The 144,179-nt window shown below is 34.1% G+C and overlaps 1 protein-coding gene across 1 annotated transcript; it reads left to right on the forward strand.

Moving 5' to 3' along the window:
- Window positions 1–37,104: 37,104 nt before the first annotated feature.
- LOC143199535 (muscle segmentation homeobox) lies at window positions 37,105–108,550 on the forward strand. The gene is made up of 4 exons (XM_076409423.1): window positions 37,105–37,780; window positions 88,678–88,865; window positions 89,347–89,648; window positions 108,277–108,550. Exons 1-3 carry the CDS (start codon window positions 37,237–37,239, stop codon window positions 89,632–89,634), a joined length of 1,020 nt encoding a protein of 339 aa, XP_076265538.1. The 5' UTR covers window positions 37,105–37,236; the 3' UTR covers window positions 89,635–89,648; window positions 108,277–108,550.
- The last annotated feature ends 35,629 nt before the right edge of the window (window positions 108,551–144,179 follow it).

A 144,179-nucleotide genomic window follows, 5' to 3' on the forward strand; every position in this document is an offset into this window, starting at 1 on the left:
ACTCGGTTTCTCGGAAAACACCGATGTCGGCACCGCTTGAAATTTTGATTGTTTAATTGGTTCCTAGTCGGGAATCCGTTTTACAAACATGATAAGCCACTTACAGGTCGCTTTATCTTTTATGGCTGATGTATGTCCGTAATTATTGGGAATACGGCAGCTTCCTTTTTGTTCTTTGCCTTGTCGGCCTTCGGGTCTGAAGAAGTGGTCAAGATATAGACAACTATCTCATTTATAGCTCTTTCTAGTTACAAGCTCTTTCATCGACTAGCTACCGATTTTTAATTATAATAATAGGTACTGATATATGGATTACTATTTCACTCTAAAATGTTTTTATTGGGAAAAATTTATACAATATATGTTAAATAGAATATTTTCATTCATTTGTGCCAGGTATAGTTACATATAAGAAGGGGGGCAAAAGTTCCGCTACTATTTTGATTGCGCGTCATTTTGGTTATGTGACGTTTAACTATTGTATTGTGTATAAATATATGTATATATATATATATATATATATATATATATGCGATATATATATATATATATATATATATATATATATATATATATATATATGCGATATATATATATATATATATATATATATATATATATATATATATATATATATATATATATATATATATGTTTTTTTTTATGGATTTTCGTTTATTTTGTCCCAAAATACATATATTTTTAGGCTTTTATCTTTATCCCAGAGGTAACATTTTTTGGCATTTTTTTCATATATATATATATATATATATATATATATATATATGCGATATATATATATATATATATATATATATATATATATATATGCGATATATATATATATATATATATATATATATATATATATATATATATATATATATATGTTTTTTTTTATGGATTTTCGTTTATTTTGTCCCAAAATACATATATTTTTAGGCTTTTATCTTTATCCCAGAGGTAACATTTTTTGGCATTTTTTTCATATATATAGTCGTGAAAATTTGCGATTTTTAATCACTTTCAATTTCATTGCTACCATTTCTGTTTTAATTATCACAGCATAATGGAATTTACCTAAATTATAAAGAATTTTATGCTGAATCGAATAGTAGTATAATGATTTTTATACAATCTTTAGTTTTTAAGTTATTCAGTAAAGTGTATAATTTTAAAAATTGAGTGGATTTCTATTTATGTCATATATCTTGAATAGTATGAATCTTAAGGCGTTTTAACGTGGATTTTCGTTTATCTTACCCCAAAATATACATATTTTGAAGCTTTTATCTTTATCTCGGAGGTAAAATTTTTTGGCATTTTTTCCATATTTATAGTCGTGAAAATTTGCGATTTTTGATCACTTTCAATTTCATTGCTGCCATTTCAATTTCAACTATCACAGCATTATGGAATTTACCTAAGTTATAAAGAATTTTATGCTGAATCGAATAGTAGTATAATAATTTTTTTACAGTCTTTAGTTTTTAAGTTATTCAGTAAAGTGTATAATTCTAAAAATTAATCTTAAGGCGTTTTAACATGGATTTTCGTTTATCTTGCCCCAAAATACATATATTTTGAGGCTTTTATCTTTATCCCAGAGGTAACATTTTTTGGCATTTTTTCCATATTTATAGTCGTGAAAATCTGCGATTTTTCATCACTTTCAATTTCATTGCTGCCATTTCCGTTTCAACTATCACAGCATTATGGAATTTACCTAAGTTATAAAGAATTTTATGCTGAATCGAATAGTAGTATAATAATTTTTATACAGTCTTTACTTTTTAAGTTATTCAGTAAAGTGTATAATTCTAAAAATTGAGTGGATTTCTATTTATGTCATATATCTTGAATAGTATGAATCTTTAGGCGTTTTAACATGGATTTTCGTTTATCTTACCCCAAAATACACATATTTTGAGGCTTTTATCTTTATCTCAGAAGTAACATTTTTTTGGAATTTTTTCCATATATATAGTCGTGAAATTTTGCGATTTTTGTGAATTTTCAAGTTTATTGCTGTCACTTCCATTCAAATAACCACATGATAATGAAATTAACACGAATTTCATGCGGAATCGAATGGTGGTATTATAAATTTCATACAACCTATAGTTTTTAATTTATACAATGAAAAGTGTATTTTCAAAAAATGAGTGGATGTATTTCCGTTTTTGTCACATACATAAAAAATTATAGATCCTAAATCATTTTAATATGGATTTTCTATTTACTCTGCCTAAATTTCCCTATATATTTTGAGATTATCATTTTTATTCGATAGGTAACATTTTTTGGATTTATATCCATCATAAATAATTGCTATTTTCTACCAAGTAATTGCAGAATAATGATATAATGAATTTTATGTTGAATCAAGCGGCGTTGAATTGGTATTAGTACAATTTTTAGTTTCTAGGATATACAGTGAGTAATATTTTCCACGTCAAACCAATGTTAAAAGATTATTTTCTCTGATTATCATACGAAAACATTAAATCTACATCCCAGTGTCTAAAAATCAAAATACGATGAATAGCGCGGACCGCTATTTAATTTACTAATTGTACGAGTAAAATCGGAACGATACCCAATCGGTTAAACGACAATAGGCCCGACCGATTCGCGTTAGTCATCTTTAACATTGTCCACGATACAATACTGCTCGAAATCAAGTCAATGAATTTATCGATCAGACCGATATTGTCGAGTGTTGGTCGATAATAAATATTTAGGCATACGGCCGATGTGAAATCCGTCCTGCCAATAAAATAGCCTCGATATTAACGAGAGTGATTTAGATATAATGAGCGAATTGACGTGCTATGATGAAGGGGAATTTGACGCGTGTAGGTATGGATCCAGATATGTTTTTAGATGGTGTGTGATTAGATTTTCATAGATTCTTGTTCGAGTTGTAAAATATATGGTACATACAGGGAATGTACGAAATATTTAATTATTAATAACGTATCTGAACAGTTTATAACTGATTTTTGTCCTATTCTTGTACGAAAATATTCGCCAATTGTTTAAAGGATGATGCAGATGGAGACTATCAATGAGAAATGTACAATAACAGGTTTCTTCTGTGGTTTGAAAATTCTCTTTTAGAGATTGTAGTTAGAGAAATAATCTTGCGGAATCTTCTAACTTGGAGAAAGGATACCAACAAGTAACAGGTCAATTGATATTTCCCCGGCCTGACACATAGATGGCGCCACTAGAATTAAATCCATATTTTCTTAGTTAGCCCTAACGCTCAAAAGATGCGTGTATAAATTTAATAGCTGTTGGATGATTAGTTTGTGAATTATAGCATCTTGAGTGAAGCAACTTTTGTTATTGTGAAAATGCAAAGTGGGTGCCACACGAGCTCACATTTGACCAAAAATAACAACAAGTTAATGATTCGGAGCAGTGTTTGAAGATCATCAAGCGTAATAAGCCCGAGTTTTTGCGTCGATATGTGACAATGAATGAAAAATGGCTCCATCATTTCACTGTTAAGTCTAATCGACAGTCATCCGAGTGGATTACACACGATGAACCCGCTCCAAAGCGTGGGAAAACGCAATAGTCGGCTGGCAAGCTTATGACATCTGTATTTTAAAATGAAAAGACCATCAACAGCGACTATTACATCACGTTATTGGACCGTTTGAAGGACGAAATCGCCAAAAAACGACCGCATTTGAAGAAAATTAAAGGCCTGCTTCACCAAGATAATACACTGTGTCACAAGTCAGTGAAAACGATGGCAAAGATCCATGAATTGTGCTTCTAAATGCTTCCTCATCCACCGTATTCTCCAGATCTGCCCCCCAGCGACTATTCCTGTTCTCATATTTCAAAGAATGCTCGCTGGGAAGAAGTTTTCTTCGAATGAAGAGGTGATCGCCGAAACTAAGGTCTATTTTGAAGCAAGGGACAAATCGTGCTACAAAAATGGTATCGAAAAATTGGAGGGTGGCTATAACCATTGTATCACCCTTGAAGGGAATTATGTTGAATAATTATAAGAATGATATATAACCAAGAACTGTAGCATCATCTGCAATAACACCTTTAGCCTGAATCTACTCTATGAGACACACAGAAGAAGAAGTTGACAATTCGTTGAATCGTGAAAAAGTGAGTGACTGTGACTGAATGAAATTTTTAGATGTGGAAGTTTGATCTAATGCTAACAATTACCAAAATTATAATTATAAAATTAATGTAGGATAACTGTACAAAATCATGTTATATGGTGTCAACGATTTTTGTTAATTGATATATACGTAATTGTTCAAAAAATACATGAGCGTTTGGTTAGAATACGACAGAAGGAGAATAAATGCATTAGCGAAAATGTAGTAATTAAGTCTAATTTTATCAAGAAAAGTTTATACAGGTAGTAACAAAAGAGATTAAGGAGAAATACAGTAATATCATAATGACTTAGCAAGGAAACATTGCTACGAGAGAAAAACAAAAACTAAGCTTAAAAATGTAAATGTGCTCTCTAATGAAGGTAAAATACATTACAGGAATCTACAATTGTTGATTAGGTTGATTAGGCCTCCAGAGTTTACCACAACATATAAAAATGCGCCTAGAACGATATATTATAGGTAATATGGAAAATAGTTTAATGTAAAAATAATCTACAAATTGTTGGGGTTATATAACTAATTGTAGTTTAAGTTTTTCGACAATATATATACAACATATACAATAATCTTAAAGTAAATTATATTTGACAATTGTGTTCTATACTAGAAGTTTGAAATATGGGCAGAATATATGTGGCCGACACTTTAACCGTTCAGCGCCTTCTTCGTTGCAATCAGAGACCCATTCAAATATGAAAGTGCCGCGTCCAGGACAGTCGGCGATTGTTGAACAATTAGGGATCATTTCACGCGACCGAACAATGGGGTTATTCATTAGCGATTTCGTTGGTACGACCGTCTGCGAGGACCCCTGCGTGACCTGCCTCCCGCCTCCTCATCCTCCGCCACCGGGTCCACTTGACCCGTACGTCCTTCGTCGATCGCCGTGTACCGCGCGGGAACTTATTAATTGGACCTTTAATTAAAATAAAAGCACCTATAGAGGTGGTACCGCGCGGTACCGGCATTCCACGACCAAATTCGAATCGTCCTCAACGTGGCGGAATGTCGAATTAGCGTAGAATACTTCGTTAATTAGAGAGGGAATGGGCTTCGGGTAATTCTAAACCTGGTGATAATTGTGGAAAAAAAGACGTACGAAGTTATGGGGCATAAGGAAGGTCGTACTTCAATTCGACATGATAATATAGCTCAGGCTTTTTAATGATTGTTATGTTTTATGATCTTTATTTACACCTTTCTTGTTCTGTCTTCGGTGGCGATTCATATTGAACTAACATACAAACTTCTGTGTAATTTCTTAACTACGCCAAGGAATGCTTCAAGTAAACACGAAACGATAGCCAATTCAACGATAACCTGTCTTCTTTTCTTGATAGTTCATTCGATTTCAGCTGATTTAATAATGCAATGATGTGACATTGAAACGAAATGAAACTTTTGAGATGTGAGAGTTTGATCCAATGCTGACAATTACCAAAACTGTAATTATAGAAGTATATAATTAATATAGGATAAATGTATAAAATCATATTATAGAGTGTGAAAGATGCGTGTGCATAGATATATACGTAATTGTTCGAAGAATAGATGAGCGTTTGATTAAAATATATGACAAAAGGAGAATCAACATATATGGTAAATGCATTACTGAAAATGCAGTAATTAAATCTAATTTTATCACCGGTAGTAACAAACGAAACTGAACTGCAATGCTTGTGCCGAAAAAACGCGGATTAGGGATGTTTTTCGAAGCATGGACGTTTCCTAATTGTAATAGTTTATAGATTGGAATCTTTGAGCACTTTCGATCCGCCTTTTGCGACCTTTCAGCAGCAGTGGCTATACTTTCGCAGGAATACCATTTAACTACGTCAAGGAATTCTTCAAATAAATACGAAACGATAGATATTTTTAAATAATATACTATAATAACTATAGACAATAAAATAGAACTTAAACAAAATCTAAAAACTAAAGATGTACAATAAGCATAAATGCTATATAAAAATTAAACATATACCTAATCACAGAAAAAACAACTAATTCATGACATAATTAACAATGATCTGAATAAAATGATTTATTTATTATTGAACGGAAATATTTTTTAACAAAAATCGAGAGAGTAATCGAAATATTACCTATTATTGCCATAAAAACAGTCAAAATATTTTACTACTTATCATTCCCAATTTTATTTTTTTTACCCTACTACCTTAACAATCTTGAAAAATATCGCACCAAAATGCTATAACATTATTATATTAATATATATTAATTAACTACCAAAAAAAATCATTTAATCTATATATATTGCATATAAATTTATGTAAGCATAAATTGGGTATATACTTGTCAAGGTCGCGGCTAAGACGACAGATTCAGAACTTTAAAAATCAGTCGAATGTAAAAAAATAATTTAAAAAATATGTAAATAGTAACAAAATCAGTCGGACCAAAAATAGCGACTGAAACAGTCGATAGTAAAAAATAGTCAATTACTAAACAGTCGATAGTCAATTTCAGTCGATAGTTCCTAACATTAGTTATATTATATAACGGAAATCATATAATAATTCTTATTGCCCATGATTAGATTGTTGACGCTCTCTGACGAACAGTCGACTGAAACAATCACTGGTAAAATGTAGTAAAATCAGCCGAACCAAAAATGGCCACTGAAACAGTCGATAGTAAAAACTAGTCAATTACTAAAGAGTCGATAGTCAATTTCAGTCGATAGTTCCCAACACTAGTTATATTTTATAACGGAAATCATATAACAATTCTTATTGCCCACGATTAGATTTTTGACGCTCTCTGATGAACAGTCGACTGAAACAGACGCTGGTAAAATGTAGTAAAATCGGCCGAACCAAAAATAGCGACTGAAAAACAGTCGATAGTAAAAAGTAGTAAATTACTAAACAGTCGATAGTCAATTTCAGTCGATAGTTTCCAACACTAGTTATATTATATAACGGAAATCATATAATAATTCTTATTGCCCACGACTAGATTGTTGTCGCTCTCTGACGAACAGTCGACTGAAACAATCACTGGTAAAATGTAGTAAAATCGGCCGAACCAAAAATGGCCACTGAAACAGTCGATAGTAAAAACTAGTCAATTACTAAAGAGTCGATAGTCAATTTCAGTCGATAGTTCCCAACACTAGTTATATTTTATAACGGAAATCATATAACAATTCTTATTGCCCACGATTAGATTTTTGACGCTCTCTGATGAACAGTCGACTGAAACAGTCACTGGCAAAATGTAGTAAAATCGGCCAAACCAAAAATAACGACTGAAAAACAGTCGATAGTAAAAAGTAGTAAATTACTAAACAGTCGATAGTCAATTTCAGTCGATAGTTTCCAACACTAGTTATATTATATAACGGAAATCATATAATAATTCTTATTGCCCACGACTAGATTGTTGTCGCTCTCTGACGAACAATCGACTGAAACAGTCACTGGCAAAATGTAGTAAAATCGGCCTAACCAAAAATAGCGACTGAAACAGTCGATAGTAAAAAGTAGTCATTTATTTAACAGTCGATAGTCAATTTCAGTCGATAGTTCCCAATACTAGTTATATTATATAACGGAAATCATATAATATTTCTTATTGGCGACGATTGTTGAAGCTTTAAGAGATTAATAAATTAAAATTGATATAGTTTTTTTAAAACAATACGGTTCGGAACGTACGTTAACTAGTCGAATTGACCGCCGTCCCGCGGATTGACCGGAGGCGAGCCCACCGCGCGGTTCGATTCCCAAAAGCTCCGGATATAAACATCAAATTTAATGTCGCCGGCGAACGGAATGCGTACCGCGATGGCCGCCTCATTAGTAGGTATGCGGTGCTAAACTGACATGTGTTCCTTCGGTATTAATCACGTTTCAGACCGATTAAGATGCGCGGTAATTAAGAGGGTGGACGCCTAATGGGCCGCCGAATGTCCGGAAAACGCCAGATGCGCCCTCTGCGACCGGACAAATTGACGCGTTCCCGTCTCCCTGGAAATGGTCGTGGTCGGAAGGCGTCGAGCGGTAGGGAGGAAGGGGATTGCGAGGGGGGGCCGGGGGATCGGTTTTTTTATGTACATTTTTGTCGCTTGTAAATTAAGTTTACGATTCTGGTTTACTAATTTGGCAACGGCGAAGTACCGTACCACATGTGTACCGTGTCTTTCAAGAAGCCGTAAAAAATCGAACGTTATATCGTTCCCTAATTGGAGTATATTCGACAGCCTTCTGACGATTTTGTTACTTACCATTAACAGTTTAACCACCCTTGTTGTACCCAAGCTTTGTAATTAAAATACGTAGTTGAAATACAAATATATATTTTATATATATGTTTCAATTACTTCTTATATATGTAGTTTGGCCTTTATATTTCAATTATCTGATGCTGATGTATTTTGTAATTAGTATTTTAAATACGTATGGCTTCAAAATACATTTGAACATAAATACATTTGTTAATACATAAGTTCTACAGGAAATAACGCTCGATTGCTTTTGAAAGCAGAACAGCGACCAGAATATATGTGAATAGTGTCAAATTTCTGATTCTGTGAATAATTCTCAATACTGAAATATGATTTTATTATCAGATACCTTATTATCATTTATTATTACTTATTATCGATCTATTAATGGCGATCTGACGATTTGGTTTCATACCATTAACAGTTTAACCACCATCATCATTTTTCCCCTGATCTTGCCTGTGTTCTTTCGGTTCTTGGCCTACTTCCCTCAAGTCTTGTTGTACCCAAGGTTTGTAATTTAAATACGTAATTGAAATACAAATATATATTTTGTATATATGTTTCAATTACTTCTTGTGTATGTAGTTTGGGATTTATATTTCAAATACCTGACGTTGATGTATATTGTAATTAGTATTTTTAATAAGTATGGCTTCAAAATGCATTTGTTAATAAATGAGTTCTACAGGAAATAACGCTCGAATGCTTTTGTAAGCAGAACAGCGACCAGAATATATGTGAGTAGTGTCAAATTTCTGATTCTGTGAATAATTCTCAATACTGAAATATGATTTTATTATCAGATACCTTATTATCATTTATTATTACCTATTATCGATCTATTAATGGCGATCTGACGATTTGGTTTCATACCATTAACAGTTTAACCACCATCATCATTTTTCCCCTGATCTTGTCTGTGTTCTTTCGGTTCTTGGCCTACTTCCCTCAAGTCCTGTTGTTGGGACTTTGGGTCCAAGACTAGTTTGGGATTTATATTTCAAATATCTGATGCTGATGTATTTTGTAATTAGTATTTTAAATAAGTATGGTTTCAAAATACATTTGAACATAAATAACACATCAATTGAAAAGTCCTCGGCCTACCATAGTAAAACACATTTTTTCTTTCTTTTTCTTTTTCTTCAAATGCCGCCGTTTTTCGGCGATTTCGTCTTTCAAGCAGTCCAATAACGCTGTATAATAGTTGCTGTTGATGGTCCTTCTTTTTCAAGGTAGTTAATGAAAATTATTCTATGCGCATCCCAAAATCCAGATGCCATTACCTTGCCAGCCGACTTTTGCGTTTTCCCATGCTCTGGAGCGGGTTGATCGTGTGCAGTCCACTCGCATAGCTATCGATTGGACGTCGGAGTGAAATGATGGAACCATATGTCATCGATTGTGACACTTAGACGTAAAAATTCGGGTTAATTACGCCTGGTCATCTTCAAACACTGCTCTGAATCATTAACTTGTCGTTGTTTTTGGTTTAAAGTGAGCTCGCGCGGCACCCACTTTGCACAGAGCTTTCCCATACCCAAATATTCGTGAATGATATGATGTACACGTTCAGTTGATATCTTTAACGTATCTGCTATTTGATTCAATTTCAATTTACGGTCATTCAAAATCATTTTGTGGTTTTTTTTATTATTTTAGCCGGTAACCACCTCTTTTGGGCGTCCACTGCTTTCGCAGTCTTCGGTGCTCTTTCACCACGTATAAACTTAGCATACCAATCCGTGATGGTTGATTCTCCTGGGGCAGTGTCCGGAAACTGGGCATCAAGCCAAGTTTTTGCTTCAACTGTATTTTTTCCCTTCAGAAAGCAATATTTTATCAACACCCTTTCCTTTTTATCAATTTTTTTCACCATAACAAAAGTTGCTTCACTCAAAATGCTATAATTCACAAACTAATGATCCGACAGCTGTCAAATTTATACACGCATCTTTTGAGTGTTAGGACTAACTAGAAAAATTGAATGGATTTAATTCTAGTAGATCCATCTATGTGTCAGTCCGGGGACTTCTTAATTGACCTGTTACATTAGCTAAATATTCTGTGAATATTCAGCTTTATCATTGTTGCATTGACTAAAAACAGTGACATAGATGTTAAGCCCTAGGTGACCGTCGCAGAATAAGTATTTTGTTATTTTAAAATCATAGCAAATTAGGGTAAAACATGATAAAACAACAAAAACGAACAAAAACGCTTTTCTTTTAGTTAAATGGGGTTTCTTCGTTATCTCATCCATTGATATTAGTGTTTTTTTCATCTATCCACTCCGAGTAGGCGACGTGTCAACGCCCCCATAAAACACGACCAAATCTCGCTTGGTACGCGCCAAGTATAAATTTTCGAAAAATATCCGTCGCGTTTCGATAGCGCGTCGGCCAGAAGCCCATAACTCAGACGAAAGTGGTAATGTTTCACACGAAATTGACTGCGTTAATAGCTAATAATTGGCTCTGTTTAATGACGTGTGCATTGATAAATTTTATCGGCATATTTAGGGGCGGCGGGGACGTAGAGTGGGGTGGTGAATGCCGGAGAGTCGTTTTTCTCCGGTGCCGTGGCTACGGTGGCAGGCGTCACGGTCGATGAACGCCTAACTAGACAGGACCGTGGATTTTGTGATAAGTTTTTCTCGCGCCAATAGGGGGTTCCGATTTCGTTGCGGAAGGGTGAACGGTTATTTTTGGGGTCGAGCTGTTTGCTCGGCGTCGTTTAGATGCCATTAATGCCTTTCTCTAAGGTAGATTGACGTCCTGAGAACTAATGGTTAACCGACGTGGCTGGCGTCAACTGACGTACAACAGTTATGGTGTCAGAACTTTTATTTTTATTTAAATTCCCTTAGAAAAAGGTGTTCTAAGAAATTTCATCAAACATTTTTAGTGATATTTTTATGAATATATATATATATATATATATATATATATATATATATATATATATATATATATATATGAATATAATAACAATGAATAACATTAACATGGACTTTTAGCACTCATACTATACTCAACCGGTCACGAGGTGGAATCTTCCTGTGGCGATACGCAGGTTTAAATCTGAATTGAACTGGCCGCAGGTCTTCTGGCGATAATCGGTCCCATTCTCAACGTAGCGATTGCTTCAGCGACTTCAAACCTTTGTCGCGTTTAGCACAGACCTTGGCCTTTAAAATGCACAACATACTGTAGTCCATCGGGTTGAGATGCGGTGAGTAGGGAGGCCATTCTGCCGACGTACATTCGGTACCAATCTTTGGTCGATTTTGCCTTATGGGCCGGATTCCGTTCGCATCACCGAAGTTCTGCTGAGCCCGTGGGGGCACGACAGCTTCGAGAATGTCGTGACGATACATTTCTTTATTGATTTTGAACTCTTGATCCACAAAACGGGAGTGATCTTGCTGCTAGTGCAAGTTCTGCCCCACTCTATGACGGGCTGCAGATTTTGGCGGTGTTTGATGATGACGGATTTTCCGACAGCTGCAGCGGAGGTTGTGGATGGTGAACAACTTCTCGTCCATGAAGACGATGCACTCCCATAGCTAAGCAATGACTCAACGCTTCAGTTGGATATCTTTCGATATTGCTTGATCTGATCTGTGAGGAGCTGAATTTTTTGGAGTTTATATGCTTTGAGGTTAACCTCCTTTTTGGCGATTAGATATACTTGCTTATACAAAGTGGGGCATAGTCCCGCTACCATTTTAATTGCCTATGATTTTTCTCAAAGTTTATTACCGCAATTCGCTATGCAACTTCCGGCTTTTTTAAGGCATTTTTCATGGCATCCTGCAACATCAGAAGCTGGATTTCTTCATTTACGTGACGAATATTGTCTTTAAGATGTTGAATCTTTTGGGACTTATTCACATACACTTTTGATTTTAAAAAAACCCATAAGATAAAGTCTGATACTGTTAAATCCGGAGATCTGGCGGGCCATGCTAAATCGCCACTTCGCGAAGTTGGTCTTCGTGGAAAAACGTAATTCAATAATTGATTTGTTGAAAGAGCTGATGGTGATGTGAGCTAGGATTCTTGTTTCTAATCCTTCAAAATACATATATTTGGAGGATTTTATCTTTATCCGTGCTTTAGCTTTTAATTTTTATAGTGAAAAGTGTATTTTCAAAAAAAATTTGAATTTCTGTTTATGTCAAATATCTTAAAAGCTATAAACTTTAAAGCAATTTTATCTTTATCCGTGAGGTAAACACTTTTGGTACTTTTTCCATACATATAGTCAAGAAAATTTGCGATTTTTTATCATTTTCAATGTTTTTACTGCCAATTTCGTTCAAATAATGATATGATAACGAAAATTGATGGGTTGGTTAAGAATTTTGTGCTGAATTCAATGGTATTATTATAAATTTTATAAGACCTTTAGCTTTTAATTTTTATAGTGAAAAGTATATTATTAAAAAAATGTCCAATTACTGTTTATGTTAAATATCTTAAAAGCTATAAACTTTAAAGCAATTTTATCTTTATCCGTGAGATAAACACTTTTGGTACTTTTTCCATACATATAGTCAAGAAAATTTGCGATTTTTTATCATTTTCAATGTTTTTACTGCCAATTTCGTTCAAATAATGATATGATAACGAAAATTGATGGGTTTGTTAAGAATTTTGTGCTGAATTCAATGGTATTATTATAAATTTTATAAGACCTTTAGCTTTTAATTTTTATAGTGAAAAGTATATTATTAAAAAAATGTCCAATTACTGTTTATGTTAAATATCTTAAAAGCTATAAACTTTAAAGCAATTTGACATGGTTTTTCGTTTTCAACACATCAAAATACATGTATTTGGAGGATTTTTTCTTTATCCGTGAGGTAAACACTTTTGGTACTTTTTCCATACATATAGTCAAGAAAATTTGCGATTTTTTATCATTTTTAATATTTTTACTGCCAATTTCATTCAAATAATGATATGATAATGAAAATTGATGGGTTTGTTAAGAATTTTGTGCTGAATTCAATGGTATTATTATAAATTTTATAAGACCTTTAGCTTTTAATTTTTATAGTGAAAAGTATATTCTTAAAAAAATGTCCAATTTCTGTTTATGTCAAATATCTTAAAAGCTATAAACTTTAAAGCAATTTGACATGGTTTTTCGTTTTCAACATATCAAAATACATGTATTTGAAGGATTTTATCTTTATCCGTGAGGTAAACACTTTTGGTACATTTTCCATACATATAGTCAAGAAAATTTGCGATTTTTTATCATTTTCAATGTTTTTACTGCCAATTTCGTTCAAATAATGATATGATAACGAAAATTGATGGGTTGGTTAAGAATTTTGTGCTGAATTCAATGGTATTATTATAAATTTTATAAGACCTTTAGCTTTTAATTTTTATAGTGAAAAGTATATTCTTAAAAAAATGTCCAATTTCTGTTTATGTTAAATATCTTAAAAGCTATAAACTTTAAAGCAATTTGACATGCTTCTTCGTTTTCAACACATCAAAATACATGTATTTGGAGGATTTTATCTTTATCCGTGAGATAAACACTTTTGGTACTTTTTCCATACATATAGTCAAGAAAATTTGCGATTTTTTATCATTTTCAATGTTTTTACTGCCAATTTCGTTCAAATAATGATATGATAACGAAAATTGATGGGTTTGTTAAGAATTTTGTGCTGAATTCAATGGTATTATTATAAATTTTATAAGACCTTTAGCTTTTAATTTTTATAGTGAAAAGTATATTCTTAAAAAAATGTCCAATTTCTGTTTATGTTAAATATCTTAAAAGCTATAAACTTTAAAGCAATTTGACATGGTTCTTCGTTTTCAACACATCAAAATACATGTATTTGGAGGATTTTATCTTTATCCGTGAGGTAAACACTTTTGGTACTTTTTCCATACATATAGTCAAGAAAATTTGCGATTTTTTATCATTTTCAATGTTTTTACTGCCAATTTCGTTCAAATAATGATATGATAACGAAAATTGATGGGTTTGTTAAGAATTTTGTGCTGAATTCAATGGTATTATTATAAATTTTATAAGACCTTTAGCTTTTAATTTTTATAGTGAAAAGTATATTCTTAAAAAAATGTCCAATTTCTGTTTATGTTAAATATCTTAAAAGCTATAAACTTTAAAGCAATTTTATCTTTATCCGTGAGATAAACACTTTTGGTACTTTTTCCATACATATAGTCAAGAAAATTTGCGATTTTTTATCATTTTCAATGTTTTTACTGCCAATTTCGTTCAAATAATGATATGATAACGAAAATTGATGGGTTTGTTAAGAATTTTGTGCTGAATTCAATGGTATTATTATAAATTTTATAAGACCTTTAGCTTTTAATTTTTATAGTGAAAAGTATATTCTTAAAAAAATGTCCAATTTCTGTTTATGTTAAATATCTTAAAAGCTATAAACTTTAAAGCAATTTTATCTTTATCCGTGAGATAAACACTTTTGGTACTTTTTCCATACATATAGTCAAGAAAATTTGCGATTTTTTATCATTTTCAATGTTTTTACTGCCAATTTCGTTCAAATAATGATATGATAACGAAAATTGATGGGTTTGTTAAGAATTTTGTGCTGAATTCAATGGTATTATTATAAATTTTATAAGACCTTTAGCTTTTAATTTTTATAGTGAAAAGTATATTCTTAAAAAAATGTCCAATTTCTGTTTATGTTAAATATCTTAAAAGCTATAAACTTTAAAGCAATTTTATCTTTATCCGTGAGATAAACACTTTTGGTACTTTTTCCATACATATAGTCAAGAAAATTTGCGATTTTTTATCATTTTCAATGTTTTTACTGCCAATTTCGTTCAAATAATGATATGATAACGAAAATTGATGGGTTTGTTAAGAATTTTGTGCTGAATTCAATGGTATTATTATAAATTTTATAAGACCTTTAGCTTTTAATTTTTATAGTGAAAAGTATATTCTTAAAAAAATGTCCAATTTCTGTTTATGTTAAATATCTTAAAAGCTATAAACTTTAAAGCAATTTTATCTTTATCCGTGAGATAAACACTTTTGGTACTTTTTCCATACATATAGTCAAGAAAATTTGCGATTTTTTATCATTTTCAATGTTTTTACTGCCAATTTCGTTCAAATAATGATATGATAACGAAAATTGATGGGTTTGTTAAGAATTTTGTGCTGAATTCAATGGTATTATTATAAATTTTATAAGACCTTTAGCTTTTAATTTTTATAGTGAAAAGTATATTCTTAAAAAAAATGTCCAATTACTGTTTATGTTAAATATCTTAAAAGCTATAAACTTTAAAGCAATTTTATCTTTATCCGTGAGGTAAACACTTTTGGTACTTTTTCCATACATATAGTCAAGAAAATTTGCGATTTTTTATCATTTTCAATGTTTTTACTGCCAATTTCGTTCAAATAATGATATGATAACGAAAATTGATGGGTTTGTTAAGAATTTTGTGCTGAATTCAATGGTATTATTATAAATTTTATAAGACCTTTAGCTTTTAATTTTTATAGTGAAAAGTATATTCTTAAAAAAATGTCCAATTTCTGTTTATGTTAAATATCTTAAAAGCTATAAACTTTAAAGCAATTTTATCTTTATCCGTGAGGTAAACACTTTTGGTACTTTTTCCATACATATAGTCAAGAAAATTTGCGATTTTTTATCATTTTCAATGTTTTTACTGCCAATTTCGTTCAAATAATGATATGATAACGAAAATTGATGGGTTTGTTAAGAATTTTGTGCTGAATTCAATGGTATTATTATAAATTTTATAAGACCTTTAGCTTTTAATTTTTATAGTGAAAAGTATATTCTTAAAAAAATGTCCAATTACTGTTTATGTTAAATATCTTAAAAGCTATAAACTTTAAAGCAATTTTATCTTTATCCGTGAGGTAAACACTTTTGGTACTTTTTCCATATATATAGTCATGAAAATTTGCGATTTTTTATCATTTTCAATGTTTTTACTGCCAATTTCGTTCAAATAATGATATGATAACGAAAATTGATGGGTTTGTTAAGAATTTTGTGCTGAATTCAATGGTATTATTATAAATTTTATAAGACCTTTAGCTTTTAATTTTTATAGTGAAAAGTATATTCTTAAAAAAATGTCCAATTTCTGTTTATGTTAAATATCTTAAAAGCTATAAACTTTAAAGCAATTTTATCTTTATCCGTGAGGTAAACACTTTTGGTACTTTTTCCATACATATAGTCAAGAAAATTTGCGATTTTTTATCATTTTCAATGTTTTTACTGCCAATTTCGTTCAAATAATGATATGATAACGAAAATTGATGGGTTTGTTAAGAATTTTGTGCTGAATTCAATGGTATTATTATAAATTTTATAAGACCTTTAGCTTTTAATTTTTATAGTGAAAAGTATATTCTTAAAAAAATGTCCAATTTCTGTTTATGTTAAATATCTTAAAAGCTATAAACTTTAAAGCAATTTTATCTTTATCCGTGAGATAAACACTTTTGGTACTTTTTCCATACATATAGTCAAGAAAATTTGCGATTTTTTATCATTTTCAATGTTTTTACTGCCAATTTCGTTCAAATAATGATATGATAACGAAAATTGATGGGTTTGTTAAGAATTTTGTGCTGAATTCAATGGTATTATTATAAATTTTATAAGACCTTTAGCTTTTAATTTTTATAGTGAAAAGTATATTCTTAAAAAAATGTCCAATTTCTGTTTATGTTAAATATCTTAAAAGCTATAAACTTTAAAGCAATTTTATCTTTATCCGTGAGGTAAACACTTTTGGTACTTTTTCCATACATATAGTCAAGAAAATTTGCGATTTTTTATCATTTTCAATGTTTTTACTGCCAATTTCGTTCAAATAATGATATGATAACGAAAATTGATGGGTTTGTTAAGAATTTTGTGCTGAATTCAATGGTATTATTATAAATTTTATAAGACCTTTAGCTTTTAATTTTTATAGTGAAAAGTATATTCTTAAAAAAATGTCCAATTTCTGTTTATGTTAAATATCTTAAAAGCTATAAACTTTAAAGCAATTTTATCTTTATCCGTGAGATAAACACTTTTGGTACTTTTTCCATACATATAGTCAAGAAAATTTGCGATTTTTTATCATTTTCAATGTTTTTACTGCCAATTTCGTTCAAATAATGATATGATAACGAAAATTGATGGGTTTGTTAAGAATTTTGTGCTGAATTCAATGGTATTATTATAAATTTTATAAGACCTTTAGCTTTTAATTTTTATAGTGAAAAGTATATTCTTAAAAAAATGTCCAATTACTGTTTATGTTAAATATCTTAAAAGCTATAAACTTTAAAGCAATTTTATCTTTATCCGTGAGGTAAACACTTTTGGTACTTTTTCCATATATATAGTCATGAAAATTTGCGATTTTTTATCATTTTCAATGTTTTTACTGCCAATTTCGTTCAAATAATGATATGATAACGAAAATTGATGGGTTTGTTAAGAATTTTGTGCTGAATTCAATGGTATTATTATAAATTTTATAAGACCTTTAGCTTTTAATTTTTATAGTGAAAAGTATATTCTTAAAAAAATGTCCAATTTCTGTTTATGTTAAATATCTTAAAAGCTATAAACTTTAAAGCAATTTTATCTTTATCCGTGAGGTAAACACTTTTGGTACTTTTTCCATACATATAGTCAAGAAAATTTGCGATTTTTTATCATTTTCAATGTTTTTACTGCCAATTTCGTTCAAATAATGATATGATAACGAAAATTGATGGGTTTGTTAAGAATTTTGTGCTGAATTCAATGGTATTATTATAAATTTTATAAGACCTTTAGCTTTTAATTTTTATAGTGAAAAGTATATTCTTAAAAAAATGTCCAATTACTGTTTATGTTAAATATCTTAAAAGCTATAAACTTTAAAGCAATTTTATCTTTATCCGTGAGGTAAACACTTTTGGTACTTTTTCCATATATATAGTCATGAAAATTTGCGATTTTTTATCATTTTCAATGTTTTTACTGCCAATTTCGTTCAAATAATGATATGATAACGAAAATTGATGGGTTTGTTAAGAATTTTGTGCTGAATTCAATGGTATTATTATAAATTTTATAAGACCTTTAGCTTTTAATTTTTATAGTGAAAAGTGTATTTTCAAAAAAATGTTGAATTTCTGTTTATGTCAAATATCTTAAAAGCTATAAACTTTAAAGCAATTTTATCTTTATCCGTGAGGTAAACACTTTTGGTACTTTTTCCATATATATAGTCATGAAAATTTGCGATTTTTTATCATTTTCAATGTTTTTACTGCCAATTTCGTTCAAATAATGATATGATAACGAAAATTGATGGGTTTGTTAAGAATTTTGTGCTGAATTCAATGGTATTATTATAAATTTTATAAGACCTTTAGCTTTTAATTTTTATAGTGAAAAGTATATTCTTAAAAAAATGTCCAATTTCTGTTTATGTTAAATATCTTAAAAGCTATAAACTTTAAAGCAATTTTATCTTTATCCGTGAGGTAAACACTTTTGGTACTTTTTCCATACATATAGTCAAGAAAATTTGCGATTTTTTATCATTTTCAATGTTTTTACTGCCAATTTCGTTCAAATAATGATATGATAACGAAAATTGATGGGTTTGTTAAGAATTTTGTGCTGAATTCAATGGTATTATTATAAATTTTATAAGACCTTTAGCTTTTAATTTTTATAGTGAAAAGTATATTCTTAAAAAAATGTCCAATTACTGTTTATGTTAAATATCTTAAAAGCTATAAACTTTAAAGCAATTTTATCTTTATCCGTGAGGTAAACACTTTTGGTACTTTTTCCATATATATAGTCATGAAAATTTGCGATTTTTTATCATTTTCAATGTTTTTACTGCCAATTTCGTTCAAATAATGATATGATAACGAAAATTGATGGGTTTGTTAAGAATTTTGTGCTGAATTCAATGGTATTATTATAAATTTTATAAGACCTTTAGCTTTTAATTTTTATAGTGAAAAGTATATTCTTAAAAAAATGTCCAATTTCTGTTTATGTTAAATATCTTAAAAGCTATAAACTTTAAAGCAATTTTATCTTTATCCGTGAGGTAAACACTTTTGGTACTTTTTCCATACATATAGTCAAGAAAATTTGCGATTTTTTATCATTTTCAATGTTTTTACTGCCAATTTCGTTCAAATAATGATATGATAACGAAAATTGATGGGTTTGTTAAGAATTTTGTGCTGAATTCAATGGTATTATTATAAATTTTATAAGACCTTTAGCTTTTAATTTTTATAGTGAAAAGTATATTCTTAAAAAAATGTCCAATTTCTGTTTATGTTAAATATCTTAAAAGCTATAAACTTTAAAGCAATTTTATCTTTATCCGTGAGATAAACACTTTTGGTACTTTTTCCATACATATAGTCAAGAAAATTTGCGATTTTTTATCATTTTCAATGTTTTTACTGCCAATTTCGTTCAAATAATGATATGATAACGAAAATTGATGGGTTTGTTAAGAATTTTGTGCTGAATTCAATGGTATTATTATAAATTTTATAAGACCTTTAGCTTTTAATTTTTATAGTGAAAAGTATATTCTTAAAAAAATGTCCAATTTCTGTTTATGTTAAATATCTTAAAAGCTATAAACTTTAAAGCAATTTTATCTTTATCCGTGAGGTAAACACTTTTGGTACTTTTTCCATACATATAGTCAAGAAAATTTGCGATTTTTTATCATTTTCAATGTTTTTACTGCCAATTTCGTTCAAATAATGATATGATAACGAAAATTGATGGGTTTGTTAAGAATTTTGTGCTGAATTCAATGGTATTATTATAAATTTTATAAGACCTTTAGCTTTTAATTTTTATAGTGAAAAGTATATTCTTAAAAAAATGTCCAATTTCTGTTTATGTTAAATATCTTAAAAGCTATAAACTTTAAAGCAATTTTATCTTTATCCGTGAGATAAACACTTTTGGTACTTTTTCCATACATATAGTCAAGAAAATTTGCGATTTTTTATCATTTTCAATGTTTTTACTGCCAATTTCGTTCAAATAATGATATGATAACGAAAATTGATGGGTTTGTTAAGAATTTTGTGCTGAATTCAATGGTATTATTATAAATTTTATAAGACCTTTAGCTTTTAATTTTTATAGTGAAAAGTATATTCTTAAAAAAATGTCCAATTACTGTTTATGTTAAATATCTTAAAAGCTATAAACTTTAAAGCAATTTTATCTTTATCCGTGAGGTAAACACTTTTGGTACTTTTTCCATATATATAGTCATGAAAATTTGCGATTTTTTATCATTTTCAATGTTTTTACTGCCAATTTCGTTCAAATAATGATATGATAACGAAAATTGATGGGTTTGTTAAGAATTTTGTGCTGAATTCAATGGTATTATTATAAATTTTATAAGACCTTTAGCTTTTAATTTTTATAGTGAAAAGTATATTCTTAAAAAAATGTCCAATTTCTGTTTATGTTAAATATCTTAAAAGCTATAAACTTTAAAGCAATTTTATCTTTATCCGTGAGGTAAACACTTTTGGTACTTTTTCCATACATATAGTCAAGAAAATTTGCGATTTTTTATCATTTTCAATGTTTTTACTGCCAATTTCGTTCAAATAATGATATGATAACGAAAATTGATGGGTTTGTTAAGAATTTTGTGCTGAATTCAATGGTATTATTATAAATTTTATAAGACCTTTAGCTTTTAATTTTTATAGTGAAAAGTATATTCTTAAAAAAATGTCCAATTTCTGTTTATGTTAAATATCTTAAAAGCTATAAACTTTAAAGCAATTTTATCTTTATCCGTGAGGTAAACACTTTTGGTACTTTTTCCATACATATAGTCAAGAAAATTTGCGATTTTTTATCATTTTCAATGTTTTTACTGCCAATTTCGTTCAAATAATGATATGATAACGAAAATTGATGGGTTTGTTAAGAATTTTGTGCTGAATTCAATGGTATTATTATAAATTTTATAAGACCTTTAGCTTTTAATTTTTATAGTGAAAAGTATATTCTTAAAAAAATGTCCAATTACTGTTTATGTTAAATATCTTAAAAGCTATAAACTTTAAAGCAATTTTATCTTTATCCGTGAGGTAAACACTTTTGGTACTTTTTCCATATATATAGTCATGAAAATTTGCGATTTTTTATCATTTTCAATGTTTTTACTGCCAATTTCGTTCAAATAATGATATGATAACGAAAATTGATGGGTTTGTTAAGAATTTTGTGCTGAATTCAATGGTATTATTATAAATTTTATAAGACCTTTAGCTTTTAATTTTTATAGTGAAAAGTATATTCTTAAAAAAATGTCCAATTACTGTTTATGTTAAATATCTTAAAAGCTATAAACTTTAAAGCAATTTTATCTTTATCCGTGAGGTAAACACTTTTGGTACTTTTTCCATATATATAGTCATGAAAATTTGCGATTTTTTATCATTTTCAATGTTTTTACTGCCAATTTCGTTCAAATAATGATATGATAACGAAAATTGATGGGTTTGTTAAGAATTTTGTGCTGAATTCAATGGTATTATTATAAATTTTATAAGACCTTTAGCTTTTAATTTTTATAGTGAAAAGTATATTATTAAAAAAATGTCCAATTTCTGTTTATGTCAAATATCTTAAAACCTATAAACCTTAAAGCAATTTGACATTGTCTTTCGTTTTCAACACATCAAAATACATGTATTTGGAGGATTTCATCTTTATCCGTGAGGTAAATATTTTTGGCACTTTTTCCATACATATAGTCACGAAAATGTTCGATTTCTTATCATTTTCAATGTTTTTACTGCCAATTTCGTTCAAATAACGGTATGATAGTGAAAATTGATGGGTTTGTTAAGCATTTTATGCTGAATTCAATGGTATTATTGCAAATTTTATAAGACCTATAGCTTTTAAATTTTATAGTGAAAAGTGTATTTTCAAAAAAATTTCGAATTTCGGTTTATGTCAAATATCTTAAAAGCTATAAACTTTAAAGCAATTTGACATGGATTTTCGTTTTCAACACATCAAAATACATGTATTTGGAGGATTTTATCTTTATCCGTGAGTTAAACATTTTTGGCACTTTTTCCATACATATAGTCATGAAAATTTGCGATTTTTTATCATTTTCAATGTTTTTACTGCCAATTTCGTTCAAATAATGATATGATAACGAAAATTGATGGGTTTGTTAAGAACTTTGTGCTGAATTCAATGGTATTATTATAAATTTTATAAGACCTTTAGCTTTTAATTTTTATAGTGAAAAGTATATTTTTAAAAAAATGTCGAATTTCGGTTTATGTCAAATATCTTAAAAGCTATAAACTTTAAAGCAATTTGACATGGTTTTTCGTTTTCAACACATCAAAATACATGTATTTGGAGGATTTCATCTTTATCCGTGAGGTTAACATTTTTGGTACTTTTTCCATACATATAGTCATGAAAATTTGCGATTTTTTATCATTTTCAATGTTTTTACTACCAATTTCGTTCAAATAATGATATGATAATGAAAATTGATGGGTTTGTTAAGCATTTTATGCTGAATTCAATGGTATTATTATAAATTTTATAAGACCTTTAGCTTTTAATTTTTATAGTGAAAAGTGTATTTTCAAAAAAATGTCGAATTTCTGTTTATGTCAAATATCTTAAAACCTATAAACTTTAAAGCAATTTGACATGGATTTTCGTTTCTAACACATGTACATAGTCGCGAAAATTCGCGATTTTTTTGGAATTTTCAATTTTTTTGCTATTATTTTCGCTCAAATGATGATTTTCATGACGATGAAAATTGCTGATATTATAAATAATTTTATTACGGCATGTATGTTGCAGATGTTGCCGTTGCATTTTTTTGCAATAATAGAAATGGTGGTTCGAATGGTGATATAGTAATTTATATACGTTGTTTTGCTTTAAGGCTGTTTAAAGGAATAATTCTTTTTATTCGAAGCTTGGAGAGATTTCAGGTCTTCTAATTTGGAAACTACGAAACGGTCTGATTTCTATCGACCAAAACGGTATCCGTTTGTTGTTCTTTGTGCTTGGGGATCAACCTTATAAACTTAAATCAAGATCTGCATCTTTTGATGCGGAAGATGACGTGATTGTCAAACAATGATCGTGGTATCGTTAGAGCCATAATGCGACCGGGCCAGAGCGACGAGTCCAACACCAAGGACCCGACCGTCGTTATTTATTAACTGCAAAATTATTAGGTTTTTGTTGGGCGGCGACAACACGTCCTTTTTCCGCACCGTGAAAGGCCGTATTAGCGTACAAACGGTCTCGCATAAATATGCGATACTTCTGGCATTGTCGAGGACATATTTATGGTTCATTAGGAGCGTTCCGAGCCGGTGTGGTCGGACACATCTCTAATTGCGACCGAACGGGACGGGAGACGGCAGCGCCTCCCGATAATTTATCTGTTATCGCGGCATAAATACTGGATTAAAAAGATTTGTGTGGTGTGATGAATAGCGGCACGGCCTTCGCGGTCAATTTAATTGATTTGAGGGTTTTTCGGTGCGCGGACGCGGATTTATTCGCGGAAAATTGTCGGGATTAGTCGACGAGGTGGCCTTATTTATCGTTGGGCGCGGTGCGGTGGTTCCGAACGCTTTCGGACAACAGCTGTGACCAACTTCTTGGCCGGGACACGTTATTAGTATACATTAAAAATCACTGTGATCCGCAGATTCGGCTACTTTCGGAACTATTCGTATATTCGTCGGTGCAATCTACTCGCCGCAAGCCGAAATTACAACAGCTGTGACCAAGTTCTTGGCCGGGACACGTTACTAGTATACATTAAAAATCACTGTGGTCCGGAGATTCGGCTACTTTCGGAACTATTCGTATATTCGTCGGTGCAATCTACTCGCCGCAAGCCGAAATTACAACAGCTGTGACCAAGTTCTTGGCCGGGACACGTTATTAGTATACATTAAAAATCACTGTGGCCCGGAGATTCGGCTAATTTCGGAACTATTCGTGTATTCGTCGGTGCAATCTACTCGCCGCAAGCCGAAATTACAACAGCTGTGACCAACTTCTTGGCCGGGACACGTTACTAGTATACATTAAAAATCACTGTGGTCCGGAGATTCGGCTACTTTCGGAACTATTCGTGTATTCGTCGGTGCAATCTACTCGTCGCAAGCCGAAATTACAACAGCTGTGACCAACTTCTTGGCCGGGACACGTTATTAGTATACATTAAAAATCACTGTGGCCCGGAGATTCGGCTACTTTCGGAACTATTCGTATATTCGTCGGTGCAATCTACTCGCCGCAAGCCGAAATTACAACAGCTGCGACCAACTTCTTGGCCGGGACACGTTATTAGTATACATTAAAAATCACTGTGGCCCGGAGATTCGGCTACTTTCGGAACTATTCGTATATTCGTCGGTGCAATCTACTCGTCGCAAGCCGAAATTACAACAGCTGTGACCAACTTCTTGGCCGGGACACGTTATTAGTATACATTAAAAATCACTGTGTCCCGGAGATTCGGCTACTTTCGGAACTATTCGTATATTCGTCGGTGCAATCTACTCGCCGCAAGCCGAAATTACAACAGCTGTGACCAACTTCTTGGCCGGGACACGTTATTAGTATACATTAAAAATCACTGTGGCCCGGAGATTCGGCTACTTTCGGAACTATTCGTATATTCTTCGGTGCAATCTACTCGCCGCAAGCCGAAATTACAACAGCTGTGACCAACTTCTTGGCCGGGACACGTTACTAGTATACATTAAAAATCACTGTGGTCCGGAGATTCGGCTACTTTCGGAACTATTCGTATATTCGTCGGTGCAATCTACTCGCCGCAAGCCGAAATTACAACAGCTGTGACCAAGTTCTTGGCCGGGACACGTTACTAGTATACATTAAAAATCACTGTGGTCCGGAGATTCGGCTACTTTCGGAACTATTCGTATATTCGTCGGTGCAATCTACTCGCCGCAAGCCGAAATTACAACAGCTGTGACCAACTTCTTGGCCGGGACACGTTATTAGTATACATTAAAAATCACTGTGTCCCGGAGATTCGGCTACTTTCGGAACTATTCGTATATTCGTCGGTGCAATCTACTCGCCGCAAGCCGAAATTACAACAGCTGTGACCAACTTCTTGGCCGGGACACGTTATTAGTATACATTAAAAATCACTGTGGCCCGGAGATTCGGCTACTTTCGGAACTATTCGTATATTCGTCGGTGCAATCTACTCGCCGCAAGCCGAAATTACAACAGCTGTGACCAACTTCTTGGCCGGGACACGTTATTAGTATACATTAAAAATCACTGTGTCCCGGAGATTCGGCTACTTTCGGAACTATTCGTATATTCGTCGGTGCAATCTACTCGCCGCAAGCCGAAATTACAACAGCTGTGACCAACTTCTTGGCCGGGACACGTTACTAGTATACATTAAAAATCACTGTGGCCCGGAGATTCGGCTACTTTCGGAACTATTCGTATATTCGTCGGTGCAATCTACTCGCCGCAAGCCGAAATTACAACAGCTGTGACCAACTTCTTGGCCGGGACACGTTATTAGTATACATAAAAAATCACTGTGTCCCGGAGATTCGGCTACTTTCGGAACTATTCGTATATTCGTCGGTGCAATCTACTCGCCGCAAGCCGAAATTACAACAGCTGTGACCAACTTCTTGGCCGGGACACGTTACTAGAATACATTAAAAATCACTGTGGCCCGGAGATTCGGCTACTTTCGGAACTATTCGTATATTCGTCGGCGAGTAGATTCGCCACAACTCTAAATTGCTATTTATATATAATAAGCTATTTGCTTTATGGATGTATTTTATTTTAGGAAAATAGTATAATTAAGAAGACCTTTTGACAAGACTAGATACCAATATATAGTTCTTGCCTTTAGATTTGGCGACACTGCATGGTATTGCAAGCCAAGCATTCCTCAAAAGAAGCCAGTGAAAACTATGGCAAAAATCCATGAATTCGTCATCCACCGTATTCTCAGATCTGGCCCCCAGCGACTATTTCCTATTCTCAGATCTCAAAAGAATGCTCGCTGGAAAGATATATTCGTCGAATGAAGAGGTAATCGCCGAAACTGTGGCCTATTTTGAAGCAAGGGGCAAATCATACTACAAAAATGGTATCGAAAAGTTAAAGCATCGCTATAATCAGTGTATCACTCTTGAAGGGAATTATGTCGAGTAAAAAAAAACTAATTTTGCCAAGAAAATATGTTTTACTATGGTAGACCGAGGACTTTTCATTTGACCTGTTATTTCTACGTATTTTTATTGCACCTCAGGATTTTTTCTCGCCAGTTTAGACATCGCGGTTTCATTACTTGCCAGCACAAATAAAAGATTTTTTACCTAGTATGGTGACCAGTAAGCAAAATATGTTCTACAAAAGTTCCAAGCGCAAGAAGTCATGAGTTAAGGGGCATAATCATTGGAATATTCACGTTCATAAAGTCTTGCTGTGAATACTATGGAACCAAGAAGGTGTAGTGTATCATAAGTTGCCGAAACCGAATGAAATTGTTACCGATGATGTGTACCGACATCAGTTGAACATATTGACGTATTGTTGTAATACAGACCATCAATAAGTAGTAACAGACTCAAAATCTTTCTATTGCATTACAATACTCGGCTACAAGTTGCAAGACCTGTGAAGGATATTCTGTTATAGTTCGAATAATTCTGTCACACCTTCCTTATTCATCAGACATGGCAGCTTCTGATTACCACTTATTCAGATTTAATTGCCGAACTAATATCGTTTTTTCAACACGGTATTGCTATGTTGCCAGAAAAATGGGAAACATTTCTACAATCTTTCGTAATAAATGCTTTTTTATAGAGAAGAAATCATCAAAATTTATATGAACACTTAACAGTTGGGTACATTAAATCCTCGGGTTTTATTTTCGTTGATATTACGTAAGAATTCGAATTTAATAGTTCTATCAGTCACTACGACTTAATCACGAGAACTTGAATACTATCGTTTTATTATATTTTCGATATATTCGAAAAAAATTACAATTAAATTTAACGACTCCTTTTGGTGTGGTCACATTTCTGCGTCTACGCCGACTCGTTAGTCACGTCTAATTCCCGAATATCTCCCGAAGATTACGCGTAACGACCCGATAAATACCGAACGCGATTAATTTTCGGCCGAAATCGAACCCTAATCTCGACGTTTTACAGTTTTATTAATACGAACGATTTTTCATCGCCGCTATATTCGGCCATATTCGGGTATTAATTACCCGAAAGGGACCGTGTTTCCCACCCAATGCGCCGCTTCTGTGCCGTGTCTCCAGTTCTTGACACCATCGCGGACCGAAGGCTTCGTTAAAATATTTGTAGGCAATTATACAAAATGTTATCGGGACCCGTTTTCCAAATTGTTAATTAGACAACTCGCCTATTAAACCAGTCAGAGTTTTGGCTTCTGTTCGAAAAGAATCCCGTCGAAGGATCGTAAATCGGTCGGGGTTCGTCGGCCAGGTTCGTAGTATGTAGGTTTTTGATCCGATCTCGCTTGTATAGTTCAAGAGTTTGGAAACAATCTGATTTAATTGATGTAAAATAAATATTGCAATAAATCCTTAAATTACTAGAAAAATTACTAGTCAATTACTAGAAAATCAAAAAAATTACTAGTTTTTACTAGAGATTACTAGAGATGATGCGAAGGAGACAAAAAAACCGAGACTAACTAGTACTCACAAGAGAAATAACTGGCACCTATCCTATGGAACGATGGGTCCAAATTTCAAATATTTGGATCTAACAAATGTGTTTTCCTTGGCTGATAAAAGGCAAACGAGCTTCAGAAGTATCCACTGTGTAGACTGTTAAGCATGACTATAATAGTGTGATGCTTTGGTAACAATAAACCTGGCCATATAATGAATATTGATGGAAAACTTAATAAAAAAGGCTATATATTTTTTTAAATTCATTTCATCTTATCGTAAACTATATATTTGAAGCAATCTCCGTATTTCGCTTCAGCAATTCCAACTTTATGTACAGCGGTACGAGAAATTAACGGTCAAAAAAGTTAAACATACAATAATGAGAGAGATTAATATTAAAAAAGCTCCTGGCTATGACTTAATTACTGGCAAAATTTTAAAAGAACTATCAGAAAAGGCTATAAAACTATTAACATATATATTTAATGCTATGCTACGAATTAATTACTTCCCTAGTATCTGGAAAGTAGCTAAAATATTAATGATACTTAAACCAGGAAAAATACCAGAAGATGTGACCTCCTACCGACCTATAAGTTTATTACCAATAATCTCGAAAGTTTTCGAGAAATTATACATAAAAAAACTAAACTATATAATAGAAAAAAGAAAAATTATTCCAGAACATCAGTTTGACTTTCGCAATAAGCATGGGACTATAGAACAAGTGCATAGACTTGTAAACCAAATAAACGCTGACCTAAAAGCCAAAAGATATTGTTCGGCTGCTTTCCTAGACATATCTCAGGCTTTTGACAAAGTATGGCATACGGACTTGCAGGTTAAACTAAAGAAACTTCTCCCTCATCCGGACTATCAGCTACTAAAATCGTATCTCACTGACAGACATTTTATTGTAAATCAAGGCGATGAACATACCGAATTAAATCCCATATATTCAGGAGTTCCGCAAGGTAGTGTACTGGGTCCAGTACTGTATCTTCTGTATACGGCTGATCTGCCCACCACAAAAATAACTACTGTGGCAACATATGCAGACGATACAGCAATCTTAGCATCCCATGAAGATCCAGTCACAGCATCAATAAACCTACAAACCCACCTGGAGCAAATACAATTATGGTTGAAGACATGGCGCATTAAAGCCAATGAATCAAAATCCACGCATATAACGTTTACCCTGCGTAGAAGAACATGTCCACCAGTAAATATCAATCATCGTCAACTCCCCCAAGCAGAGCATGTTAAATATCTCGATATGCATTTAGATCGACGCCTAACCTGGAAGAAGCACATACTCTCTAAACGGAAACAACTAGGACTAAAATTATATCAAATGTATTGGCTCATTGGGCGCAAATCCAAGTTATCATTAGATAACAAGGTATTGCTGTATGAGTCTATACTCAAGCCCATTTGGACATATGGAATTCAACTATGGGGTACCGCTAGCAAATCTAATATATCCATCATTCAACGGTTCCAAAATAAAGTGTTGCGTGCCATTGTTGATGCTCCGTACTATATTTCAAATAAAGTGATACAACGCGATATTCCTCTAGAACCTATAACGAGTGTAATCCAACGTGTTTGTGTGAAGTACTTCGAAAGAGTGTCAGTGCATCCCAATGTACTCGCTAATCAGCTAAATATGCGACGTGATAGTGAAGTGCGTAGACTAAAACGTTTAACACCACCTGATCTGATTACTGGACATATGTAGAGTTTAGAACAAGCATTAGAATAAGACTAATTAATTAAGATAATATTTTATACAGAAGATTGCTTAATGAAGTGATTTTCTACATGCCATGTATATATAATATAGACATAAGAAATACTTATTGCCAATAGGGCAGATTGTGGACTCACGAAGAGTAATAAAAAAAAAATAAAAAAAATGTACAGCGGTAGAAAAATAAGTTTCTATAGAGGACAAATATTCCTTGGAGGACCTTCTTTTCATCAACTTTAAGCTCACTCGACTACCAACGTTTTTGGTTTAGTGATTTGTTATGTCTTTACTACTCAATAGATACAGAAAGCAAGGGAATTTGATAAAACCATATGCAATGAACCATTTCCAAGTTCTTTTAGATTATTTGGGGTGAAGAAAATTCTGAAATATATACATTTTCTTCATTTCGTTGATAATTTCAATGAAATTATTCATTTCTGTGATAAATATTTAAAAAATAAATTAATAAAATAACAGGAACAAAAGAAAGAGGATTTGGAATATATGATGGCGACAGAGTTATCATGGCATAACATATGTCTCTGTCTAGGGCTATAGAAGAAGTACAAGTAGTGATCAACAAGATCTACACTTGGAAAAGAACAGGAAAATATAGCTTAATAGCTCCCAATCTGGCTATGCTCATTTTACGTTGCGGTGAAATGACAAAACCCTAATTATATAACTTGACGGATGCCCGATTCCTCAAGCAGAATCAGCTAAATACTTCGACATAAATACTCAAAGTCAAGCAACTGTACTGGTTAGTCGGAAGATACTCTCAACTTGTACCTAAGGGGTGCGAATATAGGATTGCACTAAAACATTAAACCAACTAGTAATCCAATACACCTAAAACAAAGTTCTATGATTAATTACTAATGTTTATCGTTACGTAACCCACGAAGAGCTACACGGTGACCTCGAATTCAAAGGGATATACCAAGCAATCCAAGATTTCGTCTTAAAACATAAAATAAGGTTACTAAATCGCAGTCGGGGTCGAAATATTACAGCTACAGGAAAATACGCAGTGAATCGGAAGATTGAATCGATTCAAGCCACACGAACTTGTCTTATAATTAAAGATATAATTAATTTGGAAAAATGTACTCATCAAATAACCCTCGTACTTCGGCCGTTTCTACGCCACCCCATCCAATTTCCCCAGTATGAGTTCGGAATTAGTTCAGAATCCTTCTTTAATGAACCCAAAAAAACGTCCACGACCCATTGATGACGATAAAACGTAAACAAAGAACGGTTTTTACACGACCGCCACCCTATCGAAACCCTCGAAGCCGTTTGAATTTTAATCGGATTTTAAAAGATCCCCCGCGCTGACCACCCCGTGCTTTTCGCGATTTTCGACGAAAAGTTCCAGAACCGTCGTCCCCTATCCCCTCTACGCGGCAACGGAAGACGCGACAGACCAAGAGAGGGGGAGACAGGCGTTGGAGGGAGGGAGAACGAGACGGTGCGCGTTTAAATTGGCCATCTATATGCGTAGATACCATCAGCTGACTGGGTAATTATTAAATGTACAACTTAAGTAGCCCATGGACAGAGAGACACTGTTCCCCGAAGGGTGGGGAGGAGGTGGAAGACGAGAAAAAAAACTACGATAATTGGGTGGGTAATTAAAAGGGCCCTGCAATTCGGATGTTTTAATTAGGATAACCGATGCGGGGAGGTGATAAGGGTCGACCCGGTGATATAAAATTAAGCGCTGTTCTTTCGTTGGCCGCCTATCGATTGTCTTATTTTTATTTCGGTTTCGTAGCACCTTTTTCTGTTGTTCTCTCTTTCCTCCTCCTCCTCCTTCTTCTTGGTCTTCGTTTTGGTGTTGTTCGTTTTATGGCGTCTGATTATACCAGTGGAAATTAATTCTACTGTAAATGGTTTAGATACCTAAACAATGGAAACATTAAGGATATACGAGTTTCGATGGACAAGGTGGTATTTTTGGTGTCTTACGGAGGTGTCGGTCGGTGAGGAGGTGATTATTTTTTATTAGTGTGGACATAAAATGTTTTATGTCGTTCGTAAATAATGATCCTTGATCTTGCACAGAAATAATTAGAAGAACTATGTCTGAAATATTTTTAATCTATATACTAAATGGATTAGAGAAAATTTTGCCTCCTATTTTGCCTAGAAGCGTGAAATTTGGCACTATTAAAGCTTATATCGAAGAAGAAATGTTGTTGCGTAATAAGCGCTACAAATAAATATATTTCAAAAAGACCAAATACGCTGAAATCAAATAACCATATCATTGAAAGGTTCCAAAATAAGGTACTGCGAGATATTGGAGATATTGTTGATGCTCCATGGTACATTCCTAACGAAAATCTGCATAAGGACTTGAAGGTAAAAACTAAAATCAAGGACACTGCCCAAAGACTTGAACAGGGACTCAACATCAGCATATCAATGTTGCGGTTCTCCAGCTCCTAGATTATGATGGCTTAGTCAGAAGAATAAAGTGTAATCACTACATAGTATAAAACAAAGTCGCCTTTTCTGTCCCTATATCCCTATGTGCGCTTAAATCTTTAAAACTACGCAACGGATTTTGATGCGGTTTTTTTCAATAGATAGAGTGATTCAAGAGGAAGGTTTATATGTATAATACATGCATAATATACTAAGGCAATATTGCTAATTTTAGAGGTTTCTAACGTGATGTCGTAAATTAACCTATTTTTTTAGGCTTATTTAGCAATTAGCAAAAACGCTGCCTAACCCTACGAGTTAGATCAAATTAATGTACTACAGTATTGTACACCATAAAAAGGTCCGCGATGGTATATGTTTATATTTTAGGGATAACCCACATTAACCATTTTTATTGTTTACTTTTTACGTGAGAAAATGGCTTATTTACGAAGCTATTTTAAGCAATACGGCATTAATCCTTATCGAATTAAGTACCTTAAATACAGTGTGCAATTAATATAGATCAATATGGTTCCTTACAGCATGTAAATTAAAAAATATTTTCGGAGATATTACAAAATTAAAATTTGCGTTTAAAAATGTGTAATGTAATAAAAATTGTATGAATTTAGATATTCCAAAGATAGCAGGAAATCTTCATAGTAAGTATAGGGGAAGAGGAATTGTTTTACTCCAAATTTAGTGCGTGCAGGCTAAGGGCAGTAATGAATGAACCAAAAATACTGGATCGATTTTAATCATGTTTTCATTGAGTGACATAGGCATATATATTTTATGCCCGTGCAAAGTCGGAGCGGGCCGCTATGTTTTTATATACAACGTTCATATTTTTTCTGTAGTGTATTTAATTTAGTATCAGCATTGCACCCGTGCGAAGCCGGGACGGGTCGTTAGTGTATAATAAATTATAGCTATAGCTTACACTAGAGGTATACACTTTATATAAGTTCGTATGGTTTGGTTCGCTTCAATCTCCTGACATCCTGGGCGCTGTCCAGCAGTTGTATTGCTTCCACGTTAGTATGATTTAGTAACATTATTTCGTGTTTTAAGACGAAATCTTGGATAACTTCACAAATTCATTTGATTTCCAGGTCATCGTGCGGTTCTTCGTTGGTTACGTAGCGATAGGCATTGGTAATCAATCGAAGAACCTTATTTTGACAACGTTGTATGACTAGTTGATTTGAATTTTTAATGCAACCCCATATTTGCACTACATAGGTCTAAACTGACTTATAAAGAGTGTCTTATAGATCAAGCTCTTTGATTTTAGATCCAGTTGAGAGCAGCTTCCGACTAAACAGTATAGTTGTCTTATTTTGGTTCTAATGTGTTTTGCTTTTTGTCTAACTTGGTGTTATTTTCAATATGCATATTTTTTTTAAATTATGAAATATATTCGCTAAAATTTCTTGAAAAAATATAGCATATACCTATAATATAATTAAAGCAAGATATAAAAACGATCACAAAACTGAAATAATTAAGCGCACAGACATCATTTATGGTATCGCTCAGCTCCGTCGAAAAATGAATGGCGGGTCATCCGTGATCACTTTCGCGTACAGGAGCCGTTTTTGCCCAGAACCAGCTGAAATCTCACGAAACTGATCAATATTCCGGCGGGCCGCAGAAAAACCAGGTCCAGGTAAGCGACGAGCTGTCGAAAAAAGGCCGTTTTAGCTCCCCAGCGGCCGCAGCATCCATAATTCGGACAAGATATCCGTTAACAAGGACAATAACTCACAATTAAGTGATCATTATATCTAATTGCGACCAACGTACCAATTCGAGAACACGACCGAGGTTTTTTTTCACTCTGTCCCTCTCTCTCTCTGTCCGATCCTCTTTGGTTCGTCTTCTGTGCCCTGTGTGTGTGTTGTGCTTCTTTTTTTCTTCAGTGTTCGAGGCACTGCCGAGGTCGATCAGACTAAGATAAATCGCAAATCGTGGCGTGACGTTTTTGCTGCAACGGAGACAAAAAGTGCTATGGTCGTTCTTTTTGTGATCCGTTGGTACTGTCCGGTTCTCGTTCTTTTAGGTTTGTAAATTATCGATGGAGATATAATAGAACAGTACGCCGATAGTTTATTTAGGCTGCGTCCGTCTCCATTACTTTATAGATTATTTTAGAAAAAACATATAGTGATAAAACGCAAACAGTTTGGGCTTAAACTATACCAAATGTATTGACTGATTGGGCTTAAATCTAAAATATCATTAGATAACAAGGTTTTGCTGTATAAGTTCTTAGGCCCATTTGGACCTATGGTATTGAAGTGTCGAGTACAACTGGCAAATCTAACATAGCCGTCGTGCGGAGGTTCCAGAATAAAGTGATGCGAGTCATCGTCGATGCCCCATTTTACGTGTCCAACAAACTGATTAAGCGCGATATCCCCTTAGAACCCATAACGAGTGTGATTCGGAGTGTTAGTGCGAAGTACTCTGAAAGTCTATTAATGCATCCCAATGCACTCGCCAAACAGTTAAATGTGTGTAATGACAGTGTAGTTCATAGGCTCAAATGCGCACTACCACACGAACTGATTAACAGACATATAGTGTAAGATTTAATAATCTCTAGAACAAGTTAGAATAAGTTAGAATAGTCTTTAAAATAAGTTAGAATAGTATCTAGAATAAGATTTAGATTATAAGTTGTACAGCAGATCACTTACTGAAGTGATCTTCTATACGTCAGGATGGTTACATTATATAACGAAAATCATATAATAATATCATCGTCAGGGCATCCTAGTTGTTCAAACTGTTTCAGATTTTCAAAGCTTAAACTTTCAACCCTTTTAATATAGTTAACTATTTCCATTGGTACGGGTGTTTTAGTTACACGGCATCTAAACGCATCTACGAAACTTTAAAAGCGTTCTTTTATAAATAACTTCTTTCGAGATAGTTGGCATAAAATCACAAGTTCCACTAAATCTGTTTAGCTTCTTAAAGTTTTGGTGTGAGCCTTTTATATACATTCTTCCATCGTATCAAGGTAAAGCAATAACAAAATTTTCATGTTTACTATTTTTTTAAATCCAGAATATCAAAAATATTGTAAGATTTGGCGAAATATTTTGTTTGCTTTTTGCAGGACGTGCCATTTTTTGAGATAATCACTTCATCAGCCCGTAACTAGTTGAACATTTAATTTTTAATTTTTTCTTTTATGTGTTCCTTAAACACTAATATATATCCAGTAAAAATTAAATAGTAGAAATATTTATTCTTTTATTTCATTAAAAAGTACCTAAAATCATGCCTTTAGAGTAAGATACATCCTTAACCTAACCCATGTTCATTTTCTTCAGAGTAAGGTCCTGAGAAAGATTGTGGATGCATCCATATACTACAGGAATAATTACTAACACCGAATTTTTTTCTGAGTTATAGAAAAAATACATGATAAACTATAGACAATATAATCTAGCTACGAAATGTCAAACTATTCATAAAAATAATATAAAACAGAGGGGGTCAAACGCTTGTAAACAGATAACTAGTAATAAATAAAAATCTTCAATTACTTATTAATAATTTGATGTTAACTACTGTACTTACTACTGAATGCACTTGCTGATAATGAATTCACATAATATTTTCTGGTTATTATTAGTTTTTAATTAGGTATTTAGGAAAAAGAGCGCTCGATTAATGTAAATCGGACGTTAAAAGAACGAAATCGTCTTTGTTACTGCATAATGACTTATAACAATTTAGAGATAATTTGACATTCAATATGTTTAGTGTAAACTCGCAAAGTGGGTATTACTGTGAGACAAAAAATGTTTGAATGGCAGAATATTTCTTCCAACAGACCAGATTTTGATGAGTTTCGGCAGCAGATTTTTTCTCCTATGTTTCCTGGGATATAGAAAAAATTCATAGTAGACAATATACTATATTTTTAAGAAACAAATTTTACCAATATCTTTGATTAATGGTTTAAAATCACAGCGAAAATATATCAACTTTATTTTATTCTTTATATTAAGCTATTATTCATTATAATATTATGTAGTTATGATCTAGTAACAAAATGTGAAACTATACACAACATAATATGAAACTGCTGAGGTTAAACGCTCGTAAACAGATAACTTGCAACGAATAAATAAAAATCTTTAGTTATTTAATCATTCGTTGTCAACTAGTCTAATTATTACTCAAGGTACTTGCTTATTATTATTAGTTTTTAAACTTATTTGGGAAAAACAGCGCTCGATGAATGTAAATCGGACGTTAAAAGAACGAAATCCTCTTTGTTACTCCATAATTGACTTATAACAATTTAGAGATGATTTTTATTTGACATCAAATAAGTGTAAACTCTTAAAGTAGGAATTACCGTGTGACAAAAAATGTTGGAATGGCATAAAAGCTCTTCCAGCGGACCAGGCGGTTTGACGGCGATTTAAACCGACACGACAGAGGCGTCATTCGCTTGGTCGATTCGACGGTAGTTAAGGATTACGAAACTTTATTGGTCGGTCGGGAGTGGAAAGGTGGGCGGGGCCGCGCGACTCCTCCCCCTGGGAACGTTCGCCGCCCGCGCGTGGTCCCCCAGGAGTCGACAGCCCCCGAGACGGTTCTCAGTCTCGGTCGGGCTCGCTGGCGATGCCGATAACCATATCGATCGAGAGCACCGGTCCAGGGTACGACCCGCGCATCAGACCTGTAGCCATGTGAGAGTGTTTACCCGGTGGTGCCCGGTGGATACTTATGCTCAGACAACCGTCCGATAGTGCGCACATAATGACTGTCCAGAGTCCCGCGGCACTGGACCCCCAGGACCAGGACACGGACCGGAGCGTGCGACGCGACGGCGCTTCCTCCAAGGGGAGCCGCATCAGCTTTAGCGTCGCCTCTCTCCTGGCCGACACGCGACCTCCGAGGTCGCCGGCGTCGCAGGGCTCGTCGACCCTGCCACCTGGGAGCCCCACGGCTCCGCCCTCTTCCGACGACGAGTACGATTCGAACGCGGAGGACGACGACGGGTCGGTGGTGGACGTGGAGGACTTGAACGTCGACCGGAAGCCCGAGGACCTGGAGAACAAGGACGCGGAGGCGTCTCGATCGCGCGAATTTCCGCGGGAAACTCTCCTGGGTCATGGACCCATCAGACCCACGCCGTTCTCTGCCCTGGCGGCCGTATACCAGGCCGCCCATCAGAGCTGGCCACCGCAAGGTCTCATCAATCCTTTCGGAGGTCCCGGTCCGGTGTTTCAAGGCTCGACGCCCTTCGGCATGTCTGGAATCAGCTCAGGTATGTCCTCTTTGCAGATCTGAGCTAAATACAATATACCTATACAAGATGTAGCAATATACAAATAAAACTTATGTTATGCTTTAATCGATAGAGGAAGAAGGATTTCCCTTCATGAATACTACATTATAACATGTACTATCTGTATGAAGCAGTAAATTCACGTCAATTCAATGTATGACGTTAAAACGGTGCAATGTTGCCGCTTATTTTAGCTTCGTACATTCAACATTCTAATATAAATAAAATAATGAATCAAAAATGTCGAAGGAGTTAACCTGCAGTTAATTAAACAGCCAAATAGTTTTCAGGTTAGAGTCATTTTGTTACATTTACACTGATATATTTTCTAAACTATCTATGACATCCCCTGGAGGCTCAATCCACCTAATTACTGATTGTACATCCAAGTAATGTATTTTATCTCTTTTTTTTTTCCTTAGTCTCTTATATTTCTACCAGTGTACATAAAAAATTTGATTTAATAATCTGTATTCTCTCTAATGCATTTGCCATACCTGCAAAACACTTAGTATGCATTCTCTCCTCGTACATTTTTACCGAATGCTCATATATATTCTCAATAATTACAAACACATATATTCACATAAATCTTTCACACTACACAATACGATTTTCTACAGTTTCAACGATAATCACCCTATCTTAGTGTTGTCAGAATTGAATCAAAATCCCACATCCAGAAAGCTCCATTCAGACACTATCACATTCTGAGTCAATAATTAATATGATAATTTCCAAACTAACACCAATTTACAATTGCAACCTTTGTCAATTTCTTCCTCTGAAGGTCTGATGTAGTTCATCCAATATGAAGGTTGTTAATGTAGACAATACTCTCCATATATCCAAACAGTTCCTGCCTGTATATCTTTCTTGACCTGCATATATACTGTGGTAATTCTTTGGCACATTCCATAACAATTCGATTTTATTGAATATACAGTGATAGGGAGGAAGATGTTTTCTTCTGTGACCATATTATACAGACATCTGAACTACCGTGTACCTTTTTTCAGGCCTGTGTTATTACCAAAATAAGGAAATTACATAAAATCCAACTAAATATTTCATTTATAATTACCAACTGGTCTCTTTTTTGGTTTTTGGTGGTACTGTTCTTAAGCTCAATCTATGGTCTTGTACACTTTTACCTTCTGTATCATGCCTTATGATATAGAATAATAAAACATAAATAAGAATGATAAAAACTAAACTATTTTAAACAATATTTCGGAAATGTTTGGAGCGTTTTTCATAAAATATTTCAAAATTTTGAGCTGTTGTTCTTGGATATCAGTCATCACTAAATTTATTTAGGTTTTTACCACTAAGTTAAGCTAATTGTATCTAAAATGAAAACAAACATTTGAAAAATGTTGTATTTTTTAAAATATCAGTCGTCGTTATAGTTTTATTTACGTAAAATTAAATTTTGAGTACTAAAATACATGTCCTACTTTTTCTATTTTCTCGGCTCTTTTGTTATATCTCTTGTTACTCTGCAATCTTATGCAATCCAAGTTTTATTCCTTAAATATGATGACACTTTTACAAATTCTGCCTTAATCACCTATAATTCATAATACAAGTAATCACTCACAGAAGCCGAATGTCAAAGTGTAGTAGGATTGGGATTCTCATATACATTTTGCATATGACTATTCAAACATATTTTTAGTAAATATTTTCTTGATAAAGCTTCAGATATAGGAAAGGTTACCTTCTTTACGAAGTATAGTAAAAAAGCCCAGGGTTACAACAGCATGTGAGCGATTTAAGAAGTTTTTGAGCTTTTTTGAATAGATTTATTGGTGATTTATGCAAGTAATATAATTTTTAGATATAAAAAGCTAACTTGGTATCCATAGTCTAGTAGTAAGACAATTAACAGGCTGGGTAAAACTCGTTAATAAGAATACTGTGGTTTGAAGCCCAGGCAAAATCAAGAGGATGACGTGACTGAAACCCATATACGTACATACGTACATAATATTAAAAACCTTTTTAATTGATCTTTATCATATATAGTTATCAATCATTAAATAATAATTATTGTAATTATACATTATAATTGATATTTTTTCTACATTCGTGTATATCATGTATTCTCTAAACTGGTTTATTAAAACTCCGTTGTTTCGTATAAAGAACGGATTTCGTGTTACATAGCCATATATTTATAAACACCGTTAGCACACTAATAAACATATTTATAATTTACAGGATTAGATTTCTACGTTAAACTAATAACCGGCCGTTAATTAATTTGGTTGTATTTTATAGATAAACGACGAATTAATTTGTATAATTCGTGTTGAATTACATCATCGAGAGAAGCAATACCTAAAATATTCGAAATTTATTAGGCGTTCGTATAAAACTTACTCCCACATGTTCAGAATATTTATCGTATCAGGTAAAATGCATTATACTAAATGTTAACTGTAAGATTAATATGGAAATATAAAATTAAAAATGAAGATATCATCTTGAGTTGATACATAAGAAGCTTGGATTGTTTTTAACAAACTCTGGTGAAATAATTGTACAACAGTGCTTACAGTACAACAATTACTTGGAGCAGTTAATTTTATATGTGTTTATATTTTCCAACAGTAGAATAAGCGAGACGGAGATGTATATATTCCTTCACGTACTAACGTACTAACTTAATAACAATAATTAGTGAATACTATTAACATGCAGTTAATAATTTCATTTTAAATGAAGTAGAATTACTTTTATAGTTGAGTGTTCTGTGGATCTGTAAAAAAAACTGATTTTTTCTATGGATTGGAATAATACCACACAAATGTTTTATCCTATTTCAATATGATAATTGTTATTTTTAAATAATATACTATAATAAATATAAACAGTACACTAATACAATAACCATAAATACTAACTAATTGATGACATAATTAAAAATGATCGCACAATAACTATAAGAGCTTTTTTAAGTAAAATAAATGCTTTATTTTTTATTGAACGAAAATATTTTTAACAAAAATCGAGAGAGTAATCCCAATGTTGTCATACAAACAGTCAACAATATTTTACTATTTATCATTCGCAATTTTAATCTTTTTACCCTATTACTTTAACAATCTCGAAAAATCGTTCCAAAATACTTGGTATTATTATACAACTAGCGACCCGCCCCGGCTTCGCACGGGTGCAATGCTGATACTAAATTAAATACACTACAGAAAAAATATGAACGTTGTATATAAAAACATAGCGGCCCGCTCCGACTTTGCACGGGCATAAAATATATATGCCTATGTCACTCAATGAAAACATGATTAAAATCGATCCAGTATTTTTGGTTCATTCATTACTGCCCTTGGCCTGCATGCCATTAAATTTGGAGTAAAACAATTCCTCTTCCCCTATACTTACTATGAAGATTTCCTGCTATCTTTGGAATATCTAAATTCATACAATTTTTATTACATTACACATTTTTAAACGCAAATTTTAAATTTGTAATATCTCTGAAAATATTTGTTTAATTTACATGCTGTAAGGAACCATATTGATCTATATTAATTGCACACTGTATTTAAGGTACTTAATTCGATAAGGATTAATGCCGTATTGCTTAAAATAGCTTCGTAAATAAGTCATTTTCTCACGTAAAAAGTAAACAATAAAAATGGTTAATGTGGGTTATCCCTAAAAGATAAACATATACCATCGCGGACTTTTTTGTAGACCTTTTTATGATGTACAATACTGTAGTACATTAATTTGATCTAACTCGTAGGGTTAGGCAGCGTTTTAAAAAAATAGGTTAATTTATGACATCACGTTAGAAACCTCTAAAATTAGCAATGTTGCCTTAGTATATTATGCATGTATTATACATATAAACCTTCCTCTTGAATCACTCTAACTATTGAAAAAAACCGCATCAAAATTCGTTGCGTAGTTTTAAAGATTTAAGCGCACATAGGGATATAGGGACAGAAAAGGCGACTTTGTTTTATACTATGTAGTGATATGTTGTTATTTACAGGCAAACTGCCAAAAAAATCATAAAACCAAATATATTACATGTAAATCTATGTAAGGTCGCGGCTAAGACGACAGAGCCAGAACGTCAAAAATCAGTCGAATGAAACTAGTAGAACCAAAAGTAACTAAAAGTACACGACTGAAACAGTCGATAGTAAATAGTAACTAAACTAGTCGGACCGAAAATAGCGAATGAAAGCAGTCGACTGAAATAGTCCCTAGTAAATAGTAGTAAAATCAATCGAACCAACGGTCGATAGTCGATTTCAGTCGATAGTTCCCAACACTAGTGAGAAGTAAATTGAGGTGTTATTGGTTGTATATATTTGTTCACAACACAACAGTGTATCCCCTTGAGCTTGTTACTCGCCATTGCTAATATACTTTTTAGAACAATAGGTCAATTTATTGATTTCGAATCTTCATTCTTTTATCCTACCAGTCGTTTTTTTTTACATATTTAAGTCACTGTCGCTTATAACAGTGTTTGATTGGATGCAACAAAATAATTAATGTGTAAAATACATTTTGAGTTTTGGATGGTTAGCGTCAGTATATACTGAACAACTTAGTCAAATAATATAGAAACTGCAAGCACCTATTATACGATTTAGTTATGAAACAAAACGAAATTAACATTAATTAAAAGAAAATCAGGTTACAGTAATTTTTCAGCAATTTTATTTATTTATTTTATTATAATACTAGCGACCCGCCCCGACTTCGCACGGGTGCAATGCTGATACTAAATTAAATACACTACAGAAAAATATGAACGTTGTATATAAAAACATAGCGGCCCGCTCCGACTTTGCACGGGCATAAAATATATATGCCTATGTCACTCAATGAAAACATGATTAAAATCGATCCAGTATTTTTGGTTCATTCATTACTGCCCTTGGCCTGCACGCATTAAATTTGGAGTAAAACAATTCCTCTTCCCCTATACTTACTATGAAGATTTCCTGCTATCTTTGGAATATCTAAATTCATACAATTTTTATTACATTACACATTTTTAAACGCAAATTTTAAATTTGTAATATCTCCGAAAATATTTGTTTAATTTACATGCTGTAAGGAACCATATTGAACTATATTAATTGCACACTGTATTTAAGGTACTTAATTCGATAAGGATTAATGCCGTATTGCTTAAAATAGCTTCGTAAATAAGCCATTTTCTCACGTAAAAAGTAAACAATAAAAATGGTTAATGTGGGTTATCCCTAAAAGATAAACATATACCATCGCGGACTTTTTTGTAGACCTTTTTATGGTGTACAATACTGTAGTACATTAATTTGATCTAACTCGTAGGGTTAGGCAGCGTTTTTGATAATTGCTAAATAAGCCTAAAAAAATAGGTTAATTTACGACATCACGTTAGAAACCTCTAAAATTAGCAATGTTGCCTTAGTATATTATGCATGTATTATACATATAAACCTTCCTCTTGAATCACTCTATCTATTGAAAAAAACCGCATCAAAATCCGTTGCGTAGTTTTAAAGATTTAAGCGCATATAGGGATATAGGGACAGAAAAGGCGACTTTGTTTTATACTATGTAGTGATAACAATATGTAATAGTTTTTGTCGTATCTAAACACGCATAATAATCAATTATTATATAATCTTATAGCAGTGCTGTTATATAATCCTTAATTGTTAAATATGTACAGGATATATCAAATATAAACTTTGATTTATGACACTACCGTTTATTTATGGTTATGTATCTATAAAGCGACCTTTTCCTCAATCATCTGCAATTATAAGTTATACAATTATTCATTTTTAGTTAAAAGTAATCTAATTATGGTTATATTACACAATGGAAATTATATTTTAATGTTTTTTTTTATGTAAGTTCTCTCAATTCTTAACTTGGTATTTAATTATGTAATAGTCAGCTTTGTTAAAAGTTAATATAAATATTAGTCATTTTTTTATTAATCTCTTAGAACTTTAATAATTTGCCCGTGGGCAATAAGTATTATTATTTGATTTAAGTTATATAATATAACCATCCCAACGTATAGAAGATCACTTCAGTAAGTGATCTGCTGTACAACTTATAATCTAAATCTTATTCTAGATACTATTCTTACTTATTTTAAAGTATATCCTAACTTATTCTAAAGACTACTCTGACTGATTATAGATATTATTAAATTTGACTCTATGTATCTATTAATCAGTTCGTATGGTAATTTGCGTTTGAGGCTATGCACTACACTGTCATCGCGCACATTCAACTGTTTGGCGAGTGCATTGGGATACACTAATAGTCTTTCAGAGTACTTCGCACTAACACTTCTAATCACACTCGTTATGTGTTCTAAGGGGATATCGCGCTGAATCAGTTTGTTGGAGAGATAATACGGGGCATCGGCGATGACTGGCAACACATTATTCTGGAACCTTTGGAATATATCTATGTTAGATTTGCTAGTTATGCCCTACAGATCAATACAATAGGTCCAAATGACTCTTAATATTAACTGATGTAGCAAAACCTTGTTATTTAATGATGATTTAGATTTACTAGTCAGCCAATACATTTGGTTTAGTTTAAGCTCAAGCTGTTTGTTTTTTGTCATTGACTGATAACGTCAAATTATGTTTGAAATTATATAACACTATTCTTAATAAAAAACATTACAGTGAGTATACAGTTACTATTGACTTTTGTTATTGTATATTTCAATTAAATATCAATTTCTTTCATTTTCATCAATAATAAGCAAACATTGTCGTATCTCAAGATGATAAAGTGCCAATACACATAGCCAAAAAGGTTCAGTCTTAGTTAGAAGAACATCAGAAGCCAACATCGCCAATCCTCAACATAGTTGAACTGTCATGAGAAGTTCAAGAGCAGAGATGAGGAGTGTTTTCCAACTCCAACATCATTGAGGCTGAAGATGTAAGAATGGGACGATATTCCATTGAAAACTATTTAGACATTCTACGAATCTATTTTCTATATGTATTGATGATTAGTACACATATTAGTGATGCTAGAAACATTGCTCCTCGGCCTCTTATGTCTCTTTCAACAGCGACAGTGCGTAAAGGCCGACATTAATTAACGTTAACGTTTTTGAAAGCAAATATTTTCGATGTCCAGTCGAACTTTTCATATCATTTTGCCTCTACAACGCGGGGCTACTGCCGCTACTATCGACATAATTTCCGCTGAGTGGCAATAATGGAACTATTATTTTCAATAAATATTGTCACTATTTCTGCTCGCTCTTGTGGCGTATGTTTATTCATACTAATAGAGATGAGATAATGAGAATACATTAAGTAAAACCAATGCGCAGGAAATAATAATTTTTCTGTCGACCAGTGTCATCACTGGGTCTGAAATTTAGCGAGTATAGTATTGCCTATCCATCACCAAATATTTTCCTGTCAAAACCAAAGATATAGGATCAACGTACGACGGGAAAAGAGCAATATTGACGGATATACGACGATGGAAAAAAAACATTAACATGTTTTACGATCTACCCTCGTAACTATCATCGAGAGCTGATGATGGCCGGGACGAATCGTCGTGTAATAAGCCGCGTTCTTCTCCAAACCCATTAAATTGTTCCATTAGCAGCATATGAAGTTATATTATATAATTAGACATGAAGAGCGTTGAATTGCTGTTGACTCTTCTTTTTTCGTTCGAGCGGGCTTTACGACCGTGAAGGAAATTTTGACTTGTGGGCAACGGACGTATCGTTTTTGTTTGGTCGCCAACTAAATTAAGACTTTTATACGTTGCCGATTGGTAGATGTGGGTGTAACTAGCGGCCAAAACGATATTGTTATGTTCTCGAATGTAATTATGATTGGATGCTAAACTTGCAGATTATGACAGGTCAATTGAAAAGTCCCCTGCCTGACCCATAGATGGGGCTACTATAATTAAATCCATCGAGTATAAATTTGAAAGCTGTCGCATCATTATTTTGTGAATTATAGCATTTTCAGTGAAGCAACTTTTGTTATTGTGAAAAAAATAAATAAAAAGGAATTTCGCGTGTTGATAAAATATTGCTTTTTGAAAGGGAAAAATACAGTTAATGCAAAAACTTGGCTTGATGCCGTGTTTCCGGATACTGCCTCAGTAAAATCAATCGTCAACGATTGGTATTCTAAGTTTAGACGTGTTTAAATGAGCACCGAAGATGGTGAACGCAGTGGACGTCCAAAAGAGGTTGTTACCGTCAAAAAACATTATAAAAATCCACAAAATTATTTTGATGACCGTACATTGAAATTGTATGAAATAGCAGACACTCTAAAGATATCAACTATCAAGATATGAAGTTCTGAACATGTACATCATATCATTCACGAATATTTCGGTATCAGAGAGCTCTGTGCAGAGTGGGTGCCGCGCTAAAACAACGACGATTTTATATATCGAGAATCAAAGTGGGAACTCTCATTTTTCTTATCAAAAGTGTAATCACATATTATTCTAACTTTGACCTTTTTCACTCAACTATTATTGTCTTTACACTCTTTTTATTAGTGTCTCGCCAGGGGTGGCATAATATTCCATTATTTATATCTGTACGTTTTATAATCTCTTATTATCGATAATGTTTTGAAGAAGTGTTCGGACATTTGACAACCGAATGACCTTTGCAGGTTTATTCGGTTACATGTTCGTATCAGGCAGCATTGTATTTCTTTTTAACTGAAACAAAATGGGGAGAAAAATAGAGTTTGATATCGGATCGAATTTCCGAACTGCAATAGGCAGTATGTTATACATCTTGATGACGTAAGTACAATGCTATTTTAGATAGACTATATATCACTGTATTTTTGTGTGCGTTTGAATTTTTAAGTTTGTTTTTTATGTAGATTATTAGTTTATCCTTTATTCTTTATATCTTGGGATTCAAACTTGGAATTCTTACTTTACCTATAAAAAATTTCGACATTTCTAGATTTCACTAGCATCAATACACATATTAAAGTACTTTCTGATTAAACTGATATTAAGGCACGTTTGATCTGACGTGATGAATAACTACAAGTCATGTGTCATATTAATCTACAGATATCTTGACACCTTTGAAAAGTCAATTGTATAAATCAAATATACGAGTTTTTACATAAAGCATGTGCTCAATGGCTTCTTTTGAAATATTCGTTTAGTTGGGATTATTAAACATTTTCTTGTATATAGTGAGCATTCTTTTTTGTCGCCGGTATGTTAGTTGGTAGTTCGTAGTCTCACGTACCTTATGACGGTTTTTTCGTATATAATTCAAATCGTATTTGGTAAGAGCAAATGATAATGAACCAGACCTGGCGAAAAAAAAAGCAACGAGCTATTCTCGAAGCAATTAGCTGCGTTTAAAATAATAATGGCGGTTCGCGAAACGGACGGGAGATTGAAACGGATCGGACGGCGAGAGACGTGGAATTCCGCGACGTTTTCCAGCCAATAAATAAATAAATAACATATATTTATTGGCTATTCGCTTAACTGCCGATATCTACTCGAACATCTGTTTTATGGCGTTTTACCCGTTCGAGCGCAAACTTGGAAGCGTATAATAAAATAAAGTATCCTATTTGTTAAATTGGTTCCAATTTAGGACTGGAGCCTGTGCGGCGATGACCAAAGTGAGAAGAGACTGAACGCGGCCGATGGCTAGAGTCGGTTAAATACACTGTCTCCTCTCCATTACCGAACTAAATTGTAGTACGAGAACATTTTACACTTATACAATAACCATAGTTACGGGGGGGTTTGCTGTTTGAACTATTTACCATAGTTATAAATTAAATTTAGATCATTTACAACAGGTGATGTTACTGTGTCGCCAACTTCATGTCAAAGCTTCACTTACAGACTTTACTCTTCAGCATATGTCGGTCGTCTAAGCAATAGCGTGTGCGAAAGAAAATAATCACGTTAGCTTAATATCTACGTCACTGTGTTCAATCGACTGAACGACGAAAAAGCTTAATAATTCGTTAAACATTTAGCTAACGTATTCCAACCAAACGATATAGAATCTACAGTAGACAAATCCTGTTTATTAGCCCGATCTAGCTGTAAATCTGATTAATCCCATGGATGTTGGCATATAAATTGACAACAATCTCAATTCTAAAAAGCCTCCTGGAATTATTGATATTTCACCTGGGTTACTGAAAGAGTATAAATACAATGCTTGTTTGAGACTGAAGCATGTTCCGGAATGCCTTGCTCCAGGAAAATGATACACAAATTGGATCCCACAGGCCTATTTCGCTGCTATCGGTGATATCAAAACTATTTGAGGAAATGCTGTTAAAACGTATTAAACCATTTATCGAAATAGCAGATTAGCAGTTTGGATTTCGAACTCACCACTCGACAATCGACCAAGTGCAGAAAGTAAGAACTGTTGCTTAAACGCGTTGGAAGAAAACAATAGGCTCTGCAATATTTCTGGACGTCTTACAAGATTTTGCCCGGGCATGGATGGCATTTGGAATTAATCCACAAAATGGGCAAAATTTTACCGCGGAATTATTGGCTCACATGCGTTCAAGAACGGACATTCTTAACACGTAATTCAACACCTATTTCGACTGGAGTTGCACAGGGTAGTGCCTTGGGACCACTCTTGCGTCTGCCCTATATTGCGGATATCCAAACATCAAGAGATACAGTACTTCGAACATGTTCCGAGGACACAATTATCATGGCAATATTTATATCTTTGCCTAATGCTCTAGAAAAAGTATAAGTAGCGGTCAACAAGATCTAGAAATGGACTAGAGATTGGCGGAAATGTAGAGCCGATTAAACTCAAAGTGAAGCAAGTGTACTGGTTATTCAGAAAATACTCTCAAGTTGACTTAAAATCAAAGAGATTGTTTCATCAGTCAATCATAAATCCAATTTTACAGCATTAATAAATCAATTTGTCAATTAAAATTGTACTAAGTATATCTAATGTAAGATGTAATTAATAAAAAATGCGTGTGAACAAAAGAGTCTTTCAGTGTGTTAAAAATGTTTGATTTTTTACCGAGCAAATCGCATTTTACGTCAGTTTGAAGGAATAGTCTAAGAGTCATCGAATGCTTCATTTAGCTTATGGCGACAATGCTATAGTAAACAAGGTACACATAAAATATAAAGATTCCATAAATTCAAATTTTTAACGAGAATATTGCACATGCTGAAATATCTAAAGGCTTTTAATATATAGTAATCTAATTGACAAATAACACGGTCACCTAATAGCACTATCTGATCTCTGTTCAAACATACAGCTTATTGAAACCTGAGTTAATTCCTCAGTGATTATCATTAACTCGCATCACCAATATAAATAAACCCCAATTATTATCGATACATGTTAAAGCGTTAGTTTCTGTTTGATGTTCGGAAACTTTCAAACGACAATAAAAAAATCTAAAACACGAACCTAAATCCGAATCATAACATCTGGAAGAATCTAAAAATATATCGGCGGATTTAATAGCAATGTGGTGTCAATTATTTATATTTTTGACGTATCTAATTTGTCTTACGACGTTTTCATAGTAAATTTGGTGGTCGTTTTTGATATTATAGACAAAGGAATTGATCACACTGATGTTTTCTGTAATGATGGAAGGAATGTTTGAAGTACTTGTCCTATTTTAATTGAAGCACGTGTATTTTCAAACAACAACTAATTTAGTTGTATAAAATATTATACTCTTAGTAAACCTATGGCCTACCATAGTAAAACACATTTTTTGGCAAAATTCGTATTTTTTATTCAACATAATTCTCTTCAAGGGTGATACACTGATTATAGCGACCCTCCAATATTTTCGATACCATTTTTGTAGTACGATTTGTCATTTGCTTCAAAATAGGTCCCAGTTTCGGCGATCACCTCTTCATTCAACAAAAATTTCTTTCCAGCGAGCATTCTTTTGAGACCTGAGAACAGGAAGTAGTCGCTGGGAGCCAGATCTGGAGAATGCGGTGTATGAGGAACTAATTCGAAGCCCAATTCATGGATTTGTGTCATCGTTTTGACTGACTTGTTACACGGTGCATTGTCTTGGTGAATCAGCACTTTCTTTTTCTAATGGATTTTCAAATTCGGCCGCTTTTTGGCGATTTCCTTACGACGGTCCAAAAACACTATATAATAGTCGCTGTTGATGGTCCTTCCTTTTTCAAGGTAGTTAATGAAAATTATTATTAAATACAGACGCCATAACCTTGCCAGCTGACTGTTGCGTTTTCCCACGCTTTGGAGCGGGTTCATCGTGTGCAGTCCACTCGGATGATTGTGGATTGGACTTCGAAGTGAAATGATGGAGCCATGTTTCATCCATTGTCACATATCGACGCAAAAACTCGGGTTTATTACTCTTGATCATCTTCAAACACTGCTCCGAATCACCAACTCGTCGTTGTTTTTGGTCAAAAGTGAGCTCGCGCGACACCCACTTTGTATTTGTAGAGCCTTCTCATACTCAAATATTCGTGAATGATATGATGTACACGTTCAGTTGATATCTTTAGAGTGTCTGCTATTTCATTCAATTTCAATTTGTGGTCGGTAACAACCTCTTTTGGGCGTCCGTCTTCGGTGCTCATTTCACCACGTCTAAACTTAGCATACCAATCCTTGATGGTTAATTTTCTTGGGGCAATGTCCGGAAACTCGGCATCAAGCCAAGGTTTTGCTTTAACTGAATGTTTTCCCTTCAAAAAGCAATATTTTATCAACACGCGTAATTCCTTTTTGTCCATTTTTTTCTCAATAACAAAAGTTGCTTCACTCAAAATGCTAACTAAAGATCCAACAGTTGTCAAATTTATACACACAGCTTTTGAGGGTTAGAGCTAACTAAAAACATATGAATTTAATTATAGTAGCGACATCTATGTGTTTGGCCGGGGACTTTTCAATTGACCTGTTATTATATATTATAACGATTCCAACCAGTATTTGACTACAATACTACACTACGAACAATCAATTAACAGTAATTCTTAATGATGTTTGTTTGAAAGAAAAAAATTAGGTTCCCATCATATTATTTTAAATTACTAAAAAAACTTCCCTTGATCCTATTCATACTAGACTGGTGACTGTGCTCGTTTATAAACACATTTATTATATTGTTTAAGCCATTTATCTCAATAACAAATATACTCGAACAACTACAACAACTGTAATTGTACATAATGTTAAATGGTATCGGTTTTTTTATATCCCAAGAAATACTATTAATAGTAAGGTTATTTGCTTAGTTGTTAGGAAGATGTATGTAGAGTATTTGATAATAAAAAATTGTTAATGTTATACATAACAACGTCTTAATTGCAGTACTGAATAAACAAGCTTTATACTCCCTCAACTAAACAAATGGGATTCTATTAACAGTTGTTATTGTACATTTATATTTGATCTGGGTTTCGAAAGATGAAGGAAAAATCTTTGAATAATCATTAATGATGTTATTCATTGGAGATATTCATTCGCTGTCATCCGGGCAGTACTGTGAATGAGGGTACTAACTAATACCAGCTCCTCCATGATGTGCTATATGGAGGCCAGGATCCTAGGCTTGTTTTGGGCTCTTCATACATAAACCCAGCTGTTGGTAGGAAATAATGCAAACTTTTTATGGTTATTTATGGACTTAAGGGATGGAAACACTTGATCAAGGGTTGTTTTTCAGTTCGAAATAATTGGTAAACATTATTTAATGTCCTTTTTATAAAGTCCTCAAGAAAATCATTCAATACACCCTCATCCGAAGGAAAAAAAAAACAAAACAACACACATCTAACCTCATTAAAACTAATGCACCCCATCGCAAGACAAGGAAACTCAAAAGGGCGAAAACATCCCGAAACGTTTGGTTAAAATGGCGCTTTCCCGCCCCTCAACTCCGGGATCTGTCCCTCGGTCGGTCCCCTCTCGCCGCCCCGCCGCCTTATCCGTCGAGTCGTTACAAAGGAACCACCCCCGGACGACAGGGACTAAAGAGGGATGATGGGCGGACGTTAAATTAAAATAATCGGCTTTGGCTTATTTTTTCCTCCTGCTGCTGCTGCCGCCGCTACTGCTGCGAGACTAACCGACCGATCGACGTCACAAAGGGGGCTTTAATAAACTTATTAACGAGATAATAACGTTGTATCGCCACCAGAACGTAAGCCAATTTAATGTACCCCGGTGGGGTAGAGAGGGCAAGGAGGGGGGTGAATTTTATTTCTCTTATTTACTTATTATTAAACTACTTTTATATATAGTACTCTTATTGAATGCGGCTCTAATGCATTAACAATTAGTACATCATATTTAATGGCTTTTGTATATCTATCTCAATTAAGTATAGTCTATTTAAAGTTTTTTTGTATATACGTCTTTTAAATTTGTGAGGTTAAAACGTCGCAATGTTGTCGCATCAACTCTGAGTTTTAGTTCAGTTTAAGATTCAACAAAATTCTAATCTCAATAAAATAACTCAACAAACATATTATCAAATGTAATTTATTTTAACATTATAGTACATCTAGAAAATATAGCCAATTATATATATAGCAACAATAGTTTATAGGTTAGGGTTATAACCTCTTATCACTTTTGCTTTCAAGAGTTTTGCATACGTCTGACAACCGTACGACTTTGACAGACTCATTCCTTTACGCGTTTGAACAAATCAGACAGCATTGTGTCTTTGTTTAATTAGAATAAAATGAGAAGGAAAATTTTGTCTAATTCTCAAACGAATTTACAAATTGCGGTAGGCAGTATATTAAACATTTTTATGGCGTATGTACAAAAAAACTTTGAATGGGCTATGTTTGTTTGTTCTACTTTATGTCAAAACATATGATTATATTGACCGATTTTATTCATATTTCTAGTGCCATGAATTTTAGGTATTTTGGTGAAAAATAAAACGAACAATATTAATAACAATATATAGTAACGTTTAAAGAATTCACAAAATAAACAATAAGTGAAAAATTTAAATTTCAGCTGATGCAACGCTACTGAGGCCGAAAAAGTGACAGGTCTTAAAGACATTGACTTAATCGTAAGCTTAAAATAATTTTATTCCATTTCTTTTTTTAATTTCTTATTTTTTAAGTGCAGTAAATTTTAAATTATGTTATAGTTTTACTTTGAAACGATAGAAGAATGCATAGAGAAAACTCACATCAAATTTAAAGTAAATTGCTTGAGTAGAACTTGATATATCATATCAAACGTTTCGAAAAAAGTGGTTTTAAGAAAATCACCTTTTTAGACATCACACCATTAAAACAGCTATTTCTCCGAAAATAATTAAAATTTTGAATAGTCCTCTTAAGGGTGTATTCTTTTTGTTTCTGTTTTGTTTATCTATTATCATAGCTATTTAGTAAATTAGCACTAATAAGCTATCTATTTTTATTTTGTTTTGTTATGGTTTTAAAAATACAAAATATTTATTCTACGATAGACACCTTGAGCTAATATACATGTCACTGTTTTTAATATACACTGAGTTTTACTTACAACTTCATTGAACTAGAAAAAGTACTTAAATTTAATCTTCTGAGTAAGTATTCATTATCTAGGAGCTCGAGAACCTCAACATTAATGTACTCATGGAGCCTCTCTTCATAACTTTGGGTATAACGTTATCGACAGTTTCTACCTTCAGGTTATAATGCAGATTGATGTACCATGGAGCATCAACAATAACTCGCAATACCTTACTTTGGAATCCTGTATAATATTTCATTTGTTTTTGGCTGGTACAACTACATAGTTGAAAACCATAAATGCACACTGCTTTCAAGACTTGTTGGTAAAGTAAACTCTTGTTATATACTGACAGTGCTGAATCTACTCAGTAACTAGTACATTTTTTGTACGTTAGCCTGAGATCTTCGTATTTTCTTATTAATATGTAGCTTCCACATTAATTTAGTATCATGAGTGAGGCCAAGATATTTGGCTATATTTCCGTACGAGGCTACTTGCCGATTAATATGTACTGGCTTATGCTTGTTTTTTTTTGTTGGTGGAATAAAAATGCATTGATTTATTTTGATCCATTTTTCTGTCCAGCATTGTATTTCGGTAATAGATGTTTATAACTTTCTGATGTAGGTAAATCCCGAGTGTATAGCAGATAATGAAAAATTATTTCAGTGGTTTTTTCAAACGTTTAAATTAGAATACTCCTTAGGATAAGTTAGGAAGATTAATACAAATTAACAATGAGGTATGGTTTTAAAAATACAAAATATTTATTCTACGATAGACACATTGAGCTTAATATGCATGTCACTGTTTTTAATATACACTGAGTTTTACTTACAACTTCATTGAACTAGAAAAAGTACTTTAATTTAATCTTCTGAGTAAGTATTCATTATCTAGGAGCTCGAGAACATCAACATTAATGTACTCATGGAGCCTCTCTTCATAACTTTGGGTATAGTCCTTCATAACGTTATCGACAGTTTCTACCTTCAGGTTCTAATGCAGATTGATGTACCATGGAGTATCAACAATAACTCGCAATACCTTACTTTGGTATCCTGTATAATATTTCTTTTGTTTTTGGCTGGTACAATCCCATAGTTGAAAACCATAAATGCACATTGCTTTCAAGACTTGTTGGTAAACTAAACTCTTGTTATATACTGACAGTGCTGAATCTACTCAGTAACTAGTACATTTTTTCTACGTTAGCCTGAGTTCTTCGTATTTTCTTATTAATATGTGGCTTCCACATTAATTTAGTATCATGAGTGAGGCCAAGATATTTGGCTGTATTTCCTTACGAGACTACTTGCCGATTAATATGTACTGGCTTATGCTTGATTTTTTTGTTGGTGGAATAAAAATGCATTGATTTATTTTGATCCATTTTTCTGTCCAGAATTGTAATTCGGTAATAGATGTTTATAACTTTCTGATGTAGTTAAGTCCCGAGTGTACAGCAGATAATGAAAAATTGTTTCAGTGGTTTTTTCAAACGTTCAAATTAGAATACCCCTTAGGATAAGTTAGGAAGATTAATACGAATTAACAATGAAGGTAGAAACTGCAACATTCTTGCAGAATAACCAATGCTGTGGTACAGAAATAATCTTAAAACGGATTATATATTATTATGGTGCTACCATAACTTTACGAAAATGCTAATAAGAGCACGAAGTGTAGATTAATGTTACAATAACGTGTGAAAAATATTTAAATTTATTGTAAAATTCATGTGTAGTTCGCGCTTGCCTTACCTATAGCGAGAAATTATGGTTGTGTTTGAATTAATTGTAACTGTAGATATATTTTTCAACAATAGCTATAGCCGGTTGTTTTATATCGTAATCTAATTGATATAAAAGTTGTTAATGTGGAGATAAACGATATTGAGAAAGCAGACTCTATTCAATAAGCTCAATAAAGCTAATGTTCATAGTTAGGAATTGTAGAGCTACACATAGAGTCTCTTCAAAATAACAGTAAACTCACGTTATATGAATTGATGTGAAAACATGGCTATGTGGCAATGACAACTCTGACTTCAGTTCAGAGTTCATTTTGGCTATGACTAAGTAATTAAATTGTTATATATAAAGATATATACTTTTAAATATTGTGTTCTTTTAAAAGCAATGTCTGCAAGTTCCATTCGACCTCTTCGTAGGTTATCTTTACACCATTTAAAACTTATATTACCTAAGTCTATGAAATTAAGTTCTACATCCCTTAACCAGCTTCATATCTCTAGATTTTCTATGGATAATTTTCAGATTAAAAGCTTCATCTGAAATAATTGTATTAAATTAAGTTTCTTTTCATAAAACTATTCACTGTTTTTATACATGTCATATATTTGATCTCTGATAGAGCTAATATCAAGCTGATCTTGATTCGTCACCTCCTTGGTATAAGGACGGTCTCTTTTCGGTGAATCTAAGATGATATTTTTAATTTTTTGAGACATTTCATAAAATGAAAATATAAACTTTCGACAGTCACATATTGATAACGCGAGTTCACTGGGGTTTGAAAATATGAGAGTGAGGGAAAGTATCCTCCATTGCTTTTCATCATACTAGTTGATTCAACTATGCGAAAAGTTTTTAAAAACAATTCAATATGATGCTAACAACTATAAACTCTTTGACCTGTTCGCTGATGGTAATACTAGACATTGATCTTGAGGTTTCTAACATTCTTCATGATATTGCTCGCACCGCAGCACCATATGGCTTGAGAATTAATGAAGAATTGAATTTAGCCTGCTATTTATTTTATCTCAATTGTATCCAGTTAGAGCAAATAAAGGAGTTCAAGAGAATGAAGCGACTCCTACTGCTTATGCTATAAACCGAATCAACCAAGCTGATGAAGATTTTGCTTCTCTAACATAGAAAGCCAATTTTGTCAGTGCTTCTGAACGGCTCCAAGATATGGGCACTGTTCCACTTTGACAGCTGTAATTGTGTTAGAAATATACTCATTTATTACAAATTGGGATACATAGTTATATAATAGTTTTAACATATATGTCGAAAGGTGAACGAATCACTTACCAACTTCTGTGGCTAAATCGATCTTTTGGGTAGGAGAGAACATACAGTTCCATGAGTATTTACTGCAGTACAAACATAATTATATAGTGATTGAGAAATAAACGTTCTTGTTATTAGAAAAATTTTCATTTGGTCTGCCTTCAAATATAGAAAATATGTCTCTCTTAGTAGTTCCGCAATCTGCCCAGAGGGTAATAAATATTTGTTATATTTATGTCATATATACATGGCATTTAGAAAACCACTTCATTAAGTGACCTCCTGTATAAAATACTATTTTTATTAATAAGTCTTATTATAAAGCTTATTTTAAACTCTATATATGTCCAATAAGCAGATCGGACGCTGTTAGAAGTTTTAGTCCACGCACTTCATTGTAACTTCGCATATTTAAATAGACACTCTTTCGAAGTACTTCACACAAACACGTTGAATTACACTAGTTATTGGTTTTAGAGGAATATGCCACGCAACACTTTATTTTGGAACCGTTGTATGATGGATATATTAGACTTTCTAGAGGTTCCACCTAGTTGGAATCTATAGGACCAAATAGGCTTGAGTACAGAGTTATACAATAATATCTTGTTATTTAATGATAACTCGAATTTGCTCGTAATAAGCCGACAAATTTGATATAGTTTCAGTCCAAATAGTTTAGTGTCCATTCGGTGATTGAGTTTAATCAAAGACTAATTATTACAGCTTTGGGAACAATAGTCAAAATCAATAGGTATAGGAAGTACGGTAGCGCTGTGGAAGTGGTACTGTTACAAGGGAGTAGAGGAGAGAAAAAAGAGCGAGACGTCGTCGTGGCACTAAAGGGTCCTAGCGGTCGCCACACAATAATATGTTGTTATCTAATGATATGTAACAACAATCTGCGTTGGAACATTTTATTTTCTTACTTGAAGTAAAAACTTGAAACTTTGGGAACAATAGTCAAAATCTATTGTTACAATGGTAACTAAAGACTTCAAAAATCATGTTCGTCAAAAAATTTCTATATTTAGGCAATCATCGATAATCCAAAGGAGGTAAATCGGGCGAATAGAGTGGTGGGTTATATGCGGTCATAATATCACATAAATATTTTCGTATCTTTCAAGCCTTATTAACTCCATTTATTGCCATTTATTTAAACGACTTTTCTTCACTAACTCACACATCATGGACTAAAATGGTTTCATTGTTGCCTAACAGTTATATTATAATGCCGATGGGACATTTCCTTAATGTTATTGGCTTGGGAGAATAAAACATCATTGAATGGTTCGAAGCAACCGTTTTTTCCTCTCTTATTGCTCAGTTCTCGGCCCATCTAAAACGGACACTATTAACATTCCTCCTGGCCAAATATAGCGTCAAACGGCCGGAATAAAAAACAACTTTGTGTAAATCAGAGTACGCGGTCATATATAGCCGCGTTAGGGGTCCGTAATCTAATAGGCCATGATATCAAGTAGCAGTATCGGTCTCCGTAATTAGTACGATGTTTTTATGACGCGGTTTTTATGTGAGGTTCTTCTAAATGCTCGGTCTTTTTGGGATTCAAACGATTGGTTATGAATGGGTGTCTGTATTTGAGAAGGTTCGCAATTTCAAACATCTGCCGTCTTTAATGAACTTGTACCTATTAATAGTTATTATTGTTCTTTACCGTTATGATCAATATATAGCTAGCTCTTACAAATCATGAAATATAATACATTCTACTGCAAGTTGGCAACACTGATTATCTGTAAAGTTAACTGAGAGAGATCGATTACCATTAAAAAGCATTGTGGCCAAACAATATAAAACTACGACACCCAAAATGACTGCAGAACTCAATACTCACTTAAATAGTACTATATCGTTAAAAACAGTACTGTGGTAACTAAAGATTTATGGAAGGGCTGCTATTATGAAACCCCAAAATATCATCAAACATCTTTCCTGGCTAGCACTATCACCAGACCTTAAAATAATTGAAAAGTTATAGGGAGCTTTAGAGCAGATAGTAAGGAGTAGATTTCCACCCCCAACATCCTGAAGCAATTGGCATACATCCGCCAAGATACAAGAATGGGAAACATTATGTAAAAAACTATACAGAAAATCTACGAATGTATTCAGCGAAGAATTGTAAAGGAAAATAAGGACCCCATACCTTATTAATAAACAAATATTTCTTATATATGAGGTGATCATATTATTTTGTCCATCTCAAGTATCTATTAATGATTTTTGGGGTGCTCTAGTCAGTAATGTTAACATTAACGTTTTCCTGGCAAAACCAATGAGTATTGGATTAAGAGTTGCTTTTTTCTTTCTTGAATAACCTATAATATATACAAACACTTAGTTCCTCATATTAAAATTAGTTGGCGGATGTCTTGGTACAAGAATGGAAAACATTATGTTGAATACTATGCAGAAACTCTAGGAATCTAATCAGCAAAAAGTATTATTAATAGCTTATTAATAAATAAATATTTTTTATGAGGTGTCCATATTAGTTTGTCCATCTCCAAGTATCTATTGATGATTTTTTTGGGTGTTCTTGTCAGATTTGGAGTGGAGTAACTTTTTAAAGAACTGGGTTTGAAATCTAGCCAATATAGTGTTACCTATCCATCAGCAATGTTAACATTAACGTTTTCCTGTCAAATCCAATGGGTATTGGACTAAGAGTTGCTTTTTTCCTTCTTGTATAATCTATAATATACATAAATACTTAGTTCCTCATATTAAAATTAGAAGCAATTAAGTGTATTTTATAATCTGTCCTCTGCGACTACCGTTAACATTCCTGGACCCGAATATAGACCCAAAACGGTCGAGATAAAAAACGGCTTTGTATAAATCAGTGAGAGTTGTCAGATTAAGTGTCTTCGGAGGTCCATAAACTAATGGGCTATTATTCCGAGACGGGGATCGCGTCTGTTCCCGGCGTCATTCTCCAGAACGACGAAACACCAGCGGCTGCTTGTACATATTTATCGCCTCAGGCGGGGTCCTGGTGTTAATAACTGCTCGTCATTGGCTGGTCGGCGCGGAATCCTCGCGACATTCTTGGCATGAGTATTGGACGGTTAGAATCTTTTAAAATTGTCCTTTTATTTGACGTTAATTTGACAAAAAACATTATCGGTCAGACCGTTGGTGTCGTTTGTTAAGAGCCGAATGAGTTATTGGCCTAAAATATCGGCCAGCTCGGTAATACATCTATTGCCCGAGAGACGAAGAGTGGAGAAATATCCCGACTAAACCTCGGATATAAAATCGTGAACTTGCGGAACGTCCGTTTCTCTATGAGTTTGATTGTTCCTGACGAACCAGGGGGCATTGATTATTCTCCTGAGAATTTTGATTTGAAAGACTTGAAGACGTCCCACCTGGCTAGGTGAAACGTATTTTAGATAGACGTTGGAGCCGTATAGAAGGACTGATCGACCCAGGATCTTGTATAGGAGAGATTTTATAGAGGGAGGAAGCTGGCCCGGTTGATAAGCGGGAACAACAAATTAATAATACCTTGACTTTTATGGAGGGACTTTTCAATGTGGGAATTCCACCTGAATTTGCGATCGAAAACAAGCCCGAGATAGGTGGCTTCTTCTGGCCATGGGATTTCGGCGTTCTCGATTTTAAGACGCGAAATGCTCGGTCCAACGCTCGGTGAAAGAAGATGACCTGGGTTTTCTGTGGGTTGACCTGTAACCTCCAGAAATGTAACAAGTGGACCGTCTCATCGAGATGTTTTTGGAGTCTGCTTCGGATGCGCGGTGCTACTCTTGAAGAAGCAAAATAAGCAGTGTCGTCTGCGTAAAAACCTACCTCAACTTGTGGTCTCCTAGAGATATCTGAAAGAAAAATATTAAATAGAGCGGGTGCCAGGGGGGAGCCTTGTGGAACTCCTGCGTCGATGGTTTTCCGGCTAGAGAGAATATCTTTAATCTTCACCTGGAACGATCGTCCTGACAGAAATAATTTCATAAGAGCTATCAGGTTATCAGGACCAGACCTAATCGGATGCATTTCGCCACTAAGCCTTCGTGCCAAAACTTGTCAAAGGCTTTGGTTAGGTCCAAGAAGACCGCTCCAAGTCTTTCACGTCGGTTAAAAGCAGAGTTGATCTTTGCGGCCAGCCGAATGGCCTGATGAACGGCTGAGTTTTTGGCGTGGAACCCGAATTGCTCATCTGGAATGATATTGTTATTGAAGAGCATAAAGAATTGCTCTTTCAGCAAGTTTGGAAATGGAACTTAGTAGGCTGATAGGTCTGTAGTCAGAAGGTGATGACTTAGCTCCTTTTTTGGGGATAACTGTGATGAATGCATGTTTCCATGTGGATGGAAAGTGTTGCAGCCTCAGAATGGCGTTGATGATATTACTTAGTTCGGCGAGCTTCTTGTAGGGAAGATTTTGAGTTGGGCTATTGAAACCCGGGGCCTTCTTGTTCCGAATCTTGGTGATCATTTGCGTGAGTATTTTAGGAATGCTGTGGTGACGTACGAGGACGTGCGTAGCTGTGGCAAGGTCTTTGAAGACGAAAATCTTGCTGTCGCCGTGTCTTGTTCCTTCAACTGGTCGCTACAATATTATGTACCAATATTCTTCCTTATTAATTAAGACTGATACGATGAACGATAAAACTGATTTATTATACATTTAACTAAATTATTTATTCGCCGGTAACATTTATATTTCCATGTCATTTCGACTCGGTCTAGAACGACGATACCATTAGCATTTTTATTGTCCCGACAAATCATCGCGAAACAAATCGTCACAACTACACGATACGGATTATATTTAACCCGAAAACAAAGAGACCCATGCCGAATATCGAAAGGGACATCGGAGGAAGAACGAAAAAAAAACGAAATAAGACGCGGGACCGGCTATATATCGACCCGCGTCCCGAAAATTCGCCCGCCAATATCCTGACATCAACCCATGCCGAATATATTCCGATACCGGGTCCGTCGAGATGCCTATACATAAATCTAGTTGCCTTGTCGTGGATCACCGAAACAAAAGCGTATCCTGTCAGGGCTTGCTCCGCTCAAATCTTCGCATCGAATTTAGATCCGTCAAGCTTTGCATGTCGCCGTCCCATTGTTTTTGATTTTGATGGATTTCCCGTTGATAAGCCGTAATTGGTCGGATTTATGTGTGTGTGTGGGGGGAAGGAAGGCTCGTTAGCTGGAACGCGGGTTCCTGGAAAAGGAACGACGGCGCCCCTATTACAGGTCGGCATTTGTTTCGCGATAAGTTTCGGGGGTGGGCGAGGACTAAGTCGAGGCAGTTGTTTTTCCGAGTAATCTTGATTTCGTCACGCCGTAGTTGGACTAATAACAATAGAAGGTCGGATATTTTTTTGACAATATTTGTAAGTTAAACAACAAATATTTTGATATCCGTGTTGGTATGCCATGATCTTGATTACTGCGTGGCGTGTTCATATATATATATATATATATATATAGCGATTTAGTTCTGAAAAAAAACTTACATATTTTGACTGAAAATACGGGTAATTCATTTCTTTAACACGCTGGGTAATAGATTCATTGCCGGAGGGGATTACAATGCAAAACATGTAATGTGGGGTCTAGATTAATAATAGCAATAGGCACAGAATTGGGCAAAGCAATGAAGGCACATAACTTATAGCATATCTCTGCTGGTGAGCCAAAATATTGGCCGTCAGATAGAAATAAAATTCCCGATACCATAGACTTTTGTGTTACAGAAAATATTGACACCAAATTAACAAAAACTTAAACGATAAAAATATTGCTCTAAAAATTGTATAATATATATAATCAAACACACCTCTTGTATCAGATATTATATTTCTGTTATATATATTCTCAGTATATATTTCTGTAATACAGTCATACTAGAATCGCTTAAGTTGACCTCTGATGTTTTTCGATCTTTTGCTATTTAGCCTGAATCCTCCATCTTTCACTCTCATACTCTTTCACTGATATCTTCTTTTATTCTTTAGTTTTCATCCTGTTCATTTTTGTTATAGCCCTGACTCTTGCGGTGATTTACTTCTACTGTTTGTTTCTTACTTTTGAGTCCAAATGTTTAGTCTTTGTACACTTTAATTTTAGTTTTGTTTCGTATTTACTTTTAATTAATGAATTTGTTACTTTTAACGAAGTAAAAATTCATGGTTTATCCAATTATGGCCTTGGTTTCCATCTCCTGGCATCCACTAGTTTAGATTTTTGTACTCAAATACTTGTATTTTTATTTACATCCTCAAATTGGATATTTACAACTTTTGATTTTGCCATCATCATGATTTTCGTTTTGCGTTTATTAATTTTCATTCCATATTCTGTTGAGATGTTTTGTCGATATTCTGGGCACTTCATTGTTATTATTACATCGTCTGCTGCAAGATCCTATCGACATTCCAATTTTTCCACATGTTTTTACCCTATATGTATTGCTGTTTTGTTTATTTAACAGTTCTTTATTCTTTTATCCATTAATATTATAAATAGTACTCGGTTTACATACTTTTTATGCTCTGCTTTTTCTATACAGTTCATAGTTTTCAGCAGACTTTTGTTGAGATCGTTTTTTTTTGTTGCATTTCCATTCTTATTTCTTCGAATTACATCTTTACTTCTTTTCTTCTTCTTACATCTTTTTAAATGCCTGTGAGACCTCCAAAAACATAGCAGAACAGTATTCCTTTCTTCAAAACGTTTTTAAAATGGTTTCCTTGATATGGCAAGTAATAACGAGACAGAATTGTTAGCTCGGCCATATTCTGTCGGTTTATCAGGTAAAAATTAATTAACAACAAAATATAATTTAAAGGACGTGGATTATTTTATGTTACATACCATCTATTAACTATAAACATGAAAATAATTGAACTCATTATTTTAAGTCAGACACCGAACTGGACATAAAAGGGGTCTATGTACATAATTAGCAACGTACTTTGTAATGAGGCTGTTATAATGAACGACGGATATTGTGGTATGTGGGCAATTAGGTGCCGATGAGCCGAAAGAAAACTATAAAGGTTCATGGTTAGCCGTAATGGAAAATTCTCAAAGCAAATGTTCCAATATTCGCGGGCGACTCAACAAGGCAATAACGAAATGTCTATTTCAATAATGTCTTTAATTTAAGAAAGTCAAATAATCTCAGAGCAATTTATTCTGTTCTACAAATTAATTTAACTATTCATTGATATTTTTTTATATTTCAAACTCTTTTTTTTACCAACAAGGGTTTATCTGGACTGGACCTACAGTGTAACGTGGGCTGCGAACCACGATCCTCGGCATTAAACCTACCGACTGATCCCGGAAGACATCCGATGTCATTCCTTATCGTATTTTGCGCTCTTGCCTAGGACAATCCCAAATATTAAACAACCACAAACATAAATTTACGAACATTCTCAGCAGGATTCGAACCTATGACTATCGCAACTGTAGGAGGACCGTCCTGTCGCCTTTACCACTGCACCAACCCAGCTGACAATTACTAATATTGACTTAACTAATATTTATTGTTTAACTATTGGTGTCCTTTTGATGTAGATTTAGTAAAGTTATAAACTTCATATCTAAAACTGATTGTTTAGTGATTTTACTGATTGATAAATGAAGTTTTTGGATTGTAACATATTAGAGATTATTACATCAATGATCCTACAGATGTTTAAGATCTCATTTCATCGTTTAAGGTGATCATTATGCTATGAAGTTCCCTTCCACATTATAATCTGGGGGTTCATTATAACTGTTATCACTTAATGAGTATGAAGAAGGGTGTAGGAAGATTATGGGCAAAAATAGACATTTTTTCTGAACTATCACTAGAAATACTCTCCGAAATTTGCGATAATCAAATTTTGTAAGAATATCATTCTTCATGTGACTGCGTCTCTATATAAATCCTCTTAATTTCTTGTTTCTACTAAAAAATGTTAAATGTAGGAATAACTCAACTCAATGATTCTCTTCACATCATTCATTCATAAGAAAAATTGTAAAAAATAGCGTATTTTGTTTTTGTTGTTGCCCTCAAATAAGTTCTTTCATACGAACTGTCAGATTTTTAATGCCAACTATATGATAGATAGTGGATATCTTTTCACTAGATCTGATATTATATATGCTGGTCTTGGTCTTGAAGTGGCATCATTGGACCGGAACATATTTGGAGATTTTTTCGATTATATGATATCCAACAAGTTGGGATACATATGCTGGTCAAAATAATGCCTTAGTTTACATTAATCTCAGTATCATAGCTGACGTTACATTATCAGTTTTTGTATAGTATCAATATTTCCTAACAAAACTTGCATGATAACTAGGGTATTACATAGTAATACATTTAGGTAGTACATTTTCAATAATCTTCAGTAATTTTATATCGAGAAATGTCTGTATTATAAATTAAAATAATTTAGCTTATAATTGAAAAGATATTTTTACACAACGGATTGGTTAATAAAACTATATTTCCTATCTACGCATTTACATGTAATTAAATAACTCGATATGATATAAAAACGTCGAATGAACAATGTTCGCTTGTGTTGTAGACGTGGAACCATTTATTTGATTTACTGTTAATTTTAAACAATCGGATTTTAATATATGCGCATATAATTTCATACTAAACCGAACAAATATCAGTATTGATTGTTATAAAGGATTTTTACATATAATAAGGTAATTTAGTTAAGTGATTTATAGTTGCTGTTCGATTAGTATTATTATTGACGTGTATATACTTTAACGATATGTCTTTGGAATGTTTGTTGAAATTTTTTAAAAATAGTTATCCTTAGGGCTTCTATAATAACAATAGGCAATAAGTGTTTCTTATGATAACTGTTATATATATGATACGTAAAAAATTACTTCAGTAAGTGTGTAAAATATCTTATTCTACATCTGATGACGGGCCATTCTCAACAACCTATTTCGGTTGGAATTCCACAGGGTAGTGTCTTGGGAATATTGCTGTATCTACTCTATACTGCTGATATGTCAACAACAATCAAGAACACAGTTATTATGGCAAAAGATATATCTAAGGCGGTAGAGAAAGTACGACTAGGGACTGGGAAATACAGTTTAGTAGCTCCAAATTTGTCCAAGTTAATTTTGCGCTGCGGCGATATGACAAGAACAATTATTTTACTTGACGGGTTCCAATTCTTCTATCAGAATCAGCTAAATACTTCGGAATATGTCTCGATGGTAGGTTAAACTGGAAAAATCATGTTAGACAAAAGGCAGACACATTAGACACAAAATCAAGTAACTGCACTGGTTAGCCGGAAGATACTCTCAACTTGACCTAAAATCAAGTAGATTGGTTTATCAGTCATTCAAAAAGCCTATTTGGACCTACGGGGTGTAAATATGGAGTTGCACTAAAACGTCAAACCAACTAGTAATCCAACGCATCCAAAATAACTCTACGTAACCAACGAAGAGCTGTACGATGACATAGAAATCTAATGGATATACAAAGTGATCCTAAATCATAGCAACATGGAAGCCATACAGCTACTGGATAACACCAAGGAATTCAGAAGATTGAAGCGAATCAAACCACACGAACTTGTTTAGTATACCAGGGTATGTGAGTCCATCTGACGGTTCCATCGTAAAGTTTCACATTTTTGACGATATACGTACACAGAACATTTTGTCGGACGGACGCGCTTTGTTTATTTTATATTTAGTTGAAAGTTTCGTCTCAGCAAAAAATGGAACTGAATCGTGAACATTTTCGTGCGATGATTTTTTACGATTTTCGACTTGGATTATTACAACAAGAGTGCATCAATCAACTTAATTTGACTTTTGGCGATGAAGCTGCATCAAAAACCACCGTGTATCGCTGGTTTAGTGAGGTTTAGTCGGAGTGCGAAGTGATTAAGCAAGATCGTCATGTCGCCTATTGTAAGATTGAGGCATCCCTCAGCAGTAGTTCCAACAGCATATATGCGATTTTACATGAACACTTAGCTGTGCGAAAGTTGTATTCGCGTTGGATCCCACACAATTTGATAATCGCTCAAAAAAAGGCTCGTATCGATTGGTGCAAAAAATGCTTAAAAAATTCAGTCGCGATGCTTCGAAAGACGTTTAAAAAATAGTGACAGGTGACTTGGAACACCTATCCAAGATGAATCAAATCTGACAGAAGTTGTTCGCGCCCGAAGCACTTCAAAGGAAATGGTGGCCTGTTTCATCGGGAAAACTGGTCATATTGCAACAGTGCCTCTAGGGAATCATAGAACAGTAAATTCTGACAGGTCTACAACCATTTGTTTGCCAGATGTCTTCGGTGAAATAAGGAAAACAAACAAGAGACGCCGAATTGTTCTTCATCATGACAATGCGAGCTCTCACACATCGGCTCAAACAAGAGGCTATTTGAGCAATCAAAACATCGAATTGATGGGTCATCCGCCGTACAGCTCTGAATTGGCACACAATGACTTCTTTTTGTTCCCGACCGTGAGGAATAAACTGCGTGCTAAACGATTTTCATCGCCCGAAGAAGCTATTGAAGTGTTCAAAAATCATGTTTTGAAGGTATCCCATTCGGAATGGAATAAATACTTTGAAAATTGGTTTAAGCGTATGCAAAAGTTTAGCATCGTGGGGAGTAATTTGAAAAACAATAAAAATATATTCTCAGCTTAAATATTTGTTTTTTTTCCCTATTTCCGAAATATAAATAGTGACCCTCGTATAAGTGTTTTAGCTGAAATAGTTGAGTTTTATTTTAATTTGGGAAACATATATTGATGTATTCTGTACCCGCCTTGCTAAGTACAACAGAATAGTGGCAATAAATTAATTTGTAAATTGAAATTGTATTAAGAATATTTAACGCAAGATTAATTAATTAATAAAAATGTTATATACTTGATTTACTGTTTCTTTTATTGAGGTTAAATTGGATTATATCTTGTTATCGAAGGTTATTAAATAGTCCGAGTCCAATTCGATCGAAACTGGACGCTGTGGCGTTCATAAAACCGTCTTTGACGGAGAATGAGCATCAGCCGCGCAATCCAAACGTCCGAACCGACGATTTGTCATCCTGAGAGACGTCGGCGGCCGCAGTAATTACTGCATCTCTTTCCGTTCTGGACCTGTACAAGGCGAGCCATTCAATTTGCCTAATTTCGCTGAAAAATTGCCGAGGCCAAAATCTGATAGGAGCCAGACGGGAGATCCGCGTCGGCCATCGGTGACCGTCCCGGACAGCGGCCAGCCGAATAAACAAGCCACTGTTTTCTAGCTAATTAGAATTTAATTGCTTGGTTAATTAAAATCTCGACTAATTAATTTCGAGTCTCGAGCTTCGTTTCGTCTCGAGGCTGTTTTGTGTGTGTGTGTGTGTATCGGTCACGTAAAGGACGTTACTTTTTCTGCCTCGATGCCTCGGTAATTTTTTGGTAATTAATTTTGCAAAAAAAATCTCATCGATTTACGGAAATTTTAATCCTGTTCTGTCAAAAGATATCGAGTGCTGCAAATCTAACGTTTTTATGAGCAAATATTCAACAATTGAAGCATAGACATTATTGAAAAAGCCTACAAAGAGAAAAACCTATGCTCAGTTATATATATTCTTGGGCGCATTGCGAGCCCTCGATGAACTCCACCAGAAGGGATTTATTTGTAAACTCTATAAAGTATTACTTAATCAATACGTTGAACTCTACTACATATCAGACAGGATGTTTAGAGTCAAACTAGAAAAAGCTTATTGAGCAATGAAATAAACAAGAGCAGGTGAATCGTAAGACAATGTATTGGGTTCTGTTCTTTACCAACTCTATATATGCGACATACCACAAAAATACGTAATATGTGTTACTCGATACCTTCTAGTGGTGATAATAGCGAAGAAGCCACCAGAAGAATGCAACACGCCACCAGTAATAATATAAATAAATGGATTCAAACATAGATAATAAAAGTAATCGAGAATAAAGCAGTGCATATTGAATTCATCAATAACCAAACTATTCATATACCAATAAATATGATTAATACTATTATCCCATAATGTTACAATTCTAAGTACCTTGAAATGAATCTTGATACAAAATTTCGTTATATGAAGCATATAGTAAAGAACAGAAAAGAGCTCCAATTAAATAGGAACAATTACTAACACTGAGAAAAAATTTAAATAGTTATAGAGGAAATTAAGAGATTCGCAACAAGACATAAGGAAAGACTCCACTTTCATGTTAACACCGAAATGCTGCCACTCGCAGACACTTTCGACACCAAACCATGTAATATTGTGTAATTGTGTGGTGAAGTCTACTAAATGGTAAAAAACAATGAAAAGTGTTGCTAACTTTTATTTTGTTGGATACTAAGTTAGGGCCAGTGTGTCTTCCCAGATATGTACCTAGTTTTGAGCCACTGCAATGACAAATTAGGTCTCTTTACCTTGAAGAACGATATATATAGGGCAACAAAAATATGTAATTTTGTTTTTTCCTAAGAGCTGAGTTTAAAGTCACATATAATATGAAAGAGACACCATTCGTTTACTAAGTCAGAAGTTGTTTATCGTTTAAAAACAAAAAAATCAAAGGTACCTGGGAACCTTCGCCAAAATTTGACACATTTTTGTCATAAGTTACTTTTGATAATGGATAAAATCAGCGCCAGTTTAATAACTACACGTTTCATAACTTATATATGCCATATATATCTTTCCTGTAATGAAACTGTACAGAAATATTTTTCTTCTTAAAAGCTTTTTCCTGGGAACATTTTCTTTTACTGCCCATTTCAATCTTTCTTCTTTTCATACGTTGAATTTGAATTGATACCGCTGTTATATATTACATATTTATTTTTTATCAAGACTTTATTGCACCTTCGGATCTACTATTTGGAATTAATTTTAACTGATTAAATCTTCAAATATTCTTCATTTAATATCGTCACAATTGGCAAAACTTATGAAACTTCGACAAAGATGCCTTTAGCATGGCATTTGAAAGACCTCCAGCTATACAGAAAGTTTATTAGATATTAGGGAAGTAAAAGCTCCTACAGCTTGAACGATTGGACCTATTTCTTCAGCAGTAGATGCCAATTAATTCTCCTGTATTACTGCTCCTAATTATTTGGAGCCTTGGTCTGGCACTTGTTCAAACTGGATTACGTTGAGATTTACAATATTTACAATTCTTTTTTTCTGTGTCATTAGATTGGTTACGTGGTTTGTGTGTTTCTTCCATAATTATTATGATGGAAATTGGCGAAGAGGGGATGTTGCCTTGGCGAATGCAACTTCGTAGTAGCTTGAAGAAGTTTATTATATTTTTGAGGAACCTCTGTGGCTTCCAAAGTCGCTCAAATCTAGGACCAATCAATACAGTCAAAAATAGAGTAGACATGTGTAAAAACGTATCCATAAACTGACAGAATGCGAAAATCTTATCTGCACAATCGCGATTCGTATAATTGCTGTAGTTTATTTTCATTTTTACTGTTTTATATCGTCATATTACCACTATTTACGTGGATTATGTAAAATGCGACCGTGTATGTATTAAAAAATGGTAATTTAAGAACGGAATGTTAATATTAAGTTGATTTATGATATATTCAACATTACAATTCGTTGTAGCAAATTAGTTGTTTTACCCATCATCCATACCTAATTAAACATGAACAACTCGCGTGCAATTAAGAGCGTAACTTTCGAACAAACTAAACACGTGGCTGGCTGACTATTCGATGCGTAATGAATTGATAACAATTCAGCTTTTGGGGGTAATTGTACCTTACCCGCCACTAATTAGAGTGTTGCCGATTGCGCGCCTCCACCTTCCGAACCTAATTAGTTTTTGATTTTAATTTTTTCTCCGCCGTTGCTTCTCTTTCTTCTTCGGCTGCTGCGCGCCGTTTTCTCGGGTAAATTGTTTCGGATTTAATTGTTTCCGCGCCGGGGTGGGTTCTAATTAACGTTGTTCGCCTTTCACACCTCGCTCCGTAGCCATCACGACCCGGGCTCTGACTTTAATGAATTGCTTTTTAATTCCGCGAATTGTTTGCTGTGTATTTATAAATCATCGGGTAATGGTTTAATTGCCTTTGTCTTCCTTCAAAAAAAAAGATTAGATACAGGGTGGCACGGAAATTTGATTTCCAAGACCTAAGCGGTGATGTTGCAATTTTAATAATTAGAAAGAAATTAGAATGTTAATACGCATTCTATGTATGAACCCGATATATCAACACTTGGTCTTATGGGATGGTTGTTCGACCATTTTTCAAAGTATACATATATTTTGAGAATTTTATCTCTACCCGAGAGACAAAAAATATGGGCTCTTTTTCCATATATAGAGTAGTGCTTTTTTGCAATTTTTATTAATTTTGCTGTCATATTTATTTAAACCATAGCATGTGAATAAAACTTACAGAGATTATAAAGAATTTTGGGCTGAATCGAGTGGTAGTTGAATAATTTTTGTGCAACTTTTAGTTTCCACGTTATATAATGAAAAATGTATTTTGAAAAAATTAATGAATTTTTATTTACTACACATATCTTGAAAACTATAACTTCTACAGCAATTTGACATAGATTTTCGTTTATTTCAGCCCAAGTTACACCTATTTTGATAATATTATCTCTATCTGAGAGGGAAAAAATTTGGACCCTTTTTCCATATATATAGTCGTGAAAATTTGCGATTTTTTGCCATTTTCAATATTTTTGATATCATTTTTGTTTAAACCATAGCATGTTAATAAAATTTACAGAGATTATAAAGAATTTTGAGCTGAATCGAGTGGTAGTTTAATAATTTCTGTGTAACTTTTAGTTTCCAAGTTATATAATGAAATATGTATTTTGAGAAAATTAATGAATTTTTATTTACTACACATATCTTGAAAATTATAACTTCTACAGCAATTTGACATAGATTTTCATTTATTTCAGCCCAAGTTACACCTCTTTTGATAATATTATCTCTATCTGAGAGGGAAAAAATTTGGACCCTTTTTCCATATATATAGTCGTGAAAATTTGCGATTTTTTACCGTTTTCAATATTGTTGATATCATTTTTGTTTAAACCATACCATGTTAATAAAATTTACAGAGATTATGAAGAATTTTGAGCTGAATCGAGTGGTATTTGAATAAATCTTGTGCAACTTTTAGTTTCCAAGTTATATAATGAAAAATGTATTTTGAGAAAATTAATGAATTTTTATTTACTACACATATCTTGAAAACTATAACTTCTACAGCAATTTGACATAGATTTTCATTTATTTCAGCCCAAGTTACACCTCTTTTGATAATATTATCTCTATCTGAGAGGGAAAAAATTTGGACCCTTTTTCCATATATATAGTCGTGAAAATTTGCGATTTTTTGCCATTTTCAATATTTTTGATATCATTTTTATTTAAACCATAGCATGTTAATAAAATTTACAGAGATTATAAAGAATTTTGAGCTGAATCGAGTGGTAGTTTAATAATTTCTGTGCAACTTTTAGTTTCCAAGTTATACAATGAAAAATTTATTTGAGAAAATTAATGAATTTATGTTTACTACACATATCTTAAAAACTATAACTTCTACAGCAATTTGACATAGATTTTCGTTTATTTCAGCCCAAGTTACACCTATTTTCATAATATTATCTCTATCTGAGAGGGAAAAAATTTGGACCCTTTTTCCATATATATAGTCGTGAAAATTTGCGATTTTTTCCCATTTTCAATATTTTTGATATCATTTTTGTTTAAACCATACGATATAAATAAAATTTACAGAGATTATAAAGAATTTAGAGCTGAATCGAGTGGTAGTTGAATAATTTTTGTGCAACTTTTAGTTTCCAAGTTATATAATGAAAAATGTATTTTGAGAAAATTAATGAATTTATAACTTCTACAGCAATTTGACATAGATTTTCGTTTATTTCAGCGTAAGTTACACCTATTTTGATAATATTATCTCTATCTGAGAGGGAAAAAATTTGGATCTTTTTCCATATATATAGTCGTGAAAATTTGCGATTTTTTGCCGTTTTCAATATTTTTGATATCATTTTTGTTTAAACCATAGCATGTTAATAAAATTTACAGAAATTATAAAGAATTTTGAGCTGAATCGAGTGGTAGTTGAATAAATTTAGATTTTATATTTAAACTTATACAATGAAAAATGTATTTTAAGAAGTGTAATTAGTGGATTTAGAAGTCGATTAATATAGAGATACATAAGAATAATTTCCTATAAGATTCCATCCATACGGAGAGAACTCCATCTATAATGGCCGTGCACCGGTGTACCAACAAACAACCTCATTATTTCCCCAGCAGACGTCGAAGTCGTAAACACGTCGGTTTCATTTCGCGTTTCCTCCGACTTGGACGCGACCGAGAGAGGCCCGGTGCCCGCCTAACCCTCCGAAAACCAGAAGCCCGAAGACTCGACTCTCTTAATTGCGGTAATCGACTCGATCGCCGATCGGAGACATTAATTAACACGTCGGCATTTGAATAAAATGCTCGTTATTCGATCGAAAAGCGGTGCCGGTGAGCTGGGAGTCGGCATCGGCGGGCGATAAGGACGTCTAGCGTCGCTCGGTCCGGACGGAATCGACCGAAAACTCGAAACGTTGGATTTATACTAATTTCTCGATATGTTTATGGGATTTTTATGGGGGCGGCGGTGAAGGTTGCGTGATCGCTGGCAGTTTCTCGTCACCGGGCTTTGAGACGGTACGGTTGCATAGTTAACCGTGTTTCTTTCGGTCGTTATTTTCGGGTCAGTTCGGAAATTACTTTATTTAGTACCTCATGGTAACTATTTATTTGTTATAGTAGATCCCACAGACTATTTCCGCATACAAGAATGAAAAATATAGATTTACTAGCGACCCGCCCCGGCTTCGCACGGGTGCAATGCTGATACTAAATTAAATACACTACAGAAAAAATATGAACGTTGTATATAAAAACATAGCGGCCCGCTCCGACTTTGCACGGGCATAAAATATATATGCCTATGTCACTCAATGAAAACATGATTAAAATCGATCCAGTATTTTTGGTTCATTCATTACTGCCCTTGGCCTGCACGCATTAAATTTGGAGTAAAACAATTCCTCTTCCCCTATACTTACTATGAAGATTTCCTGCTATCTTTGGAATATCTAAATTCATACAATTTTTATTACATTACACATTTTTAAACGCAAATTTTAAATTTGTAACATCTCCGAAAATATTTGTTTAATTTACGTGCTGTAAGGAACCATATTGATCTATATTAATTGCACACTGTATTTAAGGTACTTAATTCGATAAGGATTAATGCCGTATTGCTTAAAATAGCTTCGTAAATAAGCCATTTTCTCACGTAAAAAGTAAACAATAAAAATGGTTAATGTGGGTTATCCCTAAAAGATAAACATATACCATCGCGGACTTTTTTGTAGACCTTTTTATGGTGTACAATACTGTAGTACATTAATTTGATCTAACTCGTAGGGTTAGGCAGCGTTTTTGCTAATTGCTAAATAAGCCTAAAAAATAGGTTAATTTACGACATCACGTTAGAAACCTCTAAAATTAGCAATGTTGCCTTAGTATATTATGCATGTATTATACATATAAACCTTCCTCTTGAATCACTCTATCTATTGAAAAAAACCGCATCAAATTCCGTTGCGTAGTTTTAACGATTTAAGCGCACATAGGGATATAGGGACAGAAAAGGCGACTTTGTTTTATACTATGTAGTGATAATCCTATTAGTTCCTTATCTATTAATATTGGTCCATAAATTATTTTTTTACAGCAACACAGATGATGTTACTGTGTATTAAAGCGCATCGGGTATATTTCTAACCAATTTGGCGTTGAAACCACATAGATGGCGCTACTAGAATTAAATCCATAATTTTTTTAGTTAGTCCTAACCATCAAAAGATGTGTGTATAAATTTGACAGCTGTGGAATCATTAGTTTGTTAATTATAACATTTTGAGTGAAGCAACTTTTGTTATTGTGAAAAAATGGATAAAAGAATTTCGGGTGTTGATAAAATATTTCTTTTTGAAGGGAAACAATACAGTTGAAGCAAATCTTGGCTTGATACCGAGTTTGGGCACACTGGCCCAGGAAAATCAGCCATCAAGGATTGGAATAATAAGAAGACGTAATTCAAATTGAATGAATTAGCAGACACTCTAAAGATATCAACTGAACGTGTACATCATATAATTCACTAATATTTGAGTATGAGAAATCTGTGTGTAAAGTGGGAGTCGCGCGAGCTCACTTTTGATTAAAAACAACGACGGGTTAATGATTCGGAGCAGTGTTTGAAGATGATCAAGCGTAACAAACCCGAGTTTTTGCATCCGTACGTAACAATGGATGAAGCATGACTCCATCAATTCACTCCGAAGTCCAATCGACAGTCATCCGAGTGGACTGCACACGATGAACCCGCTCCAAAGCGTGGGAAAACGCAACAATCATCTGGCAAGGTTATGGAGTCTGTATTTTGGGATGCGCAAGGAATAATTTTCATTGACTATGTTGAGAAAGGAAGGACCATCAACAGCGACTATTATATAGCGTTATTGTACCGTTTGAAGGACGACATAAAAACGGCCTCATTTGATGAAAAAAAAAGTGCTGCTTCACCAAGATAATGCACCGTGTCAAAAATCCATGAATTGGGCTTCGAATTGCTTTCTTATCCATCATATTTTCCAGATCTGGCCGCCAGCGAGTATTTCCTGTTCTCAGATCTCAAAAGAATTCTCGCTGGGAAGAAATTCTCGTCAAACGAAGAGGTGATCGCCGGAACTGAGGTCTATTTTGAAGCAAAGGACAAATCGTACTACAAATATGGTATCGAAAAGTCGGAGGGTCGCTATAATCAGTGTATCACTTTTGAAGGGAATTAGGTTGAATAAAAAACTATTAAGTCGATTTCTACGGTCCCTTTTGTAGTGGTAGGTTTTTGTCTGTTAATTTTGTAAATTTCTTCCACTATTCGTCTTCGCCGTGATCTTAGAGATCACATATTTTACCGATAAATTGTCTCAATAGTCGTACAATGAAGCAAATAATACTCAAAATTATAACCTACAAGTCTTGGCATGTAAACTGAGCGACAGCATAGTATCGAATTATTTACAGGGAAGCAGTGTTGCCAAGAATTGCATAATTTCAAAGAACCTCAGGAAAACGAAATTTTCTTTTCTCCACTTCATTATTTTGGCACCGTTGATAACCAACAATAAAAACCGGCAACTTGTCGACGAAACCTCGTAAAAACGGAACAAAAACCATCCCGGCATCGGGACGAAAGGAACAGATTTGTAACGGGGCATTTAACAGCCAAAGAAAAGGCACGTAACGACCGAAACCGCTGCGAGAAATCAAGTCATATGGTACCGCCGGCACCCGGGGGACCCATTAGCAGGAAATCAGCGTCGTCGCGGACGTCCCCGGGCATGAGCAGACCCGAACGGCTCTACAGATCTCGGATTGCCTAATAGCAAGAGGCTTACCGCAAACGATACCGGTTTCCGAGAAGGGTAATCGGGCAATTTTTCCGCGTATCGATCGCTGCTAATTGATTAGCAGGAAACTGCGGGCGCTGCCATCTAAGGCCAGACCGTCGCTGGAAAAAAATCGATTTTTCCTGCCGTCAAGTGGACGTGGTAGTGAGAGGGAGAGAGACGGAGAGAGACGGAGGCGGGTAATGAAGCGATGGCGACCAGGAGGCTGTTAATTGGACCTCGAGCAGGTCAGCTGGGCGAGCCACGACTCGTAGGGAGGTCGTGCGTGTCACCAGAAATCTTAATAGTCTTAAACAGAAGCCACCGCGGTGTTCAAGGAAGGGGCTCTGACAACAAAAATACGACCCAAGAAGCTAAATATTAGCATTGGGAACTATCGACTGTTTAGTAATTGACTACTTTTTACTATCGACTGTTTCAGTCGCTATTTTTGGTTCTACTAATTTCATTCGACTGATCTTTAATATTCTGGCTCTGTCGTCCTAGTCGCGACCTTGACAAACATGTACCGAATTTATGCTTATGTAGATTTATATGTAATATATATATATATATATATATATATATATATATATATATATATATATATATATATATATATATATATATATAGATTTATGATTTTTTGGTAGTTTCCTTCTAAATAATAAATATTGTATATTAATATAGCAACATTTTGGGACGATATTTTTCAAGATTGTTAATGTAATAGGTTTAAAATATTAAAATTGTGAATGATAAATAGTAAAATAGTTAACTGTTTTTGTGGCAATAATAGCTAAATCTTTTTTGTTTGACTTTTTGGTTTGGATCTATCCCTCTCGATTTTTGTTAAAAAATATCTCCGTTCAATAATAAATAAGGCATTTATTTTATTTAAAAAAAGCTTTAAAAAGAAATCTTGATGGTCTTAAACAGAAGCCACCGTGGTGTTCAAGGAAAGAGCACTGAGGACAAAAATACGACCCAAGAAGCTAAATATTAGCATTGGGAACTATCGACTGTTTAGTAATTGAGAACTTTTTACTATCGACTGTTTCAATCGCTATTTTTGGTTCTAATAATTTCATTCGACTGATCTTTAACATTCTGGCTCTGTCGTCCTAGTCGCGAGCTTGACAAACATGTACCAAATTTATGCTTGTGTAGATTTATATATATATATATATATATATATATATATATATATATATATATATATATATATATATATATATATAGATTTATCATTTTTTGGTAGTTTGCTTCTAAATAATAAATATTGTATATTAATATAGCAGCATTTTGGGACGATATTTTTCAAGATTGTTAATGTAATAGATTTAAAAGATTAAAATTGTGAATGATAAATAGTAAAATATTTAACTGTTTTTGTGACAATAATAGCTAATATCTTTTTTGTTTGACTTTTTGATTTGGATCTAGCTCTCTCGATTTTTGTTAAAAAATATTTTCGCTCAATAATAAATAAGGCATTTATTTTATTTAAAAAAAGCTTTAAAAAGAAATCTTGATAGTCTTAAACAGAAGCCACCGTGGTGTTCAAGGAAAGAGCCCTGAGGACAAAAATACGACCCAAGAAGCTAAATATTAGCATTGGGAACTATCGACTGTTTAGTAATTGAGAACTTTTTCTATCGACTGTTTCAGTCGCTATTTTTGGTTCTAATAATTTCATTCGACTGATCTTTAACATTCTGGCTCTGTCGTCCTAGTCGGGAGCTTGACAAACATGTACCGAATTTATGCTTATGTATCTTTCCTTCTCGATTTTTGTTAAAAAAAAATTTCGTTCAATAATAAATAAGGCATTTATTTTATTTAAAAAAAGCTTTAGTAGTTAGTTTTGATACCAATGACAAAAAAACGGTTAAGATGACCAAGAGCTCAAACCTTCAAAGAACTTTGAGACGACTTAGCGTTTGATGAAGTCTTTTTCTGCATGTGGTGTGATGAGCAATATGCGGCGTATATTTAGTCCGTTCTTCACACTAATTCATTTGATCTTCTAAGTCTAAGTCCTTTGGCATCCTTTCAAGGTTACTTCCTTTATTTTCTCCTAGTAAATCTCTTAGTCTTTCAGGCTGTCAGGAGTAGATTGTTATGTGTCTTAATTTGATGGAAAACATACCGCCATTTTCTTCGATAAATTAAGAGAAACTAAAGTAAAAGAAAACTAAGGATTATTTATGTGAATTGCTACAATGTTCGTTGTGCTTTTTTGATGATGTTGTTGATGATGTTGATGTTGAAATGGGTAGACCTTTCAACAGTTATTGTTTCATTACTTCCATATTATCTCTTAATATATTTGTGAACATTTGGAGCACATTTTTGAAATATTTGAAGTAGATTAAAAAATATGTATATTTATTAGAAAAAAGCAACAGTGTTAATTGATACATGAACATTATTACTGTTGAGACTTAATAAGGACCCAAGGGTTCTTCTAATATTGACGTCGAATACAAGAATACCTAGAAATATGGTTATGATAATTTGTTCTACGTTATGTTAACATTTTCAAAGATTTAATAAACATAAATATATAAGTATTAAAATAATATTGCACGTTACATTAATACTCTGAGTGAAAAGGAGATTTAAAGTTAGTTGTTTGGAATGTAAAAGGAATTTTAATCGAGGATTATAGTGTCCAAATTGGTAGCCAAAACAACAAACACAGAATATTAAGTCTTTGGACCAACTAGATGCAAACTTTCGAGCAAAGACTCTCCAGTATACTGAAGAAATTAACTTAATTTGTTCTCTCTAATTTGAGGTTATTCTTACACAAGAAGATTTTCATTAACGTTGCAATGAGGGACTATAACTAACTTTATTCCATTTTAAAATGACATACGACACTATAACGAAAGATACTACAGAAAAACATGTTTTAAAATCAATTTATTTACGTTGTACTAAGTGTTCTTTTTATTGAACAACAGCCATTAATGTTAACGTGCTGTCTTAGTTTGACGGTGTCCGTATCAGCTCCAGCGACAGACATAATTTTAAATTTCACGCTGATTCACACGTAGTTTGTTGAAAATGGCTTTGTCCCTCTTTATTTTGTATGTTAATGGTGAATTTTTTTCTACGTTAAGCGTCATCAAAATGGATATATTCTCCGTTTATGTACCTGAGTTATGAACGCATATTAATTAAATATGTAAAGTTGCGTTAGTCTGCATATAATGAACAAATTTGCTTTAGGACAGAGCCGGACTATGCATTTTTACGCCTCCCGACTAATTAAAATTCCCATTAATGTGTGTTAATTTTCTTTAATAACCAATCGCTTTGCTAATACTGTTTCTGTTCAGTAATTCCTCAGGTTATTTATATTTATTTAGTAATTTAATGCCAACGATCTGAAGAAACATCCTTTTAAAATTAATTAGTAATTATAGACTATTAATTAACGGTTGTGAACGTATAATACTGTAACTGCTGTAAGAAAAAAGTTCTGGAGGCACATGATATTCCAACAATTCTCAGTTTGTTGTTTATATCGTTCAACGTCGTCAATCGTTAAGCAATATTTTGATTTAAAGATTATTTGGTGAGCTGATACTCTCTCTCTCTCTCTCTCTCTCTAGAAATATATATCTCTAGATATATATATATATATATATATATATATATATATATATATATATATATATATATATATATATATATATATATATATATATATACTAGCGACCCGCCCCGGCTTCGCACGGGTGCAATGCTGATACTAAATTAAATACATTATAGAAAAAATATGAACGTTGTATATAAAAACATAGCGGCCCGCTCCGACTTTGCACGGGCATAAAATATATATGCCTCTGTCACTCAATGAAAACATGATTAAAATCGATCCAGAATTTTTGGTTCATTCATTACTGCCCTTGGCCTGCACGCATTAAATTTGGAGTAAAACAATTCCTCTTCCCCTATACTTACTATGAAGATTTCCTGCTATCTTTGGAATATCTAAATTCATACAATTTTTATTACATTACACATTTTTAAACGCAAATTTTAAATTTGTAATATCTCCGAAAATATTTGTTTAATTTACATGCTGTAAGGAACCATATTGATGTATATTAATTGCACACTGTATTTAAGGTACTTAATTCGATAAGGATTAATGCCGTATTGCTTAAAATAGCTTCGTAAATAAGCCATTTTTTTCGCGTAAAAAGTAAACAAAAAAAATGGTTATGTGGGTTATCCCTAAAAGATAAACATATACCATCGCGGACTTTTTTGTAGACCTTTTTATGGTGTACAATACTGTAGTACATTAATTTGATCTAACTCGTAGGGTTAGGCAGCGTTTTTGCTAATTGCTAAATAAGCCTAAAAAATAGGTTAATTTAGGACATCACGTTAGAAACCTCTAAAATTAGCAATGTTGCCTTAGTATATTATGCATGTATTATACATATAAACCTTCCTCTTAAATAACTCTATCTATTGAAAAAAACCGCATCAAAATCCGTTGCGTAGTTTTAAAGATTTAAGCGCACATAGGGATATAGGGACAGAAAAGGCGACTTTGTTTTATACTATGTAGTGATTTGAACAGTTAACAGTTAATTTGAATATGTTAAAGCAGTGGTAAGTATTATGGTAATTAACGATTAATGCTATAGGATATGTGACTATATGACATTTTATTCTTGACTTGATTGTTGTATCATTATATCATTGTATCATTTTATCAATAGTTAATTTAATGATTGTAAATAGATTCCTTTGATATAAATGTACAAATTGTAAAAAATTAAATATTGAATTGTGTTCATTATTATTTTAATATCCGACAAGGGAAATAATCCCAGTCACGCCAGTAATCAGGCTGGGTAAGACCGGGTGTCTTCCGGGATGATTTCTAAAGTTGGTCACTCGCCAGTCGGTAGATTTAATGCTGAGGACCGTGGTTCGGAGCCCACGTTAAACTTTAGTCCCAGTTCATATAAACACATAGTTAGTAAAAGGAGACTTTAAAACATATATAAAAAAATTAAAACTTGTTTTATTCATATATTCTCTGTTTCAATATACAAACATTATTAGTTCATTTATTATTCCTTAATTATGTTTATAATTTTTTTTATTATTTAATTATTACATTGTTGCTGCTAGTTCTGACTACCCTACAATTTGTCTTTATGATAACTTAAATCTAGGTATATAACTAGGAGGACCCATCAGCCCTATCTCAGTCTATTTTAGTTCTTTCAGCGAAGTTTTGCATCAAGATTCCTTTCGAGATATTTAGCGTTGTTGCTATATGGAATGATAGTATTATTTAATGTTATTGGTGCTTGTACGGTCTGTTTATACGTGTGGCTTCTTCACTATTGTCTTCAACCACCATTTGCAGTATAACATAAGTGTAGAGTAGATAAAGCATTGGCCTCAGTACACTTTCTTGTGGTACACCTGCTTTGGCTTCTTTTATTGTAGAGAAAGCCTCTTCTTGTTTAACTATAAACTTTCTGGCTGTATTGCACGATTTTAGTAGTTTGATGTGCTGTTTTGGTAACATTTTCTGTAGTTTATGAACAAGGCCTTCATGTCAAACCTTATCGAAGGCTTGTGCTACATCTAAGATTGTAGTTGAGCTTTTCATTTTCTTAGGCCTTTTCAATATCTGTTATTCTGTGGACTGGTTAATTGTTGAATGCTTGTTAATAAACCGTAACTGGTCTGTTGGTATTAGGTTTTTACTCTCTATGATGTTTATAACATGAAAGTAAAAAATTTTGAAAATTAGATAATGGTAGTGAATGTTAGTTCTTGATATAGTTTGCATATATTTTAATATCTTTTAATATCTATACATTTATTATTTTATATTAACTGAAAATACTGTGAGAACAAGTTTTAGTAACATATCATTTTTAAATTAGTTCATTTACTGTATTATGGGAGAAACTTGATTATCTTAATATATTGTGGTGGAATTTTGACCTCAGCTAGATCAACAGTTTTAATACAAACTGTTAGGAGTGATGGGCGATGCATGTTTTTACGACTTATTTTAAATAAAGCATCTCGTCTGTCACTTCCAATGACAATTCAGTCTCGGGAAACTAACAAGAACGAAAAACACGTGTTTCCTTCAACCGGATCATCGAAAGAAATTCACTTTTCCGCGCCCGGGACCGCTTCGACGAACGCAACGTCGTCGACTCGTATACGACGCCGACGTTCACCTGTTTATATTTAGAAATCGCGGTCTGCCATGCGACGACCGACGACCGTCTTTTGTTTCGTGGCCGCCTTATAAATACGCACGTTTCCGGCGATCCGGCCCTTATTTATGGCTTGTAGCTGTCAAAGTGCACGTCAAAATACGGTGCCGGCCCCTTAATCATTCGACGTTTAAGCGGTGGCTTATTAATGGGCTATTAGGCCGCATCAGACGGAGAATTCGAAAACAGACGAAAAAAACAAACGTTGTCGGAGTGAGAGGGGGAGAAACGGAGGAACCAATTCCGCACCGAAATAGACGAAATGTGACGTTCGCCGGCGGTTGGGGGGCGGTGAGGGGACGAGGAAAACAAACGACCGTCGGTTCCGCGTGATATTAATGCCACTGTCACTTCTAGACATCGGTAAAAAGATATTGTTATTTTCCCGGTATCTAACATCTCTTTCTCTTAATTATGTTGTACTAGATTGTTGATATATGCGCTTTTTTAAGGGGACACAATTTTAAAGTCTCCTTTTACCAACGAGGGTTTATCTGGACTGGACCTACTGTTTAACGAGGGCTCCGAACGACGGTCCTCGGTATTAAGCCTATCGACTCACCAGTGACCAACCTAGAGACCGTCCCAGAAAAGAACCGGTCTTACCCGGCCTGGTTATTGGCGTGACTGGGATGCTTATGCCTTGACGGATTTTCAATTTTTGCTTATAAACACATTTACAATTACTATCACAAAGATAAAGTACACCGAAGCCCCAACAGCATCTGTTTTCTACCCTTATTCTAAGTAGTCTTACACAAGGTGAGACAAAAGTCCCGCTACCATTTTGATTGCCTATAACTTTGCTCAGAGGAAAAGATAAGTTTGGTTTTCACAAAATTATTTTTGGTTTTTTTGTTTTTGTGGTTTATTTCGTCTTTTTCTTTACATTTTTTTTTGAACAATTTAATTTAAATTCATACATTGGGTCTTACACCGTTTCCAAAAACAATTTCTGAACTTCTTTCCATCAAACAAGCTGTTCTGGGGCTTTGGAAACTCATACATCCGAACACTCGATCCGAACCCATAGACTTCTGAAGTGTTACTCCCACGAGGACCATCATTTTTAAAATGAGAATCAAGCTTTCATTTAAAAAGTAAACTTGTACAAAAGTTGTAAATTCGATCCAGTGGGTTCCAGCATCTAATATTTAAGGGCAAAGGTCCATATCAATGAATTCACACAATCATTGTTAGTTTGAGTTTCTGAACCTAAATATCGCGTCAGTAATGTTTCAGGGGTGTCACTAAAACAGCTATATGTCAGAAAATTATTTAAATTAAAAAAAATCATCTTAAAGACAGATTTTTGAAAGATTAGTCTTTAAAAATATGACAAGCCGGCTTGGTGGCGCAGTGGTAAAGGCGATGGGACGGTCCTCCTACTGTTGCGATAGCCGCGGGTTCGAATCCCGCTGGGGCATGGTCGTAAATTTATGTTTGTGATTGTTTAAAATTTGTGAATGTTCTATTCAAGAGTGTAAAATCCGACAAGGAATATGATCCCAGTCACGCCAGTAACCAGGCTGGGTGAGGCCGGATGTCTCCTGGGATCATTTCTAAAGTTGGTCACTGAAGACCGTCGTTCGGAGCCCTCGTTAAACTTTAGGCCCAGTCCAGATAAACCCATAGTTGGTAAAAGGAGACTTTAAAATATAAACAATTTTTTAATATTTCTAGGCCTGAAGGCCTCTTAATTTATAAAGTTTCAACGGCAGGAAAGAATGCCGCGCCATATTTTTAATATATTTTTTGTCGACGCAGTTACTTGCGAACTTATAATGAACTGGCATACAATGTTTTGAGTGATTGACGTGGCGTATGATTTATTGACTTGTACATGTAAAGGAGACCAATTTTTCTACAGCCTGATAATCGGGCATTAAAATGTTAATACGGTTAATAACGGGCTTGTGTTCACGTCAAAAAGAAATGGGATAATTTTAATTGGAATTAATGGCTTTAAAATAACCTTCTGTCTCGAAAGTTTCGAGACATATTGATGATGCTGATTGCTAGTAGTTGAAAAATTAATCAAACTATTAGACAATGCTTTTTTATATTCGTACTAGTTTAAAATTGGGCTAACTTTTAATTGTTTATAAAATTAATTGTTGTTAATTTTAGATTTCTACTCAGTATACCTATGTTTTGTAAGTTTATTATACGCCGTTGTTCAGGATATTACTAAGTTTATTAACACACAATTTTATTATTTACATGTCCGTATGTATATCATTGAGAAGTAAATTTAGCTAAGGATATTGTCTCACAATTATCGATATTCTAAGACAATTAATGGAATTGTAAGTTAACTCAAACTATCAATAGAGACCTATTATATATCTCAAAATTTCTAATATACCTTTCTTCTTCATCAGATAACTTAAAATATTTTATATAAAAACTTTTAACTGAGTTAACAAACCAAGATTAATGTTTACTTTGGTATAATTCAATATCAAAGTAACACCATTGATAGACCAAATTGTATATATTGATATATTATTGATATATTTCCTTAGAACTTCACATTTTACAAAATTTATGAGTTCCAAATGTTCGCTGTATGTCTAGATTCTTGTATTGCAACTTTATATTGTTCATTTAGTAGCAATTATGAAATGTTATGGCGCTAAACATATATGGCGCTACTAGAATTAAATCCATATGTTTTATAGTTAGCCCTAACCCTCAAAAGATGCGTGTATAAATTTGACAGCTGTCAGATCATTAGATTGTGAATTATAGCATTTTAGTGAAGCAACTTTTGTTATTGTGAAAAAATGGTTAAAAAGGTTAAAATTTCGTATGTTGATAAAATATTGCTTTTTGTAGTGAAAAATACAGTTGAAGCAAAAAATTGGCTTGATGCCGAGTTTCCGGATACTGTATCAGGAAAATCAACCATCAAGGATTGTTTTGCTAAGTTTAAACGTGCTGAAATGAGCACCGAAGACGGTGAACGCAGTGGACGCCCAAAAGAAGTTGTTCCCGACGGAAACATTTAAAATAATCCACAAAATTATTTTGAATGACAGTAAATTGATATTAAATGAAATAGCAAAAGACATCAACTAAACGTGTGCATCATATCATTCAAGAATATTTGGGTATGAGAAAGCTGTGTGAAAAAATCAACGACGAGTTGATGATTCGGAGCAGTGTTTGAAGATGATCAAGCGTAATAAATCCGAGTTTTTGCGTCGATATGTTGCAATGGATGAAACGTGGCTCCATCATTTCACTCCGAAGTCCAATCGACAGTCATCCGAGTGGACTGCACACGATGAATCCGCTCATGGCGTATGTATTTTGGGATGCGCATGGAATAATTTTCATTGACTACCTTGAAAAAGGAAAGACCAGTAACAGCGACTATAACATAGTGTTATTGGACGGTTTGAGCGATAAAATCACCGAAAAACGGCCGCACTCGAAGAAAAAGTAAGTGCTGTTTCACCAAGATAATGCACCGTATTCTCCGTATCCACCGTATTCTCCAGATCGAACCCCCCAGCGACTATTTCCTGTTCTCAGATCTCAAAATGATGCTCACTGGGAAGAAATTTTCATCGAATGACTATGCAATTTTTTAAAATCAACTAAAGCGTTTATTGCAACGAATATAGAGTGTTTTAACAATAACGCGGAATATTACAAATTATTAATGGCATCCAGTTTACTTGGTAGAACATAATAAATCGAAACCTATTAATAATAAGAATATGTTCTGCTAAACCAGAACAACGTTATTGATAGTTGCGTTAATAGCTCGTTATATTCGCAGCTATTCTAATGGTTCTCCGTAATTGGTTGCATAATTAGCCGTGTGGGTAATTTGTCAAACTCATAATTTGTATTCCTTGTAGACGGGTTCGCTAATACCCCGGTTCTATTATTTCCATTTTTTAAACATTCCGAACGATTAATTGGACATATATAATTGATAGCGGTCCCGTTTATTGCACAATTTGTTTTTTGTGTCGTCCCGCGACATCTTTATATTCGGTTCTGCGTTAATTAGTCGGTCTATGGGTCGCGAACCGCTATCGGGAGCTTTTAAAACGAAAACTTCGTGTCTAATTAAAGCCGTTCGGTTTGATTTTATGGGGACTTTCTTTTTTTGGGTTCGGACGATTTTATTAGATCTATCCTGTTGGTTTAACGGGCTGGGATGACCCAGATTGGGCCAGGTGGAGCAAAATTACAAGTTAATTAAGCGATGAAATTTTATTTGATTTATATTTTATGTTATGCTAATTAATTGAGTGTTTCTTTCCTATAATTGACTAATATAAAATTAGTATTAATTAGCATATTAATATAACAGGCCTAGTAAAAACGTATACATACGTTTTAGCCTCTCCTGTTTATATGGACAGGATGCTTAATAGCTACAAATCTATCCATGTAAATTTTTCGTTACTCTGAAATGACAAAAACCTAATTATTATCACTTGACGGATGCTCGATACTTCATCTCTAATACATGTCAATGGTGGTTTAAACAAGGAACATCATGTTAGATAAAAAGCAGAGCAGGTTAGACTCAATGTCAAGCAACCGTACTGGTTAATCGGAAGATACTCTCAACTTGCCCTAAAATCAAAGAGATAAGATCAAGAGATAAGTCAATTATAGATCCAATTTGGACCTATGGGATACATATATGGGGTTGTACTAAGCATCACACCAACTAGTAATCCAATGCACTCAAATCAAAGTTCTACAGTGAATTACCAATGCTTATCACTATGTAACCAACAAAGAGCTGCATAATAACCTCGAAATCAAGTTGGTATACAAAGTGATTGTCTTAAAACATGAAATAATGTTGCTAAATCACAGTAACATGCAAACGATACAAGACAGCCACTGGACAACATGCCACCATGTTTGGATGAAATAATTATAAAGCTTTGAAGCATCATATTAGTAGAATAAAATGGCATATGTGTCAAATCCTAACATTGCATACTTAAGCCTAGCGACCCCTGTTAGGAAAATCGGTAATAACTTTCTGGTACACTTAGTAAAAGCGACAATTAGAGGAACTCGTCCTGTATTCCACTGTAGGAACTTCTCTCGATTTTTTAAGGTAACAGGTCAATTGAAAAGTCTCCGGCCTACCATAATAAATCACCTTTTTTGACAAAATTAGTTATTTTATCCAACATAATAACCTTCAAGGGTGATACACTGATTATAACGACATTCGAGCGAAACGAGCATTCTTTTAAGATCTGAGAAGAGGAAATAGTCGCTTGAGGCCAGATCTGGAGAATACGGTGGATGAGGAAGCAATTCGAAACACAATTTATAGATTTTGCCATCGTTTTCACTGATTAGTGATACGGTGCGTTGTCTTGGTGAAGCAGTACTTCATATTTTTTAAATGCGGTCCTTTTTCGGTGATTTGGTCCTTCAAACGGCCAATGACGCTGTGTAATAGTCGCTATTAATAGTGCTTCCTTTTCTATACGCCTCCCAAAATACAGATGCCATAACCTTGCCAGCCGACTGTTGGGAATTCCCACGCTTTGGAGCGGATTCATCGTGTGCAGTCCATTCGGATGACTGTCGATTGGACTTCGGAGTGAAAGGATGGAGCCATGTGTCATTCATTGTCATATATCGATGCAAAAATTCGGGTTTATTACTCTTGATCATCTTCAAACACTGCTCCGAATCATCAACTCGTATTTATTTTTGGTCAAAAGTGAGCTCGCTCGGCACCTACTTTGCACAGAGCTTCCTTATACTCAAATATTCGTGAATGATATGATGTACATATTCAGTTGATATCTTTAGAGTGTCTGCTATTTCATTCAATTTCAATTTACAGTCATTCAAAATCATTTTGTGGATTTTTTAAATGTTTTCGTCGATAATAACCTCTTTTGGGCGTCCTTTGCATTCACAGTCTTCGCGAAATTCCTTTTCATCAATTTTTTCACAATAACTAAAGCTGCTTCACTCAAAATGCTATAATTTACAAACTAATGATCCCATAGCTGTCAAATTTATACACGCATCTTATGAGCTGTAGGGCTATCTGAAAAACATATGGATTTAATTATAGTAGCGCCATCTATGTGTCAGGCCAATGACATTTCAATTGGCCTGTTAGTGATGGTGTTATTACAGTCAACAATCTCCTGGTAATTTTAATTTTCGTTAGAATTTTGCTATAAATAATATATGAAAGCGCTATTTTTATTAAAACGGAATATTGCGACAAAATATTAAACCAATTTGTTATCTATCTTCCAAGTTTTGAGGGTACAAACGCAAGGAAGCTTAATGTTACAAATAAAGTTTATATTATTTCCAATATTTATATAATTGATATTCTTGCAGTTGACAATAACGGTGAGGCGCCGAAAATCAAATGCAACCTCAGAAAACACAAACCCAACAGGAAACCAAGGACCCCTTTTACCACCCAGCAACTCTTAGCCCTAGAGAAGAAGTTTAGAGATAAACAGTACCTTAGTATAGCAGAGAGAGCAGAGTTTTCGAGTTCATTAAGGCTTACAGAGACCCAGGTAATTATTATTTTTTTAATTTTCATTACGCAGGTATCTATATATTTATATTTATTTTATGCTGCTAATGTAAAACTTTGAATAATTTTTTCGCCAAGACCGAGAAATTTTTTTACATTTTCGAGTTTTTAAAAATAGTAAACATTAAAATTTTGTTCTAGTTTTACTTTGATACAATAGAGGATTCTTTAGGGAAAGCTTACAATGGGTTTCAAATTAATCCGTTCAGTAGAATTTGAGATATTATATTAATCATCTCGAAAAACGAGTTTTGCTGTTTAGATCGCGTATCACTACACTAGCCATATCTCCGAAAATAATTTACATTTTTGAAAAATCCTCTTAAGGACATATTCTTAAAGGATTAAGTATAGAAAATATAACAAAAAGTGATCATTTATTATCTCTATACGGGAATACACCTTCATAAACCAAAAATATTAGTTGAACTTGATGATAAAATATACGTATTTTTTTGCAGGTTAAAATCTGGTTCCAAAATCGACGGGCCAAGGCCAAACGACTGCAGGAGGCCGAGCTGGAAAAGTTGAAAATGGCCTCGCTCTCTCGCCACCCCCACCCCCTCTATCCGCACCCCGCGCTGCAGGGTTATTTCTCACCAGGTGGTGCTCACCCTCTGGCTTCGCTGCTGGGACCCAGGCCAGCGATACCGCCTTTAGGTTTAATAGCGCAGCCTCCGCCACCTCCGCCACCACATTTGGCATCGCCCCCGGGTGGAATGCGGTCCCCCAGCCCGCATATGTCGTAACTAAAGTCATGGAGGTGGGTAAACAATTATCGCGTAATTGATATTCGTAATATTAAATAGAACTAACACTGGCGAATACTGGACTATGTGTCAATCATATTTTAGTATCCTCATTAATTAAATATAAACATATATCCTACTGAAATTAATGTAGCATTAGGCGCATTAAGAATAATTAAATATATAACACTAGTCGTTGGCGACTAATTAAGCACTAAACTTATAAATAGTTAGTTATGTATCGAGCCTTACTCAGAATAAGTAACTTAATAGTACTTTAATAAGATAAAAGTCAGTAGCACTTTTCAGTATTTTTACCATTTAGTACACTTTTGTGCGTCTGCGTCTTAAGAAGTAAATTGAAAGTCCTCGGCCTACCATAGTAAAACACATATTTTGCCAAAATTAGTTTTTCTTGATTGAACATAATTCCCTTCAAGTGTGATACACTGATTATAGCGACCCTCCAACTTTTCGATACCATTTTTGTAGTATGATTTGTCCTTTGCTAAAAAATAGACCTCAGTTTCGGCGATCACCTCTTCATTCGACGAAAATTTCGTCCCAGCGAGCATCCTTTTGAGATTTGAGAACAGGAAACAGTCGCTGGGGGCCAGATCTGGAGAATACCGTGGATGAGGAAGCAATTCGAAGTCCAATTCATGGAGTTTTGATACGGGACATTATCTTGGTGAAGCAGCACTTTCCTTTTCTTCAAATTCGGTCGTTTTTCGGCGATTTTGTCCTTCAAACGATCCAATAACGCTATGGAGTAGTCACTGTTGATGATCGTTCCTTTTTCAACGTAGTCAATGAAAATTATTCCATGCGAATCCCAAAATACAGACGCCATAACCTTGCCAGCCGTCTGTTGTGTTTTTCCACGCTTTGGAGCGGGTTCATTGTGTGCAGTTTACTCGGACGACTGTCGATTGGGTTTGAAATGGATTAGGCTTGCTTGGGAGTGAAATGATGGAGCCACGTTTTATCCATTGTCACATATCGATGCAAAACCTCGGGATTATTACGCTTAATCATCTTCAAACACCGGTCCAAATCATCAACCCGACGTTTTTGGTTAAAAATGATTTCGCGTGGCACCCACATTGCACAGAGCTTTTTCATACCCAAATTTTCTCATACCAAAATAATAGTGAATGATATTATGTACACGTCCAGTTGATGTCTTTAGAGTGTCTATTTCATTCAATTTCAATTTGAATCTCTTTTGGGCGTCCACTGTGTTCACCGTCTTCGGTGCTCATTTCACCACGTCTAAACTTAGCATACCAATCCTTGATGGTTAATTTTTCTGGGGCAGTTTCCGGAAACTCGGCATCAAGCCAAGTTTTTGCTTCAACGGTATTTTTTCCCTTCAAAAAGCAATGTTTTATCAACACTCGAAATACCTTTTTATCCATTTTTTTCGCAATTACAAAAGATGCTTCACTCAAAATGGCATAATTCACAAACTAATGATCCAACAGCTGTCAAATGTATACACACATCTTTTGAGGGTTAGGGTTAACTAAAAAATATATGGATTTAATTCTAGTAGCGTCATCTATGTGTCATGCCAGGCAAGACTTTTCGATTGACCTGTTAGTTCACTGTTATCCAAGAGTGGTAGCAATTTGATATTAACATGGGGGTAGAGTCTTTCTTCATCTACTGTTGAGAATATATTAATATGCTCTATGAAAGTGGGAATCCGAAAGTCTCCGTCTTAGTAATTATTCATATACCTGCTGGGCGTATCTACAATACTTTTCAGGACTTTTGATTCTGAAATATTTTTAATAGATTGATATTACTTTTCGCAAAACATGAACATGAACTGAATTCGATGGGTCCGTATAGGGTTTAGTATTGGCTTGTAGAGCAACAACTTATTACGTGCGAATAACTTAAATTTTCTTTCAAATTGCCTATATATTTTTTTGTATTTTGGTATTTTGGTTCGGTTTTTTCTTTTCTTTTTGATATACCCTTTTCAACACAGTTTTGCCTCAAGGTTAATTTTTAAATACATCGCTCACTGTTACTGTATGGAGTAATAGTGTTATTATTATTTATTGGTATATGTACGATTTGGTTGCAAATTAACTTAATATGTACTGATTTACTCTCATTCACCGTTATTCTCCATGTCTAGGTCCATTAATTTATTGCTACTTGCGTTTTGTAGTTTTCAGACTCTTTCTTCGCTATTCTATCCTATAGCAAATGTGTCGCAAAATGTCGAAACAGTAAACTTTCTATTTATGGTCATGTTATATGTACAGGAGCAAAGAGACTAATCTACGGTAGACTTGCTTTTGTTTATTTCATGGATGAATAAACCTCTTTTTGGCCGGCTTGGTTGGCGCAGTGATCAAGGCGACAGGACGGCCCTCCTACCGATGCGATAGTGGTGGGTCTGAATCCTGCAGTTACTATGTTTGTGATTGTAATTGTAACTGTCTTTACAGGCAACAGTGGAAAATCTAATGGAGCCGTTAAATAGTAGATCCAGTCCAGATAAACTCACGGTGGTAAAAATGAGATTTCAAAATATATTTAAAAAAACTCTTGTTATTTAACTCCAAACAGCCTGGCTGAAGTATGAGTTTAAGAGTTCTACGTATTTGTTTAGCTGACATTTTACGGAGTCTATACATGAATCGCTTATATCAAACTTTATCGAAGCCTTGCGCTACGTCCAATAAATCTCAGCGTATTTTCTCTTCGTAGAATTTTTTAATAATGGTCAATTGTTGAATGTTTGTTCATAAAATCGAACTGTTACGTGATTATTAAACAATTTCTATCTACGATTTTCTTCATTTTCTTCATTTTGATTGCTTGTGGTTCTTAATGGCTTTTACGAGTACGACTTTTTTATAGTCAGTTGGCTGGTCATCTGTTAGTCCATCTACCACATGTTCTACAACTTCTTTCCATCCTTCCTTTTTCCTCATATCCACGTTTCATTTTTCTGGCAATATGGCGACACTGTGTCGAGAAAAATGATGTTTGTTTGACAGGCATCGAATTATTAATAGATTTTCGCTATGCTCTAACATATGGTGAAGCATTGCTATGGAAGAGGTTAAGTTTAGGTCTGTTACTCCTCATTGTTGATCTTTTTTGCGACAGTGCCTCAGTGAACATAGTTTTAGCAGCTCGTAATATACCATATCTTATTGACTTGCACAACAAAACTATTTATAACCATACATATTCCATTTTGGCCGTCCTGGAGTATCCCATAACTTTTATGCTTGATAATGTCATCACCAGTCACAATATGCCCAGAAAACTCTTGTTTCCTTTTGGCAGGAAAACAATAAACACTCGATGACCGAGTAAAACTCAATAAACTTCTCAATATTGATGAAATTATTTAAAATAATTATCTCTGATTGATTTACAGCCACACAAAGGATATTGGGTGTAATTAAAATGAAGTAACTTTCGTTTTGGCGTGTAAAATAATGAGACTAAAATAATGTGAAATATCGTATATGTTTTATGGTAAAACAGTTAATAATATATTATATATAAAGGCGCACACTCGTTAACTGTTAGTATGTCCAATTAAAGCCATCAACAGAGCTGATTTCGAGGTGAAATAAATTACAAGCAGCTATAAAATTATAATGGCTTATTATTTTGTTAGTGAGTTATAGTTCTTCTCCGTATAATGTCCTACTTTCGGTTAACAAATTAAAAAACATTACTTCATTCTAGTACACATCGCTTGAACAATAGTTATACAAAGTAGAAAAATTTGGTTTTAATAGCAGATGTCTCAAAAATTAATTATTACTTTACCATTTAACAATAGTATGAGATATAAAGACAGTGTTCAGTTTCTTCCTTTACAACATTAAATTATGAAAATAAAAACAATCTTAAAGAACAAATTCTAACCCTGTTGAAATACATAATCTGAGTAATCAATTCTGATTATCGAAAATGGAAATTACTCCTGTAGTTTTCTTTCGAAGCCTTTACTTATTTTATCAAGAACATTCTGGTAAAACTTCTTTGTGGGAACATTCATGATGATTGTTCGTTAAAACAACTACACCGAACCGAGATATACTTGTTTTTTTTTAGCTTTTTTGACACAATTTCCTTCTATTTTCAATTCCAATACTATCAACTACTAGATTGGGTCAATATCACGACATTCTAGATATATGTCGGTCCTAGCTATGGATTGAATTGAAAATATTGAAAGCTTTAATAAAACTATATTGTTTTTTTAGTAAAAAAATTGTTTCAAACTTTTTCTAAGAGTTTTTTTATCTCATATATAAATGAGAGCACACCTTGAACCAACATGTCCGCACACATGGGATATACATCAGTAAAATGAAGGCTGTATCACAATGTATAAGTTTTAACAAGTTTCATCAACGTACTGGGAATAATTTTCTTTCGGCTTCATCATTTTTTGTCTTATATCCTCTAAAAATTTTCTTAACTAAAAAATTCTATCATCTTGGTTTAGGGCATATACTATTATTGTACTATATCCATAATTATACTTTTTCATCTTTATTGGTAATATTATTCCAGAATACATTAGCAATTTTTGTATTTCTTATTCCAATTTCTTACTTATATACAGCCTCCTCTGCTTCATCGGCTTTTCGATGAAAATGTCATAGATAAATCCGCAATTGAACATAAAATATTTTTAGATGTTGCTCAAAAGTTCTAACCCTGTTAAAATACATAATCTGAGTAGTCAATTCTGATTTTTTATCAAGAACATTCTGGTAAAACTTCTTTGTGGGTACATTCATGATGATTGTTCGTTCAAAACTACACCGAACCGAGATATACTTCTTTTTTTAGCTTTTTTGACACAATTTTCTTTTATTTTCAATTCCTATACTATCAACTACTAGATTGGGTCAATATCACGACATTCTAGATATATGTCGGTCCCAGCTATGGATTGAATTGAAAATATTGAAAGCTTTAATAAAACTATATTGTTTTTTTAGTAAAAAAATTGTTTCAAACTCTTTCTAAGAGTTTTTTTATCTCTTATATAAATGAGAGCACACCTTGAACCAACATGTCCGCACACATGGGATATACATCAGTAAAATGAAGGCTGTATCACAATGTATAAGTTTTAACAAGTTTCATCAACGTACTGGGAATAATTTTCTTTCGGCTTCATCATTTTTTGTCTTATATCCTCAAAAAATTTTCTTAACTAAAAAATTCTATCATCTTGGTTTAGGGCATATACTATTATTGTACTATATCCATAATTATACTTTTTCATCTTTATTGGTAATATTACTCCAGAATACATTAGCGATTTTTGTTTTTCTTATTCCAATTCCTTACTTATATACAGCCTCCTCTGCTTCATCGGCTTTTCAATGAAAATGTCATAGATAAATCCGCAATTGAACATAAAATATTTTTAGATCTTGCTCAAAAGTTCTAACCCTGTTAAAATACCTAATCTGAGTGGTCAATTCTGATTATCGAATATGGAAATTACTCCTGTAGTTTTCTGTCGAAGCCTTTACTTTTTTTATCAAGAACATTCTGGTAAAACTTCTTTGTGGGTACATTCATGATGATTGTTTGTTCAAAACTACACCGAACCGAGAATTGTTGAGATATTTGTTTGAGATGTTTGTTTTTTTTTAGCTTTTTTGACACAATTTTCTTCTACTTTCAATTCCTATACTATCAACTACTAGATTGGGTCAAAATCACGACATTCTAGATATACGTCGGTCCCAGCTATGGATTGAATTGAAAATATTGAAAGCTTTTATGAAACTATATTGTTTTTTTAGTAAAAAAAATGTCTCAAACTCTTTCTAAGAGTTTTTTATCTCTTATATAAATGAGAGCACACCTTGAACCAACATGTCTGCTCACATGGGATATACATCAGTAAAAAGAAGGCTGTATCACACTGTACAAGTTTTAACAAGTTTCATCAACGAACTGGGAATAATTTTCTTTCGGCTTCATCATTTTTTGTCTTATATCCTCCAAAAATTTTCTTAACTAAAAAATTCTATCATCTTGGTTTAGGACATATACTATTATTGTAATATATCCATAATTATACTTTTTCATCTTTATTGGTAATATAATTCCAGAATACATTAGCAATTTTTGTATTTCTTATTCCAATTCCTTACTTATATACAGCCTCCTCTGCTTCATCGGCTTTTCGATGAAAATGTCATAGATAAATCCGCAATTGAACATAAAATATTTTTAGATGTTGCTCAAAAGTTCTAACCCTGTTAAAATACATAATCTGAGCAATTACTTCTGATCATCGAAAATGGAAATTGCTCCTGTAGTTTTCTGTCGAAGCCTTTACTTTTTTTATCAAGAACATTCTGGTAAAACTTCTTTGTGGGTACATTCATGATGATTGTTCGTTCAAAACTACACCGAACCGAGATATACTTGTTTTTTTTAGCTTTTTTGACACAATTTCCTTCTATTTTCAATTCCAATACTATCAACTACTAGATTGGGTCAATATCACGACATTCTAGATATATGTCGGTCCTAGCTATGGATTGAATTGAAAATATTGAAAGCTTTAATAAAACTATATTGTTTTTTTAGTAAAAAAAATGTCTCAAACTCTTTCTAAGAGTTTTTTATCTCTTATATAAATGAGAGCACACCTTGAACCAACATGTCTGCTCACATGGGATATACATCAGTAAAAAGAAGGCTGTATCACACTGTACAAGTTTTAACAAGTTTCATCAACGAACTGGGAATAATTTTCTTTCGGCTTCATCATTTTTTGTCTTATATCCTCCAAAAATTTTCTTAACTAAAAAATTCTATCATCTTGGTTTAGGACATATACTATTATTGTAATATATCCATAATTATACTTTTTCATCTTTATTGGTAATATTATTCCAGAATACATTAGCGATTTTTGTATTTCTTATTCCAATTCCTTACTTATATACAGCCTCCTCTGCTTCATCGGCGTTTCGATGAAAATGTCATAGATTAATCCGCAATTGAAAATAAAGTATTTTTAGATGTTGCTCAAAAGTTCTAATCCTGTTAAAAAACACAATCTGAGCAATTACTTCTGATCATCGAAAATGGAAATTGCTCCTGTAGTTTTCTTTCGAAGACTCAACTTTTTTGTCAAGAACATTCTGGCAAAACACTTGTGTATCACAAGAATTACAAGTTTAAAGAGCGAGAACAAGAAGTATGGTATATTATAAACTACTAAACATCAATAATACTGTTACTGTAGAGGTCCGTGTCTGCGGGAATTGGAGTTAAAGACGCAAAGGCAATTTCTTGCATGACAACGGTTGTAAAAGTTGTGAATAATACACAGTTGCAGCTGGAGCATAATATATTTTGCAGAAGGACTTGGATTACAATCGTTAAACCTTTCTTTCATACATTCATTCGTTGAGAGTTCGGCCATTTTAAGAGATATACAAGAGAATCACCATAACATGGAACTGTTAATCTTGTGCTGTTGGTTATTTTGGTGTCGAATTATAATTATACCGAGATTAAAGATCACGGTAATTATAACGAACGACTTATTTTCGTGCGATATTAACAAAAATGATGATGGCGATTTTTGTACATTTCGTTGTAAACAGAGCGATTGATGTTCAGATCAGGCCGCCGGTAATTAACAACGGTTTTATTGAAAACGAAATTGTTTGGACGTTTATTATCAGCGACACGTCTGGAAATATTCAAATTATTTTCGCTTAATTAAATGTATCTTTTGCGGAGGGAAGAAGAAGTCCAGTGGCGTAGCGTTGATGCCGACCACCATCTTAATTATGTATTTCAATTTAAGATACTTTATATACACATTAGATGAACAAATTAACAAGTCAATTGAAAAGTCCCCGGCCTAACACATAGATGGCACTACTAGAATTAAATCCATACTTTTTAGTTAGCCGGAAAGCTCAAAAGATGCGTGTATAAATTTGACAGCTGCCGGATCATTATTTTGCGAATTATAGCATTTCGAGTGAAGCAACTTTTGCTATTGTGGAAAAAATGGTATAAAAGGGAATTTTGCGTGTTTTGAAGGGCAAAAATACACTTGAAGCAAATATTTGGTTTGGTACATCATATCACTCACGAATATTTGGGTATGAGAAAGCTCTGTGCAAAGTAAGTGCCACGCGAGCTCACTTTTGACCAAAAACAACGACGAGTTGATGATTCGGAGCAGTGTTTGAAAATGATCAAGCGTAATAAACCCGAGTTTTTGCGTTGATATGTGACAATAGATGAAACATAGCTCCATCATTTCACTGCGAAGTCCAATCGACAGCCATCCAAATGGACTGCACACGATGAACCCGCTCCAAAGCGTGGGAAAACGTTGAAGGACGAAATCACCGAAAACGGCTGCATTTGAAGAAAAAGAAAGTGCTGCTTCACCAAGACAATGCACCGTGTCACAAGTCAGTGAAAACGATGGCGATGGCGAAAAATCCATGAATTGGGCTTCGAACTACTTCTTCATCCACCGTATTCTCAAGATCTGGCCTCCAGCGACTATTTCCTTTTCTCAGATCTCAAAAGAATGCTCGCTGGGAAGAAATTTTCGTCGAATGAATGAATCGTACTGCAAAAATGGTATCGAAAAGTTGGAGGGTCGCTATAATCAGTGTATCACTCTCGAAGGGAATTATGTTGAATAAAAAACTAAACTGCTGACCCCCCTTCGCCTCTTGTTCCGCCACTGCAGATATCTCAGTTGTTATTCGGTTAAATAGACGGGTCGGCGTTATCTTCCCGTTCGAAGCGTAATTTCTCATTGGGTGTTTAATTATATTTAATTGATCCGGCGATATTTTAATGACTTTTGCTTTTTTCAGCGTTACATATGTTAATGGTATAATACGGCGATAAGGAGTTTCTTTGTAATTGTTTATAAGTTCGGTGCTATCGAAAAAATTGCCCTTGCGTTATTTATAGACCCGAACGCTGAGCGATCTTTCTGAGTCGCTATAATTTTCATTCGGCTTCATCATTCGGCTCCAGAAACCTTTCTTAACTAAAAAATTCCACAGTCTTGGTTTAGGACTTTTATTGGTAATACTTTTCCAGATTACATTGGCGATTTTTCTATTTCTTATTAGCCTACTTCTGCTTCATCAATATTCCGATGAAAATGTCATAGACAAATCCGTAGTAGAAAGTAAAATATATTTAGATGTTGCTCTAAGCTAGAATAAACTTAAGCTTAAAAACTTTAAAATAAGCTAGAATAGACTTTAAAATAAGTTAGAACAGTATCAGTATAATATTTCAATATTCGTGCGATAATGAAGTATGGAATCTTTCCTCATGCCCCCTTGCAATTCTCTTGATTTTTTGGCTGACTATGGATATCTGAAGGTCTCGATGTAGGTAATCAGTCCTATAGTATTTGGGTGCACCCACAATAGCTCTCAGGACTTTGTTCTGAAAATTTTGTATTTTATTTAAGTTACTCTTTGCAGAACGTCCCTATAATTGAACTCCGTATGTCTATGTAGGTTTCAATATTTGCTTATATAATAGCAATTTATTATGTACTGATAATTATGATTTTCTTCCAATTAGCCAGTACATTTTTCTATATTTCAATTCCATTTCTTTTCTTTTCCTCTTTATATGTTTCTGCCAGCGAAGTTTTGCATCGAGATTCATTCAGAGATATTTAGCGTTGTTGCTATATGGAATTATAGTATTTTTTAATGTTATGGATGCTCTGTCTGTTTATAGGTGAAGTGCACATGTACAGATTTATTTTCATTAATTCTTATTTTCCAAGCTTGTGTCCAATTATTTATATTGTCACTTGCCTGTTGTAATTTTCGTGAGGTTTCTTCACTATTATCTCCGACAGCTCTAATCTCAATATCATCAGCAAATGTAGCCATCGTAATATTTTCCGTTTGTGGTATATCACAAGTGTAAGTAGATAAAGCATTGGTCCCAGTACACTTCCTTGTGGTACACCTGCTTTAAATTTTTTTATTGTAGAGTAAGATTGTTCTTGTTTAACTCTGAACATTCTGGTTGTAATGTATGATTTTAATAGTTCGGTGTGTTGTTTTGGTAGCATTTTCTGTAGTTTATCAATAGGACCTTCATGCCAAACCTTATCGAAAGCTTGTGTTAGATCTAAAAATATATCTGTGCATACTTTTTTACTTTCGTAGCCTTTTTCATTAACATCTGTTATTCTGTGGACCTGGTCAATTGTTGAGTGCTTGTTAATAAACCCAAACTGGTGTGTTGGTATTAGGTTTTTTCTCTCTAATAAGATGCGAAATGCTTGGTGAAAAAACGCTTCTTGTGGGAGAAAATGGCCCGGCTTTTCTGTGACTTGTAACCTCCAGAAATGTAACCACTAGACTGTCTCATCGAGATTTTTCTGGAGTTGGCCTTGGATATGCGGTTCTACCTTTGAAGAATAAAAGCATGCTGGGTGGTCTGCGTAATGAGCTGGCTCCGGTTTTCCGGCTGAAGAGAATATCTTTAATCTTCATCAGGAATGATCGTCATGACAGGAATGATTAGATAAGAGCAGTCAGGTCATCGGTTGGACCTAATCCTAGATAATATTGACCGAGTTGGATGATTAAAGACGGTAAAACCATTTGATCTAATTCAGTAACATTGAAGCAATGACATATATGTTAAATCCAAAATGTCTATCATAGTTTTAAAATCGTAACGAATTAGGATAAACCCAAATAGATTCATCAAATGTCACTATTCATTTGACGCCTTCCAAAATACACATCTGCTTGAGTCACGTCATCGTCGATGAACACAGTTAAGTAAAATCGATTGTACATAACGATGCATTAAAACTACAGAGGATTAGCAAAATATCATAAATTAAGCGGGCAGTGACGGGCCTACTTGATAAATGGTCACGTGGCGGTTAGCGTAAGAGAATTTAAGACCTTTTTAATTGGTTGTAAAGTGGCGTCTATTTTCTGTACCGAAAAGATTTATTCCCTCGTTTTTCGGGGCCTCAGAGCCCGACCGGTCGGTTTAAAATTAAGCCGGCCACATGTGTCATTCCGCTATTGCCGTCGACTATTTTTTTTTCTCCCTGGTCTTTCTCCTCGCTCGTTTTCTGTTCGTGTCGCTTCTCTTTTTTGACGTTTAATTCGACGTCTGCCGCAACGATTGCCCGACAGGATCTATGCCAAGTCTAAGACGAAATACGAAAAAGAAAACGACTGGTACATATAGTGGTTTCTTTAGGGTACTTAATTTCGATCTTAAAGCCTCTTAATGATTTAGGATGATTTTATTTATTTATTACATTGTTACTAGTCGATGTCAACTAACTAACGTACACTACACAATATCAAAATGGTTTGATACTTTTGAGTCTGCGCTCTGTTCTGGTGTTATTAAAGAGTTGTATTACTTCTACATTGACATGAGAATAGAGTCTGTTATCATATATTCTTGCAATTATCTTGATTTCGTTTAATTCGAGGTGTACCAAGTCTAAGACGAAATACGGAGATAATGAAAAAATACGATTGGAACGTATAGTGGCTTCCTCCTTTTTTTCACTCACTTTTGCTTTTAGAGCCTCTTAAAGAGGACTAGTAATTGCCTGTGGCCGAAATTCTACTACAGTGTATGAAGTTAAACATGTGTTTCTCATAAAGGAGTAAAAGGGCTAATTTGAAAATGATGTGTTGCTTAAACTTGTTTTTTCAGTATTTTCAATATAAGATGTGTGTTAAAATACACTCAAACAATCTCAAGAACTAAAACTCACTATCATCAACAATTAATAAGTATTAAAAAGTGTAAATTACCACGCGGTTGAACATTAACACAGATTATTATATGAAAGATTATATTTGAGAACTGTAACAACTTCAGAGCATCAGATATAACTATACATGATCTTTCTTTACTTTTATGTTATAAACATAAGTATGGAATAATAAATGATTTAGTACATGTTTGTGTGATAAAAGAGAGTGAATATAGAGATTAAAATGTGTATATATATATTAAAGGAATGTATTTACAATCATTAAATTAACTGTTGATTTCAGAAAACTTATGTATATCACTACATAGTATAAAACAAAGTCGCCTTTTCTGTCCCTATATCCCTATGTGCGCTTAAATCTTTAAAACTACGCAACGGATTTTGATGCGGTTTTTTTCAGTAGATAGAGTGATTCAAGAGGAAGGTTTATATGTATAATACATGCATAATATACTAAGGCAACATTGCTAATTTTAGAGGTTTCTAACGTGATGTCGTAAATTAACTTATTTTTTAGGCTTATTTAGCAATTAGCAAAAACGCTGCCTAACCCTACGAGTTAGATCAAATTAATGTACTACAGTATTGTACACCATAAAAAGGTCTACAAAAAAGTCCGCGATGGTATATGTTTATCTTTTAGGGATAACCCACATTAACCATTTTTGTTGTTTACTTTTTACGTGAGAAAATGGCTTATTTACGAAGCTATTTTAAGCAATACGGCATTAATCCTTATCGAATTAAGTACCTTAAATACAGTGTGCAATTAATATAGATCAATATGGTTCCTTGTTAATACAGCATGTAAATTAAACAAATATTTTCGGAGATATTACAAATTTAAAATTTGCGTTTAAAAATGTGTAATGTAATAAAAATTGTATGAATTTAGAAACTCCAAAGATAGCAGGAAATCTTCATAGTAAGTATAGGGGAAGAGGAATTGTTTTACTCCAAATTTAATGCGTGCAGGCCAAGGGCAGTAATGAATGAACCAAAAATACTGGATCGATTTTAATCATGTTTTCATTGAGTGACATAGGCATATATATTTTATGCCCGTGCAAAGTCGGAACGGGCTGCTATGTTTTTATATACAACGTTCATATTTTTTCTGTAGTGTATTTAATTTAGTATCAGCATTGCACCCGTGCGAAGCCGGGGCGAGTCGCTAGTAAAGTATATAGTTGAAATAATTGATACAAGGTTCAAACAATAAAATGTCATATAACTTAATATTTCAATTCAAATCAATTCAATAAAATCTTTACAAATGTACTGTTAATAATTCATAATTTCTTTTATTTGTCCTTTGTGTTCCATCTATGCCAATTATGTAGTTAGTTTCATTTTAACCCTTGAATATTTTCATTATTTTCTTTATGTATTCATATAGTCCTTATCTTTTATACATATCTCTTACCTGAAATTGATATTACAAAATCAATAATTACACCAGGCTAACTAAATAATTATTTCTTTACTTCATTCTTTATTTCAATCTTCGATCTCGCTCTTGCAGATATGCATTTTTAGTTCGTCTTCTAAAGTTTTTATTTGCCTATTGCTTTCTACTTTATCTAATGTCCCATGAGGTAACTAACAACTCACCGACAAATGAGGAATTAAAATTCCATGAAATAATTTTATTGTTTAATTTAGTTAACTGTTAATATTCTTTGCAACATTCATTTTAATTCGTGATGTATATATAAAATAAATATATTACAAATGAAATACCACTAAAATTTACAGATATTATTGTAATAATCTTAACAATGGTTAGAATTGCCTCTAGTACAATTAGATGCTTTGTCTCCAGCTAAACTCTTAACCCACTCGGCTACCTACTGGGTTTGTTTATATACTTTGTGTCACCGATCGGAGAGCTAATAGGTCAATTGAAAATTCCCCGACCTGACACATAGCTGACGCTACTAGAATTAAATCCATATGTTTTTTTAGATAGCCTTAACCCTCAAAAGATGTCAGTTGAAGCAAAAACTTGGCTTGATGCCGAGTTTCTGGTCACCGCCCCAGGAAAATCAACCATCAAGGATTGGTATGCTATGTTTAGACGTGGTGAAATGAGCACCGAAGACGGTGAATGCAGTGGACGTCCAAAAGAGGTTCTTACCCACGAAAACAATAAAAAAATTGAATGAAATAGCAGACACTCAGCAACAGTCGGCTTGCAAGGTTATGGTGTCTGTATTTTGGGATGGGCATGGAATAACTTTCATTGACTACCTTGAAAAAGGAGGGACCATCAACAGCGACTATTACATAGCGTTATTGGACCGTTTGAAAGACGAAATCGCTGAATACGGTCGCATTTGAAGAAAAAGAAAGTGCTGCTTCACCAAGACATTGCACCGTGTCACAAGTCAGTGAAAATGATGGCAAAAATCTATGAATTGGGCTGCGAACTGCTTCCTCATCCGCCATATTCTCCAGATCTGGCCCCCAACGACTATTTCCTGTTCTCAGATCTCAAAAGAATGCTCGTTGGGAAGAAATTTTCGTCCATGAATAGGTGATCGTCGAAACTGTAGCCTATTTTGAAGCAAAGGACAAATCGTACTACAAAAATGGTATCGAAAAGTTGGTCAGTCGCTATAATCAGTGTACCTTGAAGGGAATTATGTTGAATAAAAAAAACTAATTTTGCCAAAAAATGTGTTTTACTATGGTAGGCCGGGAAAATTTCAATTGTTCTGTTATTCTAGTTTTATTGGAATATATTTATATGTAGCGCGTAATAAAGAAACATTTTAGGCCTAAAAATTCTTCCTTGTCATAAGCTTTAACCGTGCCTCCCGGTGTTTCCGTCCCCCTCAAAAAGGGAGGCAAAATTTTTGCAAAGCCGTTTAATATAGAGATTCTTTTGTTGAAAAAAAATAGGGTAAAACAATTAAGATATATTTACTAAAGCGAGTTCCATGTCAAAACTTAATCGGCATTTTGTTTATTACACGGATTAGATGCATTCATCAGTCGAACGGTCAACGCAGTGATTTCGATGAAACCGTTTATGGCCGATGTAATTTCTCATTTGACGCCATCAATTATGCGACCTCTAGATTACGTTTATCGTTGACCTTTTCGGGGCGAGATAGCCGAAATTAATTTGTCTCATTTGGTGATCCCATTTCTTATGTCATAGTTAAATTTAGTAAAAGCCATTAAATTATATTGGAGATAAATTGTGTATAATTATTTTTATTGATTAGGGTAAATAATAATTTATGATATGTATCGGTCTGTTGGCTCGATTTCTCGAATAAAGTGTTTTGGTTCGTGATAGTTGTGTTGGTTGAATGATTTATGTTGTTGTTCCAGTTCGATCTAAACTGTGTGTTAGGAGTGTGTTTCTTCGCCCGCCCGATAATGTTGTTTACTATTATCGGGACATAAATTTGATTTAATAAGGGAACTGAAGATTTTTTTGGATTTTATTTCATTTATTTTCTGTTTTTCTTCCTTAAACAACTAAATAGTTCCTATTAACATTCATATTAAACAAACTGGTAATTTTTTTCACTTTTTTTAAGGAAAATTGGTACAATCTTTTATATTAATTGGCTTAGCGAAAATTATGCCTCCGTTTTTGATGAAAACGACGGCACTGTTAAAGCTCATAACAGGTCAATTGAAAAGTCCCCGGCCTACCATAGTAAAACACATTTTTTGTCAAAATTAGATTTTTTATCCAACATAATTCCCTTCAAGAGTGATACACTGGTTATAGCTACCCTCCAACTTTTCGATACGTGCGATTAGTCTTACGATTATATAGTATGATAGTTAGATAGTACGATTTGTCTTTGCTTCAAAATAGGCCTCAGTTTCGGCAACTACCTCTTCATTTTACGAAAATTTCTTCCCAGCGAGCATTCTTTTGAGATGTGAGAACAGGAAATACTCGCTGGGGACCAGATCTCGAGAATAATTCAAATTCGACGCCCAATTCATGGATTTTTGTCATCATTTTCACTGACTTGTGACACGGTGCATTGTGTTGATGAAGCAGCACTTTCTTTTTCTTCAAATGCGGACGTTTTTCGGCGATTTCGTCTTTCAAACAGTCCAATAACGTTATGAAATAGTCGCTGTTGATGGTCCTTCCTTCTTCAAGGTAGTCAATGAAAATTATTCCATGCGCATCCCAAAATACAGACGCCAAAACCTTGCCGGCCGACTGTTGCGCTTTCCCACGCTTTATCGTGTGCAGTCCACTCGGATGACTGTCGATTGGACTTCGGAGTGAAATGATGGAGTCATATTTCATGTCACATATTGACGTAAAAATTCGGGTTTATTACGCTTAATCATGTTCAAACATTGCTCCGAATCATCAACTCAGTTGTTTTTGGTCAAAGGTGAGCTCGCGCGGCACCCACTTTGCACAGAGCTTTCTCATACCCAAATATTCGTGAATGATATGATGTACACGTTCAGCTGATATCTTTAGAGTGTCTTGTGAGTTGCTATTTCATTCAATTTCAATTTACAGTCATTCAAAATCATTTTATGGATTTTCTTAATGTTTTCGTCGGTAACAACGTCTTTTAGGCGTCCACTGCGTCCATCGTCTACGGTGCTCGTTTCGCCACATCTAAACTGAGCATATCAATCCTTGATGGTTGATTTTCCTAGGCAGTATCCGGAAACTTGGCATCAAGCCAAGTTTTTGCTTCAACTGTATTTTTTCCCTTCAAAAAGCAACATTTTAACAACATGCGAAATTCCTTTTTATCCATTTTTACACAATAACAAAAATTGCTTCACTCAAAATGCTATAATTCACAAACTAATGATCCGACAGCTCTCAAATTTATACAGGCATCTTTTGAGATGGATTAATTTTTAAACAACAATAAAGATGAATTTAAAATTTGAATCTCCTGATGGATAGTATTTAATGTAGCTGATGCTTCTTTGACTGAGCGTAAGATATAAAGTATTACTGGATTGAAAACTTGTGATATAAAATATTTGCTTCTTTTGTTCCTAGAGACCTCCTTTGAAAATATGAATTATATGTACCTATCGTAAACGAAAAATATTTTAAGAACAGATTCTGACGGATGAGGAGGTAATTCAAAGGATCAGGATAAGGATCAATAATAAAAGTTCGACCGCCATTACAGCACATTTCTTAACGTCCGTCTTTACATTTTAAATCACGATACCAAATACAGGGCAGCCGATTTCCTATACTTACAATTTTATCATTTGAAGAGTCAGTAACTTTTCTATGTTGTTCAGGTTGATTTTAATTATATTTTCAGTTTCTACTACTTCATGATGACCCTCTGAGGTATATCTTCTTGCAGCGTCTCTGGTTTCATCAGTGTGACTCGTGACTTGTTTTAATTGTTTATTTGAGTGATTATGTCAACTTAGTTGCACATGATCGTCACTATTTTGATTTAAACCGAATAAAAAAAAATATCAATCTGTCGATGTCTTCTCAGCTTTCTTCTATGTCTGTCTATGGTATGATATTTAAATATTTTTTTATTAATCTCTGAAAACTTCAACAATCTGTCCATGAGCAATAAGTATTATATTATATTGCATGAGCATTTTACTGTGAGAAAGCTCTGATCAAAGTGGGAGCCGCGTTTGTTCATTGTTGACCAAAAACAAGAACTTGCCGATGATTCTGAGCAGTGTTTGGTCATGTTTAAGAACAACCGAAACAAACCGGAATTTTTGCGCTGATATGTGACAATGGCTGAAACATGGATCTATCACTTCACTCCAGAATCAAAACGATCGTCATCTGAGTGGACAGCAACTGGTGCCAGACCTATTTTGAGGTAAAAGATAAATCGTTCAACACAAGTGGTATTAAAACGTTAAAGCGGAGCTGGAATGATTGATTGGATTGATTTCCGTTACATAATATAACTATCCTGACATGTATAAGATCACTTCATTGAGTGATTTACTGTACAACTTATAATCTAAATTTTATTCTAGTTGCTATTCTAATTTATCTTAAAATCTATCCTAACTACTCGTTATGGGTTCTAAGGGGATATTGCGCTGAATCAGTTTGTTGGACAAGTAATATGGGGCATCGACGATGGCTAGCAATACTTTATTCTGGAACCTCTGGAGGATATCTATGTTAGATTTGCTAGTTGTACTCCATAGTTCAATACAATAGGTCCAAATGGGCCTAAGTATTAGCTTATACAGCAAAACCTTGCTGTCTAATCATAATTTAGATTTACGGCAATACATTTAGTTTAGTTTGAACCCAAATTGTTTGCGTTTTGTCACTTTCTCCATGTTAAATGTCGATCAAAATTCATTCTCAGATATTTAACGTTGTCTGCTTGCGGAAGGTCATGATTATCCTATTTTACTGAAGGAACATGTTCTTCTACAAAGAGTGAATGTCATATTAATACACAATTCGACTTTGTTAAAATGAAAATGGATGTGGCTGATATTGGAACCTCGTGTTATGATAAAACCGCTGTATCGTCAGCATATGTTGCAACAGTAGTGTTTGTTGAGGTCGGTAGGTCAGCTGTATACAATAGATATAACAGTGGGCCAATAACACTGCCCTGCGGAACACCCGAATATATTAGGTGTAGGGCAGTGATTATTCAAATATAAAGAACTTTGCCGTAATCTTTTTAAATATGTTTTTGTACAAAAATTGTCCTGAAAATAATGAAAATAACAAAAATTAATTATCCAATTTGGTGCAGTGGTTCTGAAATTATGCACATTATTTATATAGATATATAGATATGACTTAATGACTTTTGTACTAATGAAATGTTTTGTTTCAGATTGTCTCCGGCTCCCTTATCGCTAATTCAATCTGGCAGACGTGTAAATACAGGACACAGGTGTATATATCGTGTAAAAAACGTGTAAAGAGTTTTTCGTGAAAAATTATTTATGTAGGTTTGACTGGATTGTGTACATTATTTATTTGTGTAAAAACAAAGAGACGTCGGTCTAAGATCGATGTCTGATTGAAGACCGTTTCGAAAATTAGAGATAATATTGTAATATGAAGTATTAGTAGGAATATAAGTAAATAAAACACTTTAGAAGTAATTTTTTGTCTTTCATTTATTCCTTTATAAAATAAAATATGAAAATGGGTTAAAATATACAAGGATTCGTTAATATCTCATGAGAAAAGATGAAAACTAAACAATAATATCACGTAGTATTTCTACAAAAGTTCTAACAGATCCAATATTAGTTCTATATGTTTTATCAACTCTTTTAAACTATTTAAATCGAGATATTCGAATAGGCCTTGAAATTGGTACCTGTTTTAATGTTTGACGTAAGTATCAAGCTAGTGTTTCTTAAATTTTGAGCAAAATAGAGTGGTACGGTGGTACATTTGCAAGTATTTTCATATCTATGACGAAGGATAGTTTGAACGATATAAAAAGTTTGAATACAATGAAGTATAAAGCTTCTTAGACTAAACTGCCAGCTCAAACTGTCAAAGAACTTTCAGGCGGCTTAGTAGTTGAAGAATTAACTGTTTCTAGGCATTTTGCATATAGTGAGAAAGATTTAAATGGCAAGAAAGTCCACATTACAGTTTCATTGCTTACAAGGCAAGATATAATAGTTTTCAGTAGAATATTGCGAGTGGCCATGAAAAGTGGATGATCATCCACATCCATCTTAAGTGCCAAAGTGATTATTTAGCCCAGGAAAGTCATCAATATCAGCAACAAAACGAAGAATATATTCGACTGTGCAGCCTTGCTGTACATATGGTGCGATGAGCATGATGTAGTTTATTACAAGCTGCTGAAACTGAATGAAACTGTTATTGCAAATGCTACTGGCGTCTATTAAAAAAATTGATCGACGTGCAAAAATGGGCGGCAATAGTGATTAATAGATTCAAAGTCAGAATAAGGCTTAAAACTCTTATTCAGTTATTGTTTAATCTATTTTTCAGTCAGCATAACGCTATCTACGAACAAAAAAGGATCCATTAACTTTTGAATTTCAACACTCTCGCTTTCAAGAACTTACTTGCTCTGAATGATTGCATGTATTTGTGAATTTATGTCTCATTTATAGCTATATATTGATGCAGAGGGTATAGTATTTTAGTAACAAGTGTACATCCCTTTCTTGTAGATATACGACCATTTTTATAGAGTTGAAGACATTGCAATAAATATATAATAAACTTTATCTATCTCTATCAAGAATATAAATTAAAGCATATCCTGGATATATTCTATCTCTGGACTCTCAATTTCATATATAGATGATATTAAAAATGAAAAATTCAATATTATTTTCGAAAACATTTCAAGAGCATTTATCAGTTACACATTACTAGTATGGTGATATACTACAAAGGTCAATAAAAATAGTTAAACTTCTTGGACTAATATTTAAAAAATTTCGATGGCAGGACTATTACCTACAGTACATATATATGTGTTAGATTGTCATAATATAGGGAATTTAATTATGCGGATGTTCCACGAAAAGTAACATCAAACAACACAATTTTTCAGAATAATATCCTGAGAATTATTGTAGGTGTACACAGATTTTACAGAACTAATTACTTTCACCGAGATCTTCATTTGTCACTCAGGATCAATCAAGAGAATAAGACATAAAGAGACAGGACACAGGCTCAAAAGAATCAAATCATTTTATCTTGGATAATATGGTGTAATGAGGTGCATTTAATAGAAGAACAACAGTTTTAATACTTGAACATTTTTATACCAGAGCCTAAGATAGGCCCGATAGTTCCTCACAGATATATACCTAGATTTAAGTTGTTGTGAAGACAATTTGTAGATTAGTCGGCAACGACTAGAAACAATGATTAATAAATAATTTAAAAAAAGATTGTTAAGATGTTACAGACATTTTACCACACTATAAGCTCATGGTTGGATGCTGTGTGGAGATCTAAAAGTTGTCTTCATCCGCTTTTATCAAAAAAAAGTGTTTTAAAAGTTTCTATGTGAATGGGCGAATGGGATGAAAGAAAGACTTGACAATCAGTAAAAAGAATATGTCGCATAAAAATGTGGTAGGCCCAAAAATTATTCTTCTATCCTCAATATACCTAAAACAGGACTTAATGAAACAATTGATAAACGCCTGGCTAAAGATGGTAACTGTGTTAAAATTTTGTGTCTGAATATCATTTAAAGGAGTTGCAAATAAGTTTTTGGTGGGGTGTATTAACTATAGACCATCTCGAACTTTTTTGCTAAATTCATTCTTGCATAATAAACTTTTTTTTTGATTTGATGAATTTGCTCTGACGATTATGGAAAATCATAGTAAAACTAGCCATTTCTCATGAATAGAAAAACAGTAGAAGCATGTATTTGGCCGAAATAGTTATTACTATTTTCAGTCGCTAGTATTTTGATTATCGACTAGTTCGACTTTTTTGAGACCATCGACAGTTTCTCCTGTTTTCACTCGATAATTTCTAAGGCTAATCCTAACTAAAGACCCTCTTGAAGTATACATTTTTTTTTTTAATTGATGAATTTAATGTGATGATTATAGAAAGTCTTATTAAAACTGACTAGTATGGATATGTTTTTGTCGATTTTACTACGGTAATTGTATGTCCAGTAACAATTACGACGAGAAAAAAAAATTAACTAATTAAAATCGTTAATTGTCGGCGATAAGCACTAGTAACGGCCAGTTTACGTAAAACACTGTAATCTCTAGCTGTTTATTCGAAATTACACGTTAAAACCCGCGACATTAGTACACGGAGAATTCCCGAGGATTGTTCCCGACCCGTCGTAGCCGTCGACGCATACATTTGCATTCGTAAGATGTACAAAATTAAATATTTCCATTTTTATAGTTCGGCGACTAGCGCTACGCCATTAGTTTTAAATTACATTGTGAATGCAGAATTTCATTATATTCCTACCTCGACGACGGTTAACGGTCGGCGACGTCGTTTCACAATGTTCAAAGATAAATGAAAAATAATGAAGAAATAAGTCGGCATGAAACGAACTCTGAAACTTTCGCAAATCCGTAGGAAAATTGCCGGCTGTTAACGGCCTCATTAATCCGGAATTTTCGTTATGTTTTCGTTCGGCTGGACAGGAACGTAACATGTTGTTCGATAAGTCTCCGATCTGGATTTGACCCTTTAGTAACCGGTTATATGTTGTTCGAATAGTTGCAAAAAACATTCTGAGTCAATATATTTATAAACCCATTACTTTATAATCCCACACAGCTTCATATTCGATTTTTCAAATCTGTTTTATGGACAAACTACCGATTTTTGGCGACTAGAACATTTAACATCATCGGTCTTGTACCACCATGTTTTAATCTGATATCCTAGACTATAATAGTTGTTTTCGGGTAAAAAGCCTTAATAAAAGCCTAATTAAATAAGTCAAATATATACATTTTGAACTCTTAATTAGTACCTGAGGTATATAAAATTTTGGCACTTTTTCCATATATATAAGTCGTAAAAATATGCAATTTCTTGTCATTTTCAATCTTCTTGGTGTCATTTCCGTCTAACTAATCGCATGTTAATGAAAGTTTCAGAGATTATAAAGAATTTTACGCTCTATCGAATAGTTGTCAAACAATTTTTGTAAAACCTTCAGTTTTTTGGTTATATAGTGAAAAATATATTTTTAAAAAATCTGTGGTTTTCAATTTATATCACACATATCAAAAACTATAAATTCTGGAACAATTTAACGTGGATTTTTGTTTCTTTCACATTAAAATATATATATTTTGAACTTTTTATTAGTATCTGAGAGTTAAAAAATTTGGACATTTTTTCCATATATATAGTCGTAAAAATATGCAATTTTTTGTAATTTTCAATCTTCTTGCTGTCATTTCCGTCTAAATAATCGCACGTTAATGAAAGTTTCAGAGATTATAAAGAATTTTACGCTCTATCGAATAGTTGTCAAACAATTTTCGTAAAATCTTCAGTTTTTTAGTTATATAGTGAAATATATATTTTTAAAAAATCTGTGGTTTTCAATTTATATCACATATATCAAAAACTATAAATTCTGGAACATTTTAACGTGGATTTTTGTTTCTTTCACATTAAAATATATATATTTTGAACTTTTTATTAGTATCTGAGAGTTAAAAAATTTGGACATATTTTCCATATATATAGTCGTAAAAATATCCAATTTTTTGTCATTTTCAATCTTCTTGCTGTCATTTCCGTCTAAATAATCGCACGTTAATGAAAGTTTCAGAGGTTATAAAGAATTTTACGCTCTATCGAATAGTTGTCAAATAATTTTCGTAAAGCCTTCAGTTTTTTGGTTATATAGTGAAAAATATATTTTTAAAAAATCTGTGGTTTTCAATTTATATCACATATATCAAAAAATATAAATTCTGGAATATTTTAACGTGGATTTTTGTTTCTTTCACATTAAAATATATATATTTTGAACTTTTTATTAGTATGTGAGAGTTAAAAATTTTGACACTTTTTCCATATATATAGTCGTAAAAATATGCAATTTTTTGGCATTTTCAATCTTCTTGCTCTCATTTTCGTCTAAATAATCGCACGTTAATGAAAGTTCCAAATATCATAAAGAATTTTACGCTCTATCGAATAGTGGTCTAACAAAGTTCATATAACCTTCAGTTTTTTGGTTATATAGTGAAAAACATATATTTAAAAAATCTGTGGTTTTCAATTTATATCACATATATTAAAAACTATAAATTCAGGAGCAATTTAACTTGGATTTTTGTTTTTCTTTATCTATGAATTCCAACACCTAAATATAGATCATTTATTTAACATCTATATTATGGATCCGACAAAGATACTGCCGAAATTCAGTATGAGTAATGAAATCATTAGTTGAGGGCACAAAGGGCAGATTATTCTTTTTGTCAACGGTTTTGGTTGTGCAGCAGGCTCAAGATGTTTTTTTTCTTTTTCATCTTCCTTCCTAAACCATTTTTTACAAAATAACTTTTATTCCGGGTAAAATAAATACTTAGAATTTTCATAAAGTAGCTTTTCATTGTTTAACAAAAGTGAACATGATGCTTCAACTATATATAAAATCACCCGTACCATTTGGAGCGTTTCCCGTCTAATCAGTGCCTCTGTCAACACACACACACACACACAATCAAGAAATTATTCCTTTTCAGTTAAATGAAGGCTCGTCAAACCCGTATTTATCAACAATACGCATATCGCATTCGCCACAATGTCCATCCTCGTTTGATTGACACATCGACGGGCCAGTCTGTCGACCGACTAGAAGGGGCCTGATAATTGGACCCCCGCAGTTATCCCGGTTCCTCGTAGAAGAACCGTGTGGCTGAGCGAAATAACCGCGCTAGTTTTTATCGTCCTTTCCTAGAACGACGAAACCAGAGTGGTTTTATATGAGGTTTTTTAATTGGCTAGTGCTAATTTGCTGCGCGGTATTCATCGCTTAACGATCCTCCGCGCCATGGACGTTTAAAACGAAAGAACGGCGCGTTTAATTTTTATTAATTTTTAATTAGGTTCTGAAAAATGGTCGGATAACGTTCATGCCATTACATCGCGCGACGTTCAGGTACAGTATGGCTGCGGGAAGGTTATGAACGTTGGGATTTTTATGAGCGGTGCTTTTTACCCATGTTTATTGAGTAAATTACGTCGAATTTATACCGGAGAAGAATCATCTTAATAGCGAAAATGTTAATATAATTAAACATATCATAAATAATAAGAACCAAACTTTATTTTTCGAATTAAATGTGTTTTGTGTCTATTCTTTCTTGCTCCATTGTCTCTGCTCAGTCTTCTTGCTTCTTGGTGATGAATTTTTTTAATAAATTCTTCCCTGGTTCGTTTAGGTCACCTTCTGACTCTTTTTTTCCATATTCTCGTTATCTATATTGTGTCCTCCATGAACCATAAGTGTCTCCACTAACTGAGTTATGTCTCCTCTATAGTCTATTCAAAGTTATTTTGTACATACGTCATCTAAATTTGAGATGTCAAAATGTCACAATGTTGCCGCATCAACTCTGAGTTTTAGTTTAGTTTGGTTTTGGGATACAACAAAATACTAATCTAAATAAAATAATTGAACAAAAATGTTATCGAAAATAATATATTTTAACATTAGAGTACATCTAAAAACTACAATTAATTATACAGCCACAATAGCTTTATCACTATTGCTTTCAAGAATTTTGAATACGTCCGACAACCGGACGACTTTGCCAAGCTCATTCGTTTACGCGTTCGAACTAATCAGGCAGCATCGTGTCTCTTTTTAACTGGAATACAATGAGGAAGAAAATATCTTATGATTCTGAAACGACTTTACAAATTGCGACTGGTAATACATTAAACATCTTGGTGACGTATGTACAAAATAATTTTGAATATACTATATGTACTCTTTCACTAATTCAATATTGAGGTCGTTTCTAATTTATTTACATCTAACTTTATTCCAGCCCTGATTCTTTCATTTATGCTGCTTGTATCTTATTTTTATTTTTATTTAAAAACGCCCTAACCCACGTGTGTGGTTGGTAAAATATAAGAAAATATATATTAATTTTTATATCATTCATTTCCATTTTCCGGCTTCCATTACTATCGATTTATATACCCAGATACTATATTCAGTATCAGAGATTTATTTCTTCAGGCTCTCGTTGCTTAATTTACTGTCATTCCATGTTCTCTTGGTATTATATTCTACTCCTTTCTCTACCAATTACCTTTAAAGTATTTGCAAAAGCTCTTACCAATATTTCCATATGTTTATATTTTTCCTTATATTAAATGCAAGTATACCACAGATAATGAATCCTTAATTGTATTTGCAATTTTCTTCCTAGTCACTGTGTTCTCTTTCTCAATCTTACTTATCTAGTACTAAAAAATATTGGATCACATTTTCATAATATGTCCGTATTTTATAGCATAGTTTCCAATTTATAGAGGTTGAATCACTTGATTATATTGTCGCTATGCTAGTTATATGTGTGGTTATGTGTATTCTTATCAATTTTCAATTTTAAAAACACATTTATTGAGAAAGTTAGATACAATATAAGTATTTTACTTTTGTGTTCTTTTTAAAACAATACATTATTTCATTTTTTAAAGCAAGTTCGTATGCTTACCAACAATAGCAGCTAACTATAAACATAAGCCACAAATGATGAAAATGCTGACAATCTATGAGTGCATGCATTCAAAAGACAAGAAAGCGTTTCTTTGTAGACATACTCCAGTCATCAATATCAACAACAGTATGGAATTTCCTGCAATTGTGTATGGTGAATGATTAAAATCAGTTGCTATACCAAAGATCGGTGTGTAATGTTATATCGTATGCATTTCGTGGATAATAATAGTGGATAGACGTTTTCGGTCAAATCAAATTAGGATAAGGTTTGATTTAAATTATAATATGAACAAGAGGTCATTATTCCTTGTCGGTCGCTGCAACAGGTCCCCACTCCTTCATAGAATAAAGATTTAAACTAAAGGCATGATTTCTAAAAATATGGAAACTTGTATTAAGATAAACTATATTTAAACCATTTTATAACAACTGAGCACCCAAAAATATATTTTTAATTCAACGGTATATGATTTGACTTATAGAAGGCTCACGAATTAACTTTGATATATTTGCTATCATAAATACAACTGAATACATATTCAATTTACGTTTTCCATTAATTAAAAAAATTATACAAGTTTTATAACACTATCATATACAGTAGCAAGTAATTTTGTTGTCTCCTGATCTCGTTTGATATGATTTATACTTTTTTTCGTTATATAATCATAAATATTATTTATGATCTTTAACGTCCGGCATCCATATCAAGAAGATTCACCAGAAATGTTTTTATAACTAACAATTTACCACTGTTTTTCCTAATATGGAACAACGTACATTATGTTTGATGTACTCAAAACAAGACATTTTCAAGAAAATCCAATAAAGTTGTCGTCAAATAGGTTTTTAAATCCATCAATGTCATCGTTGATTAAGACAGAATAAAATATATTCTTAGAAGTAACAAATAATAAAATTTTTAAAAATAATATTAGTATATAAAGATGTCCGTAGCTGTATTGTATTATTTTATAATTCAGGACATTTCAGAAGACAAATGAAGGATAAAAAAGACATTTTTTCAAACTTGAGTTGATAAATATTAGATAATTAACAAGCATATTATTCAATTTGTTCTCAGAAATAAAACGTGAAACTATTTTTGGTTATGAACATTTTGATTATTCTGATGAACCACTGACAAAAATCATTATAGTATCACTTTTAACGTCTTGAGGAATGGTTAATTGCTCAAGCAAAATGAGTGAATACCTCGATATCCATCTCGATGGCAGATTAAAAATAAAACACCACGTTAGACAAAAAACTGAGCAGATTGGACCTGAAAACACGTACTGGACATTCGAAAAATACTCCCAATACGATCTAAGATCAATGGGATTGGTTCATCAGTCAATTATAAAGCTTATTTGAACTTAGAATGAGCAAATGTGGGGTTGTATTAAGTCATTAAACTGACCAATGCTTATCTATATGTAACCAACGAAGAATTGCACTATGACCTCGAAATCATATCGATTAACAACACATTTGCGAGGGTCACTATATATATTTCGGGAATAGATACCCTTTTGCATACGCTTAAACCAATTTTCAAAGCATTTATTCCATTCCGAATCAGGTATCTTCAAAACATGATTTTTGAACGCTTCAATAGCTCCTTCGAGCGATGAAAATTGATTGTTGAGCACGCAGTTTATTCTTCACTGATGGGAACAAAAAGAAGTCATTGAGTGCCAAATCAGGGCTGTAAAGCGGATGACCAATCAACTCGATCTTTTGAGTGCTCAAATAGTTTCTTGTTTGAGCCGATGTGTGAGAGCTCGCATTGTCACAATCCTTGTCTGTTTTCCTTATTTCAGTGAAGATCTCTGGCAAAGAAATAGTTCTGTACCAACCAGAATTCACTGTTCTATGATCCTCTAAGTTTCCCGAAGAAACAGGCCACCATTTTCTTTGAAGTGCTTCGTGCGCGAACAACTTTTGTTGGATTTGGTTCATCTTGGAACACCCATACAGTCGACTGCTGCGTATTTTTGGGCTTTATAAAGGTCTTTCGAAGCACCGCGACTGAATTTCTTGAAAAAATCATCACACGAAAATGTTTACGATTCAGTTTCATTTTTTACCGAGACGAAACATTCAACTAAATATTAAATAAACAAATAGCGTCCACGTGACAAAATGTTTTGAGTACGTATATCTTCAAAAATGTTAAACTTTACGATGGAACCGTCACATGGACTCACATGACGACAGTGTTGCCAATTACCGATATATCATAGTGACCCTCGTATATGGAAGAAGACAGCAGCAGCCAGGAATATGTCATCACAAATATAACTACAATATCACAAATATAACTACATATAATGCCGAAGCAATCCATGGGAGTCGTTTTTTCTATACTGTGAGCTGCAAGCCAATACATATTTCTAATTTTGAATAATCACTTATTATTTAGGTGAAAATCAAATGTTGGGCCTAAATACGTTTACCATTTAATTATTTAGTTATTAGTACTGGATAAAACTCATTCGACGAATGGAGCGTCCAAATTTAATCCAGATTTCGACCAAAGAAGAAAACCAATTATTACGGCATTATGCAAATACGAGATAATGGACATTATAACTGGAATATGAACTGGGAGGCGAAATTATGAGGTCGAGAAAATTGGGCGACCGTCAGCTTGGCCCTGGATTAGTCTCTGGAGATTTAGATGGCGCTGCTAGTGACGCCAGAGTAGAGAGCGAGAGAGAGAGAGAGAGAGAGAGAGGGCGAGAGATGAACAGTGAACGGGACAAACAACGGTCCGTAATTGGCTTGTTTTAATTTACGGGATGGTGGGGTAAACAATTAACCTGCCCTTTATAGTTTTAATTACTTCATTTTCGTGGCAATCTGAGCTGTCCTGTCCGCACAAAGTCCGATGTACACAACACAAACCATTTAATAACAGGGGCGGCTCTATTAGATTTGCTCTCGGGGTATAAATAGCGGTAGAGTTTTATCACAATACCATTTAGGGAGTGGAGTTTAAAAGTAACTTTTTCACTTTTATGTTATTAAATTAGACTACTTAAGTAAAGATTAATATATACGCACTACAAGTTGATGTGGTTTGGTTCGTTTCTTGGCTGTTTTGCCTCCGCGTAGCTGGGATTTTAACTATCTCTCATGTTATAAGATAAAATATTGAATAATTTCGTATATCTGTGAGATTTTGAGGTAATCATAGAGTTCCATATTGGTTATATATTGATAAGAATTGGTGATTAATTAAAGAAGCTTATTTTGGTAGTTTTGGATTTATAATTGATATAAATATTAGAACAGGCTGTATAATTATTTGATAACTTAATCTTTTGATCCAATTCGGGAGCCAGTACAGTTCTTTAATGTTGAGTATCATTTACTGAGCTTTTGATGATGCTTTCAATTTAATATACCATTGAAATGAATGCCAAGATATTGCGCTGAGTAATGATGAATTGTACTATGAAGTGGTGTCTTCCAGTCTACAGTACATGTATATCTTATCGATTGCTAATTGTATTTTTTCTATAGTTCTCTTTAGATGTAAGTTTTGTATTGGTTATTATTTGTATGGTTTTTAGCTGAGTGATATCTTTTCGAAAGAAAATTTAGAGTATCACACGAAATGGCGTTCTCGACATTTAAAACTATTTCGGGTGGAGTTCCACAAGGTAGCCTCTTAAAACTTCTCCTATAGCTGCTCCACACTGCTGACATTCCAGCAACAAAAGAAACACTACTTGGAACCTTTGTTAACGATGCAATTATTATGGCCAACGACATATCCCTGCCTAGGGCAGTAGAAAAAGTACAAGTGGCAGTCAACAAAATCCACAAATGGACGAAATATTGGAAAATTCAACATAATAGCTCCAAATCCGTCCACGTTAATTTTGCATTGCGGTGAAATAATAAAAACTTAATTATATGACTCAATGGATGCCCTATTCGTCATTCAGAATCAGCTAGGAATCTATCTTGGCGGTAGATTAAATTGGAAACATCATATTAGACAAAGACAAAAAAAACATTAGAACCAAAATAAAACAACTATACTAGTTAGTCGGAAGATACTCAAAACTTGATCTAAAATCAAAGAGATTGATTTATAAGACAATCATAAAGCCAATATGGACCTATGGGGTGCAAATAGAGGGTTGCACTAAAAATTCAAATCAACTAGTCATCCAACGCTGTCAAAACAAAGGTTCTTCGATTGATTACCAATGCCTATCGCTACGTAACCAACCAAGAACAGTACGATGACCTGGAAATCAAATAGATTTGCGAAATTATTCAAGATTTCGCCTTGAAACACGAAAGAGGATTACAAAATCATACTAACATGGAAGCAATACAAACTGCTGGACAGCGCGCAGGATGTCAGGAGATTGAAGCGAACTAATAAAGATGTGAAGATGATAAAGATGAACTAAGCGTATCTAATAAAGATGTTATAAAAAACTTTAGCAATACAATTTTGCACTATTTAGGTAATGAATCGTTTTGAATCAAAATTCCTTGTGTATGATACTTAGGTTAATCCTCTCCCTAAAGACGTTTGCATTTAGTGGAGTTTCAACTATTATATAATTGATACAAGAATAAATGTATTTCGCAGTTGGCATAACTTCTGTCACAAGCGGATTAATTTCTAAAATTTCTAAAAGGCTGTAACGATGATAAGTTTGTTTCATACTTAATTTTTAATCTAAGATTAAATTTTTAAAAGTTATAAAATCCAAACAGCATCAGTTTCATTTATAGTGGGAATGTTACCTGCCAAATTTCTAACACATCATTTTCGACAACATCAAATAGTTAGTCCAATAGATTTTGGTCTTTTTTTTGGTAATGTTTATTCATATGGTACCTGGAGTGCTTGTTAAATGTTCAAATATGTCCGTTAATTTAAATAAGGTGTTTTTATGTAAATAGAAAGGCATATAGAAATTATTTTTGTTATGTAATATTATTCAATATTCCTTTAAAAATAAAATGTGTTATTTTAAAAATTTTGCAACGTTTGTTTCCTTCCTTATATATAGTTTCAACATTAAACCAATTATTTATCAAGTTTATGTATATTTATTTATAAAAAAAAAAACACTTTATATATATAAAGAAAGGGGTAAGCAAATGAAGCTGTATATACACATGCCCCAAACTTGAATGATTCATGGAAAAAATAATGAAATGAAAATGAGGATTGAAAAAAAATAAAGAAGCTCAATATGGGCATGTGCCAAATCCGGAGATATTTGTTAAGTAACGTATGCTCTATGGATGTAACTTTTTTAACTACTGAATTTTTGTTTAACGCAAAACTCAATAGCACGTGCATACAAAAGCAATCGAATTTTAATTCCGAACAAAAGTATATTGTCCGGCAGGCAACCCTAGTCGTATTAGCGCGTTTAATCGAAACGCAAAAACGCGAACGAATCCCATCTCGTCCGCCCCCCCTCCCCACCCACGTCCCGTTTCCGCAAACCCTATTGCGGGGGGCGCGGTCCATCCCCCGCGGAATTCGTCTCGTGTGAAACGGGTCCGCTATCTCTCGGGCAATTTACCATTTCTGTATTCTGATTATGGGCCGACATAATCGCCGCTCCATTGTCGTCGACGGCCATTTTAATTTCTCGCAAAAACAACATGGCGCCCTCGCCAGGCAATTAAAGCCGATGATGGGCGATAATGGCGTTAATTAATTCTGCTTTCTCCGTACCGGGGGCCCCGATGTGCAAATTAAACTGTTACACAGGCCCCGCTCACAATTGCCATTCTAACGACGCTAACGACGCCGCGTCGACGCTATCGCCCCCTACAAATTGTGCTAAATTTTAAGCACCGGCTCCCGAATCGAATTTAAGGACTCCTCTCTCGCTCTCTCGCGAGAGTAACGACTCTGCGACGGGAGCCGATTAATTTGCAACGTTAATTTACGTGTCCCTTTTTATATTAGTTTTATTAGATCGTTGCTAATCATCAGTTCGTTCCTAAAATAATATTTTTAATCGCCCTATTTAATATCTACCCAAAATAGTAGTAAAATCACGTCACCAAGATGCATAATGAATTGCCTATAGCAATCAGACAATATTTTCCTTCTCATTTTATTCTAGGAATGCTTAGAAAATCTGACACCAACTGGCAACACGAGAACTCAAAAGGTCACAGCAGAATAACCTTCCTATTAGAATAAATGAAAATAATTGGGCTAGAAGCAATAGATAAAACGCCGACATCATCTCGAGGTATTTAAAAAATGTCTTTAAACCCGTCCTAATAAAATTACTAGTTTGCCTAAATTCGCCATTTCAAATGTGTTTATAAAATTAGCGGTCTATAGATGAAGAAAAGAAAACAGGTTGACATTGGAGTGACAATCGTTTCGCAGTTACTTGAAGCATTCCTTGGTGTAGTTGATGTGAGTTCAGACAAAATATCGCTACTGAAAGTGTGACGTCTCAAAAGTTTTTAAGCTTTTAAAAGCACCTCTAGTCTGTAGATTTTCGGCACAAACATCGCTGTTCAATATATAACTAAGGCGAATTTAAGTTGCTGTGAGCTAGCAAAGTCTATAGTAATTGGAGAGAAGCTTACTTTTCAAGATGTACGACTATCAAAGTGGTTTAGCTGGCAGGGGCTCAGCTTTTCAGCCGTATATTATGGGAATTTGAAGGCCCGAAAACCTTGGGAAACCATTTTATATAAAGATTCCATGGATATTCAATTAGATACTGCGTTACTCAAGGGATCGTCAAAGGTAAACGAGACTCAGGAATAATTTTAGTACAACTATAAGCTGTGCAAACTTTATTGCTTTAAGAGACTCTAACTATGATGTTCTTTAATCAATCAAAGGCTTTAAAACACTGAAAATATCATCTCAAGCGTCCAAAAAAAAGACGAAGTCTACGAAGTGATACAAAGGGCTAAATTTTATTGGTTACAGCTAACTACTGTCATCAAGTTTAACGCCGTGCATGGTACATTGTCGTGGTGGATTTTTTCAAAGTAGAACATTTGTCTCATCGACCATTACGAATGCCGATAGTTAGTTTTAACTACTGTTGTTCAAAATAAAATCATAAATTAACGGTACATAGATCAAGAGAAGAAGATAGGTTGGCTTTGGATTGACAATGGATTTGCAGTTAGCTGTAGTTAAGTGGAGTTCAGACAAACGCATTGTTGCTGAATCTGTAGGGTCACAAAAGGTGGATTGAAGGAGCTCAAAGACCACTGGCTATAAATGATTCCAATTAAGAAACATCAAAACTTTGAAAAGCATATCTACTTTCTAAATTATCTGGGACAATCGTTGCAGTTCAAGATACAAGGACACTAAAGGTGAATTAAAGGGGCTGTAAACTAACCTAGTCAATTGGCATTTGGACTGAAGCTTGATTTTCAAGATGTATGACTACCAAAGTGGCATAGCTGGCAGTAGCTCAGTTTCTCAGCCGTAGATTATGAGAATTTTAAGTCACAAAAGCTTGGGAAACCGTTTTATATAGAGATTCCATGGGAATTTGGCTAGAAGCAGTTGCTATTCAAGAGATCGTTAAAGGAAAACGATACTCACGAATAATTTTAGTACAATAATAAGCTGTGCAAACTTTATTACTTTGGGAGACTCTAACTATGATGTTATTCAATCAATCAAAGGTTTAAAATACTGAAAATATCATCTAAACTGTCCAAAAAAGACGAAGTCTACGAAGAGATACAAAAGGCCAAATTTTATTAGTTCCAGCTAACTACTGTCATCAAGTTTAATGCCGTGCATGGTATATTGTCGTGGTGGATTTTTTCAAAGTAGAACATTTGTCTCATCGACCTTTACGAATGCCGATCGTTAGTTTTAACTACTGCTGTTCAAAATAAAATCATAAATTAACGGTACATAGATCAAGAGAAGAAGACAGGTTGGCTTTGGATTGACAATGGTTTTACAGTTACCCGAAGCATTTTTTGGTGTAGTTAAGTGGAGTTCAGATAAAAGCATTGTTGCTGAAGCTGTAAGGTCACAAAAGGCGGATTGAAGGAGCTCAAAGACCACTGGCTATAAATGATTCCAATTAAGAAACATCAAAACTTTGAAAAGCATATCTACCTTCTAGATTATCTGGGACAATCATTGCAGTTCAAGATACAAGGACACTAAAGGCGAATTAAAGTGACTGTGAACTAACTTAGTCTATAGGAATTTGGACTGAAGCTTGATTTTCAAGATGTACGACTACCAAACTGGCATAGATGGCAGTAGCTCAGTTTCTCAGCCCTAGATTATGAGAATTTTAAGTCACTAAAGCTTGGGAAACCGTTTTATATAGAGATTCCATTGAAATTCGGCTAGAAACAGTTGCTATTCAAGAGATCGTTAAAGGCAAACGATACTCACGAATAATTTTAGTACAATTATAAGCTGTGCAAACTTTATTGCTTTGGTAGACTCTAACTATGATGTTATTCAATCAATCAAATGGTTTAAAATACTGAAAATATCATCTAAACTGTCCAAAAAAAAAAGACGAAGTCTACGAAGAGATACAAAAGGCCAAATTTTATTGGTTCCAGCTAACTACAGTCATCAAGTTTAACGCCGTGCATGGTACATTGTCGTGGTGGATTTTTTCAAAGTAGAACATTTGTCTCATCGACCATTACGAATGCCGATCGTTAGTTTTAACTACTGTTGTTCAAAATAAAATCATAATTTAACGGTACATAGATCAAGAGAAGAAGACAGGTTGGCTTTGGATTGACAATGGTTTTGCAGTTACCCGAAGCATATCTTGGTGTAGTTAAGTGGAGTTCAGACAAAAGCATTGTTGCTGAAGCTGTAAGGTCACAAAAGGTGGATTGAAGGAGCTCAAAGACCACTGGCTATAAATGATTCCAATTAAGAAACATCAAAAGTTCGAAAAGCACATCTACTTTCTAGATTATCTGGGATAATCACTGCAGTTCAAGATACAAGGACACTAAAGGCGAATTAAAGTGACTGTGAACTAACCTAGTCTATAGGAATTTGGACTGAAGCTTGATTTTCAAGATGTACGACTACCAAAGTGGCATAGCTGGCATTAGCTCAGTTTCTCAGCCCTAGATTATGAGAATTTTAAGTCACTAAAGCTTGGGAAACCGTTCTATATAGAGATTCCATTGAAATTCGGCTAGAAACAGTTGCTATTCAAGAGATCGTTAAAGGCAAACGATACTCACGAATAATTTTAGTACAATTATAAGCTGTGCAAACTTTATTGCTTTGGAAGACTCTAACTATGATGTTATTGAATCAATCAAATGGTTTAAAATACTGAAAATATCATCTAAAGTGTCCAAAAAAAGACGAAGTCTACGAAGAGATACAAAAGGCCAAATTTTATTGGTTCCAGCTAACTACTGTCATCAAGTTTGACGCCGTACATGGTACATTGTCGCGGTGGATTTTTTCAAAGTAGAACATTTGTCTCATCGACCATTACGAATGCCGATCGTTAGTTTTAACTACCGCTATTCAAAATAAAATCGTAAATTAACGGCCCGTTTAGTAATAACATGTTAGGTAAAAGCATTCGTCTGACGCAACCAGATAGGGAAAAAACGACGACATATTCGCGAGACAAACGCTTAACTGCCATTTCGTAACAAGTCAATTAGCTCGAATTTTTATACAGCAGTAATTAAGCCATAACAAATTTGGTACCGTTAGAGAAGGAATGTTTGAACTAACTACCGACCCGACGACATTTAGCTCGTTTACAACTAAATACTCGAGTATAACCAGTTGAATAGTGGACGATACTAAAAAGCCGATCAATTCCTTGCCGTATTAATTAACTAATTTTCTTAAAAGTTCCTTATTTAACAGCTGCATAGTGATACTGTTCGCTATTGAGTTATTACGTGAACGTTAACATTCCATTTTCGGTCGCTTTACGACTTTTTTTCCGTCGAATTTTCAAAACGGCCATTAGAAATCGACAACTGGACATTTGTTAGCGGAGAAATAGGCGTAATTGAATCGATTTAAATTTTCTTTTGTAGTCAGTTAACGGAGGCTCGTCAAACAGTCCATAGATATTTAACCACCTGCGGTATAATAAGACAAACAATCGCTTACTTTAGTTTCTAATTACTGGTAATTAATGGATAACCGATCTCTATGATGATTAGTTGATTTTCGTTATTTAAATACCATCGAAAGGAAGAGAAATGGAAAATGGTTGTTCTGTTTTTGTGTTTTACATTGTTTAACTATTGTTGTATTAAAACTGTTCTTAAATTTTGTTAATTCCATATTAAAAGTGGCCTCCTAGGCAGTAGTGATCCAAGATGTGTGAAATGTGCCGGTAAACATCACACAGCAATATGCGTGTTATGTAACGAGAAAGGTCACCCTGCCAATTATAAAGGATGTGCAGTATATCAAACAAAAATAATAAAAAAACTACATCCAAAGAAAATTACAGCAGAACCGTGCATAAGACAAATTGACAAAGCTCAAAACTCTGAAATAACATCTACCGTTGAAAATAAAAAACCCAAGACCATCGGTCAAATATATAAACGCCACCAAAATATCAAATGATAAGCAACTAAATACGAAATCGCAGGAAGCTACGGCCAACGAGCCGACTATCGTCGACATGATGAAATTGCTCAAAGAATTCCAGACTGAAATGTGATTGAAATTCAGTTAGTTAGCAGACAGGGTGGAAAAATTGGAGAAATCCGGAATGGAGGAAACTACCCTAAACAGTTCATAGATATTTAACCACCTGCAGTATGATAAGACAAACAATGGCTTACTTTAGTTTCTAATTACTGGTAATTAATGGATAACCGATCTCTATGACGATTAGTTGATATTCGTTATTTAAAGACCATCGAAAGAAAGAGAAATGGGAAATAGTAGTTCTGTTTTTGTGTTTTACATTGCTTAACTATTGTTGTATTAAAACTGTTCTTATATTTTGTTAATTTCATGTTAAAAGTGGCCTCCTAGGTAGTAGGGATCCAAGATGTATGAAATGTGCCGGTAAACATCACACAACTCAGTGCAGAAAACAACACAATAGCGCAGCAACATGCGTGTTATGCAACGAAAAAGGTCATCCTGCCAATTGCCAATAAAGGATGTGAAGTATATCAAAAAAAAAAAGAAAACTACACCCAAAGAAAATTACAGCAGAACCGGGCTTAAGACAAATTGACAAAACCCAAAACTCTGAAACAACATTTACCATTGAAAATAAAAAAACCCAAGACCATCGGTCAAATATATAAACGCCACTAAAATTAAGACGGGTTGGTCTGTTTTTACCCTCAGTGTAGATTTATACAGCCGTTCAACAAGTCGCCCTTCTTTCTGTGAAATGAAATAATATTTTGAGGTACAATAACAGCTTTTTTTCTTTCAAATATTTTAACTTATATTGAGAAATTCAATAAAATTAGCGTTGGAAACTATCGACTGACAACAGTCGATAGTCAAAAAAATATCGACTGAAAATAGTAATTACTATTTTCAGTCATATGCACGGTTCGACTGCTTTTTTCCATTCGTGATGTCAGACGAGGATGTACGAATTCTTGTCTGTATAAAATGTGAGATAGGAAAGGACGGAGATAAATGCTTGGAGCAGTTAATTTTAAATGTCTTTATATTCTCCAATGGTAGTATAAGAGAGACAGAGATGTATATTTATTCATTCATATGATAAATTAAAAAAAAAATGAAAAAAATACTAATTTCTATTATCTTGTAATAAATAATATAATTTTAAAGGAAGTAGGATTACTTTTATACTGAATGTTCTGTGGATGTGTAAAAAGGGAATGGAATTATAACACCACAAATGTTTTATCGTGTTTTAATATATCAATTGCTATTTTTAAATAACATAACATAATGAATATAAATAGTACAATACAACTTAAATTAAACCTAAAAATTAAGATTTTCAATAACCATAACTACTAAATAAAATGTAAACGTATACCTAATCATTGAAAAATCTAATCCATGATGAACCTAAACACGATCGGAAAGGAAACAAACCCTTTTTAAATAAAAGTTTTATTTATTTTTGAACGGAAATATTTTTAAATTACTGTGAATATTATCATGATCAACTTTCCTCCCGCGAGGGGATTTCTTCGATCGTTAATTATTTGCTCAGATTAAAAAAAAACTCGTTCCCAGGGGACAGATGTTGCGAGTATAGAGGAATATTTTACGTGTAACTGATATAATTCAGGTAGCTTCATTTTATGGGTTTGCCAAATATCCAGTGGGTTTTCTAGAAGCCCAATAAATGGAATTTCCAAATACTGCTAAATCTGTAAAGTTGCTGCAGTACTTGGAGTAATTACTTCTTTCATTCTAACCATTTTTTTATCAAAATATCTCCAGATGTCAATACATTCTTGGTCAGCAGCTTTGTCTCGAATTTCGAGTTGTGGAACTATATTTGTATTTTTTGAAGTTAGAGTGGAAGATACCTCTTTTGTGATAACTTTTTGTATCGCCTCAAGATTATTTGCAATACCAAATCCTGCTTTTTTAAATTTAGGATCAAAAAATGTGGATTTCCCTCATATCGTATTCATTTCTAAAATTGCCAGTCTTTTATTGATGACATCTAATAGACAATTTTGTCATATTTCCCCATTCACTAGTTAAAATCCTTTATTTGATGGAATGTTGCAGTTCTCTTATTAACCGTATAATTAAAGACATTGTTGGGATATCTTTCACCAGATAACTCGGTGGTCATTTATGATCAGATCAGATCATCTTCAGATTTCTCATTGGATTTCAATAGGCTTTAAAACTTGGACACATTCTGTTAAGATAGTCCATTTGGTAACAGATAAAAATTGTGCTCTTCTTAATAGCCAACAAAATAAATTGTTGAATATTAAATTGAGTGTTCCTATCAGAAAATGTATTTATTACAAATATTTGATATACTTTATTCACCTCTTTACGGTTAATAATTTAACAACTGCTACTGTAAAAAAATCTTCAAATCTTTTGGATCTACGCAATTTCTGAAACCTTTGGAACCTAATTTTAGTTTTCAAGATTTTAGGAAAAAAGTTTCGACAAACAAGACGCTTGGACAAAAGTCGTGAAAGTTTATCAAAAAGTATTACCTATTATACCAATCCAAAGTATTACCTATTATGCCAGTCAAAAGTATCTTACTATTTATCATTTACAATTTAATTTTTTTACCCTCGAAAACTAGCGTTCCAAAAAGTTGCTATATTAATTTACAATATATAGGTATACACAAGGAAACTACAAAAAAACATAAAACCACATATATTACCTATAAATCTATATAAGCATAAATTCGGCGCATTACTTTCAAGGTCGCGGTAGGACGGAAGGCCAGAATGTTAAAAATCGGTCGAATGAACTAGTAGAACCGAAAATAGTAACTTAAAGTAAACGACTGAAACAGTCGATAGTAAAAAGTAGTTAATTACTGAACAGTCGATAGTAGATTTCAGTCGATTGTTCCCAACACTAAAATAGAGGTCTACACCGGAACGTCGCTTTGTTATCGTCTAATGGTAAACTGATATGATCAACGTTTTATTAGTTCTGATATCGTCAATGTAAGAAATGAATATTAAAGCATTTCGGTAGCACAAGGGAACCCATTGTATATTTCCGTTTTTACGGCATTCGAAACCCGATTATTTCCCGGTATTTGATTAGGATCGGTTCGTATGTCGGCCGAATTTCCAATTTAACCGCGCCCCATTACATTTTAATAAGATTTTTAAAGCCCTTATTTCGAACACAACCGTAAATCATCAATGACCCCGTAAATTTTAAAGGTCGCCAGAAATATGTACGTATGTCGTTTTTTTTCTATGCGCGCCTGTCCTGCCCGACCAACACTGGTAGCGTTTCGTCTTATCTCGATCTGAATTAGTCAAAATATTCAATGCGTTAATTAAACGATATCGGACGACGAGATCTGGCCCCTTGGGACCGACCCGTTCACTCTCTCGCCCGTATTACGATAGTCGTTTTATTTTTCTTGTTTCTGCTTTTAATGGGCTTTCTTTTATTGCTTATTATTTCTCGTTTTTACCGGGACGGTATTTCGAAGACGAAGCAATTAGGCAATTTATATTCATACGGGGGGACCAGCTGGTATCGATTTCGGTGATTCCGATTCGGGTGTATATAAGGAGTAATTATTCTGTTTCCAGGAATCGAGCTAATTAAATAAAGTCGGTCTTCGGGGTGAATGGTGGTAGAATAACTTTTAAGGTAATAGAAGGCTCAGCTAATCTTTTTTATTTACCATTAATGATTATAAATTGAAAACTCTACAATTTATATCAAAGAAAATAAGAAACACACTTTTTAACACAATAATTTGTCATTTCATAACTGAATTAACCATAACATATTTTATAACTCTTGTAATCTATATGTAAATATATATATATATATATATATATATATATATATATATATATATATGTATATATATGTATATATATATGTATATATATGTATATATATATATATGTAAAAAGTGTTAAACTTATTATTTGTTGGATCAAGGTAAAACTCTCAAAATATATGTATATTAGGGTGAAATAAAACAAAATCAAGGTAAAATTGCTTCAGATTTTATAGTTTTTGAGATACAGGACATTAAAATATCGACTACTTTTTTAAAATTACAGTTTTCCTCGTATATAATTTTACTAAAATTTGTATCAAAATAACAATATAACCATTAAATTCAGCGTGAAATTATTTATAATATCTCTAATTTTTATTAACCTGTAATTATTTCAATGGAAACGGCATGAAAATATTTGAAAATGGGAAAAAATCTTAAATTTTTACGACCTTATTTAAAAAGATATATATATATATATATATATATATATATATATATATATATATATATATTTATATAATAAAGATGAAACTATAAAATTATATGTATTTTACAGTGAAATAATCGAAATATCATGTACAATTGGTTTGGAATTAATTCTTACACCTAATAATCAAAATTAAATGTAAATCCACTAATTTTTGAGAATACGCTTTTCACTATATGACTTAGAAACTAAAATCTGTATATGTTATAAATTGCTATACCAGCATTCTATTCAATGCAAAAAATCTTTATATTCTCTGGAATTTTCATTAACTTGCCATTATTTGAAGAGAAGTGACAGCAAAAATCTAGGAAATGATAAAAAAAACCATCAAGAAGATATTTGGTCTAAATATAACTCCACTAACTTTTACACAATACACACTTCGTCAAATAACTTAAAAGCTAGAAATCTATACAAATACTATACAGATGAATTCAAATCATTTTACATACCTGTGATTGGAAGTGAACTCAAGTACGGAAGATTGAGAAATTCACAGAAGAATAAACATAACCAATAAAGCCTATTTCGCAATGTCCCACATACTAAACTCTAAAAACCTACACCGTAATAACAAATCGAGAGTCTACTAAGCAATAATAACACCCCGCGCAAGCTATGAAATATAAATATAATGTATTTAACGACGATTTTCAATTTGTACTCCTAATATAATAGAGAATAATGTCATTTCAGATCCATAATATACCTTGTGGCGACCGCCACGACCCTTTAGGCCTCCACGAATTCACCAACAGCAAGTACAAAGGTTGGCAACGCCGGTGGAATGGTACCATGCAGTTCCAGGCGATAAAAGACCATCACACGACGACGTCTCGTTCTCTTTTCTTTTCTCCATCCCCTTGTAATAGTAGCACTTCCACAGCGCTACCGTACTTCCTCTACCTAACCTAATATCCTGTCAATTCTCCCGTCGACCACATGTATAATTTAATATTAAAAATAAACAGTATTTCTTCAACTAGTATTTTCAGTTCTCGTGCAAATTCCTTCCAAAAATAGTAGTGAGTGTTCTGACAAATAATCGCAGCGGCAGCCACACATTTCGACCGACTGACCGACCCGACGAACATTCCTACAATTGGTGATCCCGACGTGATCAAAGTGCCTAACAGGTAAATCAACTCAACATAAGCCAATCGATAGGTGCTTGACACGTGCATGGAAGGACAGCACGAGGAACGGAACCCATCAACATCACATGGTCGACGACATCCCACGAGACTATCCTGATGGACGAAAACCACAGTAGCCCATCATGTACACCATCAACACATAAATACCCTCGCATCACGAGACGGGACACGTAACATATTTATAGGTAGCATCAAACAAAGCTAAACGCTCCAAGACGAAGGACGTCCTGCTACAACTCCGATGGCAGCTGATCCCGTAGAACTCCTCGCTCAGGTTGGGATCCCCATCTCATGAGCAGTCCCCGGGCGTTTGTTTGATTGATCGCGGGTGTACTCCGGAACATGCACCACATAGAGGTACGTTCCACGGCAGTTCCACTGGGAGGGGAGTTATGTGGTGACCGCCACGACCCTTTAGGCCACCACGAATTCACCAGCAAGAAGTAGAAAGGTTGGCAACGCCGGTGGATTGGTATCATGCAGTTCCAGGCGATAAAAGATCACGACGACGTCTCGTTCTCTTTCTTTTCTCCATCCTCTTGTAATAGTACCACTTCCACAGCGCTACCGTACTTCCTCTACCTAACCTAATATCCTGTCAATTCTCCCGTCGATCACATGTATAATTTAATATTAAAAATAAACAGTATTTCTTCAACCAGTGTTTTCAGTTCTCGTGCAAATTCCTTCCAAAAATAGTAGTGAGTGTTCTGACAAATAATCGCAGCGGCAGCCACACATTTCGACCGACTGACCGACCCGACGAACATTCCTACAATTGGTGATCCCGACGTGATCAAAGTGCCTAACAGGTAAATCAACTCAACATAAGCCACTCGATAGGTGCTTGACACGTGCATGGAAGGACAGCACGAGGAACGGAACCCATCAACATCACATGGTCGACGACATCCCACGAGACTATCCTGATGGACGAAAACCACAGAAGCCCATCATGTATACCATCAACACATGAATACCCTCGCATCACGAGACGGGATACGTAACATATTTATAGGTAGCATCAAACAAAGCTAAACGCCCCAAGACGAAGGACGTCCTGCTGCAACTCCGATGGCAGCTGATCCCGTAGAACTCCTCGCTCAGGTTGGGATCCCCATCTCATGAGCAGTCCCCGGGCGTTTGTTTGATTGATCGCGGGTGTACTCCGGAACATGCACCACATAGAGGTACGTTCCATGGCAGTTCCACTGGGAGGGGAGTTATGTGGTGACCGCTACGACCCTTTAGGCCACCACGAATTCACCAGCAAGAAGTAGAAAGGTTGGCAACGCCGGTGGATTGGTACCATGCAGTTCCAGGTGATAAAAGACCATCACGACGACGTCTCGTTCTCTTTTCTTTTCTCCATCCTCTTGTAATAGTACCACTTCCACAGCGCTACCGTACTTCCTCTACCTAACCTAATATCCTGTCAATTCTCCCTTCGACCACATGTATACCACTGTGTTTTCAGTTCTCGTGCAAATTCCTTCCAAAAATAGTAGTAAGTATTCTGACAAATAATTGCAGCGGTAGCCACACATTTCAACCGACTGACCGACCCAACGAACATTCCTACAACCTTATAAAAATATTAATTTATAGTTTTTCATTTAGCTATTAGCCCAGTAGACGACTTCGGTATTAATTAAAATAAATAACGAAGGCATTCGAACAACGGCGTGGAAATGCGGTCTAAGTCCACTTTTATTTACAAGAACAAACGAGTCGAAATTGCCTGCCATCAATTCTCGCTGGAAACAATGGTTTAATCTTGCCGCGCCGCCATCTAGCAATTACCGGAACAATCGGCGAAATAGGCGACGTTAAGCTGGACCGTTTTCGGCGCCAGCTTCGTGCACTTTCGGTAATTAATTTGTTACATTTTCCGGCTCAAAAGATCGCGATGCTGTCTTCTGCGCTACGTTATTATCCCACTATTAGTCTGTAGACGACAGTAAAATACCTATACATCCATGCCTGTACCAGATTGGCTGGAACTATACATGCGTACTTGTTCTAGCCAGATTTTTTTGACAACTACGCGTCCTTTTCTATATACGCCTTGTCGTTTACCACAGTTGTGGTTAGAAGTCATTTTTAGTGGCAGCAAAAATATAGAAAATGATAAAAAATTCGTCAAGAAGACATTTGGTCTCAATATAAATCCACTAATTTTTGGGCACACTTCATTCATCTTCATCAAATTAGCTAAAAGCTTAAAGTTCATACAAATACAATACAGTTGAATTCAGATCATTTTACATACTTGGCGTTGGAGGTGAACCCAGAGTGTACGGAAGGTGGAGAAATTCACAGAAGAATAAACATAATCCATAAAGCCTATTTCGCAATATCCCACATATTAAATTCTAAAAACCTACACCCTATTAACAAATCGAGAGTCGACAAAGTTATAATACGGCCTATCGCAAGCTATGGAAGCGAAGCGTGGCTCAATGTCTTCGATAGACAGGTACTGATATAATATAAATACATATATATATATATATATATATATATATATATATATATATATATATATATATATATATATATATATATATATATATATATACTAGCGACCCGCCCCGGCTTCGCACGGGTGCAAGGCTGATACTAAATTAAATACAGTACAGAAAAAATATGAACGTTGTATATAAAAACATAGCGGCCCGCTCCGACTTTGCACGGGCATAAAATATATATGCCTATGTCACTCAATGAAAACATGATTAAAATCGATCCAGTATTTTTGGTTCATTCATTACTGCCCTTGGCCTGCACGCATTAAATTTGGAGTAAAACAATTCCTCTTCCCCTATACTTACTATGAAGATTTCCTGCTATCTTTGGAATATCTAAATTCATACAATTTTTATTACATTACACATTTTTAAACGCAAATTTTAAATTTGTAATATCTCCGAAAATATTTGTTTAATTTACATGCTGTAAGGAACCATATTGATCTATATTAATTGCACACTGTATTTAAGGTACTTAATTCGATAAGGATTAATGCCGTATTGCTTAAAATAGCTTCGTAAATAAGCCATTTTCTCACGTAAAAAGTAAACAATAAAAACGGTTAATGTGGGTTATCCCTAAAAGATAATCATATACCATCGCGGACTTTTTTGTAGACCTTTTTATGGTGTACAATACTGTAGTACATTAATTTGATCTAACTCCTAGGGTTAGGCAGCGTTTTTGCTAATTGCTAAATAAGCCTAAAAAATAGGTTAATTTACGACATCACGTTAGAAACCTCTAAAATTAGCAATGTTGCCTTAGTATATTATGCATGTATTATACATATAAACCTTCCTCTTGAATCACTCTATCTATTGAAAAAAACTGCATCAAAATCCGTTGCGTAGTTTTAAAGATTTAAGCGCACATAGGGATATAGGGACAGAAAAGGCGACTTTGTTTTATACTATGTAGTGATATATATATATATATATATATATATATATATATATATATATATATTATAATTATAAGAAGTGCTTCCCCCTTCTTGTCCACTGGGCAGATTGTTGAACCACCAAGAGTAATAATTTTAAAAAAATACAACTTTACAAATTTAAATTATCGTGTGGTTTGAGCTTTTAGGAAAACACATTTTTATCCGCATATAAAATTCTTGTTTCTTTTTTATCACTTTCAATTATCACTGGCAGTTAGTCTACTCCTTTGTGTTTGACATCTACATGTCTAGGCTTTTTATAGGGTTGTCTCAATATTGTTCCTTGTAACGAGTATCATCAGCAAAAATGATTCTCCTACACATTTAAGTATATCACAAGTGTAAAGAGTAAATATAAAAATGGTCCAAGGACATTATCTTGTGATACATCTGCATATGTGGGTTTCAAATTTTAAAATTAATCACCATATCTTATTCTGATATGACGATTTGAAATGTAGAATTTGAGAATCTGGCTCGTCTGTCTAGGTAAATTGTTTGCCTCGAGAACATTCGAGAAACACAGCTTACATTATTATAAATAGTTTCGTAAATATATCTGTACTACTATGGACCTTATCAATTATTGAGCGTTCATTTCTAAATGCAAACTAGTAATCCAGGACAAGTTGCTTTTCTTCTATAATTAACTTGAGGCTTATGATAAGAACTTATCAAATAACCTTCAGATCTGGAGAATACGGTGGATGAGGAAGCAATTCGAAGCCTAATTCATGGTTTTCTGTCATCGTTTTCACTGACTTGTGACACGGTGCGTTGTACTGGTGAAGCAGCACTTTCTTTTTGTCCAAATGCGGCCGTTTTCCGGCGATTTCGTCCTTCAAACGCCCCAATAACGCTATGTAATAGTCGCTGATGATGGTCCTTCCTTTTTCAAGGTAGTCAATGAAAATTATTCTATGCGCATCTCAAATACAGACGCCAGCGGACTGTTGCGTTTTCCCACGCTTTGGAGCTGATTCATCATGTGCAGTCCACTCGGATGACTGTCGATTGGATTTCGGAATGAAATGATGGAGCCATGTTTCATCCATTGTCACATATCGACGCAAAAACTCGGGTTTATTACGCGTGATCATCTTCAAACACCGCTCCGAATCATAAACTCGTCGTTGTTATTGGACAAAAGTGAGCTCGCGCGTCACCCACTTTGCACAGAGCTTTCTCATGCCCAAATATTCGTAAATAATATGATGTACACGTTCAGTTAATATCTTTAGAGTGTCTGCTATTTCAAATTTATACAGGCATCTTTCGAGAGTTAGGGCTAACTAAAAACATATGGATTTAATTCCAGTAGCGCCATCTATGTCTCAGGCCGGGGACTTTTTAATTGACCTGTTAAGCTCCCAAAAATCGCACCACCACTCACGCTATCGCTATTATTTACTTTCGTATGTTTGTTATACCTCACACTTGATAAAGAACGATTACGGGCCGAACCGTTAATTACTTATTCAAGAAATCATTTCAGAACGTTAAATGTTGCACTACCTCTTCTAAAATGTCAGTAGCGAAAAGACTAAGAGAAAAGACTCTAAGAGACAGATAATTATTGAAAATCGTGGAAACAACTCCTATGGCAACATCAGAGGCCGAAGGAAGATCATCTAACAGCTCTTTCAATGGTATCTATTGAGAAACGGTTTATCGTTTTAATAACAAAAATTGCGAACAGAAAAAACGTAGGATGGGCTTAGTTTATAAAAATAGATAAGTTTTTCTTCGCGAAAGTTGCAGGACACCTTAAAATTTTTATCAGGAGCTGCGACTGCGACTGCAAAGAATTGCAAAGTCAAAATCAATGGTTACGACAACTACTATATTATTTTAACCATAGTGCTCCCATTAAGGGCAGATAATCGGGTTAGTGTTAATCAAACAGAAGCACTCTGATTCACGACAAGGCCGATACACGAGTCACAATCAGATCGTAGCCGGCACAAAAGTGTCTAGTTGACGGTACATCGGATGTAAATTGGCCGGTTGTAGTCGCACGTCGTCAGCTCGGATTAGCTGACAGAGGCGGCGGGAAGGGGCCGAGGGGGCCCCGACCGGAGATTGAAAGGGCCGTACCGTTACCGCTCGTTTAATTTTCGGCCCTCCGGCAAACGAGCCCTGGAAAAATAATTCTATTATTACGGCGACAAAGCGGGGATATTGCTTATCGCAGAGCCAGTCGAGAGGACATAAAGGCGAGGATTATAATGCGTCAATTGTTAAGATACAACAAACGGAATTGATCTAAATGTGCGATCTAAACATGATCGAGCCTCGGCGCTGGGGTGGCTTATCATCGTCGTCGTCCTCCACCCCTCCTCCTCATCGACCCCCGTTTCCCTACGATCGTCAGGCCCCCATCTCCTCGGACGCCTTTTCATTTAAACCTGTGTAATGGGATAATGGCCCGATGCAAGGGGATGATGAGGCTCTTTGTGGTCGGGGTTTTGAGAGGGAATTTTAAAAAATGCTACGACACACCACCGTCGTTGGTGGTAGTCGAGTGGATGTTGTCATATCGAAACTATAGGATCTAATTGGGTAATTTAATATTCCCCCGCACTACAGCGGACGCCAAACAATCTATAAAGATAACCAAATTAAAATAAACATATCCAAATAAAGCGAACTTTTGCGAAAAAAAATCAAAAACTGTTTCAAAGTTATAAAAATAAAGCGAACGATAGAAGAGACAAAAAAGGAAACGTGGATAAAATTTAGAAAATGTATGGGAACTAATAGTAAAGAAAACATAAAACTATTTTACAAATTTCTAAAACCTCACAGAAGAGACATCACTACATAGTATAAAACAAAGTCGCCTTTTCTGTCCCTATATCCCTATGTGCGCTTAAATCTTTAAAACTACGCAACGGATTTTGATGCGGTTTTTTTCAATAGATAGAGTGATTCAAGAGGAAGGTTTATATGTATAATACATGCATAATATACTAAGGCAACATTGCTAATTTTAGAGGTTTCTAACGTGATGTCGTAAATTAACCTATTTTTGTAGGCTTATTTAGCAATTAGCAAAAACGCTGCCTAACCCTACGGGTTAGATCAAATTAATGTAGTACAGTATTGTACACCATAAAAAGGTCTACAAAAAAGTCCGCGATAGTATATGTTTATCTTTTAGGGATAACCCACATTAACCATTTTTATTGTTTACTTTTTACGTGAGAAAATGGCTTATTTACGAAGCTATTTTAAACAATACGGCATTATCCTTATCGAATTAAGTACCTTAAATACAGTGTGCAATTAATATAAATCAATATGGTTACTTACAGCATGCAAATTAAACAAACATTTTCGGAGATGTTACAAATTTAAAATTTGCGTTTAAAAATGTGTAATGTAATAAAAATTGTATGAATTTAGATATTCCAAAGATAGCAGGAAATCTTCATAGTAAGTATAGGGGAAGAGGAATTGTTTTACTCAAAATATAATGCGTGCAGGCCAAGGGCAGTAATGAATGAACCAAAAATACTGGATCGATTTTAATCATGTTTTTATTGAGTGACATAGGCATATATATTTTATGCCCGTGCAAAGTCGGAGCGGGCCGCTATATTTTTATATACAACGTTCATATTTTTTCTGTAGTGTATTTAATTTAGTATCAGCATTGCACCCGTGCGAATCCGGGGCGGGTCGCTAGTAAAATATAAAAAGAAGACACAATATCTGAAGATGGAAAATAATGGAGAGATGGGTCAGAAAGCCATTAAATTAGTAGCAATAAAGATTTACAATAAAGTGTGGATAGCAGAACCTTGTTATCTAATGATAATTTAGATTTACGCCCTATCAGCCAAAACGTTTGGTTTAGTTTAAGCCCAAGTTGTTTGCGTTCTGTCACTATATGTTTTTTCCATGTCCAACGTCGATCGAAATGCATTCCCAGATATTTAACGTTGTTTGCTTGCAGAAGTTCATTATTATTCAATTTTACTGAGGGATATGTTCTTCTACAGACGGTGAATGTCACATGGCTAGATTTTGTCTCATTTGCTTTGATACGCCAGGTTTTCAACTACAATCCGACTTTGTTAAGATGAAGTTGGAGGTTTCTTGTAGCTAATATTGGATGCTCGTGTGATGATAAAGCCGCTGTATCGTCATCAGATGTTGCAACAGTAGTATTTCTTGAGGTCGGTAGGTCAGCTGTATACAATAGGTATAACAATGGGCCAACAACACTGCCCTGAATATATAGTGTGTAGGTCAGTCTATTCGTCACCCTGTTTGACAATAAAAGGTCAAAAGGGCAAAAGCCTTTCAATTTAACATGCAGTCTAGTGTAACACACCTTGTCGGAGGCCTTAGAAATATCGAGAAATACAGCGGAGCAACATACAACATGAAATTGAAAACCTTCGAAACTCAAGCAGGACTAAGACAAGGGGGACGTTTAAGCCCAATAATGTTTATACTATTATTAGATGACAAACTAAAGAACTGTTAAGTAGGAATAGCAAAACTACATAGAAATAGTAAAAATATCGGTAGGAGCAACTACAGAAAACAGATCAATATAGAATGATAATAAAAACCAAACGAAAAGTTGTGGTGATAGGAGAGCGAGAAGTAATAAACATCCAAATTGAGAGTGTTAAAATGGAACAGGTAAATATATTTAAATATCTGGGTGTAGAAATCTAATGCTATGAAAGCCAGGAGATGGGAATGAATGCCAGTATAGGAAAAACCTTTATTAAGGAAACATCAATCAGCTAAAATCGGAAGTGTACAAATCAATGTACAGACCAACCTTTCACTTCCATAGCACGTACCGAAATCCGTTCTAACCCATTATATTTAATTCCTCGACCGAAATCGATTATCTCCATCGTTTATAGCCCCCTCCTCATCCTCCTCCTGCCATTACCATTTTCCAAGCCAACTTCGACGAAGTTATCATAACCGTAACGGCACAGAGAACGCACTACGGACAGGGCAACGAGTGTCATCATCGACACCTTTAATTAACCGTTTTTTTTTGTGTCGTCTCATCAGAACGTCGGTCCGCAATCTCGACCCAATTTAATATTGAGCTTGTCGGCGATGACACCGCACCGGGGGCGCCCTCGTCCTGAAACAGTTATCGGGTCTAGGGCCTGCGACGAGGGTCGGTCTCCTCGCAGGGGCGGTAATTGCTATATTAGTTTTGCGGCCGTTATGAGAACCCGGAAAACTGTTTGTGAGGGGGGTGGGGGTGGTGTGTGTTTCGGAGGGGCGTTATGACATACGTTGTTCCTTAAGCATGCGTAGATTTTTGGTAGTCATAACAGGTCAATTGAAAAGTCTCCGAGATTCAGAGCTATTAAGTTGAATTTTCCAATCTTTCGTCCATTTGTAGATTTTGTTGAATGCCACTAATACTTTTTCTATTGGCTTAGGCAGATATATGTCGTTTGCCATAATAACTGTGTCGTCAGCAAAGGTTCCAAGTAGTGTTTCTTTTGTTATTGGAATGTCAGCAATGTAGAGCAGATACAGGAGAGGTCTTAAGACGTTACCTTGTGGAACTCCAGCCGAAATAGTTTTAAATGTTGACAACGCCATTTCGTGCGATACTATCATTTTTTTCCAAAAAGATATGACTCCAGCAATTGACAATATTTAACAATTCCTTGTTACTTGTCTTAAATTCTTAATTTCTTGTCCCAACTTGTTCTGCAGGGTTGTCAGGTTTTTTGAGCATAATTATTTGTACCACCCTAAATAGTAAAATTAACTTCAACAAAACTATTACACCATTCCGTAAATCGTTGCAACATAAGTAGTGTTCGGTCAGTTTCTTAAGCCCCTTCCGCTCGTAAATCATCAATAGATTCCCGCTAATGACTTGTTTGCATTCGGTCAAGCCGTCTTCCTGCACTTCATTCAACGCGTCGCCCCACACCGACGCCTTTACCGAGCGTCAGTCGTGCCGCTAGCTCTCGCGCCGTAATTATTAGGAGCGTCACAAATTGCGCGTCTCCGCATCAAAGGCGGCCGCGAAATTAACAAATCCATTGACTAATCATCGCCGCCACCCACCCAAATTAAATCGCGATGCTCATCTTCGGCTCTGGCCCGTCCGTCATCGCGTGGCCGTGAAATGATCGCCTAATTGTCTCTTTTGACTCGCACCAAAACGGAATATCGCTTTGGTCCGTCTTGCAACTTGATGTCTGACTATTCCGTGTGACGAATTGCATATTAACTACTATTAATAGCTGGAAAATTTGGAAATGGTCACGTGTTGAACGTATATGATGCCTTTTCTAGTTCAATCTACCAAAAATTTCAAGATTTTAACCATAAATCAATTGATAGTTTAAAGATTTTATTGTAATCTAAGCCCGTGTCAAGCTTTTTGATGATTTCACAACACAGACTGCTATTAATAGATGAAAACATTGGATATTACAAATTTTTGAATATATCCGAAGTTCTTTTAGTTCAATTTACCAAAAATCAAAGGTTTTAACAATAAAACAATTGATAGTTTAAGATTTTGCTCTTATCTAAATCCGTGTCAAGATTTTTGATGATTTTAGCAGACATACCGCATATTAACAGCTATTAGTACCTGAAAATATTGGAAATTACGACTTTTTGAATGAATCAGAGGATTTAGCAGTTCAATTTTACAAAAATCCAAGGTTTAGTCATAAACTAATAGTTAGAAGATTTTGTTATAAATCCAAATCCGGGTCAAGCTAATTGATGATTTTGCGAAACAAACTGCATGTTAATTGCTATTAGTAGCTGAAAGCTTTGAAAATTACCACATTTTGAATGTATCAGAAGTTTTTGCAGATAAATTTTACAAAAAGCTTGGGTGTCTCAAAGAGCAGCGTATTTTCTTATTATTTAAAATATAAGTTTAATTGCGATAATCTCGAAAGTTCTTGATTAATTATATATAAAGAGGTTTAATAATACAATAAAGAAAATAAATATTACTCCAGAATACCAATTTAAAGAAAAAATATGAGATTATATAACAAATATGAAATATCTTGGTATGGATCTGGACCGAAGATTAAAACGTTTAACATCATTCGATCTATCGATAGGGTATATATAACAGGTCAATTGAAAAATGACCTACCATAGTAAAACACATTTTTTTAGCATTTTTCATTCAACATAATTTCCTTCAAGGGTGATATACTGATTATAGCGACCCTCCAACTTTTCGATGCCATTTTTGTAGGACGATTTGTTCTTTCTTTCAAAATAGGCCTCAGTTTCGGCGATCACCTCTTCATTCTACGAAAATTTCTTCCCAGCGAACATTCTTTTGAGGTCTGAGAACAGGAAATAGTCGTTGGAGGCCAGATCTGGAGAATACGGTGGATGTGGACGCAATTCGAAGCCCAATTCATGGATTTTTGCCATCGTTTCCACTGACTTGTGAGACGGTGCATTATCATAATGAAGCTTTGATAATGAACACTTTGTTTTTCTTCAGATGCGGCCGTTTTTCGGCGACTTCGTCCTTCAAACGATCCAATAACGCTATGTAATAGTCGCTGTTGATGATCCTTCCTTTTTTAAGGTAATCAATGAAAATTATTCCAAATATAGACGCTATAACCTTACCCGCCCACTGTTGCGTTTTCCCCCACTTGGATGACTCTCCATTGGACTTCTGGTTGAAATGATGGAACTATGTTTCATCCATTGTCACAAATCGACGCAAAAACTCGGTTTATTACGCTTGATCATCTTCAAGCACTGCTCCGAATCATCAACTCGTCGTTGTTTTTGATCAAAAGTGATTTCGCGCGGCACCCACTTTGCGCAGAACTTTCTGATACCCAAATACTCGTGAATAATATGATATACACGTTTAGTTGATATCTTTAGCTACAGATCTTTAGCTATTTAATTAAAGTTTAACCAACAACCTCTTTCGGGCGTCCACTATGTGTCAGACCGGGGATTTTTCAATTGACCTGCTATAGACTCTAGAATAGGAATAATAAATATGATTTGCAATAGGAATAACTAAATAAGGTAATATTTTATAGTGTGTATCAGTTAATGAAATAAATTTCGACATGTCATGTGCATAATATTATCGTGAGAAACGCTTATTGCCCACTGAGCGGATTGTTGAACCCCTAAGAGCGATAATTAAAAATATTTCCTTCTAGTGACGAATATTCTTATCTCTCTGGATTTTTTCCTAAACCATGCGCCGATTTCCATACCGATAATGACCAAATATAAACAAAACGGTAATCGTTCACCATTTATACTGGATATATGTTAGTGGAGGCAAATATATCCAGCATTCATACGTCGGCTTTTAATTTTTTTCGCGTTATTTTTATCGCATCGCCTCCCACTCCCCACGCGCTCGTTCCGATTGATTCGGTTCGAATAGAACCGTCAACGCGAACCCCCCGCCGCCTCTCGACGCCCTCATTCATCCACACACCCCCTAGAACGGGGCGCGCGATTCGTACCCCTCGCTTAAATGAATAATTGAAACGTACTGGGGGCGGGGTGGCGAGGAGACGAGAGGGATGGAGGTGGAATTCGTTTTTCCGGGCTGTTATTTTTTTCGTAGCAGATAACGTCCTCGCCCGATTCCGATTTTTTCGAATTCATCGCGTCCTAATTGAAAAATTATTCGGGGGAGCGGGTGAAGATCGAAAAATACGGTTTTTTAGCCGATAGGCCGCCGAACTCTTTTGTTTATTTGTCGATTTGGACCTGTCCCCTTCGAGCCCGCCGACAAAAACCGTTCGGATTTTCGGGTTGTCGGGGGTGGGTTTTATCGCCGTTACTATGTCCATTTCGACCGCTAAATAGTCGAATTGATCCATTCTCGTCGTGACTGAATGTTGGTTTAATGCCGACAGATAAAAAACGCATTCAACTGTTTCAATGCCGATGTTTTT

This window comes from Rhynchophorus ferrugineus, unplaced genomic scaffold (genome assembly GCF_030347505.1).
Source record: "Rhynchophorus ferrugineus isolate W39M unplaced genomic scaffold, kcgeb_rfMv2 rfM7, whole genome shotgun sequence".
NCBI classification, from domain to species: Eukaryota; Metazoa; Arthropoda; class Insecta; order Coleoptera; family Curculionidae; genus Rhynchophorus; species Rhynchophorus ferrugineus.

What these genes read in the sequence shown, in the direction of transcription:
- LOC143199535 (XM_076409423.1), top strand. Translation starts at nt 37,237, where the DNA reads ATGCTCAGACAACCGTCCGATAGTGCGCACATAATGACTGTCCAGAGT. An exon ending in CATGTCTGGAATCAGCTCAG is followed by an intron (nt 37,781 to 88,677) that starts GTATGTCCTCTT and finishes ATATTCTTGCAG; the next exon opens with TTGACAATAACGGTGAGGCG. An exon ending in TAAGGCTTACAGAGACCCAG is followed by an intron (nt 88,866 to 89,346) that starts GTAATTATTATT and finishes ATTTTTTTGCAG; the next exon opens with GTTAAAATCTGGTTCCAAAA.